At 45.4% G+C, this 143,385-nt stretch overlaps 6 protein-coding genes and 1 non-coding gene across 22 annotated transcripts in view; 4 read left to right on the top strand and 3 right to left on the bottom strand.

Annotated features, from left to right (window-relative positions):
* The first annotated feature begins 1,042 nt into the window (after positions 1-1,042).
* On the top strand, positions 1,043-40,414 carry LOC105694624 (insulin-like growth factor 2 mRNA-binding protein 1). 2 transcript variants are annotated; one of them, XM_012415487.1, is made up of 7 exons: positions 1,043-1,837; positions 34,697-34,873; positions 35,130-35,495; positions 35,577-35,829; positions 36,040-36,396; positions 37,009-37,260; positions 37,386-40,414. In XM_012415487.1, exons 1-7 carry the CDS (start codon positions 1,749-1,751, stop codon positions 37,659-37,661), a joined length of 1,770 nt encoding a protein of 589 aa, XP_012270910.1. In that variant the 5' UTR covers positions 1,043-1,748; the 3' UTR covers positions 37,662-40,414. The 2 variants fall into 2 exon arrangements, with proteins under 2 accessions (XP_012270910.1, XP_012270909.1); XM_012415486.1 differs by having other exon boundaries at positions 35,130-35,829.
* A 12,979-nt stretch (positions 40,415-53,393) lies between these two features.
* On the bottom strand, positions 53,394-56,774 carry LOC105694445 (nuclear receptor subfamily 2 group E member 1). Its single transcript, XM_023434950.1, has 7 exons — positions 56,644-56,774; positions 56,415-56,534; positions 54,804-55,009; positions 54,590-54,724; positions 54,102-54,283; positions 53,775-54,021; positions 53,394-53,623 (listed from the first exon to the last, which is right to left on the bottom strand). Exons 1-7 carry the CDS (start codon positions 56,772-56,774, stop codon positions 53,394-53,396), a joined length of 1,251 nt encoding a protein of 416 aa, XP_023290718.1.
* Positions 56,775-63,183: 6,409 nt separating this feature from the next.
* Trnav-uac lies at positions 63,184-63,256 on the bottom strand. Its single transcript has one exon. It is a non-coding gene; the product is annotated as a tRNA-Val (tRNA).
* Positions 63,257-63,825: 569 nt separating this feature from the next.
* On the top strand, positions 63,826-65,772 carry LOC105694573. 3 transcript variants are annotated; one of them, XM_012415398.2, is made up of 3 exons: positions 63,826-64,067; positions 64,431-64,716; positions 64,938-65,772. In XM_012415398.2, exons 1-3 carry the CDS (start codon positions 64,063-64,065, stop codon positions 65,427-65,429), a joined length of 783 nt encoding a protein of 260 aa, XP_012270821.1. In that variant the 5' UTR covers positions 63,826-64,062; the 3' UTR covers positions 65,430-65,772. The 3 variants fall into 3 exon arrangements, with proteins under 3 accessions (XP_012270821.1, XP_012270819.1, XP_012270820.1); XM_012415396.1 differs by lacking the exon at positions 63,826-64,067 and adding an exon at positions 64,077-64,329; XM_012415397.2 differs by lacking the exon at positions 63,826-64,067 and adding an exon at positions 64,305-64,372.
* Positions 65,773-66,492: 720 nt separating this feature from the next.
* Positions 66,493-69,729, top strand: LOC105694575. Of its 4 annotated transcripts, none has more exons than XM_012415401.2 (4): positions 66,493-66,519; positions 66,768-67,271; positions 67,434-67,532; positions 67,600-69,729. In XM_012415401.2, the coding sequence occupies exons 2-4, from the start codon at positions 67,008-67,010 to the stop codon at positions 67,984-67,986; spliced, it is 750 nt and encodes a 249-aa protein (XP_012270824.1). In that variant the 5' UTR covers positions 66,493-66,519; positions 66,768-67,007; the 3' UTR covers positions 67,987-69,729. The 4 variants fall into 4 exon arrangements, with proteins under 4 accessions (XP_012270824.1, XP_012270826.1, XP_012270823.1 ...); XM_012415403.1 differs by having other exon boundaries at positions 66,505-67,065; positions 67,117-67,271; XM_012415400.1 differs by having other exon boundaries at positions 66,505-66,691.
* A 116-nt stretch (positions 69,730-69,845) lies between these two features.
* On the bottom strand, positions 69,846-76,007 carry LOC105694572. 8 transcript variants are annotated; one of them, XM_012415394.2, is made up of 7 exons: positions 75,859-76,007; positions 73,556-73,864; positions 73,073-73,348; positions 72,601-72,833; positions 72,219-72,485; positions 71,597-71,852; positions 69,846-71,485 (listed from the first exon to the last, which is right to left on the bottom strand). In XM_012415394.2, the coding sequence occupies exons 2-7, from the start codon at positions 73,809-73,811 to the stop codon at positions 71,313-71,315; spliced, it is 1,461 nt and encodes a 486-aa protein (XP_012270817.1). In that variant the 5' UTR covers positions 73,812-73,864; positions 75,859-76,007; the 3' UTR covers positions 69,846-71,312. The 8 variants fall into 8 exon arrangements, with proteins under 8 accessions (XP_012270817.1, XP_012270816.1, XP_012270811.1 ...); XM_012415393.2 differs by having other exon boundaries at positions 72,219-72,482; positions 72,601-72,854; XM_012415388.2 differs by having other exon boundaries at positions 72,601-72,854.
* Positions 76,008-88,566: 12,559 nt separating this feature from the next.
* Positions 88,567-143,385, top strand: part of LOC105694562 (adenylate cyclase type 5) — a 66,770-nt gene continuing 11,951 nt past the window's right edge. For 2 of the 3 annotated variants that reach the window (XM_012415361.2, XM_012415362.2), the window contains exons 1-8: positions 88,567-88,729; positions 96,176-96,454; positions 96,723-96,881; positions 104,786-104,999; positions 106,977-107,332; positions 134,113-134,262; positions 136,981-137,102; positions 138,398-138,490. In XM_012415361.2, the coding sequence (XP_012270784.1) occupies positions 88,649-88,729; positions 96,176-96,454; positions 96,723-96,881; positions 104,786-104,999; positions 106,977-107,332; positions 134,113-134,262; positions 136,981-137,102; positions 138,398-138,490 (1,454 nt within the window). In that variant the 5' untranslated portion in view covers positions 88,567-88,648. The remainder of the gene's footprint in view (positions 88,730-96,175; positions 96,455-96,722; positions 96,882-104,785; positions 105,000-106,976; positions 107,333-134,112; positions 134,263-136,980; positions 137,103-138,397; positions 138,491-143,385) is intronic. The other variant, XM_012415363.2, reaches the window with a different exon arrangement.

Here is a 143,385-nt window from a genome sequence, read left to right on the forward strand (position 1 = left end):
AAAGGATATATTTTCTACGTTTCGCCGGTTTATTTAGTCTCCGTTACCTCCCTTCTTCCCCTTACGCCTTTGTTTCGACTATCTATATTTTTCTAGCGGTTTCTCGTCTTACATTATTTTATCCACGCGTTATGGAATATTGTATCAAAGCGCACAAATAGCTTTTCCATGATCCTGGGGTGTAGATTCAGCCTGGCGAAGGTCAGGACACCATGGCCAACCTTCGACGGAGGTCGAAGGTAAAATCGATGCCGACGAAAGAGACAAAGACTGAAATAGAAGGGGGTAAAAGGTGTCCGGCTATAAAAATATCGTAAACGTAATCCACTAGTTATCTGCGACTTCCTGGGATAAATTCCCTGATATATACAATATCCTTGAAAAGCCTCGAAAAGCCCAAAATTACCGAACCGTGGAGGAATCCAACGGCAAATAATTTCCCTGAAAGGCATCGGCGGTAACCTCCTCGACATACCCAATACGTGGGAGAAAAGTTGAAAAATTGCATAATTTCCGAGTAATCCAGGGCGGTAAATAATTTCCCATAGAAGCATCGACGTCCCACGAGGTGTCGCTTCCTCGGCGGCAGGGCGCACGCGCGAGGAATTCCTCGGCGGGCCGAATCCTGCGTGCGCGCGTCGAAGCCGGCAATGGCCCACTGGGAGGGCCGCGGCTTCCGGGGGTGGGGGGCCCGAGGTAGGGTGGGAGGGCGGCAGTAGGTGCCGGCGTCCGCAAGATGGCGCGTCGGTCGACAGCGGCGGCGGCGGCGGCGATGACGCACGCGTTTCCTAATCGGCGCGCCGGCCGGTCACGCGCCGTGGGGCGGGGGTGCGCGGGGCGGGGGCGCGCGGGGCGGTGGCCGGGGATCGGCGGTGGGGAGTCAGTCGAGGTGGGGTCGGCGGCGGGATGGGAGGTGAGCCGGGGAGTGGGAGAAAGCCGGCCGCGGCGAAGTGGAGGGGGCAACTGGGCGCGGCCTACGGTGCCGGTCTCGGCTCGGGCGCGCACACGATTATAAAAATAATATCAGTGTTACCGCGCTTTCTCGCTGGATATATCCCGTGTACCGGCTGGCACGCACGCTGCCGTTTTCACGCAGTGTGCCCCGCGCGCGCGAATTCTCATTCATTCCCGGTGAGTCCAAAAGTACCGCACGTCGCACGCGCGAGATCACCACGCAGCCATAATTCTCAGTCACTTCCCCAAGGACCACTTTCGGTATCGGAATTACCCAGGAACCTCCCCAAATCGGATACACCGATATACACAAGTATACCTAACCTATAAGAACACCCGGAACCATCCATCGAGTACCGGTTGTCGACGGCGATCTACGGCAACCTTCGGTAACCCGGCACGCTCTCCTCGAGGCATATCCAACGTGCTCCGCCGCGTCCAGGGCGCCATACGGACGGCAGAGGACCGGCGACCGAGACCAGCCGCCACGAGGAAGGCCGAACCTTCTCGAACGAACGACCGAGGAGCGTCCGGAGGAATTTCGCGAGTGCCTCCTGGACGGAGAGTCGGCGGCCGTTCCCGCGCTGACCGCTGGTCGATCCTAGTGCGCCGAGGCTCCGCGATCGCCCGTGGCGCGCCTGTCGCTCCGCGAGGCGGCGACACTGCCGACGCGCCCGGTGGGACACCCTCGAGGGACGCCCTCGCCGACTACACTCGGCTCCGTCTACGACTAACCTGGTGCTCGATAACCTCGACGCGTCCCCCGAGACCGACACGCGCGGCCAAAACGCATCATGGCCATGGAAAAGTTCCCCGAGGCCGGCATCCTTCAGCAGGAGATGGAGAGGCTCGAGATCGAGGAGAAGACCGCCGAGGGAACGAGGTAATACGGCGCCGCCATCTTGGCCGCGCGCCAAATTCAAACGCGGAGTGCCTGTGTATTTAGAGGTTAAGGTGCACCGTGATGGGTGGATAGGGCCCCGGCAGAGGGTGGCTTTCAAACGAGGTCGATACGCTTTTCCAAACGGAACCCCTTTGTTGGCTCGTTGACCCCTGACCCTCGGCGAACGGGTCTCGGGCGGCCGACATCTTGCCCGGAAGAATTCCGCCAAAGAAACGCGTCGGTTCGCCAGTTCCCGGCCAAGAATTTAATGCCCGCCGGTGCAGGGTTGTCCCTGTTCAAAATCAAGTCGAAAACTTCTGAACCACTTTTTTTTTTCTATGGTGCTTGATTTGTGATGATTATTTAAAATACGTATCTCGGCCTCCTGAGAGTTTAGCGCGCCGATAAGCCGTCTAATTATCCAGGGTCGTTGGGTGTTTTTTTTTTTTTTATTCATTATTGCGGGAAAGTACGCGCGCAGGAATATTTTCCGGAATTTTGTCGGCCTCCGATTTTACGTATGCATGTTTTTTTCTAGGGGATATGTGGTCACGTCGCGACGGTTATTCTTCCATATCCAGGGATGGTTAGGGCATTCTTGTCGTGCTTACGGAAATAACGCGGTAAACGGGAGTTGAGGTAATTATAGTTTGTAATCTTTCGGAGGTAAACACGCAGCCGCGTTTCGACGAGTCGATGCGCGATGATGGGACGTAGATATGTAAATACGCGCTCCGCACTCTCCCTGCCCCGACAATGAAGTCTTATTTTACAAGGGGCAGAATGGTTTAGCCGACTAGCACACTTGTAGAAACGGGCTACAGGAGTCACGGCAATGGGACGATACCGGCCGCCTTTCGATAAGGCGTGCTGCACGAGAGAGTCGTTACCTCATAGCTCCAGTAACTTGCCGTTGATAGTCTCGCGTCGAGGGCTTCTAAGCCGACCATTTCTGAATACACGGCACTCCGGACTCTACTTTTTACCTCCCTCAATTATACAAAATATCCCCGATAATTCTTCTTATAAAATTTCTAACAAACCGCATCCTTGGTCGGGTAACGACCGAGAAGTTCGGACCCAAATTTCGCGTTTCGTTGCCTTTCTTCCTTGCCGCCTAAATTTATCGAGGACATGTTTTTTTTTTTTTTTTTTTTTTTTCGGCATACGTAGGAAAATATTTCATACTCGTAATTAAATTAAGGGGGTGTACCGAATTGTTTCAGATTACACCGCGAATATGGAGGCGCTAAGGGAGGTCCCGACGCCCATGAAATTTCAATTTTTGGAAAATTTGTTTTTAGGAATATCTGTAAACGAGGTTTCTTAAAATTCAAATTTCATGGGTGTCGGGACATTCCTTATAGCCTCTGTATTCACGTTGTAAAGTTTGAAATGATTCGGTACATCCAATTCGGAGAAAAGTTTCACACACGAGACCTCTTTGATGTCACTTTCACATCCCCTTAATTCCCCCGGGAAATTTGAATCGCATGAAAATACTAAATTGTAATGCAGACATTTTTTAGCTGTTATACATTTCTCTGCCAATTTAGTAAAGTTTCCGAAGGAAGGTACTCCAGGGTTACATCCACGTTTCATGGGAGTGCAAATATATTTGCGATTTGCGCAATTTTTTTTTTAACCGCAGTAAGTGCAAAATTTTACCGTGCATAATTTTTTTTTCACGTTAAAATCGAATTCCTCGACCTGGAAATCTCGGGAAGCGTGTCAACGATCTACTGAAACTGAACAGTGAAAATTTTGGGTACGATCCAGTAAAGAACTCGAGACTCGGCAGCGTTTCGCGCCAAGTCGGCAATTCGAAGTTTGCCGACGACGTCGAGTATCTTAACGGCAGACTCAGGATCGATTCGGTTGTTTTTTACAAGAAATATGATCCTCGGAAAATCTCGTCGAAAGTCGAGGTGAAAGTCTGCCGACGATTCGGGTAACCTAGGTTGCGACTGATACCTTTTACGATTGATAAGATTATTCGAGATTATTCCCCGATACGCCGAGGTGCCGGTGAGGTTTCCCGGGAAAATATGCCCAGCTTTTGGATCCCGGTAAGGGGATATAAATCGGTCGAGGGAATGTTTCGCTTTGGGGTAAATCGAGAGTGAAAAGAGGTGCAAGGTTACGTGCAGGAGTTTTGCAACGAGTCGTCGGATTACTTCGCTCGTTTGACCGAAACTGTAAGGCTGACACGTTTCTCGCGAAAAAGAAAAAGAAATGAGAGGAAAAAAAAAGAAGGTTGTATATCCGTTGCCGCTTTCCTTTGTTTGCTTTCATTGAAATCACGTAAGCGTGAGAGCGGTAACGATAACGGCTCCTTGAAATCACGCATGCGCGATAACGGACGGTGAAATGTTAATTAACGAGATACTTCCCAGATTTAAGGACATTGTGGACATTCTTTCTCGCGGGATAGAATGTATTCCTTAGATGGGCAAAAGTCGAATTTATGAATATCGAATTACGTGGAAGTGCCGAAATTTTGGGAAAACGAGGGAAATCTTAATGTGGTTTTTTGGCACTGTTGTAAATGTTCCCGAAGGCGCATTATGTCGTAAATGCAGGGGCAAGTTTTGGTCTTATCGGGATCACGGCGTGAGGCGTAATTTTTTTTTTTTCTCTTATCAAGGTTTCCACGTGCTTAACTTTGTTACGTTTTTGGGAAGAACAAGTTAGGACGTATTTCTCAAGGGCCGATGTTGCACTCCGGGGAAATTTCCATTTTTCTTTTATTCTTTGCAATTTCACTTTTATATACGCTCCGTCTCGTGGATGCGTTAGTCGGGGCGCATAATAAATAATTGAGGTGATAAGGGAATTTAATAAAGCGGGCGTTAATTTAATCGTCGATCGAGGAACGGTCGTCGCTATCAATGAAGTCGCCGAGATCGGGCAAGGTTGGATCGCGATTTGGTCTCTGGTGTTCTATGAAAGTCAGATTTCGGAGTTCATCCTCTCAGCATCCATTGACCGTCCGAAGCGTTATCTCGGGGCCAGAACTCCGGTTATCAGGAGGCGCGAAATCCACCGACCGGCGACAGGCCGAAAACGATGAGACTCCGGTCGGATGTAGAATTCGGTCATCCATTGATTACGAGAATGATTATCCAGCGATTTTAGGAACCTCGTCGGTCGTTACGTTTTGGTTTTTCCGACCTCGCGAGTTTTCGGATACCTGTCTATATTATGAATTTTCGAATTTTTTTCGACGTCCAACATTTTTTTATCTTCATCGGTGTTACGAGTTTTCGTCGACATCGTGAATTATCGGACCTCCATCGACGTCGCGAGTCATCGGACCTCCATCGTCACGAGAAGTCATAAAATCTCCATCAAAGTCGCAAGTTGTCCGACCTCGATCGACATCAAGAGTCGTGAAATCTTGATCGGCATAAAAAGTGAAATTTTCATTGACGCCGCGAGTCATCGGACGTCCACGGACGCGAAAAATCATAAAATCTCCGTCAAATTCGCGAATTGTCCGACCTCGATCGACATCAAGAGTCGTGAAATCTCGATCGGCATCAAAAGCGAAATTTTCATTGACGCCGCGAGTCATCGGACCTCCATCGACGCGAAAAGTCATAAAATCTCCGTCAAATTCGCGAATTGTCCAACCTCGATCGACATCAAGAGTCGTGAAATCTCGATCGGCATAAAATATCAAATTGTCATTGACTCCCGCGAGTCATCGGACCTCCATTGTCACAAAAAGTCATAAAATCTCCGTCAAAGTCGCGAATTGTCCGACCTCGATCGACGTCGCGAGTCATCGAACCTCTATCGACATCAATAGTCGTGAAATCTCGATCGACATCAAAAGTCGTGAAATCTCGATCGGCATAAAAACTGAAATTTTTATTAACGCCGCGAGTCATCGGACCTCCATCGTCAAAAAAAGTCATAAAATCTCCGTCAAACCCGCGAATTGCCCGACCTCGATCGACGTCGCGAGTCATCGAACCTCTATCGGCATCAATAGTCGTGAAATCTCGATCGACATCAAAAGTCGTGATATCTCGATCGGCATAAAAACTGAAATTTTCATTAACGCCGCGAGTCATGGGACCTCCATCGTCACAAAAAGTCATAAAATCTCCGTCAAACCCGCGAATTGCCCGACCTCGATCGACGTCACTTCGTCGTCGGAGCTCCATCGACGTCCCGATTGGTCGGGATTGGTCGGGATTGCTCGCGATTGGTCGCGAGGTCCGATCGGAGGTCCCGGAGCGTGTTCGACGCAGGTCGAATTGTGCATCCGCCCGAAATAGCCGGGTGACTCGCGATTTGCAGTTACGTCACGCCGCGGGAGAACCGAAATCCGAAGGAGCGGGAGCGAGAAGGACACACGGGGGCCGACTCGTCTCTCGTAGAATGTTTTCCTCGGCCGAGCGACGTGGCCTTCGCGCTCTCCCGGCTTTCCGACTCGACGGAGAGAAAGAGAGGGAGAGCGATAAAAAAAATCACCGGGGCTATATTTTGCCCCGCGAACTTTGGATGGAGCGAGACGGCGAGAGGGAATCAGGGGGGGGGGGGGGAGGGAAGAAACTACGCGGAGGCGGATGTCCACTCGAGGACGCTGGAAGGAAACGTTGTCTCCTCCCGGCACCGACCTCGGAACGTTGCGACTCCACCCGGACTTCCGGCTCCCGATCATTGCTATGCGAAACGAAGGCCCTCCCCCCGGCCACCCCGCGAACCCCCGGACTGGTCGAGATCGCTCCAGGAAATACGGAAACCGGAACCGATACGAGGATTCGCCCTGGACATCTGCAGTTGGGGCCGACGAATGGGCAGGAAGAGGCCAGGGAAAGCGGAAGGAAGAAACGGGGTTCTCGACCACTTTGGCGTGGACGCGCCGAGGAGGAAAACCGGAAGGAAAAAAATAGAAGGAAATCCGGACGCTTGGTTACCTTATGTCGAGCAGAAGGAGAGGAAGGGAATGCGGAAGAAGGGAGGAAGTCCAAGTTTTCTGGATTTTCGGGGTATAGGAGGAAAACTTGGAAGGCTCCGTAGGGATGTCCAGGATTTTTCCCACTTGGATTTCCCGTCTTCGCGATGATGAGGATTCGACGAGGAGATGAACTCTCTCCGGGATGCCGAAATCCTAGAATCTGGTGAAAGTCTCCCAGACTCGGAGAAAGGCCTGCTTAGGCCTAGGGATGTCACGACCGTGGAACCCGCTCCCCGTGACCGGTGAAACTAGGGACTCGAAGGAACTAGAATCCATGGGAAAATCCTGGACTTGACGTAAAGATATAAAGATACTCATCTCGGACGAGTACATCGACGTCGATTTTCCCGATAGCTTTCTCTCCAAACGTCCACCCAAAATATAATATCTCGCCTTTGGTGTCCACCTTATGGTGCCTCTCTTCGCGGAAAATCCGCAAGACCGCAAAATGCGGTAAATCGGAAGGATCGACCCCTGGAAAGAAAATAATAAAAATGAGAAAAGGAATCGAGGTTTCGAGCCCACCTCGCGCCCATGAAAAAACCATAAGCAGCCGTGACTCATGGGGAAGGTGCCTACCTCTAGTCTATAAATGCCGTGAAGTAGGCCGAAAATAGGCCCTCCCAGCGTATCGGACGTCGAGGGCGATATACAAAATAACGGGCGGAAAATAGGCCCCGGTATTTGTATAGGTACCGAGCCCTACATCGGCACGGATAACCGACCGGAAACGGGGAAATAAATCTTGGCCCTCCGAGGACTCGACTTTATGGGAGACCATGAAGGCACCTCTGCCTTTACGACGCGTAGAGGAGTTACCGACTTCGCGGGGATAATATTACTCGGCGATTTCTCCCAAGTCCGGGGATGAGTCTGCGCGTAATCCCCTGGTGACAAATCCCTAGATCCCTACCGAAGCGACGCCCTGAGAATACGATATATCACTGAACCGAAGGAATATTTTATTAAGCAGAAGAATAATTATCCTACCGAAACAAACTGGAATTAATTAAATACAACGTCTCTTTGGAAATTATGACAATTCCAGTGAAATAATTATTCCATGAATTAATTGTTTCTCTGGTACCGCGATATTCTTTCCCTGGTTAAATGAAATCTTCTTTCTAGGTATGTAACCACGGGAAAAAGGAATAATTTTTATTAATCTTCCCTGCGCAAATTCTGCCCGTTTGAAGCGTCTCTTTGGCATTAACAGTGATAACGTTTGGTACTATTTTCTCTCGGTACCGGTCTTGATTTCTTGACACTCGGGACGAACGTTTACCTCGAGCACTTCGTATGTAGGTATATCGAAAACACCCTGGTTATCAATAGTCACCAGGACATCTTGCTCTCGTTACAGTCCTGGGGAGAAACTTCTTCGACTTCGGTCGACGTTTGTAAACACTCGGATTTACGCTCCGCGTCCGTTTATCTGACCACGTGCCTCTACCGGGGCTCAACAGGTCGATATTTTCTCGTGTAAACTGGACTTTAGGTGAGAGGACTTTCCTATGTCTAGTCATCTTCCAGTAATCATATGTGGTGGGTGCGATATGTACAGGTCGCGGGTACGCGAGCCACGTGGCTTCTATTCACGCATCCGCCTATGGCCGCCATCTTGCTTTTGGTTATACCTAGTTACGTACATACACGTGTGTATTAATTAAACAATCAAGATCTAAACAAATGAGTTCTACTCCTTCATATATAAAATAATTTCCCTCTAACGAGTTAATCTCGTAAAATGAGATATTATGGAAAATTACTCCACTTAATTTCGTTGATGTGCCGTCTTCATTTTTAAACATTACTTTTTTTTTTTTTTTTTTTCTTGAATGAGACATGTTTCTTTATTTCAGATGTTGAAATAATTTCATGCTTTTTATGGCGTGATCACAGAACGAATCTTTGCTTTGGAGGGAATATGTCGATTTTCGCGGTATGTCGTAAAATGAGATATTATGGAAAATTACTCCACTTAATTTCGTTGATGTGCCGTCTTCATTTTTAAACATTACTTTTTTCTTTCTCTTTAATGAGACATATCTTCCTTTTTATTTCAGAAGATGTTGAAATAATTTCATGCTTTTTATGGCGTGATCACAGAACGAATCTTTGCTTTGGAGGGAATATGTCGATTTTCGCGGAATCGTCGCTGCATCGTTTTCATTTAACCCTCTATGGGCCCGTGTAACTTTCAGGTCACATTTTAAATGAAAAAAATGTTTTTTCATTTGCATATATAGGTTCCTAATTGCTGATTTTACGTTCCCCCAATTTCTTTTTTTTATTTAATGAAAAATTCGGCCCATAGACGGTTAATAAAGAAATTAGAATCGGAATAATTTCTCGCTTCTTCGTGGCATAATCGTAGGTAGAATTCCCGTTTTTTAAGGGTGATACTACGTTTGAAGGGAAGCGGAAGTCGGTAAGTCGGTTTTCCTGGGCTAGTTCGTTAACATCTCGTCGAGTCGTCGGTCTCGAGGTCTGCTATCTCGTCGGCCGCCGTCGTAGAACCGACTCTGGAAGCTTCCACGTGGCGCGACGCTCGGCGCCTCTTTTCCGAAAGCTACGCGCTTTTCAGAAAACATGCCGCTCGTCCCTGGGCCCGCCATGGCTTATTCCCGGGCGGAGGATTCTCAGAAGGCAGGAGACCTCTCCAGATCTCGGGAAACCGAGGCCCGAGAGGAAGCTGCGAAATAACGAGATTACGGGAAAAACAGGAGAGGAGAGACTTCGACCGCGAGTCGAAAAGGCGCGCCGGCGCTCCAGGAAAACGGAAAGTTTCACGCCGCCGGGATGAAACGCATTCCTACTCCCGGGGGAATGCTTTGAATTGGGATATTAAATTCGGGAGAGAATGCCGGCGAAAGCGGGAAAGTATGACGTTAATTTTTTTTTCCCAGGAAAATGCCCGAAAGAAGACATTTTCCACGGGAGGGTTTTCCTTCTACTCGATCTTCCCTCCTGGGGAAAATTGCCGGATTTGGAAATAGATTCGAGCCGGTATGAAGGATTTCTTTGGACGGAGGGAATTCTTTCGAATCGATTAATCGATTCGATCGAGTCGGGATTTTTCTCGGGGGGCTTGAAAAAAAAAATAAGGAAAAGAGTCGCGAGTCGGAAAAGCGGTTTCGTCCGGTCGATAGGAACTGCTCGCATCTGCCTTATCGGCCGATTACGAGCTTCGACTATCGTCGAACGGGAGTCCGCGCGGGCCTCGAAAAACTATCGATACGTGCTCTTAAGCTTGACCTCTCGAGGTCCATTAAAACTTCCGACGATATTTCACTCCCGGTCGGACCTTTGCTCCTTTTTGCGACTTTCTTCTTCCCCGAGGCCTGCGAGGCCTTTATCAGCGAGCGTTTATATCGCCACTTCCTCCATCGCGTCCTGAGAATCATGAATGAAATTTCTCTAATTACGATTTATTATTCCCCTAGTGGCCCTCGCATGGTTACACTTGTCTCGGAATTTTTAACACACCGTGTCATCGAATCAAAGAAATACTTTCCAAGCTCGAGGAATCTACTCGGATGAACTCGAATAATTGGATGCAACGGTTCTTCGGAATCATGACAATTCCAGTTGATTCGAGGTAAATAATTATTCTTTTAATTAACGGGATATTCGGTTTAATGAATTTTTTGCTGTTTTTCTTGGTGTAACGTCGGGGCCCGAATTTTTATCGGGAAGTTTCTCAAAAATTCCCGATTGGGTCGAGACGGGTCCGAATAATTACCAGGATATTTTTATTAATTTTTTATATTATGTGCGGTAGGTGGAGGTCGACTGTTGACGCATGATTTTTTTCGGCTTCTTTTTCTCTCTTTACGATAGATGCGTGCCGGGGTCTTCGGGGAAGGAAGGGCGACACCGACAGCGCGATGTGCGCATGCGGAGTGCGCGACCGCGACTGCGGGCCTACGTAGTTAGTGGCTCTATCTTTTGGCGGGTAGCCGCAATTCGGCGAGCCTGTCGGTAAAGTCGGTGCCCTCCTTTCCCGCGCGAGACGCGTTAAGGTGGTGTCACTCGCGTAAAATCGTCGCGACAAATCATTGGGACTGAAATCGATTCATAAAAGACAATGTAGAAGAGCTCAAAAAAAAAAAAGTCCCCGAGATTCGCCGCCACGCGTGAAGACACCGCGAAAGTCAGGCAAAAAGGAGAAATTTTATTTCCTATCCGTGAAAGTGTAGTTTAAGATATAGAATTCCAAGGATTCCAGGAAATTATTTGACTTTGTTGGTTCTTTTTTTTTTTTGGAAGAGAGAGAGATCGACGGATAAGCACAATTCTTCTCGTCGTAGTTGGTCATTTCGCGAAAATTTCGGCATCGAGTTTACGTCGGACCGGGATTTCCCCCAGCCGATGGAAAAGTCCTTCGACAAAGGACCCTGGGGCCCTTTATTCGCGGAAGTCCGGGGACTCGAAGGTAGGGCGGGGAACATCTGCCCTCCTCGAGGACGACATTGAGCGATTTCCTGGAAGGCGGGCCCAGGTCAGAGCATACCTCTTTATCCTTCTACCTGGGGCAGGGTTCGTGCTCGATACGGAGGAACGTGAAAGCCCGAAATCTGGGACCGAAGATCCGAGGCCCGACCTGGGACCCCGGACCGCCTAGGTCTCTAGTTTCTAGTTTCTTTCCCTCCTCCGTCTACCTGGGACCGCGCTAATCCCCGAAAGATTTTTCGCCTCCGATAGGATCGGATCGATCCAGAGAGAGGTCGAAACTCCTCGATCTCTCCTCCCATCGGCGTCGCTTTCGGCCGAGGTCGAATTTGCCAAATTCCTCGCTCTCGGTCTGATGACGGTCTCTGGTGTGATAGAGGTATCGAGGTTTCGTCCGAACGGGATTCCGACACAATTTTTGGATTCTAGTCGCGGAATTAACCTTAGAGCTTCCTCTTTTCGCCCCGCCAAGATGGCCGCTCGAGTCGGGACCCTCACCCCGCCATTTGTCTCACCGATCATCGTAATACGGTCGAAACGATCAACCCCAATGCCTGGAATCATTTTTCGAAAATTTCAGCAGCAATTTTACGATATTTTCTGTAACCCCCGAGACATGGGAGAGTCGAGAATAAAATCGGACATCGTCGCGGCTTTTGAGGGGACCGCGCCAAGATGGCCGCCCGCGTTAGACTCCTCTCGACGCCCTTTGCAAAGCAATCCTGCCCCGTCTTCGCTGCTCACCGAGTGCATTCTAATCGGAATATAGATTCTGTGGATTCGATAACGGGCTAGGACGAAAAATTAGACCCTTTGCATCCAATATCTCGACCTGGGTGCGGCGTGGATGTCGCGGTTGCGGGCATCGAAAGTGCAGCATCAGTAGTTCTCCGATGCATGGCGCGTATGCATACGCGAAGGGTGCGATAATGTCGGAATTATCCTCGGCTCGTCTTCGAAGTCGACTCTCCGGGGTCTCGTGTTCCTGGTCGGACCTCTTCGAGGGCTTTGTGCGCCTTTCCATCGACATCGGAGCCCTTCTCGGTAGAGGGGCCAGGAACCGAGGACTTGCACGCCCTGCACTTAGGCCTTGCACTTTTCAGAAAATTCGTCACATCGACCGATAATTATTTACGCGATTTTCCAGTCGCGTAAAACCAATCCACGTGACACGGATACTTCGCGCAAATCCAGGGACTGGGGTATAATATAGTTTTAAAAAGCCCATTGTTTATAAGATGCATATTTGCGTGTCGAGAATTAGACGTTTAGTATTTAATATCCGATGTCTGTCACTTTGACAGTTAATCGTGATTTTTAATAAGGAGCTCTCGAAGGGGATGAGGAATGCATGCGCGGACTGTCTGGAAATAATGAGTTCGTAGGGATTTTTAATCGAATGTCAAATCCGAGACGACCGACTGCAGCGGCCTCCAGGATGCATCCGCCAGGACGATCGGTATCGCGGCTTCCTCGCCGCGAATGCGTCCTCTCGCCGGACCAGGGCTTTTAATTAATTTAACGGAAATACTCGGCAGACGGCGAAGGGAGGGAACCCAGAAGTCGAAAGCGGAGGAAAAGCAACATCTCTGACGGGACGGCGTTTTCCCCTAGCACGTCGGAAATTCGATCGATGCAATTCCTCGTTTACCCTCGGACGTGTACCCTCTTCAAGAGGACATGATTGTTTACGGACATTTTCAACGTGTACAGACATTGAAATTTCATGGGACCTTCCTTATAGCCTCCATATTCACGTTGTAAAATTCGATAACACTCGGTGCACCCAGATTAGGGAAAAGTTCGCCTCCACTTTCGCATCCCCTTGATAATTTAAATTAAAATTAGACCTGGGTTCGCGAATTGGGCGAGATTCGATCGATGCAATTCCTCGTTTACCCTCTTCAAGAGGACATGATCGTGTACGGACATTTTCATCATGTACAGACATTGAAATTTCACAGCCTCCGTATTCACGTTGTAAAATTCGATAATACTCGGTGCACCCAGATTAGAGGAAAGTTCGCCTCCACTTTTGCATCCCCTTGATAGTTGAAATTAAAATTAGACCTGGGTTCGCGAATTGGGCGAGATTCGATCTCTCGGAAATTCCATCGATGTCGTGCACGGACATTTTCAACATGTACAGACATTGAAATTTCATAGCCTCCGTATTCACGTTGCAAAATTCGATAATACTCGGTGCACCCAGATTAGAGAAAAGTTCGCCTCCACTTTTGCATCCCCTTGATAATTGAAATTAAAATTAGACCTGGGTTCGCGAATTGGGCGAGATTCGATCTCTCGGAAATTCCATCGATGCAATTCCTCGTTTACCCTCTTCAAGAGGACATGATTATGTACGGACATTTTCAACATGTACAGACATTGAAATTTCATACTCCGTATTCACGTTGTAAAATTCGATACTACTCGGTGCACCCAGATTAGGGAAAAGTTCGCCTCCACTTTCGCATCCCCTTGATAATTGAAATTAAAATTAGACCTGGGTTCGCGAATTGGGCGAGATTTATAGCTTTTGACGATGTCCCGCGAAGTCGGACCCTTTTTGCTCTCCGGAGGGGAGGGATGCGCCCGTCGGTAAGGATATTCCCTGTAGGGTCGATTTCGGACTGAAATTGGAGGATGAACGGCGCGACCTAGAGGCGCGTCCTTCGCCCACGCACCTTCCGAAAGTATTGATTACTTTCTGCTTCTCCGGGAAGGAAGGGCAGGGCGCGCGCGCGGAGGCGGAAGGATAGGGTGGCGAAGGTTAAGGGAGAGAAGGTCCTGCCAGGTCCCGGGACCTTCGCCACTCCCCGGCAACCGTGTACAAGGATTAACCCACGGGACACGTCGAATTTCTCGCGGTCAACCCCTCTTTAGAGTTTTTCGAAGCCCTAATTGACGCCTCCGGAAGATTCGCCTAATCCTGACCTCACGACCTAGGACTCGCGTTTCGAGGGATAAAGGACGAGAAAAGCACGCTTGAAAACGGGCCAGTAAAATGTTTGGCCAGGAACACGTTTTTTATATTGACAAGAAGAAGGAAAAAAAAGGATTATTTCTTGGATCTTTTTTTCGTCTTTAATTGTTTCCACGGAACCAATTGTACGCCCTCGCTTGATCCTTCGCTATAGGCAAAGGCTCCATGATTATTTTTACCTCGTCCTTGGCTTTCTCTCAGGGAAGTCAATTTTCTCCCGCTTTGCTAAATTCCGATTCCATTTTTTGTTTCAGGTAAGGACACTTCGTGGACGGGATTGTTAAGGTCGCAAGTAAGAGTCGATGGTTCCTCCGATCCGGTGAGTCCTCGCGGGCTCCGATTTTCCGCATTTTCCTCATTTTCACCCTAATCTAATCGCCCTTATTTTCGATTCCTCGATTCGCCAATCAACCTCGAGGAGATCGAACTGAAATAACCTCGACCTCTCGGGGAATTTAACTCCACTTGAAATCGATACGCCAATCGAAAAGAGGGGAAACGATTAATTCCTTTGTTTATCATTATTTTTCCTCGGCAGAACTCGACGTACGATTCGGTAATATTTTTTTTTAAACCTTTGGAGTCCAGAAATCCCTTTTTGCGGGATTTTAAGACGGAGGATCTTTTCGGAACTTCTTTCAAAGCAACTAGCTGTTCACACCTCGTCGACTACGAGAACCGTGAACTCGAATTATGAGTTCAATCGTTTCCAACGAGAGTTCGTCCCCGTGCCAACCTTGCCGAATCCTTCCTCGAATTCGGCCGAGCATGTTAATTATGCCTTTTAACCCTTTCACGGCGAAGAGCCTTGCACTACGACACTTGTACTGGTGCAAAGTGAGTCACTTTTCCGCGATCGAAACAATGGCTAAAGGGCACTTGGGCCTTTCTCTATATGTCTTTTTTTTCATCCCTTCGAGGCGCGAGCCAAGCGATTGACTCTGATCGATACGCGAAAGAAACGACCAGACGATATTGGGAGGTGATAGGGAACGCGATACAAGGCGATTCGTTATCAGCGACGACGAGTGTGGGGTAGATACCTCGGAACGATTCCCAAGATCATATCGACCTAATCGTTGGCGATTTACAAAATGGCGATCCTGCAAATTCGCCAAATCCTCGGATTTTTTTTTTTTGCAAATTTTGCGAATTTAATGAGTCTTCCTGAAATTTCGCGAATTTCGTAAATTTCGTACGGAGGATTTATGAACTTTTATCATTCTCATATGTTTTCTTCACCTACACATTGGGGGTATAGAATTTATGGAATTTTTTGCATCCCATAAATTCTATGAATTTTTCCTCAGAGTGGAGGGCACTCGACAGGAAAATGTCTGATCTGAAGTTAGTAAAGAATGCGCCCGATCGGCGGGATCGCAGAGCCACCGATATACGATCCCGGTGACGACAGTAATTGTAACGTTAGAAACAATAACAGGGTCCAATTACAACCTGGCTCCCGTGCTCGGGTGTATCGTGGTCCTTGCGAGGAGTCGGGTTTCGATTACAAGAGGTTTTTCTAGAGCTCCGAGAAAACATCCGAGCAGCCCTCGTCGTGTCGCTAATCCTCCCAGCAGACATATAAATAAATAAAAGAAAGGAGCAGAGAGCCCCTCCCGCTGCTAATCCTCGCGACATATGCAAATAAATAAATAAATGAAATAAAAGGAACACCGATATCGGGCAATTACTACCCCGACGAGGGACTCCTCCGCGTTTCCGTCGTACGTAATCCGGGCTTAATGGCTCCTCCGTAGTCGGGAGACCTCGCAAGAAATTTCCCAATAAGGGGTACCCGGGACGCTTTTTTTTTTTTTTTCTTTTGCCAGCAGCCCTTAACGACGGAATCGCTGCGGAATCCGGCGGAGGGAAGCGGCCCGCTTGCCCGGAGACCGCGTCGAAAGCGAGAGTGCGCCGCACTCGAGAGACGCCGAGCGTCGTGACGTCGTGGGGTGGGTTTCCGGGCGTCGGGGGGTGGGGCTGCGCCCCCATCGATCCCCGAATATCTTCGCCCCTGAAACTGCGCTTCCGGGGTGCGCGCGCACCCCCCAGGTTTCCCGGGGAAAGTGGAGGGGAATCGCGCTTTTTTTTTTCACGTTCTCTAAGAGGCGTCTAAAGGTAAACCAATGATACTTTTACATGCACTTCTATTGAGTATCGATAAGTATCACCTAAAAAAACATATCCTGCTTAAATCGTGAAGAAATACTTCTTTGGAATTTCAATGGAATTTCCCGGTGTACTCAATGTGGGGGAAAAATTATTCCTGCTCTCGTCGAGATGAGGAATTTGTTGTTCGGTTCTTGTCTAGGGTGGATGGAAAAATTTCCCGAGTCTCGGGAGCTTTTTTAGGACCTCCGTTATCACGTGTTGAAGTTTCAGATTATTCGGGGCATCCAGTTTGGAGAAGGGTTCTATTAATATTTTGATATGCATATATGGTACTTCCGCGATACCTCGAGCGGTATCGGGTAGAAGGTAGAGTTTCGCGCCAAGTACGTCGTTAACGTCAATACCGGCATTAAATAGACGCCACGAGGATGGACCGCGGAACTCCCTCCACAGGGGTCGGGGGTTGCTCTCTTATCTCTCCCGAATCCTCGAGGGTCGTTGCTTTGTCGTTTAGTCTCGGGATTTTCGCCCGGAAGAGAGGTCCTCTTTGTGCCTCGGTTTCTCCTTTCTTCTCGTTTTCCCTCGGCCACGCATCGACCGGGTGGTCCGCGCGGTGTTGACGAAATGCGCTGCCCCGATAAGCCGGGGGCTCGCTATCGGCGGTGCGCGCGCATCGCGAGGAAGGAGCGGAAAAAAAGTGACGGAGAAATAGCGAGAGAGGGAGAGTGACTCTCTGCGCCAGATTTTGCACCCTACGAAAATAAAGACTGCGTGCATTATCGCGACTCGGCAACCGACTTCTCGGTAGGCCCAGCCATAACATGGCGGACTTTGTTCGCCATTTTGCTTCGTTGGCGAGACAAACGTGCGAAAAGATTTTTCCTTCCCCTGGCTCATGAAGGTAATTTCCTAAATTTCGATTCGTTTTCTTATTTTTTTCCCTCATTGTCAAATCGCGCTATTTGCACGCTCCCATTATTCCGTCAGTCATTTTCGATGGGAATGAAGAGCACTTGCGTTGGCCGACGTGTTTCAAATGTTGACGAGACAAACGTGCAAAAAGATTTTTCCTTCCCCCGGCTCATGGAGGTAATTTCCTAAATTTCGATTCGTTTTCTTATTTTTTTCTCTCATTGTCGATTCGCACTATTTGCACGCTCCCATTATTCCGTCAGTCGTTTTCGATGGGAATGAAGAGCACTTGCGTTGGCCGACGTGTTTCAAATGTTGGCGAGACAAACGTGCGAAAAGATTTTTCCTTCCCCTGGCTCATGGAGGTAATTTCCTAAATTTCGATTCGTTTTCTTATTTTTTTCCCTCATTGTCGAATCGCGCTATTTGCACGCTCCCACTATTCCGTCAGTCGTCGTTTTCGATGGGAATGAAAAGCACTTGCGTTAGCCGACGTGTTTCGAATTTTTCGGATGCTCCAAAATTTTATCCGAAAAAGCTCATTGGTCGGACGGTGTTCGCCATTTTGCTTCGCTGGCGAGACAAACGTGCGAAAAGATTTTTCCTTCCCCTGGCTCATGGAGGTAATTTCCTAAATTTCGATTTGTTTTCTTTTTTTTTTCCCCTCATTATCGAATCGCGCAGAGCGCTTGCGTTGGCCGACGTGTTTCAAATTTTTCGGATGCTTCAAAATTTTACCCGAAAAAGCTCATTGGTCGGACGGTGTTCGCCATTTTGCTTCGCTGGCGAGACAGACGTGCGAAAAGAATTTTCCTTCCCTTGGCTCATGGAGGTAATTTCCTAAATTTCGATTTGTTTTCTTTTTTTTTTTTCCCTCATTATCGAATCGCGAAGAGCGCTTGCGTTGGCCGACGTGTTTCAAATTTTTCGGATGCTCCAAAATTTTATCCGAAAAAGCTCTCCTTTCGAAATCTGAAATTCCGCGAGTTTGTTAAAGACCTCCGTCAGGACCTCCAGGATCACGAGTTAAAATTTCAAATCACTCCTTCCCCCGAGTTTGGAGAAAAGTCGTACATATATATATTTTGACGTTTCGATGTATATAGAATGACCCTTTCATTCCACCTTAAGGGTCGCCCCCCCCATCGGGGGGTAGTTTCGTCGGTCCTTCCGCGGGTGCAGCATCGCGATGCTCCGGATCCATAACAGTCGACGGCATTTCCGGGCGGAATGTTAAGGGAGAGAAAGAGGACCCTCTCGAGGGGGCGCTTCTTCCGCGGGCCTGAAAGACAAAGAGAGGGGGCGTCCCCTCCCCCTTTCCACCCGACTCGTTCGGCACAACCCCCCGACATAAGAATGCACGCACTCGACGTTTGTCTTCCGCGGTTTGTGCGCTGTGTTTATGCACTCGGGGGTGGAGGGCGCAATCTCGGCGTCGCGACGCCGCCGAGGCCGGGGGGACGCGCTGGCGGTCGCTTATTTCCCGCTTATTGCCTTAAATTGCTAATTGGGCCGGCTCCCGCGAGCCTTGCGTCCCTCTTCGACCGCGGCGTCTCGCTCTTTCTCGCTCCCTCTTGTGGCCGGTCCTATATAGGCGTCCTTCTCGGACGGCCCGACTCGAGGGCGGTCGTCCTTCTTCCCGGGGCTCCGGGTTCGACGAGCATTGTCGTACTTCCCTTATTTCCAGGGGACGCACGCGCCGGGACGGCCGAGGGGATGCCCAGAGAGAGAGAAAGGAAGAAAAGGAGATTAACGCGCTCTCCCTTGTACCCGGACGGCCTCGCCCCATTGTTTTCTCTCGGGGAAGAATTTAACGCGATCGATCCGCCGATCCTACAACAGGACACTCCCTTAGCGCGATAACCACCGCGGATCCCTTGATAAGGGCGTTTGCGGAGATCCCGGAAGCATTGCGAGTGAACGTCGTGGGGAGGATTGCCCGATTGACGGGACGTCTTAAATCGGTAACGTTTTTTTTTTTCCTCCGAATTGGGGGTACAGAATCGTTTCAAACTGCACAACGCGAATATGGAGGCTGTGAGGAAGGTCCTGACAATCGTGAAATTTCAATTGTTTTTTTTTAATTGTTCGGAGGCATTTTACCAATTTTTTTAGGGAAAATGAAATCCCTAGGGTGTAGGGACCTGCTTCGTGACTTCCACGTTCAGGTGTTAAAGTTTCATACGATTCGAGGCGCCCTGCTCCGAGAAAATTTGCATAAATCATGCCCCTTCGGTTTCGTATCACCTTAACGCCGCCGACCTCGTTATCCGGCAGCTGCCTCCCGACAGCTGTCGCGATTTTCGAGGCGCATCGAGAGCGGCTCATTTCCAGCCCCCTCTTTCCTTATCTCTCCTCCTCGAAGCGCATCGATAAGCCAAGCGAGATTGGCAGGACGCGACCGTAGTTTTTACATCCCCTTAAAGAATCCTTTCTCGAGCCCTCTGAAAATTTTTCGAAGGTCCTCGCCTCGCTCTTCCCAGCCGACCGTGATACGCCCCACGGTGCGTTTATCTCGTAACGAGTTTCGCCGTTAAACGAGTCCCCTCCCTTATCTCTCGCTCCTTTATCTCCGCGCGAGCATAATTCATCCCCGACTCTTCTCCCCGCGGTCTGAAGTATCTTTTCCCCTTTTCTCCCTTTTCCTTTTTTATTTTCTCTCCTTTTTGTTCAATTCGCCGATTGCCCCTCTCCCCCTTAATAAATAAAACCCGCGGAAGGGGGACGCGGCGGAAAAGCTCCGCCGCGTTCGACTCGCCTCCGATTGGTCGGAATTGAAAATTAAGGGGGGAGGGAAGAGAACGGGAAGGAAGAGGAGAGAGAGAAAGTGCGTGCACGCGTGCTCGAGGGAGCCGGTGCACAAGTGTTTCTTTTGTCTTCCTTCCTCTTCCTCCCCCTTATTCCGGATACCGAATCCGCCGAAATGCTCGCGGTCTCGCGAACCGCGTGTCCGTGTGCGTGTGCGTGTTCGCGGGTGTTCACGCGCGCCCTTAAGGCGAAAGTGGCATCTGAAGGGTCAATCGTTCGTCCAACGAATCGTATCAAACTTTACCACAGGAATGCGGAGACTATAAAAAAGGTCCTGGCAGCCATGAAATTTCATTTTTTATTCCAAAAAAAAATAGAAAATGGAATTTCACGGCATGCATTACATTTGTTACCACCACAGGAACCATATCTTTTTTGGAAAGAACCCGTGACAGGATCATCTGATATAACCAACCTAAGATTTTCTAAAACCGTACGTCAATGGTCCTTATCTATTCTCAATACATGAAAATACATGTATACACACCCCCACATACGTGCATGCTCATCAACGAGCGGCCGGCCGAGTATTGATTAATTAGGAAAAATTCCCGATGAAAGGACCGACCTCGCCTCGGAAAAAATATTCGGGAGTTACTTGTCGGCGCGAGAGGGGTGCGCGGGGGAGGGTCGTCGGTGGGGGGTGGACCCCACTCACAATGGGAGCGCCGTTCGCGACGAGCAACCCCCTCGGCCTGTCACTCGCTTTCAATCGGAATTACCCGTTTTGGACGGACTCCCCGGAAAAAAAAAAAAAAAGAAAAAAATGGGAACGCGCCCCGTAGAACCGATCGATCGCCGCGATTTATCTAACGCGATTTATCGAACGCGATATATATATACCCTCCCGGATTTATTTTTCAAGGATCATCGCGGTGGGTTTTCGCTTCTTACTCCTTTCGATATCTCTCGGTCCGAGGGGAGAATAATCCTACTTATCGCAACGTTCTTTCCGTATGTAGGAGAGTCGATTCAGAGAGAACGTATTTTCCCGCGCGAACTGGCGACGGTGGCGCCGCGGTGGCGGCGGGGGGAACTCGCGGCCGGGCGCCGCATTCGAGCGCCGGCGGGTGCCGAGTCAGTCAGTCGCGAGACTCGCGAGTCGGCTAACTTTCCGCGACTCGGGTCCCGCGCGTCGCCCGCGAGGTTTGGCTCTTTTCCCTCCCCCTTTCCCCCTTCTCGGTCTCTCTCTCTGTCTCTCCTCCTCCTTCCGGCTCCCGCAAGTCGCGCTCTTCTTCCCTCCTCTCTCTCTCTATCTCTATCGCTCTCTCGCGAGCGCCAGCCGGGCGCGACGCGCGCCGCGCGGACACCGCCGGAGGTGGGATCGCTTTGGCGCCGCTAAGGCCAGTCGCTTCCGATCGCGCGTGTCACGTGGCCGCGACGTAAGAGAGGTTAATCCGGACTCGCCTCGCCGGAGTCGGGGTCCGGCGCGAGGGAAGCGCCCCCTCCGGAGGCTAAGTGAGATTGCGACGGGCGGGCGATATTTAGTCGAATCGCTCTGTGATCGATTTTTTCTTTTTTTTTTTTTTCCAACTCGCATGAGATTGTGGACGGTTTTCGGAGCTCGGGGGATCCTGGGGAAAAGGGACCTTCGACGTTAAGGGGAAGTTAAGGCGGTCAAGACCCTGGTCAGGACGACAGTCGAGACGGCCACCCTTGGTTCCGAGGTACGTTTCTTTACTACAAGGAAATTCCTGGTAATGGTAAAGGATCGGCGATCGTTTACAGTTAACGATAAAATATTTTAGCATCACGTGAACGGACACGTGGTCTCGGTTTTTTTTTTTTTTTTAATTTAAATTGAAAATTTAAAACTACGGCGTTAATGCGGAGGCTGGGTGGAAGGACCTGACACCCGTGAAATCCTAGTTTTTAGAACGAAAATTTTCTGTTAAGGTAGTTTCTTTCGTATCGCCTTAAGCGTCGTGGTTGAGTAAAATTGATAAAGAGGGTGGGTCTGTTGGACCACGTGTCAGTGGTTAAAATTCGAGCACAATCCGAGACCTCCCCAATGAGCGTTAACAAAATCGTCGGCAATTTAAAAGTCGGCTTTATTATGGCGCTGAATTTGACGGGGAAATTTCTGTACAGTATACTTATTAAACATTTTTTTTTAAAGTTTTTATGTATACTTATTTTAAAGTCGGTCGTCGGGCGAGCCGCGTCGCGCACGTGTCACACCATGGCGCGGTGGCGCGTCGTGACTCGAGCCTTTTCCGCGGCCGACCTAACCTAACCTCGCCGGAGACGCCGGCATGCGGAGTGACGCGGATTGTCGCGTCCGGTTGACTTTTCTGCGATATGTCCCGGCCAGGAATCTGAGTTTTCCCCCGGAATCCGGTATCGCGGAAAAGTCAACCGCGCGGAGGTCTCCCGTGCTCACCCCGGGTTAAAAACGTCAAGTTTCCCCCGCAATTGCCGCGGATTAAGACCGCTCGGTAATCCGTTCCGACGTGGACGCGTAATTGGGCAAACTGGACGGGTCGGCCGTCCCGATTTGTGCCGGCGGAACGGGTTATCCTCCGCATTTGTATCGGCAGTAACGGGGCGAAACGAGTGTTCCGGACCGGAATACCCGCACGTCGGGATCGCTTTGCGATTGAATCCCGGGGACAAACGAGCGTCGCGACTTCGCGCCGATTTGTGTCGAGCCCTCCGGACGGGGTTTCGCGTTTCCACCGGAGTAATCGAAATTTCGTTGGGTATCCGTTTTCCGTTCGGCGGAATCGCTTCGACGATACCTTTCAACGGGCGTGATGGAGCCTCGATCAAAACCGTCGCTTATTTCCATTTTAGACGTTTTTTTTTAATTATTTTATTCTTTGTAACGACCTTTCCCGGATAAAACGCTCCTTTCTTTTTTTTTTTTTTTTTTGGATGAAGGGTGCACGAGAATGCAAATGCGAATCAATATGCAGATTTCATGTGGTTCTTACGTGAATTTCCATATTTTTATATATATATATTTTTTTTTGTTTTTGGTGAACCAGAATCCGTGATTAGATACCGTGAACCGATTATCTTCCCGCTTGCGTCAGGAAGCTCGGTTGCGTTTCGCGCCGAATACATATACTCATTTATGTATACATTTCAGTTGGTCGTTTCTGCATTTATTTGCATGCCATGCATATACCTACGTATATATCTTTCTCGTCAGTCTCGTGACGGTGATTTCAGGGCTCCGAGGAAATTCCCTCTTGATATTAAGTGCTCGGCAACTTTGAAAGGGTTAGGGAAAAAGAAAGAAAGATAAATGGAGGAGAAACTAATCTGACTCGCAGAGATGAGGGTAAATAGTAATTAACCGTGAAATGTAAATAATTGTCTGAATTTTCATCACGCTCTCAGTTTTTTTTTTTTTTTTTCCTGCACTGAGGAAAATGGTCGATTGACGCAAAGAGACGTGACATCGCGAGGACAAGATCTTGCGATCGAATACGTCCATTGCGTAAAGAAAATTGCTATAAATTAACGATATGTTGAGCAGTAAAAAATTGTTTAGAACTCGTCACTGTCGGTATCGATTTTTCGCCTCCTTGTTTAATTTTCCGAACTTTACGGGCCGCTCTTTTTAGCCCCCTTTCTATGGTTAACTTTAATTCGCGGGGAAAAAAAAACACCCCTCGTCGGTGGATCGTCCGAGTGGCCGTTTTTTATTTAATTCCCCGTAATCATTCGCATTGTCCCTTTGAGATCCTACGTCGGTACTGCAGCCTCCCCATTCATTCATTCCGAGTGGACCAATTAGACGCGAAAAAAATGCGAGAAACCCTCCCTCCCCCCCGAAAAAGATGTGCATTCATCGACCAAGGGACGCACTCGTCGGTGAAACGGCGAAACGATGAAACGAAACGGTGAAACGGCGAAAGGGTAAAACGGCGAAAAGATGAAACGGCTAAGTTGACTCCTCGGAGGCTAACTCCACTCACGGGAAGTCGGCGGGGAGGATGAAAAACTTTATTTCGATGCTCGGGGGGAAATTTTAACCCGAATGAACTTCGAACCACTCGAAAGGGTTTAGGACGAGCAATGGATGTGCGCGAAATAAAATTCGAATGTCTCTCGAAAAGGTGGAGGAAGGGCGCTCTTTTTTTTTTTTTGTTTTTCCTTTAACGGTGATATCGATTAAAAACGACCGAATTTTCATCGAAAGGTTCATATGTATTTTAACTATTCTTCCATGAAGATTGAATTTTTTCCCCTTATCTCTGGACTCGATAACGAGTTCCGCGGAGGTACATTCCTCGCGAGGAATCGTTATCGCCGCTGATTACCTCCTTATCCTGGCGGAATGCTGGAATAAGTATTACGAGAGTGCGTGAGATTCACTTCCGGCGAGAAGTCCACTCGGAGGTGCGTTATCTCGCGATCGATACCACACGGTTGTAAAATGATTGCGATAGAAGAAAAATGTATAAATGCCCTGAAAAAAAAAAAAAAGTTGGTTGACAGANGGCAAATAAAAATACCTGTTCCCCTGAGAAGGAAATAATAGTTGACTAAAAGGAATATACATTTTTACACACACAAACACACACACACACACACATTTCCTTCTCAGGGGAACAGGTATTTTTATTTGCCTCGGGAATTTCTATTTTCCCTAGAAAGTGATTTTTTTTTCTCGGGGTGGGTGTCACACTGGACGCGCGGTGTCCGTTGGTCTAATCAACCGCTTTTAATTTTGACATCTCCGTTGTGTTTACCGCATCGCGTGTACGGGAATCGATCGATCGCAAACCTCTCCCGGCCCGCAGACGAAACTCGACTGCGTTTCGCCGTGTAACGACCCTTCGGTCTCCGTTATCGTCGCCGCGCCGCCATATTGCGTGTCGCGTTATCGCACCCGCGAAGCTCTCATGGTGCACGGTGCGTATCCGCCACCTGGCCGCGCGCGGAAAATGAACCGCAACCCGTCAGGTGGCTCCGAAACGAGCATTCACTTGATACACGGTGCACGCACCGCGAACACGAGTGCACTTACTTTTGCACCCTGCGCGATCCCCGGAAAATTTTCGCCATTTTTTTTCTTTTTTTCTTTTTTTTTTCCCCAGCACTTGCTTTCCCTCCGTAGGAGAGAGATCAAGAAACTCGGTCGAGTTTTCGAGGGAAATATATTTTAGCGAGATACTCGTAGTCTCGAGTGACAATCCGGACTTCGGTTGACAAACGTAACATGTGTAATCTACGGATTTTTGGTAAATATTAACACTAGGTTTACGGGCGTTTTATGTATACCTGTTTCTACGAGCATCCGTCAAATTGACGGGTAAACGAAAACACGCGTTTTATTTAAAAAATCGATTTATTCAAATTAAGTCTGAATTAAACGACACTAGGCTTTACGTTTAAATGAATGATTAATAAGTAAAAAGTCCTTTTTTAAAAGTTATCACGGAAACGATTGGAATGCTCGTCCTCTCATCCTCGGAGTCGGAACTAGAAAGAATGCGCATCCTTTTCTTGCTACGACACCCTTTCAAGAAGTTTTCCTCTTCACTATCCGAAGATCCTTCTATCTTTCCACTTTCTATGCAAACTTTCACTCTCATCTTCGCCTTACACTCTCTGCAACGAAGCAAATATATATGGATTGTTTATGAAATTAGCTAGTCCGTCAATTAGACGGGTTTCGTAGAGATAGGTATACTACATACAGATTTTAATAATTAGAAGGCTTAGGAGAAAATAATTGCGTGTACAAATTCTTTGGATGAAATGATTAATTTACTATACAAAAATGGTTAAAATTAATGCTACGGTTTCTTCGGTATTTCTTTTCGAAGTTTCAATTCCGTCTAATTGACGGGTCCCGTAAACCTAGTGTTAATTAATACCGGGGAACGAATGCATGGATATAATTTTATATATGAGGTTGGTATTTATTTTTATTCATTTTCATGTTCATATTCTGTTGGAAAGCGTGGGGGACCCCACGCGGGTCCGTCTCGCTCGGCGGGTATCATCGTGAGAACTGCGCTAAAAAGTCGGTCTTGAGCCTCGATAAGGCGAGATAACCGCCGCGCGGATATCACCTCGCGGAATCCTTCCTCGGGCTCCTCTTTAAACCCGTACCTGGATTCATCGTGACACTTGTTGCTTCCGAGAGATGTCCGGCGCTCTCACTCAGGGCCCACGTGCTCTCCGCGAGATGCACGACGTCGATCGATCGATCGATTCGATCCGAAAATTCAATTCCCACTCCCGCAAGATTCTTTCCATTTAATCGAAACGTAGAAAAAAAAAAAAAAAACTCCAAGGATCGCGGATGACGGAAAAAAAAAATGAGGAATTCCGAAAATAAACCCTGTAGAGTGTCGCGCCAAATATGAATTTATAGCGAGCACTCGCCTAATCGTTATCTACGTTTAGCCCGACAGAAAATGTTCTTTCCTGAGCCTCTTGAATTAGTGACGTCATCTTTGGCATTGGTCTATTTTTCCGCGGTTTTTCCTTGTCGCGGGGAAATGGCCGACGGGGCGCGCACCTGTCTCGATGGAGAGGGGAGTCGTCGCGTTTTCTCAACTCGTTATCGGGCTCTATCTCTACCCTGGGACCGCTAAGTGCTCGCCGACCGACTTGCTAATCCATCCGGCCGATCGGTCGTTACTCCCGGCCGGATCGCGAAGCGGCGCGATTTTTATTTTATTTTATTTTTTTTCAAATCCGTTCCCCGCGCGGCGGAATCGCCGCGAGGCGCGCGATCGATCGAGCCGAGATACGGTTACCTCGTATCAGAGGTTGGGTACTTTCCTATTTTCCTGATTTTGACATACATTGACGCTTACCAAGTATTCTTTGAATTGACAAAACATTTCTTTGGTTAAATAAATTTTCTTCTTCTTTTTTTTTTAATTTTTTTTTCTCCATAATGTGGGGAAGAATTACTTCGGGAATATTTTAACGTCACTTTCTAATTGGAATTTTTTACTCCGTGGAGACTTTTTGTTTATCGGGGACCCCGGTTTATTTATTCATTCAGGTCTGCGTCCTCTCGAGGCTGCTCGTCACCGGAAACCGCGGGCGCCGCCCGATCGGACGTGCTCGTTACGAAGTGCGCCATCTACGGAGTCGTTCGCAGAAACCGAGAGACGTGCCTCTCGCCTCTTTCTCTCCTTCTCTCCCTTTATGCCTCTCTTGCAGACCCCCTCGGTGCCCAAGCCGGCGACGAATTCCGACGAGGACTCGAGGTCCTCGTAGATTTACTCGATTAATTCCTCGCGATCGATCTTCCCCGAAGGTGGGGCATCATAACCTAGTTATCACAAGCATACGTGTGCCGGTACTTATGAAATTGGTCTAAGTAAAAAAAAAGTCTAGGCAAAAAATATTCATTTATCCCATACCTTGGGACCGTGTGCGTTTAATTTACAATAATGCGGGGAAGAAATGAACCTGCCTTACGTTTTTTTTTTTTTTGACGTATCGCGATTTTTCGACGCCCTTTCGTTTGTACCGACTAAGAAACTTCCCATATAATTCGAGGGAATTTTTCCATCGATCCGGAACGGTAATTACCGATTACTTATTACTGGTCGTGGCGGTGGACAGTTAGGTGACGCACCTATCGGCGACGCGACGTTTTCTCGGATAACGCGCGTTGCGGTTATGGGATCGCGTCATGCGGATCGGTGGAACGAAAAGAGGGGGGAAAGGGGGGGAAAAAAAGGGGGGTACACGTTATACGCCCGAGGATTATGTCAGCTCGTATCGGGGCGAGCACGCACAGCGGCCCTCCTGTATCTCGAGATGTTTGTTATGCTAAAGTTACGCGGCCGATAGGCATAATCGCTCGCCGGCATTCCCCGAGCAATCTCCCGGCGATTGGTGGAAGGTGGAGGGGAATAAACTTAAGGAGAGAGGGAGAGATACCTTCGGGAATTCCGCGGAAGGTTGACTAAGCCTTCGAAAATGGCGATGGGGTTCCGAATTATCGAGGACGCGGCATCCGAGGTCGATTCCGTCGGTTAGGTCTATACGTGACCCAGAGCCCAATCGTGTCTTATATAAAGAGGTCACGGGTCATATTCATGGAGAAAATCGGCCTCTATTAAGCCTCTCTTTCTCCCCTCTCTCCCGCGCCAACTTCTGACCCGTTCAAATGGCTCGAACATTGCGCGGCGAAAATCTTAAGGGTCTCTCTAAAGGATTTTAAAAAATGGAAAATTGAATTTTCGTGCCCGTCAGGACCTTCCTTATGGCCTCTGTACTTACATTGTCAAGTTTCTAAGGTGATGTGAAAGTGGCGTCGAAGTGGTTCTCTTTATTAAACTTTTTGTACCAACTCGGTTTACCGAATATTTATTTATTTCACAAATAGTTTAGGAAAAATTTAATTTCCCGAGTTTCTCGACCTACCTTAGGATATCTTCATGTTCACGTTTTAAAGTATGATACGATTTGATAGCCAGTTCGTAGGAAAGTTTTATGAACGATTCAGCTTTCCGATGCCACTTTCACATCCCCTTAAGAGCGAGGCAGCGTCCGAGGTGGATTCTATGTATATACATACATACATACATATATAGATATATATATATCTATATATCTATATATATATATATCGGGGACGGAATTCCGACGCCTGCCGGCGCCTCGGGGTTCACGACGTCGAGGCGGAAATGGAGAAATAGAGAGAAAGGGGACGAGAAAGTCGAGGGGGGAGGGCGATATAAGAAGCGCGCGAAATTCGCCGCATATCCGGGTCGCCTTATACCCTCTTTCGGGTCTCCCTTTCTTCTTTGCTCCCTCGGTGGCCGGCGTCGCTTACGAGCGTCGGGACGCCCACGCGTCCGTTCGGCGCGGAATTCTCAATGGACGGCGCCGACGGGGGAGGGGGGGACTTCACGCGCGCCAATTCCGACGCTTAGCTGCCGATGCGTCATCCCCTGTACGCCCACCGGCGTCGCCGTCGGTCCGACACCGTGATAACACCTATTCGTCCTTAAGGTGATACCAGAGCGTCATTCTATATACGTCTAGACGTGAAAATATTAATAACTTTTCTCCAAACTGGGCGCACCGAACAATCCGATACCTCAACACGTGATTGCGGAGGTCTTGAAACTCCGGAGAATTTCTTTTTTATCCATTGGATTTTTTTCTTTTGTTAGAAAAGTTGAATGTTTTTAGTTTTTGGGATGTATATACAATGGCGGACATGAATGCCTCCCCTGCAGATACGGCATCGCCTGTGCAGGATGGGAGGGCATTGATGTCTCCCAGTGTACAAAAGGATACGTTGGAAATTGACGTTGAAATTCGCTCTTATTCGTTGTTTCGTCGTTCCAAATCGTCCAAAAGGAAAATTTGGTATCGTTAGGAATCGTGCAATGAAAGGGTCAAACAACTTCTAACTGGACTGTATGTACATGCAATGGCGGACATGAATGCCTCCCCTGCAGATACGGCATCGCCTGTGCAGGATGGGAGGGCATTGATGTCTCCCAGTGTACTTTTGTAACGCTCTGTCGATCGACTGGGATGCGTATTTTCCACTTCGTGCCGATCCTGGCCATCCTCGATAGGAGACCACCGAAGTCGTCGGCTAATCGCTCGCCAATTCGCCCAAAGTCCACTTCGCTCTTGGCCAATCTCGCCTTTCTACGCGGCTTCGCTCGCTGCGCGTCTCTCTCTCTCTCGCCCTTCGTCGCCTCTACGAGGCGAGAGTTGTCGACCTCGTCGTACGGAGGCTTGGACGAGGAAAACCTGGAACGGGCCTAGAAATATGTCGTAAGAATATCCCGCGACCTCGACTTTCCACTTTCAGAGAGGGAGAGAGAGAGAGAGAATGGCGATCCGCCGGTGAAGGGTTAACGCTCGATAGCGCGTCGACTCTGATTAACGCTCGATATTTACTCAAGGTAGATAATAAAAGCTCCGAAAATTCCCGAATGAGTTCCGTCATTTATTGTTGCTACGAAAGGAACGTCATTTATATTTTTTGCAATTTTTTTTAAGGGTGAAATAAATCCCAAAAATTACCGCAATTAATTCATGATATTTATTTTGATACAGGGGTGGTCGGGGTACGTCGGGTTTTTGCCTCGTATTTTTGACTCTTTGTTTTAAGGGCGAGATCAACTTTCCGAGACGAGTCGCGGCGAAAGATAGCGAAAGTCGCGTTGCGCGGATATCGACTCGACGATAAAAGCACGATGGAGTGGAAACACCCACGGTTTAAACGTTGGTTGACTCTGACAGCTGTCGGATGCGTCCCGAAACGTCAGTCAGCTGTTCCTATCGCTCAGCTGGTGGCGGCTCCAGATATGCGAATTTCGAGGCCGGGGATAAATTCTTTTCGAATGAATTTCTTCGGTCACTAGGAAGTCCCATTTTACATAATCGATAGTAATCGGCGGATCATCAAAGCGGCGGCCGTAATCGACGGGAATATCAAAAGGGAAAGGAGTTTTCCGGCATATCGAAATGCAACACCTGATATCTCGGAGAGAATCTTCCCACGGAGTTTCGACATTCTCTCTCTCTTCTCGATGCAGGAAACGAGACGTTTCTTATCATTGCAACCGATTAGTAATTCTTAAGGCGTTGCGAGAGTGTATATATTTTCCTTTTGTCCTAGTCTCGTATTTTCTCGTCTTCGCGTTCTGAGTCCTTCTCCATATCGAATCACCCTTCGATCACCCCTCGGGGCAGATCCCGAGTTCCGCTCCTCCGGCCCTCCTCCACGTGGAAATAATTAATGAAGCCACGTCGGCTAATGTCGCGTACACGGCTGCACTCGCCGGCCGGCGGGGACCGACTGCGCCTGCGCGCCCCCGCACGTGCCCGCGCTACCTCGCGCCGGCGCACACTAGCGCGCGCCTGCATGTGCACACGCGACGGCTGGCGCCTCCACGTGCGCGAGGAGCACCGGCGCCCGCGGCGCAGTCGCGGGCGCTCAATCGACGGCTTCGCCCGTGTATCTAAGCGAGACTCCGAGCCACCCCCTANGGGGGCAGCGACGGCCGAGACCGGCAATATCAATGCCCGCTACGTCCGCGTGCACACCTCGCACCCCCCGAGTGCTGCCGAAAATCCCCGAAAGCACGCGAAACAAAGCCCCCCCCCCCCCGACGGCAGCCTCCGGGGGTCGTCTGCCGCAACTTTTACCTGGGGCATCCCTCTTTCGCCGATCCATTGTTGGAATTTATCGATACGGTCGTCCCTAGGAATTTTCAATTCTTGAGGGGGAGGTTCTTTATTTTTTTTTATCGGTTTTAAGGGATGGTGAAATTCTACGTCGATGGGATATGGATATGATGGGAAGTGGATATGGGGAAATTTTTATTTTTTCGGGATTTGATTATATTTAGGATTCTTCGGATATGGAGGGGTGGTCCAGGGAATCGCGTCTTTCTAGGTCGCGCGCACCTCTTAACGGCGCCTCGCGTCGCGACGCCTCTGACTTGTTGCTCGTGCCGCGACGAACGAAGACTCAGGGCGTCGCCGGATAATTAAGGCGACGCCGGAGAGCGTCGCCCTTCCGCCGCCCCCGGAGTTTCCCTTTCGCCGGGCTCGAGCACTCGCGCCCGTTCGGACGTCCCGTCGGTAAAGAGGGCTGCGACCTTTTCCCGCGACGGGGGAGACGCCCCGCCGCGGAAACCCGAGTCGAGCTTTCGCTTTCGTTCGCCCGCAAGGGGGGGCGCCGCGCATCCAAGGTCGCCCATGGTGACGGTCGCATACGTTGGAAATTGACGTTGAAATTCGCTCTTATTCGTTGTTCCGTCGTTCCAAATCGTCCAAAAGGAAAATTTGGTATCGTTAGGAATCGTGCAATGAANAATTATATAAATTTTTTTTTTCTCACGTTACATCGGCATTACCTCGGAACTCGCTGCCCGAAAAGTCGAGTGGACCGATTTCCTCGAGTCGTCTGGCCGTCTCGCCGACTGAGCGAAGGCGAGGAACGTAATTCCCGTAAAAGGCGTCGCGACGACTCCTCGGGATCCCCGCCGGGCGTCGCGGGGGCTCGAGCCTCGCGATTTAATTGACGCGGCGCCGGGAGGGTGCATTTCCGCTTCTCCTCTCTCCTTTAGCGGTCTCGACCCGCTGCGGTTCCGCCTCCCCTCTTGGCGCGTTTCCCTTTCGCCGAGTCGGAGGACCGGCCGCGATCTTTTCCCTCTTCCCCCGTCCCCCACCCACGGGGGAGCCGCAGTCGGGCTTTCGCTTTCGCCCGAGTTCAAGGGTGGAGGCTCGCTTAAGGTCTTCCTCGTCTTTGGCCCGGGCTTAAAGCCCGTTCTCGGCGCCGAGCGACGAAGAATTAATGCCTCGTTCGGTTTTATATCGCGGATTATACCGACATGGAAGAAAGTGAAATTCCCAAATTCGCGTTGAGTCACCCGACGGGATGAATTCTGCCCATTATTATGAAAGTGGTCTAAGTCATATATTTTTTGTTTCGACATTACATTGAATCAATTTCGTTTGAAACAATGTGGCGTGAAGTAACTGATAAACTCATTTTTTTTTTTTTTTCAATTTTGACTTAGACCACTTTCATAATTATTGGCACATTTAAGGTGACAGGAAAGTTCCGGCAGAGAGGTCCCTGATACTTTTCTACCGAGTCGGTACAACATTTGCGACGATTACTATTGAGTTTCGCGACCTTGTTTTCGAGAAAAAAAAATTTTCCATAAGGTTTCGCTAGAGTGCCATTTATGGATTGAAGCGGATTTATCCAGAATCCGGCACCCCACGCTTTAATTCGCCCCTGGGCAGGATCGAGGATTATTCTTTATATCTGGCAGGAAAGTATACAACAATGTCACATGACGCATCGGGCGAATCTACCTTGAACGAATTCGTGCCATCCCGATGACGTCACGGATACCTGGAAGCTGCAAAGCCTCGGAGATGACGAATGCGGATTCCGAATGTCTTAACCCGATGGCTGATTCGGCGATACCGGGAATTCCCTCCGTTTATCCTCGTGTTCCTCCCTCTCGCCATATTCCCGATTCGCAGACGAAATTCCTCGAACTTTCTTCACCTCGCCTCTTGATCGCTTATCCAGGCTAAATTATAAATCCGCCCTCAGAACACAAATTAAGATGTAACAAAAGCGTCAAAATGACACTTCTCTCCAAACAGGGTGCCCCGAATAATTTGACACCTGTACGCGTAATTACGAAAGTCCTAACGAAGGTCTTGAAATCTTTATATACATATTTCTTACCTTTATATACACGTATTTGGCGCCGATCTATTTTCTTGATTAAGTTAAAAAAATTGCCCAGGAAAATTTTTATCGATTTTCGATTATCCGGTCATCCCCTTACCCCCTAACCTCACTTTCCCCCCGTTCCACCTCGTAGTTTTCGGCCCTCGAATCAGGGCTACTCGCATTTACCTGGAGTCAAAGGACACCCCGGAATAATTCATCCGAGGGTCACTCCACCCGACGAGGAAGAAAAAGCCACCCTCGGCGGATTTCTCGAAGAGCGACCCTCCCCTGTGGACGACGTTCGTGACGTAGGGGGTCTCCGTGGCCCCGTTTCGCCCTCGTCGTCGAGTTCACGGCCAATAAAGTTTCCCCACCTCGGTTGTGTATTAAAGTTTCTCCTTCCGCCCCCTTTCGCCCCCGCAACCCTTCGTCTTCGAGCTGCTTTACCCCCCCGCGCCACGGGGGCTGCGAAGTGGTTCATCTCCCTCGGCTCTTGTCTTCCCCTCCGTGCCTCCCTCCCTTCCTCTGCACCCGTGAACTCGGCAGATCGATTCCTGCGAAAGTAAGAGTCCTCCTCTCGCTCCTGCGTGCCTTATTTTTCTTCTCGCTCCTTGCTTTTATTTTCGCGTGGTTGTGCATTCACGTGGAGATCGGACGCGGCATGATCTTGGCGCGGAACTCAGGCTCGCCAAGATCTTGGCGTGGAGCTCAGGCGCGCGATGTTCTTGGGGTAGAACTCAGTCGCGCGATAATTTTGATACGAAATTTAGGCGCGCGATGATCTTGGCGTGGAACTCATGCATAAGAGGATTTTAACCCAAGATTTAGGCGCGTAAAGATATCGGCATACAATTCAGGCGTACGATGATCTTGGGGCGGAACTCATGCATAAGAGGATTTTAACCCAAGATTTAGGCGCGTAAAGATATTGTCATGAAATTTAGGCGTACGATGATCTTGGGGTGGAACTCATGCATAAGAGGATTTTAACCCAAGATTTAGGCGCGTAAAGATATTGGCATGAAATTCAGGCGTACGATGATCTTGGGGTGGAACTCATGAGGATTTAACCCAAGATTTAGGCGCGTAAAGATATTGGCATGAAATTCAGGCGTACAATGATCTTGAGGTGGAACTCATGCATAAGAGGATTTTAATGCAAGATTTAGGAGCGTAAAGATATTGGCATAAAAATCAGGAGTACAATGATCTTGGGGTGGAACTCATGCATAAGAGGATTTTAACGCAAGATGAAGGCGCGTAAAGATATCGGCATGAAATTCAGGCGTACAATGATCTTGGGGTGGAACTCATGCATATGAGGATTTTAACCCAAGGTTTAGGCGCGTAAAGATATTGACATAAAATTCAGGCGTACGATGATATTGGCGCGAAACTCAAGCGAACGAGTCTCTAAGCGAGGGTGTTCTCCTCTGTCTACAGCGGCGGCGCCGGTGCCAAAGTGTTGGTCTCCAATCTGCCGACCTCGGCCACGTTCCAGGACATCGAGCTGCTCTTCTCCACCTACGGGCCCGTGCAGAACATCGAGACCATCAGCTTTCGGGACCCTAACACCCAATCGGTGATCCTCAGCTATGAGACGCAGGAACAAGCGCAACAGTACGTCCTTATCCTCTCTTATTTATCGTAAAAAATGAAAGCAATCATCTAAATTAAATTTTTTTCTTCGTGATATCGGTTAACGAGCTTGATGTTGGATAAGGCATGGTCAAGATGGTATCGAGAAGGACTTAAAAATGAATTAATATGGGTATTTATTGGAAATGGGGTAGGGTAGAAAATGATTACAAGTGCGTCGGATCTCTCCGGAATTGTTGATCGTTAACGAGAGGACGTCGATTTATTTTTTTTCCAGGATCGTGAACCAGTTTAATGGATACGAGTACGAAGGCAACCAGCTGAAGGTGGAAATGTCGGCTCCGGAAAGCCGACGAAGAGGGCGCAGCCAGCGCGGGGGAGTCCCCCTCTCGGGTCGGCAGACCGACTTCCCATTGCGCATCCTGGTGCAGTCGGACATGGTGGGCGCCATAATCGGGCGACAGGGCTCGACCATTCGACAGATCACTCAGGTGACCAGGGCCAGGGTCGACGTGCACAGGAAGGACAACGTAGGCTCCCTGGAAAAGGCCATTACCATCTATGGGAACCCGGAGAACTGCACCAACGCCTGCAAGAAGATCCTGGGGGTCATGCAAGAGGAGGCGACCACCACGAACAAAGGGTTTGCATCGGCCTATTCTGCGGAAAATCTGTCGCGCGAGGTTAGACCGGAGACCTCACGAGGATCTTTTAAATCCCTTAGCGAGATCACCCTGAAGATCCTGGCGCACAACAACCTGATCGGGCGCATCATCGGCAAGGGTGGCAACACCATCAAGAGGATCATGCAGGATACCAACACCAAAATCACCGTCAGTAGCATCAACGACATCAGCAGCTTCAACCTGGAGCGCATCATCACTGTGAAGGGCACCATCGAGAACATGAGCAAGGCCGAAGCCATGATCTCCAACAAACTACGCCAGAGCTATGAAAATGATCTTCAGGCCATGGCGGTAAGACGCTAACGAACTATATCACGGAGCTGGGTAACTACTTCAATTTGAAATGGGTATCTAAAATGTAAATAGATTTTAAACCATTGAACGAAACTTGTTACCCAGCTCTGCTATTTAGGTTGCCGGTTGACCAGGGTTACTTAAAAGCTCCCTTGCCCATTGCATTACTCTGGGGTACGGATCCGTATTAAAAGTGTCCCGTTTCAGCCCCAAAGTATGATGTTCCCTGGTCTGCATCCAATGGCGATGATGTCCACTGCCGGGATGGGCTACAGCTCGCGAGGACCTGGACTATACGGCTCGGGTCCTGCTCCTTATCCTTATCAAGGCAGCTTGCCGACTCAACAGGGAGTCACTGCTGGCGACACTCAAGAGACTACCTTCTTGTACATTCCCAACAACAGCGTTGGCGCCATCATCGGCACCAAGGGGTCGCACATCAGGAACATCATCAGGTTCTCCGGCGCCAACGTGAAGATCGCTCCTCTGGAACAGGACCGAGCAGCCGATCAGCAGACCGAGAGAAAAGTTACCATCGTGGGCTCGCCTGAGTCCCAATGGAAGGTACCCATCGACCGATTATCTTTTTTTTTTTTTCACACGTACAACGTAATATCTTGGGAATTTTTTTTCCTTTCATCCCTTTCTAAATGGTTGAACGTTCAGTCGGTATTATTTGTGGAATTTTCGAGATATTTCAAAGTGACGTTAGCTTGGTATATGGAAAATATTAAAGAACCGGAGGGATCGATATATTAAATCTAGGTCTTCAAAGTATAAGACCGTAATTCCAGCTTTCATACTTTGGAGCCTCGGTGGTCCCGTGGATAAAACCACCGACTAAGTTAGGGTTCGAATCCCCTCAACTCCCAAAGAATTTTTCTTCCTTCTTCTCCATGCAGTTCGACTCCTGACCTCTCCTTCTTTGCCTTCACCAAATCCTGTGACATTTGGGAGGGTGTCTTGCATCTTAGGCATCAGCTTGATAAACACAGGAAGATTAAACTCTCCAGGGTCCCGTGCTGGCCGCAACGAAAGCCTTGGCGAGACCTCAGCTCCGTTACCCTTGAACAATTTTTTAGCCCCTGAAATTATATGCAGTGTATCTATTCTCATCGTTATAAATTAATTTCAACACTCTGGGATGTTCAAGCGACCCTTTGTCTCGACTTTCAGGCGCAATATTTGATCTTCGAGAAGATGCGCGAAGAGGGCTTCGTCGCCGGCACGGAAGACGTGAGATTAACCGTCGAGATTTTGGTGCCAAGCGCTCAGGTCGGCCGGATAATCGGAAAAGGCGGACAAAACGTAAGAGAGCTTCAACGCGTGACCGGAAGTATCATAAAGCTTTCGGAGCAACAAGCCACGCCGCCAGCTGCCGACGAGGAGACAACGGTCCACATCATTGGGCCCTTCTTCTCCGTTCAGGTGAAATTTCCCGTTTTCACCTTGCTCGAAATGAAATAGCTTAATAATTCTTTACGTGGCTTGGAGTAACATAAATTCTTGATATAAATTTCTGATCGGTATTAATGTCGCATTTCGTTGTCCAGTCGGCGCAAAGGAGGATCCGGTCGATGATCCTGCCGTCAGGGGCCCCAGGAAGTGGAACGGGAGGCATAGGCTCTCGCGCTGGACGTGGTAGCAGCCAAGAAGGTGGATCCCGTTCCCGGCGCGACGGCAGCGCCACCTCGCAGCAGGGCGCCGGCTCGTCGCAGCAGGACTCGGCGGGACAGCAGAGCTCGTCCTCGAGCCAAGGCCAGCAGCAGCCGTCGCAGCAGCAGCAACAACAGCAGCAGCCACCACAGCCGCAGCAGCAGACACAGTAACGTTGATGAAACTCACCTGACGCCAACCGACGCCTCACAGAATCCGTTTTATTCGGCCGGGGTGGCCGCTCGTAGCTCTGAAACACTCGTCGAGGTTAGGGCGCATCTGCGGATCCATCGCGCGAACCAGGAACCCATCGGTTTCCCTCCATCGACTCCGAACGCGAGGATCAGGCCCTAGAACCACGGAGGATCGGCTCTCCCTAGAGCGCTGGGTTCACGTCCGAGGAGGACTTCCGTTCGGTCCAGCCGGACACTCGAGGGTGTCGCTAAAACGACCTCCGGCAACGTAGCGAGCTTCGACATTGTTCCGAATTTGTTAATTGTAATTTTTTGGGCAAAGGGCAAGGAAAAAGCCCCTAGAGATGTTTCGCCGAAGCGGACGCCTTCCAGAGCCTGCGGGTCGTTGGAGTGACGTCCTCGAGGTCGCGCTCGGCCGGGACTCTAGAATCAGGGTGTCTAGGTTGTAAGAGGTTTAGGATCGCGCTCGAAATTGTAAGAATCGGACGGAAGTCGGCGCGCGTCTCCTGCGACGTCGCTCCGCGGGGATCCGCGGGCGTCGGCGTCGGTCTACCGCACCGGAGGAACGTTCCTCTCGTGCCACGGCGCCCTCGTAGGGACCCGAGCTTTTCCGTGTCTGCGACCACGGAGGTGCGCTCGGACGATCGGTTTCACGGCTTGGCGAATCCACCCCGCACTGACATAAACGATGGAAAGGATGAAACCACACACACACAACCTTATTACCTCATTGATTACGATAAAAGATTTAAATACGATAAACAAACGGGAAATAACGATGGAGGAAGATAGGAGGAGCGAGACGAGAAATAGTAAACCAACTAATCTAACAAGAGCTACCTAATATTAAAGTTATAATAATATACAGAGAGAAAGAGAGAGCGAGCGAGCGAGAGAGAGAGAAAGAGAGAAAGAGCGAGAGAAAGATGAGAGTTAAGAGTAACGATTACATTACCTTACGTCTGTTACTACTACGGATATGCTATCATTACTACTATTACTACGAGGAAGCAGATGCTAAGCTAGTGCTACTACTACATTGCCGAGAGAGAGAGAGAGAGAGCGGTCTCTTTTGTATTAATTGTAGATGCAGTTTGTAAAATCGATGAAACTTGGAACAGAGACACGGGGTACATCCTCGGGACCGGGGAAGCGTCCTCGGAGCGAAGGACTCTACCATGGCAGTCGAAGACGTACTCGAGGGCGCGTCCAAGCACAGGGAGACGCTGGGAATCATGATCGAGACCTAGAGGAACACCTTCGAGGTGACGTGAACCGCCGTCGCGCAACGTAATACCAAAGAGGAGAGTTTTCATGTTGCACTAAGCGAAGTATGGAGGAGGAAAGTCTGCAGGGGGTCGAGCCCCGAGACTGGCGTCTCCACAGAAGTTCCTTGCAAGAGCCGCGACGGGACCAGGAGTCTCCTTCGAGGGTGAGGTCGACCCTGGCACTCCAAGTTCGACGAAGCCAGAAGGAACCGGCAGGATGCTTCACCGGAGGAGATGAACCGCGTCCCGCGGTGTGTACTCGTGCCGGAAAGAGAGGACAGATATCCGTCAAGTGGAAAACGAAGAATCGGAAGGGGAGGAGGAAGAGCAGGACACAGGATATATACGCATACCGGGCACCCAGGAGTTCCGGCCGCAGAACCGACACCTCCCAGGTGCGCTATGTCCACCTCCGTCCGGCGAGGCGGCGGGTGGAAAGAGGAGCCACAAAACGTTTTTCAGGGATTTTTATTTTACCATGGATGTAATAGTGTGTGAGTGTGCGTGTGTTGAATAATACTATTAATTAATAAGTAATTATAATTACTGATTAAGATGGTAGAGAGGCAAGGATACAAGAGTATTTAAGGTGTCTCCGAGGCTGCCGGGAGCGGATCTGTCAGTCAGGAGACACGTGGACGGCCCCTGATGCGCGACCAGGTTCCACTTCCGGTCCCAAGAGTTCCCACCCCCAAGTGGACACGCCGATGGCTCGAGGAGGATGCGAGCTGCGATATCGAGCAGCGCTCCTGGTCCGGAAAAGACCGATCCAGGAATTTTGTAGGGTGACCGTTCCCACGACACGAGCCTGGCGAATCGACGTCGCCCCGAGGAGGATGCCGATGAACCTCGGGCACCGATGGGGAACGGGCGCGCGGGTGGCCTCCAAAACCGGTGACAAAAGAAAAATTGAAATTGCGTCGAACTAAATGGGACAACTCGAAGACAGTTGCCGCCCGGGCGAGCCCGCCCAGGGTGGTCTTTGGCTGGCGACCAAAACTAACCAAATACATCGGACTGACGAACCATGGGGCCGCGACCTCAGCGGAGCGGCCGCAAGTTTAACCCTTCACTCGTACCGTGAGGCTCCTCGCGAGTTCGCACCTCGGCGTCACTTCCGGCCCCGGAAAGCCGGAAGCGACGCGGCCGAATCATTCTCGGCACGAATATGCGCTTAGTACAAAGATATGGGAGTTTAACGGGGAAAGGAAAACTAGAAAGAGGAGAGTAGAAGAAGAGGAAAGGATGATTTCAGGGTCTCTCGCGAAGGACGCGGACGCGAATATCGACTCGAGCTGGTTGCTGAAGGAGAAGCCGAAGAGGAGCCCGGAGGTCGCTTCCAGAACGGAAGCACTTCCGGCGTTCCGGAAGAGAGGACACCGCGACGTCGGGCGGCACCAGAGCCCCCCTCGGACGAGACGAAGCGGATGCTGAAGAGCGGGTCCGTCGTCAGCGGAGGCCGGGAAGCGGTGGAGATTATGAGGGAGGGTGGGGGGGGGGAGGAAAAAAAAAAGTAAATGAAGAAACAAAGATGAAGATATAAGTTTATTTTTGATACATTGTTGGGGAGACCTAAGTGAGGATCCTTCTTTTTTCCTTTTTTTTGTTAGATGTTTTTAATAACTTAATGAATTTTAAAGATATCGGAGGAGGGTCGGAGGAGAGGAAGGACGCGGGGCGGAGCGCGATGGAGGTGAAGGATGAGGGAAGGCCACGAGGTAGGCGAAGAAGAGCGACGGAGACGCTTTTAACGAAGATTTGGGAAGCAGTCTGCGAGGTGGACGAGATCGTGCCGTGGTCCACGTGGTGTCTGACAGCTTCGACCACGTGATGTTTGACTGCCGCGACCAGGCGGCATTTTCCATCTTCAACCACGTGGGGTTTGACAGCTCCAACCACGTGGCCGTGGCAGAAGAGGACGGCATTGGATCGGAGGGTGGAAGAGAGAGACGGCACATAGCCTTTTGCACTATGTGGGCGAGCGAGGGAGATTTTAGTCGGATAAATTGTATAATATATTTAATATATTTGGAGGCGCGAGGAGTAGGCGGTCGGGCGGGCGGGCCTTTAGGTCGCTGTCGGGACGCGACGGACCCGGCGGGCTCGCAGTTTTATGCGACGCGCTCGACCCCTCGTTTCCGGGGAGCGGCCTCCAGAGCGCCTACTTCCGGTTATTTATCGAAGCGTAAAGTATTTAAGCGGCACCGAAAGAGCTAAGAGAGAGGTTATCGGGCGCTATCAGCAGCAAGCCAGAGACAAGTGCCGAGGAAGGAGGCACCACACCTCCAAGACAGTCACCGAGAACGCACACCTGAACCGACCGCTTCAGATATATGCATACACGTATCACGACAGTTCGGACCTGCTCTCGCACTGGGATGAGACGACACGCGCAGGATGCCGAAGAACTCCCACAAAGGCACGTCCAAATTATCCGAACACTCACGCAACGGTCACGCATCGCTCCTTTCTTTCCAAGAATCGAGCGCGCGGGATCAGCTGATGGCTCCGGACGACGAGATTCCTGGACTCTTCCCTGGGATAAAGGACCATCCCCGGCGTCGGGTCTCATCAGCACCGCGCGTCAACCCTTGCCGAGCTCGTGTCTCGCCGAAACGAGAGAAAACTAGAGAAAATGCCAAAAAAAGAATGACGTACGAAGGTGAATGACGAAAAACCCCAGTGACTTGTAACGCGAACTCGAAAATGTTAACCAGAGATCAGGTGACGGCAGGATAGGGAAGCTGGGAGAAGTCGAAGAATCCGACCCAGACATCGCCGATCGACTCAGTTCTCGGACCATCATCAGCCCGGGAAAGCTCGCCGAAGTTTCCGGGCTTTCCTCGGCGTCTGCTCGCGCTTCTTCAGGGTCTCCACATGGGAACCACCAGCTACATCCTGGGCGGAGGGTCGAGACATCGGCCCTGCCACTATCGCATGCACACCGCAAGAAACACACACACACACACCGGCTCGCTGGAAGGAGACAAATTGTACAAATCAGAATTTAATGGAGGGAGGTCGAGAGGGAATGGGTTAAGTCGCGAAGGTATACTAGAGGGCGATTGAGACGGACGGAGGGAGAGATCATAGAAATTATTAATATAATAACTTAAAGAGTTTTAACGTTATAAATTATAGTTGGTGATGATAATGGTATAACGACGACTTGGAGAGCTCCAGAGAGAGGTGCGGTCGTCGCTGCGAGGCCGGCCGTGAGAAATGTACAAAATCTAATCGCTAAATCTAAATGTTAGTAACTATTAATATTTAATCGTCTTAGGCGTGTGAAGTGTGTACCAGTGAAGAAGATAATTAGAGGGAAGGGGAGCTCTCACCGTGCTGGCGAGCGTATTTGCAGGCAAGTCAGGGCTGGACAGTGGTGGCGACTTCGTTTTATTACTCAAGTTCCAACCAACTAGGTTCGTTGCCATTATTTCTGGAAGATCAATCACTGACGTACAAATTGACTAGCACCGGCCACGACAAGGATCGAGAAATCGAGAACAGAGGAGAGGGCGAAGTACCACGAAGGTATCCATTAGAGGAGACACGAAGATGTGCCAGGAAGCGTCTAACGCGTAACAGCTACGCGATTCGCGCCCAAATCAGGAGAGATCAGTGGTGACCACAGGATTGGATCCCTGGAGCGATCCGCCAGGACCATTTGTCGATTCGACCAGTCCACGATCAGTTGGGAAGCCACACACCCGCACCCTAAGTTTGGCAGACCGCACACCCGTACACGAAACCGCAGACGAAGAGACCGCACAGTCTCTTCGGCATCTCCAGCATCGCCAGGGACCAGCGACCTTGCCTCTCCCTCGACGTGCCTTGGTGGGCACCCCAAGATCCGCCAAGTATCCCGAAGAAAAAACCACACACTCGATGAACGTCGCATCCCCCACATGGACCACACCATGGTGCCGCTTCAAAGCGCACCTCTGACCTAAGTATGAAGTTTTTCGCAGCGAACAGCTACGTCAGGTCGACGTTTCAACCGGGTCTTGGGTGGTCGTCGAGGGAACAATGGATACCAGGTCGCCTGGGGGTCCCAGACCCTATCAAGATAAATCTCCACAGCATCCTTCCGCAATGGTCGTTCAGTCTGAACCGGATCCCTGATCGACGAATCCATGGGAAGCGAGAGAAAGGAGGAGATCGAGTCACTCAGTCGCAGTTAACCGATAATAGTGATATGTCTGTATCTGTATAAAGTATGTACCGAGAGTCTAGAGAGGCGAATACGCCTCGCGATGGGAAAGGAGGTCGGAAGAAGAGCGTCGAGGTCGCCGAGCCTCGAGCACCAGCAACGCGAACTTCTGTCCGACTTTGCCGTTTTGCTACCGGCCACTGGGATGAACGATAGCATGGAAACTCTGTCTACCTTCGCTAGCACTACGGGCTACCGGACGAGAACAAAACTAATAATAGTTGATACGTAGTAACGATAGAAATAGTGGAGCCGATGGCGACTCGGCCGGGAATTATTACGTACAGTTTAAACGCGCCACGCGCTCACGTATCGTAGGTAAAGGATAGGCGAAGACGGATAGATTATTTTGGGCTTTAGTATTAGTATTTCGGGGAGTACGCCGAGGGGATCCCGCGGGATCCGGGAGCTTGAAGGATACCCTGATGAGAGTTCTTCGACCTCCTGACATCTCCACCCGGTGGGCTGGTCACTTTGCGACCATCGGGTACCTCCACCCTGACCAGCAGAAAGTGTCAGAAGACCGTCTTTGGGTCTGCGAGTTCCCTGGGGTCCATCCGCTGGTACCTTGACCCTCTTTATGAAAGCTGATCGCGGTTCCAGTGGATGAACTCCCAGGGTGGTTTCCAGCAGGCTGAGAGGTGGTCTCTCTTCCTGGCTCCTCCAACCCGGACCCGGATCCGCGGAACTCCCAGCATGGCGGAGTGTCTTTGGGCCTTATTGTACACAGTTGGGCATTGTTGTTATGTGAGAGGGATAATCGGCGAGAGTGATAGAGATCGCCGGAGAGATAGATAATATATCAGACATTGGGTCAGCCAGGTGTGCGAGAGGCGAGCGAGTGCGAGTGCGACAGACCTAGCCTAGACACAGCGAGAAAGAGGGAGAGAATGCGAGGGCGAATCTATGAAACAGAGCGAGAGGGCACTATTATTACACACTATGATCTACAGGATTGGAGAGAAAGAGAGGGAGGAGCCGAAGCTAGTGATACGATAGGTGTTGGCGGAGTCTTAGTATATTATCTATTATTACCTAATTGTTGCCAATTATGGGCATTACGACGGAGCTCTGGGAGAGTCTGGGAGAGAACAAAGGAGAGCGAATGAGAGTCTGGGTCGGAGCGAAAGATTTTGCGAAAGAGTGTGTGTGTCGGATCTAGAGGACCGGGATTAATGACGTAACTTATTAATACGAAGCCGCCCATATACACACGCACACACCGTAGGCATCCCACCCCTTACGTTCCCCATGTACATACCCTGCGGAAATGGTCTTTTATATTACCCCCGTCCCCATGCCCTCCCCGGGAATTTTGACGTCCGGGTCGACATGGCTCTGCCCGTTGACACTTATCCGGTAATACGTTGATATATTGTTACGCTTACGCGTATCCGCATGTACATAACGCACACAGGAAACGCGCGCCACCCCCTACCACACACGGCTGTACTTTTGGAGCGCCGCCATGGGGTCGACTCTGCACCCTTTGAACAGGACTTCCGGCAACCATGATTACGACCCAGTTAAGATTTCTCCACACTGCCAATTAGGTGTCGTTGTAGAATTATTTGTACCCAGGATGGACCGCTCAAGGGTTGCAGAGTCGACGATCGGTGGAGGCGCCATGGAATCCTTCGAGGCCTTAATGGGGTTGAATGGCTGACCTTGCATGGGCTTTTAAATCGACGCCATGGACTCTTTTGGACTCTTCGACGATTACGGGCACGCATGGGCATTCATACTTCTCACCTCGTTCGAGAATGTTATATATATATTCGTTTATATACATATATATATGTATACACCTACATACCATATATATTGTATACCGGATTTATACGCGCTAGGCCCTTAGGAGCGAGGCCAGCCGGTGCGGCAATTAATACTAAAACCCAAAATATATATATACTTGCTTTTCGTCGGATTATGGGATTTACGGGAAGCACGGATACGCTTAGGTCGGATCGGCGGGAACTTAACATCGGGATCATGCGAACGATGTGCGTGGAGATTAGGCGAGAGCGCGTTCACTACCTCAGGAGTTCAAGTTTCGAGGGGAATATGGAGGAGGCGACGGTAAACGAGAGAGAAAAGAGAAAATTCGGGAAAACAAAAAAAGAGGAAAATCTCCAGGGGAGGAGTGGGTGGGTCGATTGGCTCGGATGCTGGGAGAGAGATAATTACATCTTGAAGCGTGGGATAAATGTTAATTGCATTGAAGCACCAAAATTCCGCGAATTTTTGTCCTCGCCGGGGTATTTTCTTTTCTCTTTTTTTTTATATATAATATAAATAAAATTCCGTATCTTCCGCAATCTGAATCGACATTGCCGCGAGGATGCCCTGAGAAAAAAAATTTGGTTAACTGAAAGAAACATGCATTGCGACAATAATAAAATCCTGCGATCGAATACGTGAAAAAAAATGTCAGATTGAGTAAAGGGAATTATTTTAAATTAACGTCGATTTTTTTTTTTTTTTTTTAAACAATCGAGAGGAATTTTGAGATTTCATGCTTGGTTCTCGATAACTCGATAACGGGAAAAGGAAACCCCGGCGATGTGGGAAAATGGAAGGGCGAAGGAGGGGGTTGAGTTGGAAAAAAATGTAAAAAAAAATGGATAAAGAGGAGGGAGAGAGGAAACCGCCACGCGCAAAGGCCAATCGAAAAACTGTGGGAATGGGAGAGGAATCAATCGAAAAAGAAAGAATTCAGGGCTCGCGGCACAACGTCCGGCCCTTGCAAAAAACACTAAAGTTACCGATACCATTGATAGAAACAACTGTCGCCGACATCACACTTTACGTCCAAAACTGCAGCATCAGTACCCCTTATCTCATCGACAATCCAAAGAGAGCTTAAGTACATAAATCCCCTATAAAGAAGAAGAAAACAAAAAAAGCGAAAAAAGGAAGGAAGAAAATGAGGAGAACGAGAAGGTAAAGAGAGAGAAGTACAAGCCAAATCAAGGCGCCCAGAAGTCTCGCCTAACGGAACTTCGGATAATTATGGATATTTTTTTCTGGTTAATCTTGATCGGATCCTGATTTTCTTTCGAAGTACGGCCAAGTACATCGATCCGGAATGGGAAGTTCAGTAAACGTATCCTCAGCTTTCGTCCCGGGGTAAATTTAAAGGATCGAAGAGCGTAGGTTTATACTCTGCGAGGTTAGGTCGAGACACCTCTTTTGCGTAGAGTCTTCGATAGGGTCTTACCGATAGATGTCCTTGTGGGTGTCATAGTCGATCTGTACACGTAGTTTCGCACGTAAAGTAGAGGGTTGACATTGTATAGTACTTTCCGCAGTTTGTCATCTCTGCCCCTTACATTCTCGACCATGCAAAACCGAATTGGGCGCGCGCGGCTACGACGCCCGCGCGCCCCGAAGCGAACGGCGCCCGCCACGACGCCGGGCGCCGCCATTCGAGCATTTTTATGATACATTTAATGCGATGATGATGTGGATGACGATGCTTGCTTCACGGAAGTTATGCGCCAGGCGCAAGGAGCCGAGGGGAAAAAAGAAAAAAAAAAGAATATGGAACTCCGCGCTTGCGTTCGCTTCGCACTTGCTATGTTTTTGCTTGAGGGACTCGCCGCCAGGCAGCGCTCGGTACGGACGCCTTCCGATTAATTGAAGATCCCCACGATTCGATTAGATTCGACTCGATTCGTGGTATTCGACCCATCCACGATCGATTAATTACGGCGACGATATGCGACAATGTTCGCGATTTAAATCTGAAATTCCCGATTTAATTGAGCGATTCGCGAAAGAGCGACCCCACGGCGAGAAACAAGATGGCGGCGGCCGAGGTGGAGGCGTCGGTACCGCGCGCCGCGGCGGATCCCTGCATTTACGATATTTTCTCCATAATTAATTCATGTTTTGTCTACTTTAGTTTAATCGCTACTATTCTACTATAACTCCTACTATAATTACTACCACTACTACTATTTTTTTTTTTTTGTGTCTTCGGTGATTGATGGTTTTGCTACTTTTGATCGTTGGCCGACGACGGACCGCGACGACGACGGGGACGACGACCATGCGAATTCACCAGGGATGACGTTACGTTAATTACCGATATTAACTGCCACGTAATTAAATGCGTTCGGAAATTATACCGGGAAATTAATATCGGAAATGATCGCGCGAGTATTGCCGCGTACTCGAGGTGGGAAAACGACGTTCATGGGTAATTAAGGGAGTGTGAGATAAATTATTGGATGGGGTTTTGAAAGGGTAATTAAGGTGGTCGACTCATCCCTGGTTCATGGGCATTTCGGTGCTGCCGGTAGATTTCATCCGGAAATTTTCTGGTCGCGTTAAATTTCAAGGGAACCTAATCGGAACACCCTGGCGAGTTATCGGAAAATGGAGTACGCGTTAGTGGAGGAGGGACAGAATATTGGAAAATGGGAAGGGCTCTTGGAAATCTATGAAATTCGACGCATGGCCCCCGAACGACATTGTCGGTGCGTTTTCGTGGAATGACAGCGATTCTTTTCGTATTTTCTTCGCATATAGGGAAATGATCCACCTCCCGTAACCGGGAATTCAGAATTTCGTTCCCCGCGTGAAACCGTTTCCTTTTCCTCGTACCGAAGAATTTTCCTTCCCCTCCCCCGAACACCCCCGCAGCTTGCGATTTTCCAAAAGGCTCTAGAATCACCCAGGATTCGCCAGGAAGTCAAGGGAAGGGAAATACTGGACTTTTCCACCTATACTTATTCTTTTTCGTTTGGTTTTTGAAAGAGAGAGAGAGAGAGCGCGAGGAAGAGTGTGTGTGAGCGAAAGAGGATGGAGGTCATGGCGTTCTTTTTAGCGGATAACACTTATAAAGTTTACTAAACGTATATGGCTAATGATAGTAAGAGAAAGCACGATGCATAGGCGTAAAATAGGCCATAAGTTTGTCGGGCCCCGGCGAGCGCGCCCCACTGGGGGAGGTACACTTCCGGCGCACATTTTGGCGGGAGAATTGAAATTTATTCGCGCGCCAAGTTTCGGCCACCAAGAAATTCAGATGGAAATTAAATTGTCTCCGATTTTGGCGGGATGGACAAGGAAAAGAGAGAAATGGAAAAAATGTGGAAATACTCCAAATTATTGCGACTGTCCTGCAATCCCTCCCAGGGGGGGTGCGCGCCGCCGAGGTTAGGTCGGGTTAAAGAAAAAAAAAAAAGAGAGAGAGAAAAGGAGAAAAAATGAGCGAGCAAGGGAAGTACCCTTGCGAACAGTGCAGAGTGAGAGGAGAGCGTGAGAGCGAGAAAGAGAGAGTGTGTGAGTAATCATCGCAAGGGAGGAAGAAAAAGGGGGGAAAAAGTCGAGGGCAAGAGACGCGAATAATACACCTACGATTCGGCTGCACCACTGATAAGTGTATACATTGATTTCTTGCTTTTCGCTCTAACTAAAAAATGTAAAGACAAGAAATTAATCTGTACCCTCGGTATGACATGGATACGAGATTTTACAATTTAATCGCGCAATCCGCATTCACCCGTTTTCTGGATCACATTGAAAAACCTGAGGAATTAGTGTACACTTTCGTGCCGGTTTTATGAATGCGCGATCACTGATAAATGTTTAAAACTAATTTAAAACAGATTTAAGAAAAAAGGAGCTCTTTAACATGCGCCGCCATTGATGGTTTTGATTAAATCTTTCACGCGACATCTCGTACCCATAACGTATCAGTGGGTTGCACCATGCAAGTAAATTTTCTCAGGGTGTTTTAAGGGGGTGGGAAAGGACGCCGCAGAAATTCGGCGTTTCCCGCGCGGGTCGTCCGCTCGGAGACTCGAACGCGCGGCGAAGCGATGCGCCATTCTTCCAAAATGGCGGACTCGGACGACCAGCCGGGAAACGGGGGAGGGAAGGGGAGCTTTTCCATTTAAAGCGAGAGGATAAGCCCTCTCGTCCACATTTCTTGATCCAAGGAAAAACGAGCAACCGCAGATACCACAGAGGAAGCTATATTATATATCTACACGTATATACATATATATGTATGTATATGTCTGCAGTGCGCCGAAGATATTTTCACTTCCTTTCGTTACGTTATCGAGTCCGACAAATAAATATGCAAATATAAAGCGTCGATATCAAGTGTCGGTGATAAGACGGGAAAATCGGTACCGTGCAGTCCTACATATACATATACATATATATATATCCCTTAATATACATACACCTATATCGTAATCACCGTTGATTATTAACAGTGTTAACAATGTCCGCGCCGAATTAACGACTACAAATCATAAGTGCAATAGTTTATAACAATAGACCACGGATCGAAGCGCGCCCCCGAGGCCCCCCGAAGGGGGTGTCCCCCTCTCGCGAACGTCACTGCCCCCGGGGGGGGCATCACCCCCCGGCTCCATTTTTTTTTCCCGAGCTTTTCCGCAATTCGGACCCCCCATGGCCGGGCCTCGGGCCGCGCCTGCAAACTACCTCGCAAATTCCCGCAGATTATGCAACGGATTACCACACCTCACAGTACACAACAGTATACAATAGATGAGCATTAATATGATAGGGCTGGCCACGGGTGGGGCACCCCTCCCCCCGAGGGCCTCTTCGGAGATACGGATGCGTGGAGAGCGGGGCCGTCTTCGAGACTCTCTTTTATATCCATTGTTACACGCTCCTTTATAATGATGCGTACATGTATACATATACACACGTGTGGAGACACACCCGTCCGTCTTCACTGCCGCGACTGCCAGGATGAGGCGACTCGTGATCGAAAACTGCCGATCGCGAATTTTTTTTTCTTCTGTATTTCTCGACTCCGCTTTCGGTGCGTCCCGTTCCGAGGTCGCGAGGAAATTTTGCCTCGTGTCTCGATCGATCGATTCGCCCGTCCCTCCCGCGGTCACGCACACACCCCCACACACACACGCTCTCACACGCGCGCGCGTACACACAATAGGAAATAGTTGAACGAGGGAAATAGTGATGATACGATTGTGAAATAATAGATTATTGCGTTCGCGTGCTCTGACCGGCCGGTCGTGGGGCTCGCGGATCGATAGATCGATTTCCGGGCTCCACGACACCCGGGTGTATATATACATATATGCGTGCGTCACGCCGATTAAGTTAGCGATCCCTCGAAGTCTCGCACATCTTCGCACCTTACAAGCACCTGCGGAACTCTCGAATGATTTTTGGAAAATCGGAGACACCGAGGTTCGCTTTTTCCCAGATAATGTTAACTCCTTTTCCCCGGGTTTGAGGATCGCCGAGGTCTCGAGGAGGAGATCGATAACGACAATTTCGAGGGGTCGATAACGCAAACGTCAGAGCCGATAACCTGTTATATATATATATATATATCTCGCTGCGCCCCGCGGAATCGTCGCCGACGTCCAAAGCGCGGGTCCGCGAGTCTCTGAAAATCCACGCCCCGTCATTTTGGGATCTTCCTGTGCGGCGATTGCTAACTAAAAATGCGAAAATGTCAGAATTTCGAGGAATCGGAGGATAAGCGGGAAGATTCTCAGGTGACGAGGGCGACACCGCGGCCGCGGCTGGAGAGCGAGCGGTCGACATTGACGGGTGGATCGTGTGTTTTCTTTTCCAATGGCTCTTGGAAATAGGGTGTATTAACGGTGTTAACTGTGTTAATGGCCCCCTTTTAACGGGGGACGAAGTCGACCCGTCGATTCGACTTTTCCTTCGGATTTCCAGGCGGCAAGGAATGCCACATATTTTGTGTGGGGCAAATTCTTATTTATCCCTGACCCGCGCTAGGCGAGTCCGGTTTGCGCGCGGCAGGCACAGCGATTTGTTATTATGCCGAAATCTGTTAGTTCTTTGCCCCCCCACCCCACAAGTAGAGTTAACCTCCGAAAGGGAGGTGAAAAGTTGCCGTTGCGTTTTACGTCTCTACAATCTGCGTCACGCGTGAGATATGTATATGCCACACTGACACACACGACCCACACGAGAACCGCACACGCACAGATCGCGACGTCTGTTTCTCTCGACCGGGAAGAAGCGCCGCGGAGTTTTCCCGCCAACAAAAAAATGGAGGAAATTTCGAAAAGGATTCTAAACGAAGAAGGGGTGCTTTTCAGACATCCCTCGAACTTTGCGACTTTTGGAAACGAACAATTTCTGGCCAGATCACCGCGCGATTTTCGAACGCACACAAACACACACACAGAGACACGCGTTTCCGGGATTTTCGGGCACAGGTTTTTCGACGAGGACAAAGTCGTGGAAAGGAAATTATAGGGCGAAAACTCTCTCGGGAAACACGAGCAAGGGGAGCAAGGTGTACTTTCGCGACCACGTGCGCAGGGAGAATTAAAAGGAGATATAAACGAGGGAAAAAGTAGGATATAAACACCGCGGACGTGAGTCGGGCCGTCTCTTTTCTTTTCTATTTCTTCTTCTTTTTTTTTTTCTCTTTTCTGTTCGTCGGGGAGAGTTCGGGAGGAAGGGGAGGGAAAAAAAAAAAAGAGTAAATCAGGCGCGCGGAAAAGGCCGCGGGTAGCTCGACGGTCCGCGAAATACTTAAGGTTAGGAAACTCTACTAAAAGAGAACGAAAGAGAGGATTAATCGGCCGCAGGTTAGCTTATTTGTGTACTTTTCTTTTTCTGGCACCGCTTGCTATTTTGTGACGATTACTCTACGAACGGTTACATCGTGATCCACATAACAGACACCTCCAGACACTTCAGAGACCGACACGCTAACCTACGCACACAAATTCACACGAATCCACACACTTACACACACCAATACACACGCACACACGAGAGAAAAATTTCATTTCCAAACGAGAATAAAGTCCTCATCTCTGTTTTCCCCCCCACGACGTTACACACAACCACTTCCAATAAACCGCGATCTTTTATGTTTTCCTAGTTTTCCTTTCTTCTTTCTTTTCGTTTCCTTCGAATTCCCTCTTCCGCCATTTTCTTTCCCAAGTCCTTGTGCTTTCTCCGCGCTTTTCTCTCTCCCTGCTGCCTTTGTCTCACTCTCTCATTCATCCATGCACACACACAGGACAGACAGAGACACACGTAATCACGCAAAGCCAGTTCTTTCGCAGTTAGCAGCATATTATTATGATTATTATTATTATGATTATGATTATTATTATGATTATTATTATTACTATACATGAAATAGAGAATCGCTTTCGGGTAAAAGGAGGAACTCAGAACAGAAACACAGATATACTTTCACGAGGAAACAAGAAATCGATTTATAATGAATTTATGTGTAACATTCAATTGAGGATTGTATGTAATTGTATATATATGAGTACAATGCAGTCCATGAGTTAAGATACATTCTCCTTTTTCTACCATGAAAAAAAAAATAAATTATTCTAGTTAATAAAAAAAGATGGTGTGCGTCTGCGTTGATTTATTTTGAACTTCGCGCCGGAACTCCCGGCGTCCCTTGCGTTCATCTCAAGTGACAATTATCGGGAATTATTGGCGATGATAATGGTGTTATGGGATCTATTTTTTATAACTTCTTACTGGTAAAATGTCGGCCGAGGGTGTGATCGGCTTTCGGGATGGAAAATAAATATATTTTTTTTATATTAAATGCTTATATACGTATATGGAAATTTGACGACAGCGGTCAAGGTTGAAGCAGGTTTTTTTAGGGTTGTTAATTACTTGTGCGGTAAATTTGAAAAAATCGACAAACCTGGGGACGTGAAATGAGCTTCCAAATTATTTTCAATTTCGTACGGCATTCCTCCTTCCTCTGATTATTTAACATAATTCCAAGCCACGGTAATTCCGCTCTCGACGACGTACCTTCAAACCGTAAAAAAGTGCGTGACGGTAAGAGTGGAACAATACGTGGTGCAGAAAATTACGATGCTTATCTACTCGTAAAGAAGGAAAAATTGCACGTGATATTGGCTTGTGTGAGGAGATAAGGGTAAGTGTAGATTTTATACACCGAAATATATTAACTGTGGAACGCTCACCACAGCCAACTCACTGTTGAAAAATGTGAAAATTACCCTTTGTATGTTTTTTAACCTCAGTCTATAAGCAAGCAAGGGTCGGTTGTGGTTAATTCAGTTATAGAGAAAATATATCTACGCTTATTTAATGATAAAAGTGTAATAGAGCATCGAGGAGGGGAGGTGCCTTCTAGGTTGGCCATTCCGGCGCGGATGTTCCAGAATTATCATATTTCAGTGATTTTTTATCGAATAGGGGAATTAATTAAGCAGGCCTCGTTGCTCTGACCATGTCTCCCAGCAACCTCTCCACGGTGACATCCCCTACTGTGGGCTTGAACAGTAATTCTTGCAGGGTGCTGCGACATAGGGCTCGGGCAGGTGGTAAGAGAAGCAGCAAGCGACCTACCCTACCGGCACCTCGTTCCGCGAGAACCGACACGGTCTGTTCCTGCAATGCCGACACTCGGCCGGGCTCGCAGAGACCTCGGGATTCTGGAAGAAAAAGATCAATCAAAACCACAGTTCCTAGCCATACGATATAATACAATAAAATATAATTTTCGGTAGGAATAAAATATAAAATGTTTAGAGAGTTAGGCCCAAAGATTAGACCGGACATTCATGGTGGGATTTTCATACTTACCCACTTTGAACAGGACGATCGCTTTCAAACACGCGTACTCCGAATGATCGACTCTGAGCATTACGCATCTGGTGAGTAATTCCCGCAAACGCCGCGCTTCTTCCAGAAGAGTCCTCCTTCGCTCTGTCGGTAAATCCGCCGAGACAAGAGTGGATTCATCGACGTTGAAATTCCACTGAGCAGCGGTAAGGACGAACAACTCGCTCCAAGATTCCTCCAGCAAAATGGCCTGGTCTCTGTAAGAGAACTGAACAAAGAAATATACAATGACAAAAGAATGCTCTGGAGAAAAAGGAAACGATAACAAGGTCGGTATCTCGCGTTCACCTGGAGGAAGGAAGGGATACTTCTTGCCCACTTCACGGCCAGAAAAAGAAGTTTGGCGGCGGATTCGTACACGTTCTCGGTCGGTAACAAGGATAAACTGGAAACTGTATATTCTGGTAACGATACGGCACCGACCATCGGTGGAGCAAGTCGTGCCCCTGCTTCGTCTAAAAAATTCATTCCTCCTTACTCTCCTGGAAGTCTGACCAGATTCTTATTCAGACTCGTTTTACACATCTAATGTTTAAGGGGATGACAAAGTGACAATCGTTCGTGAGACTTTTCTCCAAACACCGCATAGCTTCAAACTTTACAACGTGGATGTGGAACTTGTAAGGAATGAAACTTGAATTTTTTACAAAATTTCACTGCAAGTGTTTTGAAACGATTCGGTCCACCCAGTTAGGAGAAGTTTCATAAACGAGATTCTCCAGATGCCGCTTTCGCATCCCCTTAATCATGAACATTGTGCAGACTTCTAGACTCGCCTTTGCCGACATTTTGGCTGTCAGCTGTAGCTGCTTCTTCGGTGCTGGTTACTTCATCCTCCTTCGCTGTGGACGTTGGCAAAGATTCGGCGGAGGGTCTTGGTAAAAAGTGCGCCGTTGACGCGATTAAACGATCTGTGCATGAAATGGTTCATTAAGTTATACAGGAAAATGAATTTTTTTCATCGACGATCGACATCGGTGCAGGACTTACCAACACTTGGAGCGAAGGCTGGGATGGTCGGTGGCTTGAAGGGGAACAATGCTGGATATAGAAGAGGGTGATAAGGACTCCCAGCCGGGTGATAAACCTGAGGAAGGCCTGGATAAAGTCCCGAAGGACCTCTTCTCACTGCTGCGGCAAGAGAAGATGTACTTCTGGGAGCTCGCTCGTGCTGGACGGCTGAAAATTCACGCCAACTCAATTTCCACACACAGGAAAAAAAATTCTAACCAAGTCCTTTAGGGTTAACAATGAATCTTATCAATTGGAATTAATTGAACGCGATCTTTCGATCAGCCTCTTTTTACGGAAAAAATTTTTAGAGACTCGAGGGCACTTCGTACTTAATGGACCCCCCTTGCTAATTGATATCTCGCAACAATCAAGTGTTTGGATTATGGCTGGCCAATGGGGTGGTGAGAAGTACTTCTAGTACATCTAGTACTTCTAGTACTAAAGAGAAAATGTACTTCTGGGAGCTCGCTCGTGCTGGACGGCTGAAAATTCATGCCATCTCAATTTCCACGCACAGGATAAAAAATTCTATTCGAGTCCTTTAGGGTTAACAATGATTCTTATCAACTGGAATTGATTGAACGCGATCTTCCGATCAGCCTCTTTTTACGGAAAAAATTTTTAGAGACTCTCGAGGGCACTTTGTACTTAATGGACCCCCCTTGCTAATTGATATCTCGCAACAATCAAGTGTTTGGATTATGGCTGGCCGATGGGGTGCTGAGACCCGCCATGTTTACAAAAGCTGTGAACGCTCGGGCTGCTTCTGACACCACTCTCTCCCTCTCTCTCTCTTTCCATCTCCTCATAACCCGGGACTTTATATGTACAGGAGAGCTAAAATTTCATGTGGGTCGGCTTTTTCTTCACCGGGACAAATGGCGGCCCTTTGCATTGTAATGCTTCCCCGGATGTTTACCGAAAAAGCTCGGCATTTAAGGTGAGCTCGAATATAGAATTCACGGCCGTCGAGGGAAAAGCTCGACTTGAAATGTGAAACAATTAATGGTTTATTGTTTGCAGGCGTCGGTAAAAAATATTCCAACCACGAACAGAATTTATATTGCCTCGATGGAAATATAAGAAATTTATGTTTCCTCGGTAAACCTTATCGAGAAGTTTTCCTGGCCCATATTCGAAGGACGTAAATTAATGAGTAAATTTGAAAATCGTCTTAAGAGGGTCGCGAGACTTTTCGGACAACCCAGTATCATATAATATTTTCTGATTCGACAAATTCACCGAGTAGAGCTTTCAAAGATGGCGCCTCTCGAGGAGCCATACTTAAGCGACTGGCGCAGATATCGACTTCTGACATCGCCAGAACCTCGGCCAAAAGCTCGACCAATGGCGAACGTCACTTGCGGGGACGATACCGGAAACCTCGAGAGGTGCTTCCCGATTCCTGAAAAGCTGCCTCGAGGAAGTGACCCGGTTTTGATCGGTTCGAGGGTCCGACGCATCCGAGGCAGCTAAAAACTCGATACTCGAAAAGGTCGATACCACCGCCGGAGTAATAAAATTACGTCGATAACGTCACGTATAATCGAATGAAATAACGAAATGATTTCTGCATCCAAGAGCGACATACCGTCTCTCTTCATGTTAACTTGAAGGCACTTTGTAAACCTGCAGGCTTGACATTGGTTCCGTCTTGACACGTCGACGATGCACCGACCGTTTTCCTTGCAGACGTAATCGAGATTTCTGAAAAAAAAAAAAAAGAAAAGAAAACGACTCTTTTTCGTCACCTTATCGGAAAGAACAAAATGAAAATGTGTATAGAAATATGTTAGGGTGAAAAATGTCGAATTACCTGGCATACCTGCGGATAGACCGCTTGAAAAAACCCCGACATCCGTCACAACTTGGGACTCCATAATGCTTTCCCGAAGCTTTGTCTCCGCAAACTTTGCAAAGAGTCTCCCCACGGCTATTTTCCTCCATTTCCGATTTCCGAAGCTGTTATTATCAATGCCTGCCAAAACAATGGCGGATTTCCTTCCGGCGATTCGTTGCACTTGACGTGGGCAGGAACTAGTCTCCTTCTCTGTATGACCAAGTCCGATTTTTGTCACGTTCTAAAGAAAATTCAGATTGCAGGACATCTTTTAATACCGATTCCGAGGTGGAAGGAAACGTTATTGAACGCTGTTAAAAAACCATTGTCTACCGCGGATTTTCCGAGGGGCTGTTCCACCCTAACCACCCCCGACATTGGTTCGCGATAAGACTCTCTAAACCCAGAAATAAACATTTAACGATCGAATTATCTAAATTTTTCGTTAAGAACCCTGTACCGTTTCTTATAAAGTACTTGTCGCGAAACTCAGCCGAATTTTCTGACGTCGTCTCTTAGCAATGGACTAGGTGTCTCCTAGTTCTTTTCTTATCACGTTATCATTTAAAGTCTCCTCAATGAACGGATGTACTCGAAGAAAGAAGGAACCGAGTGATCAACTAGGGAAAGACGTATCTCTATTTTCGCAAAAAGCGATTCTTTCCCTTTTCCGATACCCAGTCGGCATTTAGCCTAGGCGAAAGTCCAGTGACTCTTGTGTAACGAGACTTACGTTAACCACTGTTTCGCGGTTTACATACTGCATAAGATAATTAGCGAGTACGTCAGACCCGGTTCGAGTAGTTCCTTCTCAAAGGGACTCGGGTAAAATTTCAAGGAAACGCGTTTGAAAATTTCCGCGACCCTTTCTGATCCTTCCGAGGTCGAGAAGAGGCCGAGAGGAGGTCGCAAAGTCGGGGGCATTATTATCGTCAGCGTTCCCTGTCGAGTGACTTTTCTAACCCTCTCTTGGGTAGCGCCATCTTTCTTGCGCCTCCGGGGGCGCCCTTATGTCCGTCTCTCTCGCGCTAATAGAAGCCTATCCACCTGGCCGGTTCTCAGGCTCAATAATGCATCGGCGACATGGAGCATCGCCCATCGTCGACGGCGGTAAACCACGTGCCGTGTTGGACGTCCATATCCCCACTACAATAGTCCTCCCACTTCTATGCAAGGATATTCTCCATTTGGGCATCCAAGACAAGGAAAATGAAATTCTTCGTCCTTGCGAAGGCCACGCCAAGGTAAGGATGAACTACCCCGAGAAAATTTTATTAATATGAAATTTAATTAGACCTTAATTCCTGTATTTCGATAACCAGGACGAGGGAAATTAATTTGTTCTGCCTTTACTCTTACGATTTTTATTTTTACCAATAATGCATCGGCGACGTGGAGCATCGCCCATCGTCGACGGCGGTACACCACGTGCATATTCTCCATTTGGGCATCCAAGACAAGGAAAATGAAATTCTTCGTCCTTGCGAAGACCACGCCAAGATAAGGATGAACTACCCCGAGAAAATTTTATTAATATGAAATTTAATTAGACCTTAATTCCTGCATTTCGATAACCAGGACGAGGGAAATTCATTTGTTCTGCCTTTACTCTTACGATTTTTATAACAACTATTTTTTTAAGATGGTCCATTAAGGAAGAGGGAATTGGTTTTAGGTGTTTTCTTAACTACTCAATTTTCGCAGTTTAAACTCGGAACTAACAATTGGTTATGGTAAAAAGTGGCAATAATAGCGACAAACTTTCGCGGGGGCAGTTTACCCTGTACTTAGTCTGCTGCGTCCTTTCATTACGATTTTTATACCGCCCCCGCACCTACCGAGTTCCTCCCTCTGCTCGAATAATTATTCACCTCAAATAGGGGATGTTTCAACCTCCTTTTTTTTGCGAGATCTAGCGGCGAAAATGACATATTACGTTACATCAAATTTAATTTAATTTAATAATTTAACAAAGACAATTTAAAAAAGAAGCGAAGAGCCGTATTTGTTCTGCCAATGGAAAAGAAAAAAGAAAAGGTTTGGGGACAGACTGTCAGTGCTCGTTGACTCATGTGTACACTTTCTTCAGGGTGTCCGGCCCCCGTAAATCGGGGTGAAATTACATGGGCCGGATTGTTTAACCCTTCTCATGGTGCCTCATTATCAATGGACATATGTTCTCCAAAGTAGTCCTAACTGGAACCGAAGGGGCAAGGGCCTCCTATTTAATTTCATATTTTTTTTTAATATTAATATTGGAGATTTGTATAGATTCAAGAGTTAATATTTCTCTGCTGTAACGTCAGACCCGATTTAAAGTAAAGAGACGTAGAGCTGAGCCTTATGATCTTGTCTGAGACGCTACCTCGTCACTTGATACCATTTAAAAAAATAATGTAGTAATAAATATCACTAAGTAATGTCACAAATATCAGCATTTTTTACGCTGGAATTAAATAAGATGAAAATGCTCTCGTCGACAAGGTATCTGGTTAGATTTTATACAGCACCCTGTGGGGTCTTGGAAGTCGGAAAGAGTTCTTCAGGGTACATGGTCTATCGGGAAACTTTAAAGAAGTTTCTTGCAACTTCTTCCGTGTTACGTTTTAATGCGGAGCCATCGATCAAAGCCTTCGACATCCTCCTCTTTGAGCCTTTTTTTATCGGCCTCCGTCACTCTTTCGATGTTTGAAACTTCACACGATACTCGTAATGCCGATCCGATGACTTTCCGATAGTTTCGAGTACATGCAACATGGCGGCGGGCGAAGAGGCGCAGGTCGAGCGTGGAAGTATGCAAATTTTTTTCCTCGTCACGTCACGTGCGACATTTCGCAGAAAAAAATGCTGATCGATCATGCCCAGTGTGAGGTGTCGGAAAAGTCTTTCCATTACAACGTTACTTCATTCTAAATGCGCCATTTTGTTCTTTTCCGCGAAAGTCAAACGAGTAGAAAAATTGTAGCCACGGTTAAAATTTTTCTTAAAAAAAAAACACAGAGAGAAAGAAAAGCAAATTTCACGAATTTTTATGAATAAATTCAGGGGATGTTACTTGAGTATGTATTGACGTGGAGTGCATTTATTAATTGTATATAAATTTGCTGACGATGAAAGCACTTGAAAGCCAAGAGATGATTTTTAAGGGAAGGATTTTGGAAAGTCACCGTGAAGTGGGCTCAAATTATTTTTTTATTAATCGAATCCATCCCTAATATCGGTGATGCGAGCTTCAAGGGGTTGATTGAGAAAAAACACACGCGGTACTCGTTTAAGCGTCAAAAATCAACAACCATGACTTATGCACCTTGACGAGCGATTCGCTGAGTAATTTTCACCTGGATCTTCTTTCGAGTTACTTGAAATTCAAAATTAAACGGCAATGACGCTTGAAATCGAAACTATAAATTATGACTTATAGGATTGAAGAAACCCCCCAAAAAAAAAAATTAGTCGATGTACACAATAAAAAAAGACTCGCGATTGCAATACCCAATCAGACCAGGTAGATACTAATAAATCGGACAGGTGAGCATGAAATGATATCCGTAAAAATAGTCTGACCGAGATTGACGCTAACTACTGTGTAAAGCTCTATTATTAACTGCTAGAAGTCGTAATGTCGATACAACGATGTAAATTGATTAATTCCAAGCTCTTCTTTACGATTTCAAATTTTCTCGCCTGTGAATTAATGTCTTCATTTTTCACTCCGATCAAGTAATGCTCCTTATTAGAAAATGTTCACACGTTAATTCTGTGAATTTCCTTGAAAGGATTTATTAGTACATGATTTGAAAAATTAAATATGTTGTAAAATCAAGCTACTGTGCAGTTAATACGCGTTGTAAAATCCCAGTTAATTTGACAAGACGCATTCCAACTCTCCTGTAAGGACGATTTTTTTTTTACTAATACTTAGTGTCAAGTTAACAAGTGTCAAGAGGCACGTGGTCACTGTTGGATTAGGAGCTCGATTTAATTTGGCTTTGTGTTTCCAACTCGACCTGTGCACGACACGTGTCGACTTCACACGACTTGCCGTGATTGCGTGACTTGGTGACTCGGTTATGCGTGGCCATTTGGCTCTTGTCGTGTTACGTACACCGTGACATTAGCCACAACTGGCGTTTTCCTTTTCCTCCGCGATAAATGCCTCCTTCCTTCCGGTTTTCATTAAAACAGCCTGCCCCAAATCGCTCGAAACTCCCGTTCCGCCAAACATCCGCGAATTCGATGCCAAAGCCCCAGAAAATCAGTGCTGGATTTTTATCCCCGTCTTAAAAACAATTTCACCGACACACAAGCGTCGGCAAATAATTAAATCAAACATACCTCTCAGCTCTCCCAGTAGGTCATTCAGAAAGTCCACTTTTCGCTTTTTAAAAAGCGTTTAACGACCGAAACGCTCCACCTCCGTCCGCCATGACATTTCCCTCCACCCTCGCGATCGCCCAAAACCGCTTTTCCGAAGTCAACTCGCACTTTTCCTTGGATATATCGGAAGGTTCACGCCTCGGCACTCCGAATCACCCGAAAAGAGTCACTAAATCGAAGGTTTAGCCCGAAAAATCGGGCTTCGAAATCCCGAGGTGGCGGCGCCGAGTCCTGCGACCCCCCAGAAACTCGGGCGCGGTTTCGATGGTTCTGGATCGGGTTAAAAAACGGCGGGACAGGGCGAACTCGCCCATTGACCCTCTGTGCGCTCTTCTTGATCTATGGTTCGTAAATTTTGGCAGGTACTACCGTCGCCTTGATGATCGAGGCTGATCGCGAGCCCGAGGGTAGCTTTCGATTCCACGCCCCCGAGTGACTCTCCCTCCGAGGGTGGCTGCCATTGGACGACAGGCGTGGCCGTCGAAACACCCCCGCAGCTTGCAATTGGTGATAGGAAAGCTCGACTCACCCTGATAACGCGGATCGACCACCGCCTACCCTGAGGGAAAAGCTCCAAGAAGCACAAAAGTCAACCCGTGTCTCTGACAGCCCTTCGGGCCACTCTTGGCCTCGCCTACGTGCTCCGGAAGCTTTCGCGATTCCGTCGATAAGAGTTATCGATTCTTTCCCATATTTATTTCTTTATACATAAATATAAATATTTAAATTTAAATTCATTCACACTTGCGGGAAAAAAATTGGGCTCCTTGAAGAAAATCCTACGTCGAAAAAAGGACATTTCTACTCCTTGAAAAGGATTGCATTGCCGATACAATTTCGCTCTTCTTGCATGGTCCTCGATGTACTTTTATTCATTGTAAAATGCGTATGTCACTCTAGACTTGTTTTTATGTATTGCAAGGGGTACATGGGGTGGTGTATATGTGTGAGGTTTAATGTGTGCGTATCCCGTGTGTACACTGCAGGGTACAGAAGCAGATCCAGGAATTGTGGCCCGAGTGGGGAATCGCATTCAATCCCTGCAGAAGACGGTCGGGCTAATGGCTCGGCGACGCTATTTTGTTAAACAAGGAAACCTTTTATCCCCACACCACCCTCCCCCAGAACACTTGACACCAGGGGCGCTTCGATCTCACGGAAAAAAGGAATTCCCTGCATTCTCCTACATTCTCTGCTCCACGTGCGTTTTCCCGCATCTTCCGCGACACGTTTCCCGGGATGGAACGAGGCGTCCTGAAAAGTGCTCCATTATCCCCGGAACTCTTCCAAACTCGCGTCTTACCTCCAAACAAGACCTAAAAGAAGAATCTCAGTGGAATAAAAATTAGTCCGCACTGTATCCATCCTCGAAAAATTCCCTGAAGGTCTTACGTCTCTTCTTGCCAATCGGTTACTGTAAAAGAAAAATAGACATCCTGATTTTCCATAATTTCCATGGCGTAGATTCTCGAACGCATTTTGTGATATTATTGTCCTTCCCTTTGAAATCAATTATTAATCCTAAGAAAGATAATGAATTGCGAAAACGGTACGTTATGAATAACTCATGCATTGCTTTATACCCCCCGGAATTAATTTCCATTGTTTCGATGTCCAGGATTTTTCACTCGCGTTTTGGAGGGCGTTGGCTTTTTTTTAATGCATCTTGCAATTTTTTATCCTCACCCTGGGAGTCGGGAATATTTTTTAAGGCTATTGTAGAGATTGGAGAGTCTGCGACGACGCCGAGAGCGTCTCTTCACCGAAGACGTCTTCGAGGGCGAACCGCCGACCGCCGCGACGCCCGCTACAAGACGCCAACTGTTCGGTTCTCACAGTTCGTTCGCGTTTCTTCATATTCTCGCAATCGTCCACTCGGAATCTCGACGTTCGTTTCGATCGATAGACTCCTGTTCTCACTATCGATCAGCTCCTCAGATTTCATCTTCAAGTTCGAAAATAGATATTTCATTACAGTCTCGTTAGCACATCCGCAACTCCGTAATATCACAAGGAACATAAGTTGGAATATTTGAATGGTCAATAATTTTCACGTTTTATGAAGAATTATTGCGAATGTAGAAGGTTGAAAAAGAGGTATGTTGAATTTCAATTAATTTAAGCGAAGATGAAAAAAAATGGCTCCGGCCGGGATCGAACTGGCGACCTTCTGCGTGTAAAGCAGACGTGATAACCGCTACACCACGGAACCTGTTTGTTAAAATTTCCCGAAATATTATACTTTTACTAAATATAGTTTAAGATTAATTTAATAATACACAATAAGTGTGTACTATTTAAATTTTGATACCTGACATTCCCTTACCTAGGCTTTTAACGAAATTACTTGGATGGTGGCATCCATACTGCAGATATATTTCTTACAGACCTGTATTATGATTAAACGATAGTAGAAACTCTACTTGCATCATATTCGGTTTTGTGCCATCACTTTCTAGATGTTACAGCATTGTATGCTGTATACAAAATGATTTTGTATTGTAAGCTGAATTTAAAAAGAAAGGGAACTCGGAGTTAGTTATTTCCCTGATTCCAAGATGGCGCCGCTACTCTCATTCGGGACATCCATGCGATAGTAATACCACGTAAAACAGTGTTCTCCTTTGCCGACTAGGTAGGAAGAGTCATTAAAAACCGTTGATAAGTTATCTTAAACTGGCTTTCCCAGACTGACAAATGCGATCGTTGCCCTGACCGAAAATATCGACTGTTCCTGTAATTTTCCACGTCTATTCATCAACGTTCCCGAAAATGGTCGTCGCGGGTCGAGAAATGAAAACACGTTAGAATTTGATCTGGCTAATTTTGGTTCTCAAGGAACTTTCTTATTTTTTTATGTAATAATTAAAAGCCCAAGCTTCAATCATCCGACTTGCTCCTACTTTCTCTCTCGATTAAGTCCCGTCTCTCTTTAAAGCCAGCTCTGCTCGCTCTTCGTCTGATAGAATTCGGTCAGTCTCAAGTGACTCGTCGTCGAGCAACAGTCTCTCCGGAGTCATGAGGTACTCAGACATTTTTTTTTACCGATATTTCGCGGCTCGACTGTCTTTCAACAATGTGAAAAAAAAAATCCAAATATCACGTAATCGATGCGTTCCTGGATACAGAAAGCGGAATGATAAAGGGGAATCAATATTTAGTCTTGTATAGTTACGGCAAAAGGTGCAACGACTTTGCCATTTGTATTCGAATGTTGGCCAAGTTGGAACAATTTATCTTGTTTAATTTGTGTAAATTTTCAGTGAATTCAGTGCATGGCGCTCGGTCAGTACTTTGCCGTTATCGAGAGAGACTTATCGCGGGGCATGTAAGAAAGAAATTTAAATCTGACGAATTTTAAATTACGTTCATGATTCTTTTTGCAGTTCTCGAAAAAGGACGCTGTCGTACAGACTTTGGGGGACGTCGGAAGATGGGAAAATCGAATTCGAGTCTTTAACAACGGAGACCCTCGAGGGAGCTCTCGACGTCCTTCGACAGAGTTTCTTGACAGGCGAAGCAGTCTGTCAAGCTGTCAATATGTTGTCAGACCCTGATGGGATGAAAGACATGGAAAAACTTTGTCTGGACGCTGCAAAAGACGGCGTCAGTGTCGTTGCAATCGACGTAGCAACCAAGAGCGTCGTAGGCGTGGCCTTCAACAAACTGCAGGTACTCCTCACCTCGCGATTTCAATGTCAAATTACTCTTTTTACGACTGGCTCTAAACATTCCGACTGACGGCATCATCTTCTACGCGAGTGAACTTAAGATTCTACGTATTACAAGCTTATCTTCTGTTGCAAGCTTTTGAATAAGATAGTTAATAGTCTCGCGTTGAGCGTATTTTTGGGACAACTGAACGTCTGACGGACATTTTTATTTCATTTTAGTTACCCGTGACCAATGGGGAAAAAAGCGGTTTCCAGGTTTTTGCCGAGAACTGCAGAGGGAAGTCGTCGAAAGCGTTGGTGGAATTTATGATCGACGTGGACGGCAGAGTTAATATGTTTAAACATTATAACGTGGGTTGTATAATGGAAGTCGCCGTTCTCAGTACTGCGAGAAGTCATCAAAGACGAAGAATCGGCGAGCTGGTTGTGGCCGCGTCGGTAGAAATCGGCAAGGAACTAAGAAGAGGAAAGAAGGTGAAGACACCGGTGGAAATTGATAAGGATGAGAGCATTAATAACGAAGCAGCCATTCCCATTTTAATTTCCGCGACAATGACGTCGTTTCACTCGCAGAAAATCGCTGCCAAACTCGGTTTCGACACCCTCGCCGATGTCAGTTTCGAAGAGTTCGAATTTGAAAATGTTAAATTCAGTGAAAAATTGGGCAAGGAGTATCCAAAGTCGAGTTTACTCGTCGCGAAGAGGTTATAACCTGATCGAGATACCATATATTTTTTTTTATCCGTTGAAACAATTATTCTAGCGATGGCAAAATTCGCAAAAGGTTTCAGAGACTTGTACGTGAACGTTTTTAATGTCTAATATATTGTTACGAATTAATTATGTATATTTAACGTTCATAACGACGCTTTTCTTCCGCGAAATTGTCATCGCAAAGAGTCGACGTGTACATCAAAAAATGTTTTTCCTTTTATTCCGCGTATAGAACCGACAATTCTATTAACAGAATTTCATTGCTTTCGTAGAAGTGGGTACACGAAGCGCTCCTAGTTACTCGCTCAAAAATAAAATCCTTTTCTAAACAAAAGAAAAAGAAAACATTTAAACTTCTTTCCTGTCCCAAGCGGAGCGCACTTCAACACATACCCTCGTAAATGGAGAGAATTCTGCATTCAAACGACCTCGTTAAAACTTGGCTACAAATGTACACTTGTACAAATTAAAAGAGTACCTGGGTACGCGTATTACTCAATGTCGCATAAAAGACACGCTGATGGCATAGTAAAAGTAGGTGCTTTTCACTCGAAAGGCGATTCGTGATAAGAGACATGTTTACACCCTCGACATGCGACTTCACTTCTTATTCAATTGAATTTCGGCTAATATGTGCACGTACAATTTAAGCGAGTGAGATAACTGAGATGAAACTCGTATTTCATTGTAATCACTCAAATGTTTTTCGGCTGATTAGAGCGGAGAGTTTAGACTTCTTAACCGTGCATCGGGTGATAATACTTGAAACACTGCTCCGATAACGTTGTATGTACAAACAGATAAGTGCATTGCCAAGACCAGCGTTTCCCGATTAATTCGCCTGATCAAGTTCAGTCTCATGTTCCTCGGCGTTGCGTAACTAGGTCTAACATAAGTGCACGACTGTATCGAGAATTGCGAACGAATTGTAACGCGATGCACTGAGAAAAAAAAAATGGGATATTTCTTACCAAAGAAATATATTTTGTAATTCAAAGAATAATTATTTCCCCCAAGCAAGCTGAAATAAATTGTCGCAATTCCGAAGAAACGTTGCATCCTATTTATTCCAGTTTATTTGAGTCATGTAATTATTCTTCGATTTTACAAAATATTTCTTTGGTGCAATTACATTTTTTATTTTTTCCGGATATGAAATCGCAAAATTGTGGAAGTGTCATTGAACTATATAACTCCGTCGAGGAATTTACTGTGCAATTCTGCAAGAAACAACATTACTTTAGTGAGATCAATTGAGCGTAGGTCGTGCCTGATTAGCTTCTAGAGTTACATCGTTGTTACCGAGTACGTGCATAATTGCTGGGTTCATTCCAGTGTTCTCCAAGCAGAAGTACTCCTCGACATCGTGGCTGTGCACAATAAGTGGCGAGTGGCTCCATTTTTTATTTTTTATTTTAAGACAATACCATTATCGTCCCAATATTCTGTACACTTCGTGCGAAATTTTTGAAGCAGTACATGAACAATATATCATCCACGTAAAACTCTACTTGTAATAATACCTTAATATTTACGACTGATTAATGCTAAAATAATTTTCACATCACCTGGAGAATGTTCCCATATCGAAGAACCACTTCTAAGGGGACCATTGAATTCAGACCCATTAAAAGTGAGGATGTTGAACTTGCTATTGCGATTCAGCAACAATCGATGACTCAAGAATGCATAGCTATAGGTGTTGGGATGTTTGAAGAATTTGGAGCACCGGAAGAGATGATTCCTCTCTTCAAAGAGGTCATCAAAGACAGCTGCAGCATTGTTGCAGTCCACTTGGAAAAGCAACAAGTTGTCGCTGTTGCATTCAACAAGTTGCACGCAAGTGTTTGTCATTTTTTCGCTACTTCGGAAAAAATTTCATTACTTGCGCTTCGAGTCGCTTTTCAAGAAAATCATCGTTAAGGCCATTAATTATTATGAAATGATAAATTAATAACCGGGAAAATTATTTGAGGCAGCTTGTAATTTTAGTCTTTTCAGGTTCCCTTAAACTCCGAAGAAGAGGATCCCTTTTCTCTCTTTATCCAGGAGAACATTAAACACGCTTCTTGTCTGGGCCTCATAAACTTCATTAACAACGTAACTATTTATCACGATTTGTTACTACTCCATTAACGTATGGAAAATTAATTAATCTCGTTTCCAGATCGAGTCGAAAGTGGATCTTTTCGAAAAATACGACGTCTCGGCCATCTTAGAAATATTCTATATGGGAACAGATTCCGAATATCGCGGTTGCGGAATCGGGCAAGAACTCGTCGAGGCCACTATAAAATTCGTTAAATGTTTAGCGGAGGGAAAAGTAACGAGAACTGAAATTGGAGAAAACACAACGCTCGAAGAAGTCAAGCCGGAAGTGGTTTTCGGAGTTTTCGCTTCGAACTTCAGTCAGCGAATCGCTGAAAAATTCAACTTCACTTGGCTCGCGACTATCAGCTACGACGAATACCTCCACGAAGGGAAAAAACTATCCGAAAGGATAGGCAGCGAACATAAAACAGCGCGATTAGGCGCGATTAAAGTGCAACAATAGCGACATTCATTTTCGGGAATTAGGAAAAATTTTCATCAAGAAAATATATCGGTCGAAGCTAATAAACGTTAAGCCTGAAATTTGGAGCAACACTTTTCAAGATCTTTTTATACAAGTATATATTAATACATATACAATTCGGTACAACGTTACGTTATAATAATAATATATATATGTATATCGCATTGAGCACACGCATAAGTCCATAAAATGGCGAATGTAATATACGCTAGTCCGGCGCAACTATATTTTACACGACAGGCAAATCAATGACTAATTCGAGAAATACGTTAAAGACCAGTACCGTCAATTGACAATTGTTCCCATAATTATGAAAGTGGTCTGTCATATATTTTTTGTTTCGAAATTACATTGAATTAATTTCGTTTGAAATAATATGGCGTGAAATAACTGATAAACTCATTATTTTTTTTTAATTTTGACTTAGACCACTTTCATAATTATGGGCACAATTGACGTCTCGAGTTGTTAATTGGCAAGTACGAAGCCGACGAGGTCGAATTAGTCGGAGCCATTTCTGCGTTTCGATTTCGAGTTTGAACGTCACGACGCGTTCGCAAAATTCGGGAGAAAGCACTGTTTAATCGTAAATACTGACACTGTGTTTGTAAAAGGGTGTCTAATTGGAAACCTACTTTTGCGTCGCCATCTTGGCGGGAAGACACACGGTACAGCTTGGTAATTAAGACCTTTTCAGATACTTCGCCTAACAATAAACATGAGGATAAAAAATTAACCAATAAATCGCCAAACAGACTGTTAAATAATTTCATATTTCAAACACTTTCGAATACAAGCAAAGTGTAAAGTAATAAGTACACGTATACTGAAAGCGGGAAAAAAGTGTGCGCAATTATTTAATATCCTGCTTTTATTATGTGCATCCTGGATTTCCAGATTTTTAACAGCCAAGACGCCATGCTGAATTTTCTGCAACGCGATTTGTCAGTTTTTATTGTTGTAATTTCGGTTACTGTTACGCAAGGTATTTGCGAAGGTCTTTATACCGCTAATTGCTTACGCCATTACGTTGATTTACCTCGAGTGAAATGTGCCCAATCGATTCCGTGAACAGAATTGTTTATTTATTTCTGACCGAAATGGATAGCACGTTTCGCTCGCATTAATCATTTATATTATGACAATTGGCACGACAGGAGACTCGCAAAACTGTCTATACACGCGTATATATTTTTATTTGACGTAACAATCGCGAAGAAACACTTCAAAGACAATGACTTAACGTTAGAACTTCTACGAATGTCTGTACGAATCGAACTTTGTAGATTGAAATAATTTAAGCGCTGTAAACGCGTCTAAACATTGCGAGGAGCTCCCGAAAGATTTTGATCATACTTCGTCCTTACGATGTGTATCAATGAAAAGAAAAAAAACAAAGAAAAGGAACAATGCGACGTGCTTTTCGGTAGAAATGCATAGACTAGTTTTGACACTTTGCCATTGTATAACGACAGATCGACTCGATTATGAGTCGACATCGGAAGATTTAGCTTGAAAACATTCGATCCCAAAATATCGATTTCCCATTATCGCGCCTCGTTTGTTCGGCATTGTTTAACAGATCGATTTTAATAATTCGATCTAACACGGTAATCGTCCTCGTCAAGTTCATTGACATCGGATAATACTGTACAAAGCATTTATATCACGTCCTTTTATATTCCTGCATCTAGTGATAAATAAAAAGATCACTATTTACGATCGTCCCGCCTTATTATCACGTTATTGTTGCTCTTGGGATTCAACTTTATCGTTACTCTCGTTACTCCTCGTAAAAAATGTGGACGTATGGCTTGCAATAGAATCTCATCGACACGATCCAACATGTAATAACTCTTTGCTTAGTTGCTTAAGGTACACTTACACGACTAAATAGTTGCTTAGTTACGCTCGACCTACGTGCTCGAAATAAGCGTGCGAGAACCTTCAAAAATAAGGAAGGCCACCTAGAAATTAGCAAAACCTTTAAATATCTTACAGCTCTCTAATCTCGACTTGGAGTTGCTCTTGCAAAAGTCCAACTGGACTTTCGACGCCGAAAGTAAGGAAGAAAAGAGTTCTCAAGCTACGAGTACTTCGTAGGTAAGGAATAAAATGGGTACAAAAACTACTTAGACGCGGTAATAGTGAAATTCCCGGCAGATAAGAGTCGTAATCAGTTCTCTTCCGTCATCGGACCCCAAATTTCGTTTCGTCGCTCCCATTTATTTTTAACACAATTTTTTGCGGGCAAGGAGATTAACTTTAATATTACGCGAGCTGACAAAAAGACATGGAGACCGATTACAGAAAAGAAATGTCTAATTCTTCGGTGTTAGTTGCGCCTCCCAAAGTGAAAATTAAATTATGACAATTCAACCAAACTTCGAGGAAAAAAACTTGCGACGATAAGGTAAAGCCTCGTTGTATACTCTCGGGAATTCCGAGCAAGAAAGTAATCCTGCACGCAGAAAAAACATTTGATTCACTTGTCAAATTCGTCCGATTGACTTCGTTTGGTTAATTTCAGAAAACGTTTCGGTGGAGGGAATCGAATTTCAGTTCACTCGACCAAACTCGTTTCTTTCGACTAATTAAAAGATCTTGGTTGAATTAAATCATCGAACCAAATATTTTTTCTGTGCGTACAAGTCAAGAGACGCGGTTGCGTCTCGTTACTCCACTCATTACCGATTACGACGTTAACCCTTTTAAAATAGTTCATGCGCTAACAGTACTTCGCACAGAGTTACACATACGATTACACTAATTTCTTTGGAGGACACGTTAGAATATACGTTCAGAAACACGTAACTTAGTGCGAAAGGTCCTCTCAGGACCGCAACAATAAATACCCTTAGACCTTATAATTACAGTAAGTACGACAAACCTACCTCGACTTAATCGCGAGTTCCTCGCAATCGCTCTTCGAAATGATTTTCGAAAAAATGTTGATACTTCTTGCTATACATTGAAGTACACCGAGCCCTGACCCGCTATCGAAGTAGCTACTCAACGGTCATCGAAAATATGAAATATCATCTCGTTATCAAAATAAAATATAAATTGGCAATAACGTGACTTGATGGACGTCCTGTCTGGTAATTTATAGGAAACATTTTTCAAGCATCTCTCTCTCTGTTCCTCCCTTTTCTTTTTTTAACAACTTACCACCCGTACTTCACCTTAATTGTACGTACCCTTTTGAGCCCAGCACTGATTTCTTTCTTATCATTCCAGCTTTCCTCATTCGTTGTGTGGAGTAATTGTCACAAGACAATTTCAGGGATTCCCGATTCGGCGGTTCATTTGTGACAAGGCTCTGGGTGGATGTCGGGGGGTTGTATGTCTTGACAACACAATAGGTTGTCTCGAAAGTGAGATCTTATCAGCAGCCCTAGGCCTAGGAGGACCACAGGTAAACCGAGCAATGCGCATATCAGTTCTCCCGTGACTCCAGGTGACCATGAAACCGTGCCTAAATTATCGAAATATCAAGTTAAATTCACATAAATGGCTGCCACGAACGTGAAACTTTTTCTTTTAATTTTTATTCCGCTATCCACGTAATGGAAATTATCCTAATCACCTCCACTCGTTCCAGGGTCCAGCCTGTAGATGCTCCACCAAATTCCGGACAAGGGCAGAGAAACCGTAGTAGCTGCGACCGTGAAAACCGCACTCTCAGACATCACCAAGAAACTCAAGGCTGATATCGAAAAAACTACGTAGGCGAGAAGAAACGTCCATCCATGGCTTGCGATACTCGAACAAGAACTACTCCCTCTAAAATGGCACAGAAGGCCATGTTCCACCGTTCGGTACAAATCGGCCGGAGAAAGACCCTGAAAAACAAGGAACAGTATTCTCTAATCGAAGTGGAGGAACATTTTGCAGAAATCACCACGTAATTGAAAGTATTCCCAGTATTGAATTTAAGAACTACTGCAAAAACAAGGGGACTTGTCAAGGACCGTGCCAGCGTCTCGAGCAAGTCCATTGAATTCAACCGAGTGCCGCGTCTCTTTACTACACTCATAGCCACAATGCAGGTTTAATTTTTTTCAAACAAGCACAGTTCCTACAGCAAGGTGCCAGACCGTTTGTAATCTGAATTTCTGAGATCGCTGACTTTTTCCCTTTCATTTGAGCCCTGAATCATCGTAATCGACGAGGAAATCCAAGAATTATGTCGACTTTTCTGTTTTTACCCTGCCGATTCCTGGCAATGTGTCGAGCCAGCTGAATGCCAGGACGACGACGAAGGCGATCGCGTGGACGTAGAGCAGAGTTTTCAAAATCGGCGGTTTTGGGAAATTCTTCGGCTTTATCGTTGGATCGGGATCTGTGACATGAAGCAATCTGCCTCCTTCTTCCTCGGAGCCTCTTCGTCTGATGTCGCGAGATGACACGAGTCTCGACACCGTGTACAAGAAGGAGTTGTTCTGTGTCGTCAAAAGTTGACACACGTTCGGCTGCTGGAAAGGGTTATCGGTTTATTCTCCGTTGCATGGCGATGCAATTAAATCGAGATAATTCCATGTTGTAATGCCAAGAGGGCATAACCCTAACAGGAAGTGAAGTAATCCATACCCCTGTGGTGTAGTGACGTTCTAGGACGGTGAAAAACATCGCAAAAGCCGCCAAAGCTCCGACATAAACGAAGGTCCAGACTGCTCTGATACCCCAGGATCCCATAAGGGATGCTGCGTGTCCTGAGACTTCTCTTCCACGACATCTAAATTCGTCGCAAAGGCCATAATCGACGCTGATAAACAGACCCACGATTATGGTCGTGCTCGAGAAGATGCGTTGCAGGCTCATCACTGCATCAAAAAACGTCAGAACTGTTAAAAGATGCAATTAATCGTGGGTGTTCTCCTGTTTCAACCGTGAAGCATTCTACACGCGGATAAAAAAAAAATAAAAAAAAATAAAAAAAAATAAAAAAGAAATTCGGTTCATTGAACGAAATTGACCGATCGACTGTGTTTTCGGTTATTTCAGAAAGTATTTTGGTTGAAACTAGTTTGCTTCGATATATCGTTTAGTAAATTGATCTCACTTTTTCGACAGAAGAAGAAGTAGTAGACCAGCGAGAAGACCAGGGTGATGCCTTTGATGGGGTCTTGTAGATGGCAGAGCACTCTGTTCTGGTCCAGTGATAAGGTCACAAAAATCCCGGAAGTGGCGTAGATGATCCCCAATTTTATCAAACTGCAACGTGGTACTTTCGCTCGCATACTACTCGGGACCATAGGTGGAGTCGGTGACACTCTATCGCCAACAAAACACACCAACCCCAAAGCACACGTCGATGACAGCGCGATGAACATCAGACCTATATATTTTAAACAATTAATTTCAAAATGACTACCCTGAGGAAAAAAATGTCTGTATAGAAAAAGATAATTGCCTCAAATTTTTCAGCATAATTTCGCAGAATAAGAAAATTATAAATTTCCTTGAAAATATGTGCGTACATGCAAAACTTAAAATTTGCAGTCTTCCTATGTTTGTTTTATGCATGCTTTTAACAATGGCGTACCGGTGTAAGCGTTGGAAACCGTGTTAACGCTTTCCAGATACAGAGGGAAACAGATGATCAGAGTTGTCACAGAGATAATGACGGTAATTAAAGTGGTCAGGAAGGAGAATTTCTGCCATCCTGGCTGATCCATGTCGAAGAGCTTATCAGTCGATTGATAAGCGGCATATGGCGATTCCTCGGTATCTGTATATTCTTCGATTTCCACGTCGCTTCCGGTACATCGGAGTTCCTCCTGCTCGTCGTCATCCATCATCGTGGAAACGCAGCTCGTTAAATTCGCCAGGATGATTCCTTAGAACCGATTTTCTGCAAAAAGTCACTATTTCTATCCTACGTTGTCTCTTAAAAAAAGAAACAATTACCGAAGTCATATCACAGAGCTAAGTGCATTTTCAACATTTTCCTCCTGTTTAATTCAACGCGATTCTGGATTTTATTTCAACGCCAGCATTATTATTTTATTACCACCACATATTTAATTACTATCTAATTGCCAGTCGAATTTTTTTAAAGACACCTTTATAGTACAAAATAATCATTTCTGCACTTGAACGACTTTGTTGGTGTTTCATGGTCGAGGAACACGCGATGGCCTTTTTTACACTTGTCATTACCAACGACATGGGCCAATATGTTGTCACTTAGCGATTAGATAATCTTTCCTGACGCATGTCCATACTTGGCCCGACATTTTATAAACACACGAAAGCTGTAAACACCTAACGCGTTAATTGGCGTGCATCAGGTAAATCGAAAATGCACCAGAAATCCCGAAATTAATCCACCGAAATTCGGCTTAATTACCGCACAATCGAGTGGCCATCGGGATTCATTAAAGCGGAAACGAATGGACGGTGCGAGTCCTCGTTAAGATCGGAAGATCAATTATTCGTCGCAATTATATAAGGTGACTAATGCGAATCACCTGCAGGAAAAGCGAGGCCGACAACCGTTTCCGGGAAATCATTCATATTTAATTCGAGCGGTCTTCCGATCCGCCTTAAGTGAATTTAATTGCGAGAGAAATTGAGTGGACGGAATCTCGGCTTGGCAATTATCCCAATAGTTAACATTCTACCACTCCGAGTAATTATTTCAGTAAATGGGGGATTAGGTACGTATTTTTCCGATTTTCCACCTTGTTTCCACTCTGCGTGGCTAATTATCGCAAATGCCCGTAAATGGCGCTCTTTAAAACGAAGCTCGTAATCAGAGGTGGATGAAGTCTAATTAAAAATGTCAAAGCAACACAATTCGTTCCCCGCTTTTATGGCGTCTGTGAGGTGCTGGGCAAACTGTCTATTGCACAAAGAAAATTGCGCGGTCACGGGGGGTAATTAATTACGATGTAAATTATTCATTATTCATTAGTCAGTTGTCACCTGCGATTCCCCTGGCGTTGGATTCTGACTCTAATAAATTGTTAATACTGGAATCACAATTTTAAAGGGGCCCACCAGAAAAAAAATATGACACAACGTAAGCGAAACCACACAGGTGACACACCTCTGTCATTAACCATACATTTTTAACTGCATCCAAACCGCGGTTCAACACAAATCCATCCAAAACCACATTAATTGACCGCAGAGAAAGCCGAGACAAGGAAAATGACACACCTCGCTGCACACCACAAGAGAAAATATTCCCCATATTTTTTGTTCACAATTATGCGTGGTCAGACTTCGTGGTCACCTGGTTTGAACCTAATCCAACACCGCTATCGTTAACCATGCATTTTTAAATGCATCCAAACCACGGTTCCACACAAATCCATCCTAAACCACATTAATTGACCGCAGAGGAAGCCGAGACAACGAAAATGACACACCTCGCTGCACTCCACAAGAGAAACATTCCCCATATTTTCTGTTCACAATTATGCGTGGTCAGTCTTCGTGGTCACCTGGTTTGAACCTAATCCAACACCACAAGAGAAAACATTCCCCATATTTTCTATTCACAATTATGCGTGGTCAGACTTCGTGGTCACCTGGTTTGAACCTAATCCAACACCGCTGTCATTAACCATACATTTTTAACTGCATCCAAACCGCGGTTCCACACAAATCCATCCAAAACCACATTAATTGACCGCAGAGGAAGCCGAGACAACGAAAATGACACACCTCGCTGCACTCCACAAGAGAAACATTCCCCACCTCCCCCCGTTCGCAATTGCCCGTGGTCGGGAGCCGCTATCATCCGAGCCGAACCTAACCTGACACCGCCCAACGGCGAAGTAGCGAGCTCCGTCGCGACGACCTCGACGTCGACCACGAACTCCCGGGCCCACTCACCGATCGGAGGAGGTCGCACCAGGTTGCCGAACACCAGCTCCGAAATCCCGATTCGAGCGGGCACCCCGAGTCTCCCTGGATTTCCGAAAAACACGGCCTCCTCGACGACGCTTCGATGCGCGGACGCCTCGCGGACGCCGGGCGCCTGCGCCGCGTCGCGGCGCGCACTGCGCCGCACCGCGCATGCCCGGAATCGCTTGCGGAATCACGGAGGCTTTTTGTTATCGCGCCGATGGATACGCCAATTTTTTAAGGAGGGGCACGTGTGACGTTGCATTCGGCGGAAGGAGAGCGTAAGGTCGGGTCGAGGTTTGCCTTCGACGCGAATCTCGGAGGATTTTTTCATATCGCGCGAATTTTCAAGAAAGTGCAGCTGCAACATTGCGTCCGATCCAAGTTTCACTTGAAACTCCCACTTCGGTCGCGGAATTATCAAGGCTTTTCGATTTCGCCGCGGTGTATCATCCGCGAACTCTTCAGTCGACGAAGGGTTGCCTTTGACGCGAATCTCGGAGGATTTTTTCATATCGCCCGAATTTTCAAAAAAGTGCAGCTGCAACATTGCGTCCGATCCAAGTTTCACTTGAAACTCCCACTTCGGTCGCGGAATTATCAAGGCTTTTCGATTTCGCCGCGGTGTATCATCCGCGAACTCTTCAGCCGACGAAGGTGCGAAATTGCATCCGATGCAAATTTTATTTCACACTCGCGGAATCACGAAGGCTTTTTGATAGCGCGCCGGTGCATGATGCGTGCATTTTTAAGGAGGTGCAAAGTTGCATCCTATGCAAATTGGCAAATTAGCCGTTGACTCGCGGAAAGCGGATTTTCGTATCGTGCAGGTTACGCGGTGCGTGAATTTTTAGGAAGACTAACAATGATAGGAAAATCGTAATTGCGACAGAGATGTGGTAGAAAATTACGCAAGGATACGCATGTCAAATTCCATCTCATGGAAGTTAAGCATAAGGTCCATTTGAGAGTAGTTCTTGATTCGCGGAATTGCAGGGATTTTATTTTTAGAGAAAAACGGGATAAATGGAAATCATTGCAACGCGTCGAGGAGCAATTACTAGTTGTGCCTATAATTATGAAAGTGGTCTAAGTCATATATTTTTTGTTTCGAAATTACATTGAATTAATTTAGTTTGAAATAATGTGGCGTGAAATAACTGATACTCATTTTTTTTTCAATTTTGACTTAGACCACTTTCATAATTATGGGCACAGTTGTCGCGAAGGATTGCAGCAAAATCACCGAAGACTGCATTGAAGTACCTTTGGGCAAAATGACAGAATTCCCTGCGGTTTCAAGTTTTCGTTTCAGGTGGGGAACTTCCTCCAGAATCTCAAGAATTTCTGTCCAAGGGGCTCTCGATATTTTTACGGTGGCAGGCCTCGTAAAAACCGTTTTATTGAAGTTTTTAAGGCTCAGGATCTCATACAAGTTTTTCGTAACTTCTTGCTTTGGTGGAGTTGCAATTCCAGGGGGAAGGAGGTGGTCGCCAAGTTTGAAATCCCCATGATGTGGTAAGGTATGGATTCCCCTAGGAAATCCAAGTCGAAGCCAGGATATCAGGCAGTCTTACTTACTCGTAGAAGCCACTGATAACGGACACCCCAATAGATAATGATCGATCGAAAACATTCTCCAAGTAGTGGAAATAAATGACCAATTTATGGAGACCATAGTTCATGGTCGATTTTCCGTTTCAGAGCTTTCTTTATAGATTTTGTTATCTTTGCTGTATGCTTTATAAAGCTTTACGTCCCCGATAAAAGGACTGGACGTAAAATTTTACCGACTTCCCGGAATTTCCTTTTGAAACCTCGATGCCGGAAGAATGATAATCGATCTCTATTGGCCGCACAGGAAATGTCGGGTCTAAATTCGATCATTGCGATTGATTTCCAGAAATTCCATCGGGCTCGACTTCCGGTCCCCTTGGTCCAAGTATTTCTACCACGAATGGCCATGCAGAGAAGTGGGACGAATCCGTAACGATTTGAACTATTACCATTAATAAAATGATCTACGAGTCCATTGACACGACACGGTACGACCTTACGAGCAATTTGGTATTAAAAATTACGCGCAAGTGACAAAAATGACACCTCTTATTCAATCTCTCAAACCCTTGCGACTCTTCGACTCCTCTCCAGAATGTTGTCTCGCCATATATACATTTTAATTAATAATTAAAATTGAATCAAGGGATTCGAATCATCGTTTCGAGAGATACTCGATCTCGTTTGCGATCAGTGTGGAAATTTCGAGCCGAATTTCGGATCGAAATGTCATAAGCTAACACTCGGTCCAATCAAGCTACAAACGTCAATCCTAAGTGATGGATCGAAGCATTGGATACGTCACAATTTGATGATTTGAAGTACACGTGGGGAATAAATCCCTTCGTGAAATTTTCGAAAAATCCAACACTGCATTTGGACAATCCCTAAAAGAAAAAAAAAATACAATGAACATTCACGCTGTCAAAAACGGAGAGATCGGTTCGGTGATATTAAACCAGGTCACGGAAGATGCCGGAGGTCCATTTAGAAATTAAAGTTTAATTTTTTCAGTCGATCCGTTATCAGGGCGCATTTTCCCCTCTCGAAACTTTCCGGGCATGACACCGGAATTAACCTGTCCGTTTCCGTCCAAAGTTTAAATCTCCTTTAATTCAAGAACTGGTTTAATCCGAGTTACCAGGACGACGCGTTAATTCGATCTCGTCGGTAAGTATAAAAATCGGGGCAAGTGGGATTTTGGAAAATAAGAAAATCCAGGGGACCCTTTTTTCGTCAAAGATATTGCGCTCATCGAGTCTGGGGACGAAACCCCGGTGGCGAATCGATAAGAACTAGGTTAATACGATCATGTAAAGCGGACTTCTTTAGCCTAGGTGGAAACACTATATTTAGCTTGGGCACATATAAGCCCTGGTAACAACCCTAGGTGCCCTGTACCTAACTCGGTGCTTGACCAAAAACTTCGATTGCACCTATACAAGGTGTTCGAGGATCGATATCTCTCGAGGGATCCGGAATTTCCGCCGATCGATCGAAGGGTCCTTCAGACCCTCCTCCTCGAGCACGTCGGATTATTGTCGAGAGTAATATCCAGATTATAATGCAATAATGTCGGGTCAAATCTCCCGATGGAAATTCCGTGCCCCCTGTGCCATTGGCCCAAAAATATTTAATATCCAAATGCTCCCCGAAATTAACCGGCTGACCGAGAAAGAAATTCCCGGCATGGAATCATTTACCAGAATTCAAAGCGGTCGATAATTTCTCATTTCGTGTACTTGGAAAAGGAGTATATTCCTCCTAGTTCCTGTATTCGGGTTTGTACAGTACATGTAATTAAATTTAGATAAGAGATGATTACCAGTTTTTAGTGGATTTTCTTGTAAAGGCTGTCGAGATTTTAAAGCCGAACGTCACTTGTATACCAATCACATTGTTCATGGTATGAAATGAAAGGCAATCGGTTCTAAAAGAAGGAAGTCATTTTCACTGATTTCCGAGTGAATAGCCCCTTGAGATGACGTGGTAGGCCTTGCGAGCGGTCGCGCCGCATGCGGCGCGCGGCGCCCCGCAGCGGCCTTCGGTGCGGCGGTCTCGGTCGCGGCAGTCGGCGTCAGTTGCCGCCCGGCATCCGAGCGAGGCGCGTCGACGTCCGTGCCGTTCTCCACGTCGCTCCTATCCGCCACGAGGCGGATCTCTCAGGGCCGACCGCGTCTCTCCTAAGACCCGAAAGTCGAGCTCGCGAGGAAAAAGTCAGGGAAAAAAAAAGAAAAAAATATCACACGACACCCGTCGGGACCGAAATAGAGAACGAAAACCGTCGAAAATAGTAAGCGACGAGAGACGGCTCCCCCGTGAAAGCTAAGAGCCGAGAATTCGCGAGTTATATCGGTACTTCTTCGAAAGCCTCCAAAGGGCGCGTTTGAATTTCCCGCGCTAGACGTCGCAGGTCCAGGAATCGAGAGGGGCGAAAGGAGGGAAAGAAGCCATTCGATTCCCGGAATCCTATAAATATTAACGACAAGCGTTAAAGAAAACAAATCGAGCGCACTCGCGCCGAAGGAATATCGATTTCGCAACGTGCGCGAGGACGTTCGATCGCGGATAATCGCATTTGCATAAAATTGGCTTCGTCTCGGCTAATCGAGTCATTAATCCGCGGAATCGTAATAATTCTACGCCCCGGCACGCGATGTAACGTTTAGGCGAGTCCGTCCGTTTTATCAATGCGGAATAATAAATTACGCAATTATTCGGGCCCTAAGGGCGGGATTCCATGGGCGGATAAAGCGATTTTCAAGGGACGTTCATTCCGAGTTCATTGAATTACGACCAAGGAACCGAGACATATTCGTCCTGAAATTGACGCCCCTAACCTCCAAAGTATGGAGTCTATTTTAGAAAACTTCCCTCCTTTCGGAATTCCTCTTCTAAAATTATCTCCCTCGTACAAACTTTCGACACTTTTCGTTCGATTTAACTTAAAAGTTCGACCTTCGAAATTCAACCTGAAAGTCGAAGTTTGATTTCAAAAAAAAATTCCTGAAAAATCCAGAAAAGTACGGAGAAATATTTTCATGATAGGCAAGTTTCCACGAACGTTTCCGGTCTCACCTGGGAAGGAGAGAGAAGTGAAGATTCTAACTGAGAATTAGGAATTTCGAGATGATCCGACGCGTCGGTGGATTGGCTTATCAGTGGCGATAGGCGCGTTAGAAACGCGGCCGTTCCGGCCGGTGCATTCCCGATCGATCGGGGACCTTCGGGCCTGGGGTCGGGCCGATCGGCACAATCGGCGGAATAATCGATCCAAGGAAAGAGGGACCCACGGGCCAATGGAGGTGCGATAATGCGGAACGCAGGGAGGTCGACGATCCGGCTCGCGACGGTTCCGCGCGCTGCTTAGCGCGATGCGGCCTCGCGCGCTGCGCTACCGGCGAGCCAGGAGAACAGAGGGAACCGTCGCCTTTAGCCCGGTAAGATCCTTAAGGTGATATGAAAAAATCATTTTACATACATAACGTCAAAATCTTAATTATTCTGTTACGGTGAAACACCGAAATCTGGAGAAGGTCGACTTTCACCGGTGAATGTCAACATTCACATAGTAAATGTTGACATTCACCGGTGTGTGATTGTCGACACACACTGGAGAGGGTAATAATGTACAACAATGTAGTGAAATTTTCGATCTTTCACTGACGTATTTGGTATCTGTTGACATTCACCGGTGAAAGTCGACATTCTCCAATTTCGGTCATTCACGGTAACAATTCTACTAAACTACGCGACGGCTCCGCGCGCTGCTTAGCGCGATGCGGCCTCGCGCGCTGCGCTACCGGCGAGTCAGGAGAACAGAGGGAACCGTCGCCTTTAGCCCGGTAAGATCCTTAAGGTGATATGAAAAAATTATTTTACATATATAGCGTCAAAATCTTAATTATTCTACTAAACTACGCGCTACCGGCGAGCCAGGAGAACAGAGGGAACCGTTGCCTCTAGCCCGGTGAGAGCCTTAAGGTGATATGAAAGAATCATTATCTATATACATAATCATCATCTATATACATAACGTCTGTATACATTATCATCATCTATATACATAACGTCAAAATCTTTATAATACTACTAAACTAATTTAGGAAAATAAGGCAAATTTTTAAGATTTTTCAATGGACGCTGGGTGGGCTCGAAAAAATCTTCTCAAAATTCAATTTATCGATAAGAGGTGAATTTTTCGATTTTATCATTAAGACGTTATTAGATAAGTAACCCTCCAAGGGATCGATTCTCTGAGAAAATTCTCCCTTTACCGATGGATATCGAAATATCATCGGGAAATGAGAGAAAGCGATTCCAATTCGCATCATATAAGAAATCAGGAGGATCTTGAAGGGCGACCACATGAGTGGCTTCGTCGGTGTCTTTAGCCCGGATTTCGTAACTAACTCCTCATTACCGGTCAGTAACGAGATTACTTCGGGGGGGAAAGAAAATCGTTTATCCAGCACGTTGCAGCTCGACGAGTCGAGGGCTCGGATATATCGACGAGCTTGACGTCTCTGTATTTCTTTTTTTCATTCGCGCCTATTCACACCTGAGCGATGCGGTAATTCACTTGCTAATTACTATCCAAGTGACGAGGATGAACCGAACGAGTCGATCGGCTGATCGATGCCGGACGGATGGTTAAATAATAATTCCTCTTCCGATCGGTGGTCGCGTACCTGTCTCGTGCTTCTCCGATAAATCTGCATTACATCGCGTTACATGCACGGGTACATAACGCACCCTTCGTGCCTCTCTATTCCAACCCACTTACTGTCGCTCTTCATTCCGCGTTCATTTAGCCCCATCTTGCACAATGTCGCGGACTGTTGTCTCCAGGGCAGTGTTTCGCGTTTCAAGATGTACTTGCTCCATTTTGGCGTCCCCCAGAACACCATAAAACGCCACCGGGGCTCCATAATTTTCCCGACATTTTATCCGTAAATTATCTCCGCGATTAAGAAACTCTTATTATTCCTTCTCATCTGCAACATAATTTCTCGGAATTCATTTTTCATGGATATTCCTCGTACATTGAGTCTTCATTTATCACGTAATTAATCAGTCATGGTATATCGGATCTGTCCCTACGTCTATATCTACGAAGAAAGAAATTTAATCGTTTCGTAGAGATAGATATACTACATACAGATTTTAATAATTAGAAGGCTTAGGAAAAAATAATTGCGTGTACAAATTCTTTGGATGAAATGATTTAATTTACGATACAAAAATGGTTAAAATTAATGCTACGATTTTTTCGGTATTTCTTTTCGAAGTTTCCGTCAAATTGACGGGTCCCGTAAACCTAGTGTTAATTGTTCCTTATTCCTCTTTCTCTAATATTCCTTCTCATCTTGAATATAATTTCTCGGAATTCATTTCCCATGGATATTCCTCGTACATTGAGTCTTCATTTATCACGTAATTAATCAGTCATGGTATATCGGATCTGTCCCTACGTCTATATCTACGAAGAAAGCAATTTAATCACGAGTTCATCTCTGCGCCGAGTTTAGGCGGAGCTCTACGCTCGATTAGGTCACTTCCGTTGATTCGGGAGAAACGCCGGCCGATAAGTTTTCAATCGCTCGCCCGACGACGCAATCAGCTCGGTTCCGCTCGCGCTATCGACTCGCGAAATGATCCTGCAGCTTGGCGAAACTCCCGGCGAGAGGATGCGCCGAGAGATTTTCCCGGATTTCGATTCCGAGCCGCGTAATCCTCGAGCCCTTCTCCGCGGATCGTTCTCGCCGTCTAAACCGTCATTGCGATTCGAGCAATTCCTGTCGAGGCAAATCGGCAGGAAACTTTCGGATTCGAGTTTAAGGCTGCTACATACGTGGCGGAAAATCGCGCCGATTTGCAATCCGCGGTTAAATCGAGTTTCGCGCGTCTTAGCGCCGAGGAAAACTGCGCGGATTTATTGCTACGATTTATCGTTACTTGTCCCGCCAACTCTTTAAGGCAACGATGATTCGTAGCGACCTGTGTTCTATGCCCCTAAATCGGGCTCTACGGCATCCACGGATTGGTTCCACCTGTGCAGATCGGTTTGCGCAGATTTATCGTTACTCGGGGAACTCGCGCGTGGCGAAACTTGGAGTAGTCTCGATCGGACACGCCAAGGCTGCTCGCTGGCCCGTAAAAGAGACTTCTGGCCTTTTATTTTTCTTTCTTTTTCATTATCCCCTCCTTAGCTAGGACCTCGGCGTTAATTTTCCGCAATAATTACGCGCCACGTCGCGGTAGGATCGATTCTTAATCGAAACGCATTTTGCCCCGGTATAAATAGAGCCCGTTTACGGCACCTTGTCCAACCACAACGTTGGGATATTGCGCAAATAGAGGAGATTGAGAGACGTCGGGTTTATTCGACGATCCCGAGTGTTTAGAGCGGGCCGATCCTCCTGAAATAATCTTCCTGTTCAATGATTAAAAAATGACGTCACGAGGGATATCGCAAGAAAGGGGAGAAAAAATGAAGGACGGGAGAGATCTTTGATCCTTCGATCAAGTCGCGCGATTTGACGAGTCTCCTCCTTTAAAACGACATAAAAAAATCCAAAGTAGGTTACGCGAATTTTTGGTCAGACCGTAGAAGATCGCGCCGATCGGGAAATCAGTAGTAGGAGTGCATTGCTGGTCAGCCCTCGCTTAAAAAATTTCTTAATCATAATTTAATAGGATAAACTGTTTATTTTTGGTATTCAACGTTTAATCGAAGGTTCGTCTCCACCCCGGTGAAATATTCACGGGAAGCCTGGTTTTCATTTCCGATTTTAGTTATTACTTATCAACCGATCAAAGACGCGTATTCAGCTGCGCAATGTTTTTTTCTTTTTTTTTTTAAATCGGCAAACGAATCACCTGACGAAGCAAACTCCATAAAAGTTAGTTATTACTTATCAACCGATCAAAGACGCGTATTCAGCTGCGCAATGTTTTTTCATTATTTTTTCTTTTTTTTTTAAATCGGCAAACGAATCACCTGACGAGACATGACTTTAACAGCAAACTCCATAAAAGTTAATTATTACTTATCAACCGATCAAAGACGCGTATTCAGCTGCGCAATGTTTTTTCATTATTTTTTTTTATTTTTTAAATCGGCAAACGAATCACCTGACGAGACATGACTTTAACAGCAAACTCCATAAAAGAAACATGCCCGTCACCTGCGACCCGTGCGATATGTTCGCACATCTCGGGAGTTACTTACCGCCCGAGGACGCGGTGCATGTAGATGGGGGGTGCACCTGTGCAGGTGCACAGGTCGCATAGGCTATCGCGTGCGGCTCGGGTAACGAGAGTAAGCCCGTGACCCCCCGAGTGGGTATGCAACTTGGGCCGAGTGTCTATTTAACTTTAATTTCCTCGATAACGCCGGCTGCACAGGCCGGGGCGATCGATCGACCGTTTTAACGCCTGCGGCACACGTCGGGGATATTCGGTAACTATTCCCGTAATTTATGCCCCCCTCGGACATTATACCGAACGCACTCTGCACTGCGTGGATCGTGCCTCTTGCACCTGGGGACGTTACGACGACGTATCGACACGTACCCCTCCACCGATCGGACGATTTAGGGAATGGTAACTCACTCCGAGTCGATTTCCACCCCCTCGTATAAAAGTACCACCGTAAACGGCGTTAAAGGGGAATCCACCCCCGAGGACGGATGTTTCAGATAAATCAAGGTCGCTCCACTTCCTTCCCAGAGACCTCCTGATGACTTTTATCCATGTTGCATCCGTAATAAAACTGGATCTTTAAAAAAGGCAATAATTACCCCTTGCACAATTTGGGGGTCGATTGGATGGATTTTGAAAGGATTTTTTTTCCCCTAGGCATGGGGCACTAATCTAATATCATTTTTAAATAGATTATAACGTGTGGTAAAAAATTTAATATGTAAGCTGAACCTCCTGCGGAATTTCTCAAGATCATAATGCAGTTCTATGAAATTATAAGCTTGTTAGGAAGTTTTTAATTAATGGGAATCGATCCAGTTTGCAATTTTACTGCAACCTTGTGTATTAAAATTGTTGATATTAACGACGTAGAGGGGCAACGAGGCCAGGGCGGGGGTGATTTTCGAGATTACTCTCCACTTATTTCTGATTCGATGGAAAGGGTTGATCAACGGCTGATGAAGGGCTATTGCGAAAAATGCGCCGATTTATGGGAAGTAGGAAGTGGGGACTCATATGACTCGAAGTGGGTTACCCGTAATACTGTTTTCCAAGTTGACGAGCACAAATCCGATAAACTGCTTGTAATTTTTCAACTCCATCCGCGGGCCAGCTGGTAACGGGGTTATGCAAAAGTTACGACTCCGGGAAGTTAGTTAACGCGTCGCCGGTCGCTGGCTAATTGATTTAGGCAACTTTTTCCCAAGTCGACGACGTCCCGTTGACGTTTACTTGGCCCTCGAAAATGGCCCCTGATTTTCTTACCCGGAAAAAATTCGGCATTGATTTATTTCTTAAAAAAACTCCACAGAAGAAATGCACCTGTTAAGTGGAGGCTCGTAAATTTCGGTGGAAATTTTCATTCAAGTAACTCTCGTTCACGTTTGTACGGAATTAACTGGATTTTCGACAGGTCCCCGTCTCTCTTAACTGCATAATTTTCGAATCGTTGCATGTGCACGCATCCTCGGGCAATTGCACTTTACGCGCGTACATCACTTGCAAGACCGTTCCGCGTCGAGCCGAAGAATTAAGGGAGTCGACGGCACGCGCCATTTCCAGCTGGAATAAATTCTCCCGGTGGACAATTTAATTCCCTTGCCCCGTGTAATTACTCGCGTATACGATCTACCAACATTGCCGTAATTACCGTTAAGGAGGGGACCTCTGATATATTTCTTCGCTCCCCTTTTAAAGACTTAATTAATACGTAGGCGCGGTCGTTGGCAGTCACGACACGATTTTTATACCCCTGGGGACACTTTTCATTCGACACGCTTTATCAGGGAATTGTTTGATCCAAATAGATCTTCCTTGCATGGGGAAAAATATTCGACAGGTCTCTCAGCATTGAAAATAATTTAAAAACATTTTTTACCCTCAACAATGAAAATTCTTTCGAATCACGAGAAAGCGTTTCAGAGTTTTGGGAATTCTTAATTAGTCGTGGATCGGATTTTGGCGATTTATTTGGCGATTTATGGATTGGGTGGGAGGGTCCTAAAGATGCCCCTGATTAATTAATCGGAGGAAAGGGCTCGGATGAAAATCCCGTCCTTAATTCCGGAGTAACCTCGTACTTTCATGTCGGCTTGCAATTGTGATCTCACCGCATGACAAATACTGCTGGCTGATTATTAACGGCCCGTTAAAGCCGCTAACTCGTGCCAGAGGAAGAAAAGAAGAAGAAACGAGAAGGAAAGATACGATGATTAATCACCGCGAGATCCCCAGGGAATTCGCTTAATTACTCATCTCCCGAAATTGAGTCGAAAGGTAGAAAAGAAAAATGGCAATTGCACTTCAGCCGACCTCGGGATCGGCGAATATTCCCTCTTAAAATGCGCCTTAACTTTATAACGGCGACCTTAACTTTTGGCCTAAGTAATTAGCTCGGCCGTTTCGTTACCGCTGCCTTATTTCACGGAAAAAAGTGTCCGGAAGGTCTTTCTTAATATCTCTTTAATCAAAGAGAAACTTTCTTTCTCCACTACGCAATTCCTAAATTTGTCGTCACGACTTGAAATGAGATTTATTAATTTCTTTTTTTTTTTTACGTACTTTCAATTCGCATTGTAGGTTTTCTTAAGCGTATTTCTTTTTTAAGGTGCAACGAAAAATATCTGCACGTTTTACTGATTTTTTTGTACGTTTTGTTCTCCGGGTATCCCGCACTATTTTCACATTTTCCTACCATCGCATCAATAGTTTAGTCGTAATTAGTGTCGCCTACGGTTTTTCTCGACATCGAGCATTGTCTTGGGAATCTCGTTCCCATATTTCCCTGACATCACAGGGGAAGATCGATTCGAAAGGAATGGGAAACAGAAGTTTCTTGCTCCCTACCTGAAGGGAGGAACTGGGACGCGAGAAGCACCGAGGATGGTGGGTAGACAGGCCATTACTTTAATTGTTAATCGCCGTTTTTTCTGTAACGGATGTCGTAAATCCTGACTCGTTGCTGCCCGAACTTTGCGAACTTTCCCCCGCCGTCAGTTTCTCTCCTGGGCTCATTACAATCTCCCTCGATTACTGAATAATTGACGTTTCAGAAGCAACATATCCGCGATATAAGCAACCCCTGTCCCTAGGTTCCTTCAGTCTCTTTCAACTAATTTTCCTTAGTAGACCATAACCATTAAAAGCTTACTAAGCAACTTTTACTAAACTATTCTTAAAAAAAAATTGTAGGAATCCTAAGAATCTTAAGAATTTCAGGAGTTAAAAAATTCTATAAATTTCATAAATTTGATTTCAAAAATAGAACAATACTTCTGAATTATTCTGAAATCGTCGAGATATAGCCCGAGAAAAAATGTTCATCGAACTAAAGAAACATTTCGTTAATTCAAAGAATAATCACCTGACTCAAACTCGAATAAATCGGATGCATGAAATCTTCGGAATTGCGATAATTTGTTTAAAAAAATCGTTGGTGTCAAATAATTATTCTTGGAATTAACGGAACATTTCCTTGGTATTGTATCAAGAAATATGAATTTTCGATGAATTTCTTTTTCTCGGTGCAGATAGATTAATCTGGGATATCGGACAGAGAGGGGTGAACCTTTAAGGGGGAACCCGTGGAGAAGCGTCGAGGAAAGCTCGTTTCCTGGAGCTCGTCGACCGAACACTCGACCGCTTCGACCCTCGACTGATGGTAACTTCCCGGAGGAGTCCTCCAGGATGGATTACAGCCTCGTTAACGAGGCCTGCGGATCGATGGGATCAATTAAACGGAGCACTCTCTCCTATCGGGCGCACCTGGTGCGCCTTCCTCGAGGACCGCGAGGTGCATCTCGAGGTGCATCTCGAGGTGCATCTCGAGGTGCATCTCGAGGTGCATCTCGAGGTGCTTCTCGAGAGGCCTCGAAAGAAAATGGGAGGAAGGGAGATGGTCGCCAATTCTCCTCTCTTCTGGTTCCAGATGGGCCATGGACCAGCCGGAGACGAGATGGAGGCTGGCATAGGTTTATGAGAGGACTGACATCGCGGAGGGATCAGATTCGACATCATGGACAAATTTGGCCCCGACTTCCCGAAACGGGAGTGGAGCCAAAGGCTCAGTCTAAGAGGCAGCAGGAGGAGTCACCAGGTGAGCTTTTCTCCTTCCTCGGGTCTCATTTTTGCTACCGATTTTTATTCAATGAAATTTCTTTTTTGCTACCAATTTTTATTCAATGAAATTTTTTTTTCCTACCAATTTTTATTCAATGAAATTTTTTTTTGCTACCAATTTTTATTCAATGAAATTTTTTTTTTGCTACCAATTTTTATTCAATGAAATTTTTTTTTTGCTACCGATTTTTATTCAATGAAATTTCTTTAACGCGTCATATGGAATTCATCATGAAAAGAAACGCCGTCGCTGAGACTTAAACAGATTAGCGTGCAGTACATGTACTTGGTGCGAAATTCTGCCGGTTTCCCTGATAAATTTAAATGATCTCTGTATATCGATCGATTCTTCAAATTTTTATATCCTATTTTAATTATTATAAGATTATGTTACAGTACATTTGTTCCCTATCGTGCTTCGTCCAAGCGATAACAACCTGAATTATATTCTGACGCTAAGAAGTTTCACCTCAATGGTGCTTAATAATTTTTTTTACTCTCTATCCCTCAACTCCTATTTTCCGTACGGAATCCTTGAGAACGTTGAAGACTCCCAGGGAGTCCTTTGATTTTCTGTTACCCATTTAAGGAGCTCCTTGGAATTTTTTCTTCCCTTTTAATGCGGATGATGAAGTTGCCAAAGGGCCCGACTTCCGAAGTAGCTCGAATCATTAGCGCGCTAATTATTATTTTTTTTTCTCCCAATGAAAAGAGACCTTAAGGTACTCCGACGTAATCTGAAATTATCCTTCCTTCTAATTAAACCGGACGTGACGTCAGAAGGGCTCGTTGCTGGGAAGGACGATTGGAAATTCGTCTCCGTTTATTTTTCATCAAGACCGACCAGACGAGCGGAAAAGCTTCTCTGCCGTTTTCGCGAAATGTTTTCCTCCGTATTTACTGCCGGCAAATTTACTCAGTTTGAAGGATAATCTCCCGAAAAAGAAATTACGGGAAATCCACTCCACGGTGAAACTTGTATTTCATTGTAGATCTTCGGAAATGAATTTTCCCAAGCTGCGATTTTCAGGGTTTTCGAAATTACTAGCGATCACTTGACCTTTCCCTCCATCTGGGAATATTATGTAAAATTCTAAGGAAAATTAATATCGGGTGGTAATTTTTTTCTTAGGCCAGGAAACATGAATTCTTCCCACATCAAAGCCAGGATCGAGGTTCAATATCGTCACATGCATTCACGGAGACAATTAAAGGGAAAATCGCGGAGCGCAATTGTCCCCTCAACCCAATTAAATTTTCATCTCATTCCTCGGTTATGGTCGCCGCGAATTGCGATGGTAATTCGATTGCGCCTTCTTTCCCGTCGATAAAAGCCATGGAATAACATCCTATTTCCCGATACACCCAGGAAAAAAAAAAAACATCCTAACTTCTTCCGAGAGAAAATGGTTCCTGGTCCTTTTAACTCGGGTTTTTCTTTTTGAGCGCACCGAGGAGGACGTGAAAAATTCTACCACTTTTGTCCCGTCCCGAGCAGACTTTTGCGGTATTTTTTCCCAACACTCTCTTGATCCTCCCCTTCGTGTTATGAATACTTATGCTCCCCAGTTTACGTGTTGAAATTTAATCGCAAATATGCAGTTGGCTCATGACAACGCGCGACACGGACGGCGAGAATTTCGCGATCCCGTGGCCACGCATGGACCCCTAAAAGTCAGAATTTAGTGGCGATAAAAGTGAAATATCGCCGGGAAAAATTATTACGACCGACCGCAGTCCACCTTCCCGTACGGCCGAATTTTATATTTCGTCTCTCCTCCTCGTGGATACTTTTCCCGAAATTGCTAATACATTTTCCCCCGGTTTTCTTTCTACATCTCCATCTCTCGTTACTTCCTCCCTTTCTGTCTGTCCGCACTTTCGGGAATTATTCATGACACCCTCCGAGTCGCCTTACAGTCGTTAACCCCGCAACTTCCCCCTGTCCTTCGACTCTTATTCCCCCTTCTCGGGAAATCACGGAAAAACTCGATCGATTCCACGATATACAGCAGGGTAAGTTAATTTACCGTGTCGGGAGAAAGGAGAGGAGTCTGCGGTTCGCGTTTGGAAGTTCAAGAGCTCTCGGGAGTAATTATTCCTCTTTCTCTTTGAGCTCTTCTCGCCTTCCTCGGTTTCGCTCCATTATCCCTCCGCGCGATTATTCCCTATCTTTCCTTTTTTATTCCTTTCTCGCGTTCGAAAATAATCCCGATAAACCTGAAATATATTCCGAGCTGCCTCTGTGTCCGGTACTATTTCTTTTTTAGTACTTTTTACAATTTTCTGTATTTTTTTTTTTTTTTTTTTTTTTTTCTTTTTTTAAATTTTTTTTTTTTTTTTTTTTTTTTTTTTTTTTTTAGTGAAACTTCCCAGGGCACAGTTTTCCATCCCGATTTTTTGTAATCGTTAATTTGCATTTATGCGTCAGTAATGTGAGAAAAATTAATCGGTACCAAATGCGCAAGGGCATTTTGTAAAAGGATGATCAAGAGTAGTTGATAATAATTAATAATCATTTTTTCTTTTATTTGGAGGCTCCATTTCCAGCGCGCGCGCGGCCATTTTATTTTGCTTAGATCCTCGATTTAATTCCTTCTAACGCCAGGATTAATTAATTCCGACTCGAGTTTCCTCATTTCCCGGGAAAATAGTTATCGAGGTCCACTTTCCAGGTCCATATACCACCGCCAGATCCAACTCGGCAAGTTCGCGGATCCGAGAACCCGCGAAACGGGCCGCAGGAATTTCCGAAAGTTTTTGAGTGCCTTCCAGAAAGGCCGGGATTTATTGCCGACCCTTGAGCGGAGATTCGGTAGGCCGGAATGCACTTTCAATTATATTTATACCCGGATTATGAGATTTATTATGAAGGCGTTTCGGGGGCGAATCCGCGTCCCGATGATTCCTTTACGCTGAGAAAAAAAAAACGAAATTCATTAAACCGAAGAGATTTCCTCGAATAGTACCTGAGAAATATTTTGTTAGTTCATAGAATAATTATTTCACTCAAAGTAACCCTTGTAAATTGTCATCATTCCGAAGCAGTCGGATCTCAAGGAATTTTCCGAATTTATTTGCATGAAATTGAATCTCAAGTGCACATTGAATGCACCTAACGAGCTCTTCGTGTACAGCTCAAATTTGAGACATGACATGTTCGCTGGTAATGCGTTCCAATGTGCCCTAAGTGCGCTGGTGTTGCACTTGCCGGTAGAAATTCCGCCGACCGTAGAATGTCACCTGAGGATCCGACGGTAATCTCGCGGGGGGGTGCTAAATTAAATTCGGAATTAATACCGGGAGAGATTGAAAGAATTGTTTCAATTCATAAAATAGACCTCGAAACACCTGAACAATGATCACTTATTTTCTTATGCTCTGTAGAAATTTATCGAGAATTAAATTGTTGAAAATTCCTGAATATCGATATTAGCTCATATTTCGTCGAAATTCATCGAGAAATAAATTATTGGAAATATCTGAATTAATGATTCACTCGTATTAGGCCGGAATTCATCAAGAAATAAATTGTCGGGAACACGTGGATGTCGATTTATATTCGATATTAATACCGATCTGTAGTTCGCCGAAATTTATTACCGGGTGGTATTACTTTTTTAACCCCGGCGTACCGCCTAGTGGTATTTAATTAAATATGGCTCCAGCTTTTGGATTTCGTCGGTCCTCTTTTTCCGAATATACTATCTCGTCTGGAGGACTCTTTTCAAGGAGCATCAGCGATGAACCCTTAATCTCCTTCCGTCACGAACTTAATGCATTCCCTTTCGCGCTTTTGCTTTCCACTTCCGCGACCCCAGCCCTGGATTATGACCCTTCTCTCTTTCTCCCAGCTCCTTCCGGTTTTTCCAGAAACCGAGGAAATAGTCAAACGCGGTAGATTCTCACCCTTTTCCCTCAGGAACCCCTCCGGAGCTCGACTCGGCAACCCTTTCACCCCCCAGGGTGCAAATATATTCCCGCATGAAAATCTAATCTCGGATCGCAGAGGGTCGAATCGTTTCTCGATTCCCTTCTAATTCCGTGAAAATTTCTAAGGAATTAATTTTCGGGAAAACTCCGTCGTATGGTTACAATAGTTATCCTAGTTATCGAGCCGTGCAGGCCCAGATGTCCCGATAAAATTGTTAGAAATTCATATATACCCGGATACACTTACAAGTGGAGGCGCCGAACGATTCGGTGAGGTATCGATCGCGATATCGGAAGTTTTCGGTGCTATCGATGACCCTTTTAGAATGAGTTCCCACACAGGTGCGTGGGTGTGCTTTATAAGGGAAATCGAAGAACCTTGCACGCACTGTATATATCATGTACAATACACAAGCATACATGTAAGTCAAGGTCGATAACAGCCATACATGATAGATGTTATCACGACAAAGCGACCATCGTGAACCAAAAATCGATCTGCAGCAGGAAAGTCCACTAATTTCCCGGTTTACTCGGCGTTCAATTAAACTGCAATTTGCTCGTCACGTTGTGCATCGATTTACCCCAGGACGACCCTTAAAAAACAAAATTTATGATTTTTCCAAATTACTACATGATATCGGGAAATCATAAATTGATAACAAGTGTGCATTGTTTCGATGTCAAAAGGTGAGATTTATTTTCAATGGAGCACGTTAAGGGTGTAATCGAACTTTGGATCGGATTTCCCTCGAATGGGGAAAAAACGTGGTGAGGAAAAAGAAGGGAAAAAAAAATGGCGGAAAGGGGGAAAAAGTTTTCCAGATTCGGGAGGATAGGTTTATTGGATACTAATAGATTCGCGGGCACTCCTCGGAATACCGATCACGGATTTCGAAAAAGTTCGGACAATTCGGCCTAACGAGGGTCCGCCGTTGACAACAGGCGCTGATAAGGGAAAATTCTTCCCTCCACCCCCGAGGTGTCGATTTTTCCGAACTCCGACTCTCCGCTTCCGGGTTTTCCGATTTTCTTCCATTTTTCGGGGGACGCTTTTTTTTTATCCACCCGTGGGAATCATCCGAATTATCGGCCTGCACTTTCGGCAGGAAATCCCGGCGAAACGTCCCCGCTTTCCACGGGGGGGGAAAAGCTCCGGGGTGAAACTACCCCTTCGAGCTGCAAGGACCTCGGAAGTCGTATTAAATTTCGATTTATTCCGGAAGAAAGCGAGGCGAGCTCGACTCTTTCATGTCCGACCCCTTTCAACGGGTCTCAGCGACGATTTCCCCTGCACCCTGAATGCACCCTCCTGCACCTTTCATTAACGGATTGATCGATGATTAGCGCGGCTCGATGCGTGCAACTCCCGCTTCCGATGCTCGACATTTATCGATTCGCCTCGATTTTCGCGACCTCCGACCTCGAGCTAATTCCCTGTTAAACGTTAACGTCGCAATCGGTACCCTTTCCACGAGAAAATTGAAGCCTAACCTAACCTAACCTAACCTAACCTAACCTAACCTAACCTAACCCTCGTTTCAATTAACGGATTATTTTTCCAGAAATTCCTCACGAGATTGACGCAATTACCTTCCCTTAATTCAGAGATTATCTTCTGAGCTATTTTATTTGCGAAGGTATATTCTGATTAATTGATATTAAATTATTAATCACTTATACAAATGTACCAAAACGTTGTCTGAAATTAACCCAGCGCACTCAAACGGACGATTTTGTTAAACGAATGACATTTTGTTTCACTTTGTACCTCAAAGTGCACGTAAATATGTACTTGCACGTGGGTGTACGGTGATACATGGATTCCCCATATGTACCGTCAAGTACGGCCCAACAATAGAGGATTGAAAGTGCAGAAAGGAGACTGCAACGAAGAATAGACTTGCCGATATGGACTTCCATAAAGCCCTGGATATCTTTATGAAAATTATCGCTCGGACTAGTCGAACCCGATCGTCGGTTTCGATCGATCGTAACAATTTTTTCCTCGATCTAATTATTCATTTTAGGGGCTCTGGTTTTACGAGGCTCTGAGACGTTTTCTTTCTGCCGTGAGACACGAGACGAAACGTCAGGGAAAATAACAGGGCATGACACGTGTATCGATATTGCATGTCTCGGGAAATTTATGGTACATAACGCGTTCCGTTGGTAGGTCGTACATGTCTGCACATATTTCCGGAATACCAGAAGCCGTATCGTTTTCCACTATATTACCGGGTAATGTAAATATACCGCCTGATATTATTTGTATTCCGCGTAAACTCGCCCCGAGATACCCTCGTATGAATTCTTAAGGTGTGACAAAAGTGTCGCATGTATATACCAGAAAGTTGAAATATTATAGTATATAATAATAATATTTAATTTTATAATAATATTTAAAATATTTAATAAGTAATTACGAAAATCTCTGAAGGGACTTAAAACTCAGGAAAATTTCTTTCTTCGATTCTTGTCCAGAATAAATCCATTTCAGAGTTCCAAGACCTCCGTTGGAACCTGTTAATGTTTCTAATAATGTTTCAGTTAGTCACGTGTCAATGTTTCAGATAATACGGTGCACCCATTTTGGAGAAAAGTGTCGGACATATTTTCATATACATAGAACGACCCTTTCATACAACCTTAACGGAAATATTGACGGATCCGCAACGACTCCTCTTCCCGTTTCCTTTCTACGTTACCTCGACGGGGAATTAGCCGTAAGTCAGCGTAATTACGCTTTACACGGCCCCTCGTTCGACGATTTAGCAAACTCCCATTCGCGTAGGAGGACTCTCTTTCCTTTTAACGCCGTAGGTGTACTTCCGTTATGGTTTGTCGATTCTTTTCATTTTTACGGTATAATTGCATTGCCTGTTTTCTCCTTTCACGTTGAGGTCGCAGTTTTATTTTCACGGAGCCGAGATGGGCTCGGTATAATTTTCTTGTCTAATTTTCACATTCGGAGCGAGTGGGATGACTGTTCTCGATTTTCGGTAATACAAGTTTGACATCTCGGTATCTACCTCCACTGTCAATTTTTGACAGTAAGCCTCGGAGGTCAACCTAATTTTATCAGCAATTTTTCGTTCCCCTTGATCGTACATTTTTGGCTTTCCAGGACAAGTTCTACATCTATACAAGCTTGACATCTCTATATCTACCTCCACTGTCAATTTTTGACAGTAAGCCTCGGGGGTCAACCTAATTTTATCAGCAATTTTTCGTTCCCCTTGATCGTACATTTTTGGATTTCCAGGACAAGTTCTACATCTATACAAGTTTGACATCTCGATATCTACCTCCACTGTCAATTTTTGATAGTAAGCCTCGGGGGTCAACCTAATTTTATCAGCAATTTTTCATTCCCCTTGATCGTACATTTTTGGCTTTCCAGGACAAATTCTACCTTCGTTGGCAATCTTTGACATCGATGGCACACCTCGGGGCTCGTTCTAATCCCCTGTCAATTTCTGCCACTCAGGGTGAGCTGCAGGGCTCGGTCGGTTCGCGAACCGTGACCGGGTCCGGGAGGACGACCAGGAGATGGGCCAGTCTGAGACAGCACGTGACCCACGGGGCGTCGATCGACGGATCGAAACCTGCGGTCGAGCTGCTCCTGGATCCCCCGAACTCGCTGCCTGGAACCCCGGTTTCTCAGCACTCGCCCAACACGCCCCGCACCCCCCACACCCCGATCAAAAAGTCCAACTGGGAGGTTATCGAACATTTCACCGGCGCCCCCCGACCCTCCATCGTCACGGTGAGAACGGCACCGGGTATTCGCTTTCCTACTTTATTCTCGCTCTATTCCACTAGCACGTATCTTCGCATAGAAATTAAACAATTCCAGGACCGAGGCACGAGTCCCTCCCCCGATTATGCCCAAGAAAATCTTCCACGCTCGATTTAACGATTTTAGGACAATTTGACCAACGAGCGACCTCCTCTCTAAGATAATTAATTTCTCTCGTTAGGATCGAGGATCGATATTTCGGGGGGTGGCGTTTTATCGAGCGTTCGTCTTGCAGATGAGCCGAGACTCGGAAGTGGGCATCGCCATCTCACCTGGAAGAGAGACCTCGACGAAGACGACGAATTGCGTCGCCGTCACGACGAACGAGAGCAAGTGCGCTTTCAGCAGGTTCGTCAACGCCCTCTGCGCCTCGCATCGCTTCAAGAACTTGCAGGTAAATTGCAATTAACATTCAAGTCCATTAACGCTGATAATTTCGCCTTGCTCACCCCTGGTCTGGTGGAAAATCTTCGATAACGCGGCATTTAAATTTCTTCTCTTTGGACGCGGAGCTTCGACGTAAAAATTCCCAATGAGGCTACATTGAATTTTTTATATAATTTTTTTTCCTAACTTTATTATATTCATTTTTTTTTCCTAGCCTTTTCGTCGTTGAATTTTTTATATAATTTTTTTTCCTAACTTTATTATATTCATTTTTTTTCCTAGCCTTTTCGTCGTTGAATTTTTTATATAATTTTTTTTCCTAACTTTATTATATTCATTTTTTTTCCTAGCCTTTTCGTCATCACTAGAAATCTTCCGTAAGGTTGACTTTACGTATCGCGACTTCTCCAATCGAAGAATCGGCCGTCCTGGTGCCCAGCAAAAGCTCGCCCGGAGCCATAAAAGCTCCACGTCGCGGTGTGTCCAAGTAATTACGACTTTACGAGAAAACGGCCGCCGGAGCATTTTAATTGGCCAGTCGGATTTACGAGCGAGTACGTTCTGTACCCACGCCGTGACAAGGGGAATGCTTTCCGCGAAAGCTCGATGAAGTTTGAAAGCTCGCTCGCGAAAAAAAAAGGGTCGCACTTCTCGCGCAATATCGAGTGACACATCCCGAGGGGGGTGAATTTCTATAAAAGATGCCAGTCGGGTGAGATTTCTCACAAGTACATATTTGCAAGGTTGCGAAATTTGTAGAAAAAGGTATTCGCAAGATTGATAATTTTTTACTTAACGTGTCATTTGAAATAATTTGTTACGGAATTAATATTTAACCTGTCTCGCAATAAATTTAACTAAACCAAACGCTTTGCCAGCTTTCGCAAATCCCACCCCGAGCTTTTCCAGCTTATCGAAACACCGACCATGCTCTACTTTCTTCAAAGCTTTGCACAAGAAGCACGCGACAAGTCGCCCACAGCTGTGGGCTTTTTACATATAAATAATCTACGCGAAACCGTTAACAAAAAAATTCACCGAACCATCCATCTCGATAAAACCATCCCTTGAAAACGCAACAGTTGAAAATAAAAAAGGATTCGCTAATCCTACCCATCGCACACGCTCGGTCGCCAATTTCCTCGGTTTCTCCGCAAACGTATTCCGCACAAATTTTCGTATCAAGAATTGAACATTCAATCAATACTTTTCGCAGGTAAACGCATGATAGAAAATATTAATAAATTTTTCTCAAGTGTTGAAATCGGAACACTCAACTCGGCGATTTTTTCTGCGCGTATGTTTATTGACGGAGATTCGCGAGGGCGATTTAAATATTTAACAAGTCGTCGCTCCCTCGTTTCTTTGAAAAAAGAAACTGGCGCCGTGGAATTTCCACCTCTCGAGCTTCCGGAGCTTTTCGCATCGAGACGTTGGCTCTGCTCCACTTTCACCCTCCACCCTCACCTGGCCACCCCCGACGAGTCCTGCTCGTTTTTGTCGCAGTCGCTGTCGCCTGCCCCTCGGGGCGAAATTGCGAGCTTTTTTCGCTCTCGATTGCCTCGCGAGCAGTCGGAGCTTGACGGGGCTTCCGAGACACGAGTTGGGTGAAAAGATTCACGAGCTTTCGCCCCGAAAGAGCGCGCCAGAGTCGGTAAGAACGGAGGCTGCGATCTATGCTTACCGACGCGCGTTACACCGGCAATAAGTGCAAAATTTCTCGGGACCTAAGAAATATTTTATTAACGCAATGAATAATTATTTGACTCGACACGATATGTCGATAAGGGCGGATAACACCAATCGCGAATTTATTCCCGAATCACTCATCGTGGCTGGCTTTTAATTATTCCACGATAATTCACCGCGCCGGCAATGAGAGCAAAATTTCTCGGGACCTAAGAAATATTCCTTCGAAGGGAAACTATAAATATTTTATTAACGCAATGAATAATTATTTGACTCGACACGATATGTCGATAAGGGCGGATAACACCAATCGCGAATTTATTCCCGAATCACTCATCGTGGCTGGCTTTTAATTATTCCACGATAATTCACCGCGCCCCCGGTAATTGCCGGCGATGATTAATTGATCGATGGGCTTCGATGGGGTAATTTTCCAGGGGTGATTAACAAATTGATACCGCACTCGCTCGTTTGCCACGCGAATCAGATGTCGGATTCGAGATCGGCGGTTCACGTCCTGTTTCGTTCTGGGTACATTGAAAAAAAAAAATGTCATCAAAGCAGAGAAAAATTCCATCGAATAGTACCAATGAAACATTTAATTTGATGAATAATTATTTCACTCGAGTCGCCCCTCGTGGAAAGGTTTAAGGCTAATCTCTCGATGACGGATTCTTGAATCCCGATTTTCTTTCTACTAGAACAATATCCCTTAACTTTTGGGAAATAGAAAGAAAAGTCGATTGGTCGGAAATGGTTCCGCCCTAACGAAGGGGCTTCGGGGGGGCGAAAATGTGGGAAGTGCTCTCTTCAGCGGATCGCGGGAATCAAATTTGGGAAGAATTGGGAAAGGAGGACTGGTCTTCCTGTCCGAGGAGCCTCTCGCGATCATGATCGAGTGGAAAAGAGATCGGAAGCGATTTGTTCTCCGGTGAACGTTCCTAATCGGCGCCATCGGTGACTCTCCTGGACAGTCTCGTACGCTAGATGACAAATGGTACCAGGAAATCTAACGTCCCCAGGGCTTCGGAATTGATGGCTCGATGGTCCAGGAGGAGAAAGGATCGTTTTTGGGGGAGAGAGTCCGACACGCGGCAGAAAATAAAGGGAAAAACCTACAAACACTCCTGGGACGGAAAGGGATGGAAGAGAGATCATCAACCTCGGCAATCTCCATTAAATTCAGCCTTCTTGATAATCCTGCCGGTAATCACGGATCAAAATGTAAAACTCCGTAGAATCCAATAATTTAAACAATATAACGACGAATACCATAGATCTGATCCTCATTTTATCAGCAAAACGGAGTCAAAGAGGCCATGTCTGCATCAAGGCTGATAAGTGGAGCCTACTTTCTTGAGCACCCTTTTTCATTTTCCATTCTTTATATTCTGACTATAAGTTCCACCATTTAATAGCTTGTAAGTGCTGTACTGGCTGTTTTATAAGCATCTGGTAAGGAGGTAAAATTTTTGTTTCGCGGTAGAACTGAGAAAAGAAGGGTGACATTTTGGGGAGTAAATTGTCACATCCCTTATCGCCTTGATCCCCGACCTAACCATGATATATAGGGCGATTTTTATCCGTGTTTTTCGCACGTTCGCGGTTTACGTGGATATTTTCGAACGGCATTTCCCCTCGGTTTCACCCCTTCCGCCTTCCTCACCCACCCTTTTAGATGTAATAAAGTTCGCTCGCGTGACTCGACTAGACCTCATGTACAAGACATTGTGCACAAGTCGGACGACAAGGGGAGGATCGAACAGATCTGCTCCTCAGGGTGGAAACTTCAAGAGGAATCGTCGAAACAGCTGATCCTGACGTTTCCTCTCCCCTTGCCGAACTTTTCTCCCCGGAGCATCGGTCGCATCGTTTAACCCTCCGCCGTTTAAATAAAAAACACCCCATAAAATAAAGGGGTTTTTTAAACCCCTTCATTTACCCGCGACATTTCTAGGCGCGTTTCTAATATTCCATATTCATTTTTCCGAAGAAAACTCCACGTTTAGCCATTTGTCGGCGTATCGTTGCACTTCCTACCAATAGAAATAATTGTCTCGTCATTTCTTAAGAAATGTACGTCCTTGTAATTTTTGACAAAATCTATTTTGAAAATAAGTAGACATGGAAATCCATGGGATGGGATGTCCGAGACATCGACGTATTGCATTGGTCGATTCCCCCCCGTAATTTCGCCTTCCTGACCTACCCCATCATATCGACGGCCAACCCAATTCATTTCTCATTACGCCTAAGCTGGGAATCGCCTTCGGACCGAAATTGAAGTAATTGGAAAATAATTGCAAGGGAGTCGGCCTCTACGTGACCAGCGAGAGAAAATTCAGAAAAATATGTAAACGTTCGTTTCGAGCTCCAAGTTCCGTTAACGCTATTTTCGGAGTAATTTTCAAATGTAAGTCACAATGATAAGAGAGTGTCGCTTAAGTATGAACAAATGATAAATATAAGTTGAAGGTAATTTTTTAAAAAATGACTATATTTTTTGCTATTAAGTGCGACTTGCACGTGCTTCAATCCAGGCGTCCGAATGCCAAGTGTAACCTCATTAGAAGCGGTTAACGACAGATCGCAGTAATTGGCAGCAGTGGGACGGCCGTTTCTAGGGAAGTTTCGGCTAGGGATTTCCCAGTGGTCCAGTAATCAATTTCACCCCCTGCGACCACGATACGACGCCCTGCTCCCATGTGGAACCGTGTCGAGGGTGTGTACACTCACCCGGGGTCGCACGTGGACAACGCCTCCGTCCTAGGGGAACTTTATCGAGTTGTGCCCACGAAAATCCCCAGATTTGTCCCCATAAGTCGATTTTACACCTTGAAACGCCTAAGTAGGGGGAGGTCGTTTCGTAATGACGATTTTCGTGTGACTTTCAGACGTTTCGTTACGATCAGACAAAATACAGTATCGAGTTGTGCCCACGAAAATCCCCAGATTTGTCCCCATAAGTCGATTTTACACCTTGAAACGCCTAAGTAGGGGGAGGTCGTTTCGTAATGACGATTTTCGTGTGACTTTCAGACGTTTCGTTACGATCAGACAAAATACAGTAAACCCCCTTATAAAACGGCTTTCTGAGAGTACGGTGCAAGTGGGAAAAAAAACTAGGAAAATGTAAGAATTACGCGAGCACCGTGACAACCCGCGAGGAAATGGGGGAAAACGAAGGAGGGGGTGGAAAAGCGGGAAAGACGAGTTTTCCGAACTTCGAACTCATCCGAAGCTGAATTTCAGGTTCGGGGGAGAAACTTGGCCAAGTCTTCTCTTATTCCGAAACGCTCTGATAAGTCCATTATGGGATCGAAGAAATGGGAAATTACTAGGGGGGTGGAGCACGTCGCGGAGTGTAAAGTTAAAGGGGCCGGAGGGTGTAGACGTCAACTGCAAATAATGGGGAAAATAGGTGACATAATTGTACACTGAGACAAAAAATTCATTCAGCCAAAGATATGTTCCTTTGAATACTTCTTTCCGGCTTTTCTAACGGCGGAGAGAAACGAAAGATCGAGAAATCGCATTACGGGAAATTGCAGGAAAACGGGAAAACGCGAGGGAGGGGACGCAAAGGGAAGGAAAACGACACCGAGGGGAGTGGATAAAAAATATAGAGCGTGAGGGAGATAGAGAGGAGTTGATCAAAAGGATGGAGAATCGGTCGGCACTTCTCGTCCACCCCTTCACCCTTCTGCCACCCTTTGTGTACACACCGGAAGTGGTCTTACCAAAGGGGGTGGAAACGTTCGAGGGAAGAAGCACGATTACTCGAAATTGCCCTAGAAATGGCCGCCTTGCCAACTCACGATATAGAGAACTCGGAAGTACGACGTTAAGGAATTTTCAACTGCAGGGAATTAATTCCACCCTCGACATCGGGGTTGAATTACATTTTAGACGTATTAATATCAGCGGTAAATCCCGAGTTGAGGGAGAAAAAGCGACTCGTAAAAATTAGTGGTAGTCGTTGCTCTGGCCAGATAGGAGCCTTCCCCAGCAGATTCTTTCAGGCTGGGGATCTTCTGGGCGTTAAAAGTCCTAGGAACTTTTACGGCCCATTGCCCGCCGCTTATTGCCTATTAGTACTTATATGAAGTACCCGAGAACCCCGTGGAAGATTAAGTGAGAACGACTCGAGGAAGAAATTGGATCGCGGGTTTCGGATTTAAGAAAATCATCTCTCTCGATGTCTTGACGCCCATTTGTATTTCAGATAACGCGTGGAAATCGAATTCTAATGTCGATTCCAGTGGCGTTTTCCTTTTTTATAATAAAATGCAGTTCAAATTGATTCAACTGATTCTGTCCGTGATATCGAAGGGGATGATGAGCCTTCAGGTCGGATCCTTATCACTGTCGTGTTGCATATTAATGTTTGAGTAAATGAGCGTTGTCGGATCGGGTCGGATCAGCTTTGCAAGTTCCATGAGACTTCTCTAGGCTCTTCCAGGAGGCTGGGAGGTCTCAGAGGGTGCAACACCCCTCCAGGAACTCCTTCGGGAAGACGAAACCTCTTCGAGCTGTTCCGGATGTGTTTGCGGAACTCGAATGTCACCGGCACACTTCCGTTGGGCTTCCCTTGTGTCACCGGAAACACATCGCACCCTCTAACTCTCGCTTATATGTGAGGACACCCCTTCATAAATTAGGGGAGGCAGGGGATGATGCGTCGCGACGCCGATATGGATTAAGAGTGCCAAAAGTCGGCGACTTATCGTGAAATGGAAATATCATGAAATATAATGAAAAAACTCGATTTTGGGAAATTTCAGGAAAATGTTGTTCCCCGTTTGTATATCTTTCGAAGGACGACATTTCCTCCGGCCGAATTCTTACATCTTCCTAAACAATTTCACGAAATTTTGTAATATATTTAAATAACGACATGAAATGTATGTTTCGATGCTTAACGAAGCCCTTTTCGTATTTTAGACCCGAGCCTTTTTTTATTATTTTTACATTTATTGATTTATTACCTAAGCGAACCTTCGAGTCCGCTCAGCTGATTTTACCTCATAGGGAGGAACTCTTTTTATTCCCCACGTTTACGTTCTCTATTAAGATTCCTCGGCATTAAAATTTTTAGATTCAAATCTCTCGGTGTTCCACTATTTCTCTGTATGAAATGAAAGAAGAAAAAAATTAATTGCAACCCTCCGCTCGAACTGTAATTTACGGAATTCAGGGAATTTAACGCTCGTCGAGTCGCACGGGGACATTTTGTCGGGCGAGCTGAAAAGTGTCCTTTCATTTTGCCGACTCACCTGTCGGCGTTTGAAACTACCAAAGAGGAATTATGGCGGAAACTCACGGGAAATTGAAATGTTAATTTCGCCGCGAGTCGATTAATTCCGAGAGGTCAGCTGATCGACAAACAGCCGGTTCTGCACTGAGAAGAAACAATTCATTGAACCAAAGAAATATCTTAAGAATAATTCTTAATTCAGAGAATAATTATTTGACTGAAATAAACTCAAATTAATTGGCATAAGTCCGAAGAAATGTCGCATCCAATTTATTCGAGTCAATTTTTTAAATTAAAAAAATATTCCTTTAGTACTATTCAAGGAAATATTTCTTCGGTTCGATGAATTTTTTTTTCTCAGGGTGGAGAGGCCTTTAATTTTCCTTTTCTTCCCCCTTTTCCGTTTTTCCGTTTTTCTCGAACATGTCGAGGGGTTCCTGCTTCCTACAAGTCTCCTCGACTTTCTTTAATTAACACTCCGTACGAGACGGCTCGAACTGAATTTTTCTCCATTTTTCTCGATAAATCGCCCACGACAAAAACTCGGGAACGAATTCAAATTCCGAATGCAATGCAGATTAAACGATACACCTGCGGCTGCACCTGTACGCGATATCGCGATTTCTAGTGGCGCGCATTCAGGATGGCAGACACAAAAAATGAAGAGTCCATTTTGAAAATGGAGCCCACAAAATGCGATTGCCTGGTGAGAATATTTCAATGGCTTTCGCAGCTGCAGCTGCAGCTGCGTATTTCGCGCGATGCGACCTCAAGAGCCCTTTCGAGAAATCGAGATCTACCCAGAGAAAAAAATCTCCTTTAACCAAAGAAATATGTTAATTCAAAGAATCCCAAAATATCCACCCGGAGCATTTTCCTTCTTTAAATAAAAAATAAATTGCCAGCATTTTTCGGGACACTCTCATCGACTTTCCAGATAACAGCATCCGTGATCTCGGTTCCAGGTGGAGATGCTGTATCAGCGGTATTTCCTGCGGATGAACCAGAGCAACATGACGCACGTCCTGGGACTCCTAGCAGGCCTGGCCTTCGCCCTGGGCCTTCTTTTGATCCTGAGACTGATATTCACGGGTGGACAACCCCTCCTGGACCTCCTGCAGCGTCCCGAGAATCTCTTTCTCGCCCTCACCCTTGTCACGTGCATCGCCATCTACGCCGGTAAGAGGGAGAAAGAGTAGACAGGGGATGGATTTTCGGCCTCTGGGGTAGTTTCCCATCCATCGAGCGATAACCCCAGAACCACCGCTGGACCACCCTGAAATCACCCTAACACCGCCCAAACCACCCTGGACCTCATCCCCTTTCTGGACCATCTCGCCCTCGTCACTCCTATCCTGAATGCATCTCTCGACTCCTCCCAGGAAAGTTTTCCACATTTTCTTCCGTTTTCCCAGGAAAATTCCATCCACGGAATTTCGACGTCTCCGAGATTATGCATAATTAAAGAGAGGGAGAACGCCAAGTCTCATCTTCCTGGTGCACTCATATTCAGGGTGGAGATTTTCAGGGGTTGGAATTATTTTTTATGGGCCTGGAATCTCTGTCTGGAAATCTAACCTCAAAAATGGAGGGGGTGGAAATTCTAGGGCTAGATTTTCCCTTACGAATACCCTCTTTTCCCCTTTTGTCTACACTGCCGGTTTGTTGGGGGTTGTGGAATTATGCGTGACACGCGACATGCTATCATGCGTGGGGGCTCGAGGGGATGCAAATCGGGTGTAGAATAAAAATAGCCTCAATAGGGTGCGAGGGAATTTCGAGTAAACTCGAAGAAGCCACCCCTAGATCGATTGATCGAAGCCTGACTGTTAAAAAATTGTCGGGATCGTCGTAAAGATTTTCGGCCCATTTACTTGCGGAGGAGATGCACTTTTTTAGAATCAGCAACGCTTCCGGGCCGGTTAACGCCGGAAATACATCGCCCTGTTTAGCATTCGTTTAACGTCGACAGAAACGCACGCGAGTCGTGCATACGAAAGAAACCCGTCAGTGAACCGAGTTTCATCCAATTTCCTCGTCGACTCCGGAGTCTTCCCGGAGCAGTCCAACTTTTTGTCATGCAAAGGTATTCCTGGGCTCAAAAAGCGACAGGCTCGCTTTGTCATGTAAACAAGTGAAGTTAAGAACTTTTACAGAAAGCTTTGGCATCACGGTCTTTATGGAAACCACGTAGACTGGTACCAATTAGTCCTACTGGGATGTATATAAACCTGGAATTGCCACTTTAGCACAATTCAATAAAATTTGTTGCAAAATTTATTGCCAATTCATTGCTATTTTATTGCACAAGAAAAAAATTTGTTGCTCCTATACTTTTCCGAAAAATGGTGGCGATGTCAGCTTTATATAAAGCTAGCACTGCCACAATAAAACACAATTATTAAGTAAATGTTCATCGATGAATTATATACCAGAATTTATTGCTAATTAATTGCTCGCGGAAAAACCAAATTTCTATTTTTTACTCACCCCTAAAGGGGTGAATCGCCACCCCTAGTGATGATCGCAGGACGGAAACATGAAAAACATGGAAGAATCGAACTATTTGTTCACGTGGGAATTAATCGCTAATTAATGTAGCTTTGAAAATTCTATTTTTACAAAGATATTGGTTCTTCTCGGAGCAATTAATTTCCACGTGAAGAAATAGTTCGATTCTCCCATGTCTTTCATCTTTCTGTCCTGCGATCAGCACTAGGGTTGGCGATTCACCCCTTTAGGGGTGAGCAAAAAAATTGAAATTTGGTTTTTCTGCGAGCAATTAATTAGCAATAAATTCTTGCATATAATTCCTCGATGAACATTTACTTAATAATTGTTTTTTATTGTGGCAGTGCTAGCTTTATATAAAGCTGACATCGCCACCATTTTTCGGAAAAGTATAGGAGCAACAAATTTTTTTCTTCTGCAATAAAATAGCAATGAATTAGCAATAAATTTTGCAACAAATTTTATTGAATTGTGCTAAAATGGGAATTCCAGCTTTATATACATCCTACTGGGGTGGTTTTCTTCCGGTCCTTGCTCCAAGAGACCCGTTGCCATACACCAAAAAGTTCCTTGAAATTAACCCCATGCAGTCGATCGGACGATTTTGTTAATTATTCTAATTTTTAAATTATTTAAATCCCCCAGGTCTGGTGGCCGCCATTTCCAGGCCGAGAATGAACGAGGTATGGCTGGCAGGAGTCAGTGGTGCCGTTCTGGTCACCCTGTTGGCTCTTCAGGTGAGCCTCAGCATCCACCTGGCCTACGTGCAGGAACTCGAGGAAGCCGAAGAGGAGGAGAAGGGCACCCCATGGACCAGGGGGTTCCCTACAGGGGGCCCCCTGGCCGCCACGTGGGCGGTCTGCTTCTTCATCTACATGGCTTACGCACTTCTTCCCATAAGACTGAGACACGCCTGCGTCGCCGGGGTCGTCTTCTCCGTCGCGCATCTCATTGGTGCTCTTCTCCTGTACCCTCAGGATTACCCTGGTCTGCTCGCGCACGTAAGTAGAGCCTCGGTTTCACCGCGGAAATGCCTGCTAAGCCGACTTGTGGATTTAGGCACTATGGATCTTCCCCTTCCGAGGAACTTGCGAAGTCTGGCCGAACAATGGAGTTCTGATAGCGTTATGGGGTGGCATCCCCCGTGGGAAGTTCCCCTTAACGTCGTATCATGTTTTGTATGAAAGCCTCGGATGTGCCAACGGAAGTAACAATAAATGCAACCCTTAATTTCGGTTATCAAGTAATTCAATGGGGGATCTCAATTTTGAGAAATTGGATCGGGTGATCTCATTTCTGGCATTTAAATTTGGGGTTTCGATAATCACCCTTTACTTGAATTTTCTCACCTTTGCTTAGCTCGTATGCTTCGGTCTCCCTGCAATCTCATACCTCCAACAGCTCTACGGATTTAGATAATGTCGATCCTTCTTCCTGGCTGTAGGAAACGACCTTACCGACTTTGCATGGAAATGGGTGCCAGATAACTCTAGAATTTTCGTCTCTGAGAAGCTGACATGGGCGGATTTCCCGGGACAAATTCCCGGACATTTTCCTTCAAATCAGACACTGATATTCCTCAGTCCCCGTAAAAAAGGAAACACCCTGCTTTCCCAACAATTAAGAATAACTCGTTACTGAAATGATATCGCCGTATCATATGTAGACACGTGATAAATAAAATGCACCTCGATAATTGATAATCCCGATTCTATTTTTACTGCTCATCCACATCACTCATTAGTGGAATTAATTTTCCATTCCCAGGAAAACTGAGTCTAGGGGTGTATTCCGATTTTCATCTTAATCGGCATCACGTGGGGATCGGATTCTGATGATCGCAGGATCACTTTCCCCTCGGAATTAAAAGAAAGAGAAATTGAGAAAGGAAGCTTCGAATGCCTTCTCAGGCCTCGGGTCATTAGTCAGTTCGGATCCCCTCGGCTCTTTCTTAAAGATTTTGCCAATGGCTTCCTTAGGGTGATTTCTCTCCCGAAGAAAGGGGACTTATTCAACGTGTCCGGATTTAATGGCACTCGAGGTCGCTGACCGCTCCAGGGGGGATTTTTTAACGTGGAAATCGCTCCCCCGTCCTTATGCAGCTGATCAATCTTGGGAACAATCGCGCCATTACGCGGGAATCGCCTCTCGATGAGCCCTAGGGAATTTTCCCTCGGGAGTCGAGAAAAGGAGAAACCGATGGGAGGAAGTTTACCTCCCAAGAATATCCACCCCCACGTCTATTACCCCTTCGAACTCCCGAACTTTTTATTTCTTTACGAGAGGACGATTCCGAGGAACATTCGAAGCTGAATCCTTCCTATTGGCTAGCCAGGACATCAAAGTATATCGGTTTCATTCCGTATTCAGTGAGGGAAAGTCCTTCGAGGAATATTCCCCAGGACTCCTTCGGAAATCTTACGTGGAACCTTCATTTTCACTATTTTCGCTTTTGGTTTCTTTCATATCTTTTATGAAAAATACTGGTTATTTAACCCACCGACGGGAGGTTTCGTCTGTTTCGTGCCGTACTCCCCCAGGGTATCCCTCCCGAAGGAGACCTAGGGTTTCTTCACTAACTCGAGAGACCAATTTAAACCGAACAAACTTCCCCATCAAGCTGAAAAAGTGCTCCATTTTTGGTAAAATCATCATGGGCAGTTAATCCAAATCGAACTTGCTGCACTTTTTGGTAGAAGATGTTAAAATATATTAAAGGATGATTTTCACTTTGAGTCCTTCGCTCATCGGCACGGAAACTGCGCGCGTCCACCCTCGCCATTTCCGGAGTCTTCCTTGAACCTCTTCACTAATAACAATGCCGTCAATCATTGGAAAATATTTCGCGCCGCGTTGATTTAAATTTTAAATCCCAAGAATGACGATTTACGCAGCGAATGCTGGAGATATGAAATTCCGCTGGAACTTGTTCTTCACATATTCCCGCTTTCGTGAAAATACAAGTGCTTGTTTGCATAAAATGCAGCCCCCGAAAATGCACGCACGTATGTAAAGCCTTTTAAAAAGACGCGTCTCTTCGGTTTATATCTCTGACGTAGCATAACGAGTGCATGAAAAATCTGCACGGGTGGAATACCCCGAAATTGAAATCCCTAAATTCTTTTCAGGACGAATGCCGAGGCGAAATATCAAAAGTCCTTTTATAAAAAAGAACTCCATATTACGCTTTTAAAAAAAATATCCGAACTTTATTCTAAAAGAGCTAGGAAAAGGAATTACTACCGCTGAGCACTTATGACAACCTTAAGAAAAACAATTGAGCCGTACTTGGAAAGCACTTTGGCAATTTTCAGAATTTCACAAATTAGTAAATTTTCGTAGATAAAATCTAATGCACTTTGGAGAAATTACGTTTCCATTTTTATCACCTAATCTTTTGCTTCGAATCGCTTCTGGTTTTTATTCGCCATCCATTTTCGGACATTTTTTATTAAATATTTTATCCGGGGTGGTTAACCCCGTTATCTCGATAATTTCGCGAACCGGATTAAATCGAGATCTTTTCTTTCAGGGCTGCGTGCCCAAGAAAGTTTCCGCACTACGGGTTAACGTAAGCGTACACGTAATAACGCACTTAGCGATAACAATTTACCCTTCATCCCCCGGCTCGTTTCGCGAGGGTGAAATATCACAACCCCCAATTACTTCGCTGACAAAGTACCGTGTGCTCCTCGAAGACCCTTCGCGGATCGTTTCGCCTCTATAATCAACATTATTCATGGGCAATTTCAACTACCCATACACCGCATCATGGGACTCCCGAACTATGCCCTCGTTTTTCCCAGATATTGCAACATTAAAATATAAGAAAAACAACCGGCCCCACCCCGACATAAATCAAAACCCTCCATGATAATATGTGAATTCAATTCTGTTTATGCAATATTCATTGGAATGTCATTTGTCAACGTTCATTAAACGTTGCACAATGCAACTCGTTACGTACTGAAGAGGTTATATAAATTGCCGATTCTCGAAAATTTATTGCATGGCCTTCATATTCGGTGTATAAAACGTGATATGAATTCATGACAGAAAATTAGATAAAGATGTATCATTTCATTTGGAGGTTTTTTCTTTAGTCCGCTTTTTGGGAAGTGGCGGCGATTCGAGGTGATAATCACTGGCGATATTTAATCTCGCGTTTATGGAGAAATTCAGATAATTTATTAAAGCGATTCGCTAAGAAGATGCACTTCCGCAGCTTCGCTCTCCTTAGATTGAACGGAAATTGAAGTCGATCTATCGAGGCGGCTGCAGAATTACGATGATACCCCAGATGAAAGGAAATTAATCGAAATCGCTGGAAAAGTCATCATCGAGGCTTCTATGTCCACGAGGAGAATACATCCATATCCGAGTCTCGATTTTCCCCGTAAGAATTCGATATTAAGTATTATTAACTATATCTAACAAAAAAATGCCGCCCCGAGGAGACCTTTAATTAGCATATCGATTACTTCGAGTAAAGGGAAATTTTGTTACACGCTGCCTCGATCTTCCTTTCTAAAGAAAAAAGGAAGGAAATTAGGAGAAATGCGGAAATGAAACAATATACGGAATTGCCGTTAAAATCGAAGGAACCTTAATGTATGGATTTATGTCATTGTAAAGTAATCCCCGAATTGTTATTAAAATTTATCCTCGGATAGAACCGCGATTCTTGCATCGATATCTCCGAGTGCAGTCTTTGACGTTCGGCCTCGATTTTGCATTCTAAAAACAGGGGATAAAAAGTAGTTAATTGAAATGTAGAAATAAAACAGTGCGTGTAACTACTATTAAAATCGAACGGAACTTCAGGTCGCAATGCTCTTTTATTTCATTAGGAAACAGGCGCAGTGTTTCGTCGCGTTAATTGGCAATTACCGCTGCACAACCGTATGCCTCCGGTACACGGAATTAGGAACAAAGCGTGGAAATGCAATTTTCTTTCGTCGAGCAATCGATATTACGCGAATGGGTTTTGAGGCTTTCGGGGAAAAAAAAAATTCACCGAACTGCATCCAACGAAATACAAAAGATCCCCGATCACCCGTGAAAATCGTTCGGAAGATTTTAATAATCATTTGGCTGCATTTACTGTTTCATACAAATGATCTATTAATTAATTTACGATTGCGAGGTGCTGAGAAAGTTTTAAAATTGGCTAATCAGAAAATTTGAGTGACATGCTTTGGCGCAATCGATTGATAAGCCATGCAACTTGCGGTGCACTTAGGGTCGAATTAACGCTATTTGCAGGAGACATTTTTTTTGCCAAGACGCCGGCAATAACGAAGGGTAACTCGGGAAATTATTAAAGCTTCTAGCAGGGCAATGAAGGGGTTGAAAAAAATAAAAGTGGGCACGCAATAATTGCCGGTGAGGGCGGAAGGTAATTTCTTAAAAGCTCTGAAACTGAAAGTCGCAGGATGTAAGAGAAAGCAGGAAGGAGAAATTCCAGCCGGAAGGAGAGGAATTTTTCTCCAGAAAACGAGATTCCAAGCCACGGTCTTATTCCCTCTTTTTTCTTTTTTTTATTTTCAGGGGGTTCAACGAGGAAATTATCAGGCTGGAATTAATTAAAAGCACCTTGTTTGCTAGGTTGGTTTCGCTCCTCGCTCCTTCGGAGGACGTTTCTTCTGTTCCTTAACGAGGACCTGCACAAATAATTACTAGGCAGCCTTATGCAAAGGATCGATAATGCCGGGACTTGCAGAAGCTCGTTAAGAGTGCATCTCTAGGGTGAAAGGAAGTGCACTCTGAATGAAGCTTCATATCGGAAATCAAGTGAAAAGGAAAGCGTGCAAGTACGTCTGATTAAAAATGGCCCGGTTACAGTCACCACTGATTATGTTTGACCTGGTTCGAAAATCCACAAAAGGGCGCGAACAATTGTCTTTTTGGAACCGAACGAAGGAACGCGAAAATCGAAGGTCGACCCTTTGCATTCGAGCTGGATCCTTTATGAATTTTCTCTTGAAATCCAAGGAGACCTAAAAATCGCAAAAAATAAAGTGCCCTGCTTAACGAAGAGGACGTAAAAACGAATAAAAGTCTCTAAAAGGGGAGTCTTAAAAATCGCAATTTTACGAGCATTTCTAATGGATTCACGGAGTGCGTTTATATAAATGACATGTTCACTCTAAAGAAAATGGCGGTCGGAAACGCGTCCGCGAACTTGCGTAAAACGGGAATAATTTCGAGGCGAGCTTGCCGACGTAATCTCCGTTAAACAAAAAGTGCAGGCTAATGGCTGCTTTAAGGTGCAAGGAGTAGAAAAATGTCGCAACCGCCTGTCTTCTTTTTTTTTTTCTTCTTTTCCGGGGAAAAAAGAAATAGGAAAAGCGCGACTCGTTCGCTCAGGGTGAAAGCCTCGTAACTCCGGGGAAGCTCTACGTCTTTACCGCGACACGAATAAACGAGTTGCGTCGCTTTCCAATAAAAACTGAGGTTACGACATTTCCCTAAAGCACGATTAAAACTTCCACCTTTCCACTAGAAGCCCCTTGAAAGCGTCGAAAGTCCACCTTTTTCGAAGATTTCCTCCCGTTTCCCGTTTTCTCAATTAAAATCCCTTGACCCTCTAATCACCTAATTTCCTCGCCAGTGTCCGCTAAATTCTGCGGTTTTAATTTCATTAACAGAAATAGTTTCCACTTGTTGGAGGGTTAGTTGCAAACTGTGGGATTTAATTTGAGATGCCGAAAATTCCGAGTTTGACGCTTTTAATATAACTTCATTTAGGAAATACGTTCCCTGGATTAATTAAATTATCCAGTAGGGTATAATAAACGGCGTAAGTATATATGTTACAGTGAAACACCGAAATCTGAAGAATGTCGACTTTCACCGGTGAATGTCAACATTCACATAGTCGCTTAGTGTATGTCTGAAATATTTGCTAAATACCCTTATTTCTGACTTACACCGGTAAATGTTGACATTCACCATGCACTAATATCTGTGATTGTCGACACACACTGGAGAGGGTCCGAATGTACAACAATGTAATGAAATATTCGATCTTTCACCGACGAATTTGGTATCTGTTGACACTCACCGGTGAAAGTCGACATTCTCCAATTTCGGTCATTCACGGTAACATATATAAAGTCAGAGATTCATTGTGGAAAGTCGCAGTGCATCTCTGAAATACTCCGAGTGGAAAATAATCCAAGCTTGCCGGAACTCCAGACATCTTGTAAACAGCGGAAGCATTCCATTCGCCCGTAAACCATCCCAAACGGATCCGTTTGCTCTGCCGTGACATCAGCATAAGGTTAGAGTCACGTCCTCAAAGAGGGCCCGGAAAATCTTTGACTTTTCCCCCGCCGGTCTGATCCCTCTTTAACGAAGGTCGTCACGTTGCATCGGCGAAGTGTCCCGGGAATACGAAAGCTCCCTTTCCTTCCCTTAAAGCCCACGGGATGACAAAGTACAAAGCCCCGCAGACTCGTTAAGGATGGAAAGGTGAGAAGGAGTGGAGAGAAAAAGAAATAAAGGAAAAAGGACTTCCATTACGCAAAGTCCAGACCAGTAAATAAAAGCTTACAAATTCTCGACACGTACGCAAGAGGATACTCAATGCCGTCCTGCCATATTCATATTTTCCCTTAACGATTAATTCATTTTAACCACGGAAAACACGGGAGTTAAGTTAAATTAACATTCAGTTTGAAGAATTCATTTCCACGAGGGGAATTTATGTATCTCAGGATAATTCGTTTCGCCCTAAATATTAAAATGTAAATCCAGGATGTCCATAGGAGGGCATCTTCCCAATTGCATTTCAGGATGCAGGATGCAATGTGAAATGTGTATCACTTGCATCCCTTCATCCGGAAAATGGCCACCCCGGGTGCATCCGGGGCACTCCATGGAATATTTATTTCTCTCGTTCGTCTCTTCAACGTTCAGCTTAAGGTCCACTGCATATTCTTTTGTGCATCCTGATGGAAGTGCATCTTACCCCCGGGAAAAATCTTCCTGTCAAATCCGTCTCCTTTGTTTTATCTCGCTGGCGTTCCTCGACTGTTTTGCGGAGCTTTCGCTCGTTTCTGCTTAAGTTTACCGCATTCTGCAATATCGTATACAATGCATTCCAGGGCATCCACCCATTGTGCACCCCATTGTAATGCACAGAGTTGCTCCTGCAGCGTTATCTTCTCTGGAACCGAACACGATTGTAATATATTTTCCTCCTTCGAGGTCCTCTCCTCAATGATCAGACGCAAGAACTTTATCTCTTTAATTTTTTCACAGGTCAGGTCACTTTATTTTTTTTTTATTTTTGAAGGTCACGTGAGGTCAGGTCACTTTATTTTTTTTTTTTTTTTTAAGGCAAGGCAAAAGTGGCGTTAAAGAGGTCTCATTTATGAAACTTCACCGAACTGGGTGTACCGAGTCGATTCAAACTTTACAATACGAAATTTCAATTTTTAAAACTTGTTCATAGACATTTTTTTAATTGTTATAAAAAAAAAAGAAATGTAAAGGGGTTAGGACCTTCCTTATAGCTTCCATATTCCCGTTGTAAATTTCAAAACGATTCGGTACACCCAGTTCGGAGAAAATTTTCATAAACTATTGATGCCACTTTCACATCCCCTTAAGGAAGATTTTTTTTCCCTTAAGATTCGCTTTTTTGTATTTCTCCACAGAGTCGGATTTAATTCTTAGACGAAAGCAATGCCCCTTGCAAGGAGGAGCGTTTGATCCTTTGGAAAATCCGCCCGCCTTTGAGGTTAGAGTTTATTTCCATCCGTTGCGTTTATAACGCGTTTCTTTCCGCCCTCCTTCGTAGGTCATTCCTCGAGTCCCATTTATTCGTATTTACTGCACGTTTCAGTGAAAATTCCGTCCGGGTTTTACTGCTTCCCAGCGGCCGGAAGGCGCTAAGCAATATGGCCGCCCTTCCGCTTCCGCCGTGGAATGAATTTCGAGGCTACTCTTTGCATATCCGCATTACGACATTACCGACATGGCGTGGAAATCACCATTGAAAACCGCCGCCCCGAATTTCCCTCCTTTGGTGGTTTTCCTCGCTTCTGGGATTTTCGAGAGTGGGAAAATGGCGTCGCGAAACTCAGAAATCGTCCCAGGGGAATTTCAATAAATCTGCATAAAGGTCCACCACTGCATAGAAGATATTAAAAAACGAAATGCCTCATAGAGACCAAAATCTTAACGAGTCTGCATAGAAATTTTATTGTAATTAGGAAATAATAAAGAAATGAAATGAAACACGCGATTTTATAATCGATGTCTGCAAACTCTCCTTTGCGGAAGTAACGCGCAAAGCGTTCTTGTCGCGGATCTCGTTTAACGGCCGAGTCAAGGAAATCGTTTTCCCGATTAATCGAATGTCGAAACAGGATAAAACGGGTAAAGCTCGCGTAAACACCCGTGGAACTTCGAACCAACTTTTCTCGAGGATTAAGCGCCGTTTAACGACGAGCTTATGGCGGAATACGAGGAGGAATCGCTTCCTTGTTTCCTCCCTCGCCTCTACGATGCGATATTAGAAAAACTAGGAAATAAGTTAAATAAACTAAGTCAAACACAGACGCTTCCCGTATATTGGCGAGATCTCCGTTGAGGTTATTTCATAATTTCGATGTGAAATTCGAGCTGCAAAATGAAACGAACGCAGATGGAGGTCGTAAAGAGTCCATTATTCACAGGAGGTAAACTCGTTTACAAGACACCCGGTATGCAGATTACGCAAAGAGTAGACGCACGCGGGCATTAAGCGAAAACGCGTGCGGAATCGCTTTCCTTGTTTAACGACCCGGTAACTAGACTTTACGTACGTGTCACCCGATATAAACCTCCCCAACCGAGAATCGAGCTTGCAAAATTGAAAATCGAGCTTGCGAGGTGGAAAATCTTGAGAAATCAAAAATCGAAGTCGCAAGTGGCGGTACCGAAACGAGGGCTTTCCTCTTTTTAGAATTTCTTATTAGAACAGAATAGAAAGAGCGACTGATGTCGCTTTTTAAGGTGATGGGAAAGTGGCGTCGAAGAGGTTTTGTTTATAAAACTTTTTCTCCCAACTTGGTTTACCGAATAGTTTGAAACTTTACAACCTGAATAGGGAGACTATAAGGAAGGGCCTGAAACTCATGATATTTCAATTAATTTCAAATTTGTTCATAGGTATTTTAAAAATAGTTTATAAAAAATAAAATTTCACGAGTTTTAGGACCTATCTTAGGGTCGCCATATTCACGTTTTAAAGTACGAAACGATTTGAGACATACAGTTTGTAGAAAAGTTTTCTGAACGATTGAGCTTTCGGGTGCCACTTTCGCATCCCCTTAACATCTTGAAAAATATACATTTCAACGCTTCTCTCACGGAAATTGCGTCTATGACATTTGATATTCTGTAATTTCACTTGCTATAAATGTACATTTCCCAGCTTCTCTTGAAGAGATTACACGTATCCGTGACATATAATGGGAGTAACTTGTTACAGGAATAACTTCTCCCGTGTAATAAGCATCCCCTTATGGAAGTGCTTTTCTCGGGGTCGCGCCCTCCTTTTCCCTCCACCGCGTCGAATGAAATTATTTTTGTGCCGTATGTAGCGGCGCAATTTGTCAGTAATTAGCTGCGGTATTATCTACATCTTGAAAAATGTACATTTCAACGCTTCTCTCAGAAAAATTGCGTCTATGACATTTGATATTCTCTAATTTCACTTGCCAAAACTCCGTCCATATAAATGTACATTTCCCAGCTTCTCTTGCAGAGATTACACGTATCCGTGACGTATAATGGGAGTAACTTGTTACAGGAATAACTTCTCCCGTGTAATAAGCATCCCCTTAGGGAAGTGCTTTTCTCGGGGTCGCGCCCTCCTTTTCCCTCCACCGTGTCGAATGAAGTCATTTTTGTGCCGTATGTAGCGGCGCAATTTGTCGGTGACTGGCTGCGGTATTATCTCATTCCCCGGCCGAGAACAAGTACCGGGTAGTCTTGGAGCAAAGACCTCGAGGTCTCTTCCGGGTCAGGTTCCTCGGCCTCTTCGGGAGTTCTCTCGACTTAAAAGAGCGTCGCGACGCCCGAGGGTTGTTAACGCCCCTTCAAGAATGGAGCCTAATCGGCCGGAAGTGGGATCCAGGTCGGGGGGATTTGCGAAATTGCCTGGCCTCCTTACTTTCGGGGGTATGACCTCGGAAAACCCGGAACCGGAAGTCGAAATTGTGAGCTTTCCACTTATGGACGCCACCGAGGGGGCGAAACATTAGACGCGATTTAAATTCAGGGACGAAATGCATTATTAAGAGTATTCAGGAAATTTAGTCACTTTTTATATACAAGGGACTAATTACCCAAGCTTCGGGGAAATTATCAATTTGATGACTAATATTGAATAAGTACATGGACAAAAAAATTCATGGAACCGAAGAAATATTTCCTTAACGTATGTTTGTGAAATATGTCAATAAAATGTTATGAATCTGCAATACTTTTGGAAAATGTGGTATTAAGTTTTTCCGATCATACTCTTGATAATACCAGCTCTGATTAGAGCTTCATTGACGTGACAATCACGTATCGAAATGACGGAGATTGGCGCGAAAAAGACGAAGCGCGGATACTCGATAATTCGGCACGACGTGTTAATTTGTTAATAAAATATCGCCTGATCGGTCCGTGTGACGCATGTACGCCAATTATCCAATCGGCAGGTATCGATTTGACATCGAGATGGCGGAAACGAGCCGTCGTAATTAGCTCGACGAAATGTTTTATAAATGTGAAAATCAACCGGAATCACAGTTGAAACATTTATGTATATACTCGGGGTATTTATATGCAGATTGGATGATCATCGCCTGGTTATGTACATGTACATTCCGATGCGAAATTGGTACATTAACGAGATCTAAAATACCGTATAAAGAAAAATGTAGAAAACGAGTATCCGGTGAATAAATAAAACTTCCCCGAAAAAGGTATGAAATTAGAATATTTCGTCTTAATAATGAAGCGATGATATCCAGTTCTGATATCGGATATCCGGAAACAATTAACCTGAAAGAAAATACCACGTGGAGTTAAATTTCATATCAATTCGGAATAGATATAAAAGAAACAATATCCATTTGAAGGATTCTCTGGAAAATTGCGATCCGATGGATTACGGCGGAAACTTATGATATTACAGGAAAATTATTCAGGAAACATGCATTGTTCCGAAACTTGAAACTCTCCCGATATCATATCTCGAAGGTTTGAAATTCCGCGAGATGCATCCAACCCTAGCGACCTTTCGCGTGATATTTCTTAAAAATTGCTTTTAATTTAAAAATCGGGATCTAATGCCTGTACACGTCGCAGGATTTATCTGAGTGGTTATGAAAGGACATAGATTATTTAGAAATTTCTACGGTTTGGTGTAGAAATTGGGATATGATGTCTATGCACATAGTCGGATTTATCGGCCAACTTTCCTCGGCCCTGAAGAGGCTTTATCCAGGTGGGCGAGATCAATGGAAATTGCAATGCATCCAATCCTAGCGACCTTTCGCATGATATTTCTTAAAAATTGCTTTTAATTAAAAATCGGGACCTATACACGTGGCAGGATTTATCTGCGAGGTTATGAAAGGACATAGATTATTTAGAAATTTCTACGGTTTGGTGTAGAAATTGGGATATGGTGTCTATGCACATAGTCGGATTTATCGGCCAACTTTCCTCAGCCCTGAAGAGGCTTTATCCAGGCGGGCGAGATCAATGGGAAAGTTCTTAAACATTTCTCCCCGAGCCGTATGAAAGGAGATCCTGCTTTCAAGAGACTCTCTAACGTGTGCTCCTGGAAGTAATCGATGAGTAAAGTTCCTCATTGAAACTCACTCCCTAGTCCCTAGTCCCTCCTCGACCGGAAGTACTCCAGGGGAACAATCTACCCATGGATGTATGAATTATGGGGGAATATATCCCCCATGAAGTATCGTTTCCCACGGGGTGCATGTACTCTCCGCAATCAATCAATCATGCGCCAAATAATGCGGATGCATTCACTTGCATCTTCCTGCAACGTCCCCGTACAGGAATAAATATTTTATAAATGTTGCTCGGATAATTTAAAGATGTACATAATTTCTTCATGTCATAAAATTAGTACTACCAAAAGTTCAAAATGTTTCGAAATTATAAAAGCGTAAGGGCGAACAAAGTCCTGGAGAAAGAAGGAAAATATGAAACTGCACCAAAGTGTAAGGTAAAAAAAAAATAAAGGAGGGACCTTAACGAGATTTTGAGCCCCATTGATCGACGCGTATCGAGGGAAAGATTTATTTTCCACTTTCTTGTATTCTTTCTTTATCTTTTCTTATCTTTACGGCGACAGTTTAGCGGTATATTGCCGAGAGGAAATTGTTCCCGCGAATTGGCCCCTCCTTGAAACGGAACTTGGATCTTTTTCTCAAGTTTGAGCGCTTAGTACGAGTCCTTTTGATGTTCCGATAAAGCCGTAAGTAGACGAGTACTTGAAGATGTAAAGTGCGCGTAAAGCAAAGGTGCAGTCAAAGGGTATAAGACAAGTAGACAAGAGGGTTCAAGTGGGAATCGATAGTAATGGCGAATTAATGAACGACGTAATGTCCCGTCTTCCTTCTACTGATATCTAGTGGTTATTCCGCAGGTGCAGTGCTCTAACCGCAAGTGCATGATGTCTGCATCATTTCCTGAAAGAGTACAACTAGTGAAGCATTATCGGGTTGTTCGATAAATTATTACTTATGCAATGGATTTGTTTAAAACTAACTACATGTACATATGTACAACTGCCGAGACGATGTTCAAGTCGTCATCGATGTCGGGAAAACGTCGATAATTAATAAGCGATTTGTTTCGTTGCAAAAAATTAATTCCTAAATATTTGCAAGGGTGTTTTCCAACTTATGGAATAATTATAAAAAATTCATGATGGGAGTTTAGAGGACTGGAGGAATTTTTTTTCATTTTTCTTTCACTGATTTGGAGACCTCCAAGTAACTCGGTGTAAAATCAATTACATTAGTGGAGTCTGCTTGTATGTACCGAGATGGTTCTGGTTCATGTAGGTACATAGGGACCCACTTACTTAAATGGACACTGCGATGGCCTGTTTTTCCAGCCGGGTGTAATCGCGCTTAAAACTAAATTTGCATTAATGCGATTGGGTTTGCAGCGATTTCGCTTTAATTATTTTCTTTTTGCACGCGAAACCGCGGTTCGATACTTCGTGGCATGAAGATAATCCGAGGATTTATTTCCCCCGAGGTCAATGGAATTTTCTTCGTGAGTTATGCTTATGAAGATAACGCTATCCTAAAATTGCAGCGCATAATTTACGGGCCTTCACAATGGTCTTGTAATTACAGAGATAATAAATCCAACGACGAAATTGCAGCCTAATTATTCAGTTACAGCCGTGATTGAATAACACTCGAATGCACATTACGATTAATTACAGACCCCGGACTTAAATTACAGGATGATCAATTAATTAGATCCTAACTCAATCGAATACTGACTTCTCTATTCTACCCTGTACAAAAAATTCAATGACCCAAGGAAATATTTCTTTAAATGGTATAAAAGAAATTGGTAAAATTGAACTTTTTCATCGGTGTACCATTAGTTATATATAAATAATTCCCGATCGGCGCGTCGGTCTTTTTCCTATAATTTTTCAAAACGTATCACGGCAACAGGTAATCAAATTCCACTTGGCCTCTTCCCTGCTTAAATCTCCTCCACGCAGAAAATCCACTCCGCATGAATATTTAAATCGACCCTCTTCATACGGTGATTTATTACGGGCAGATAGAGAGAAGTTCTTCCGATGTGATTTTTTCCTCTCCCGGCAGAAAAATTTATATATACATTTTAATGTGGGAATAAATCATATTTCCATCTCTCTCCTATGTTGTCTCATCGGTTCGTAAATGTACCCACCGGAAAGAGGTTATGTTCGACTTTTGCGATTCTGTCGCAACCAGCCGAGACGAGACTCAAAAGTCCTCGAGTCGTCCGTCGACTTCGAGCTTTGCTATATACGAGTCGAAAAGCTCGAGAAGCTTCGAGGAGACTGTCGAGGAAGAAAAATAAAGGAACGAACATCGGGAACGGACGAGTGGCCGGAAACGACTTGGAGGTTAGGGCGGTTCACGGTGGCGCCCCCGCCCCGACGCGGCGACGCCACGAAACGTCCGCCCTAAAGTGAACCGACGAGAGACACTTTTCTTGTTTGACTTTTCCGAGAACTTCTCCAGATTCCTCACGGTGCCATAAAGCGCGACTCGGTCCGCCATCTTGAATCGCCCCACAATCGCTAAAAATCTCATTCTTCTTAACAAAACGTCAAAATATTTATAAAACTGTTCTCCAACCTGGGTACATCGATTCATTTAAAAGCACGTGATCGTGATCTCGTTTCGTCACATTTTGATATAACACCTTAAAAGAAATAAAGCCTCCACCCGTTTCTCCGACTCGCTTCGCGCGGCCATCTTGAATCGCCGCGCGCGATCGTTTACTCCAACCTTTCCGGGATTTCCTTCTCACGAATCAACGAGAAAGACTCGCGGAAAAAAAAGTGAAACGCCTCACGCGGTGTGTAATATCCCAGCGATAATAAATAGTATCGAGGGTACGTGCGTAACTAAAGTGGTAGAAGAAAAGTGTGAATACCAGAAACGTCTGCTACGGGCGTGATCGATCGCTTCTCGAAGAGCGGCGGACATTATTATAAATGCGGCTCTCGAAAGATCGACGTCGGAGGCGATACATCGAAACGTCACGTTTACCGAAGGCCTGAACGAATTTTCTCGATTCCTCGCTCCTTTCAGTGCTTGTATTCGATAGCGGAGTGCATTTTGCGCAGCCATCTCGTGCCCCGCCGAGACGGCAAGATGGCCGCCGAAGAAAAACTCCGAGTGACGGAACGTCGACCGCTTTTGCGTTAACCACCTCGACAAAGGGGACACCTGTCCACTTGGATTCTTCCGACAAAATTCCTGGGATACTCCAGCCACGATGTTTTCACGCTCCTTTCGCTCGGAAGGCTTTCCTTTTCCGGGGAATATCGATCCTCCGGGAACTCCCGCGATCTGAAAGACGCCTCGTCGCATCGGCCGCCATCTTGTCTTCCCGATCCACGCGTAGAAATTCCACCTTACTTTGATTTTCTCCTTTTCCCTTCCCTCCTCTGCACTCGCTGTATTCTTTCAATTCCACGGCATGCAAGCTTCAAGGATACTTCGCCTGATGGTATTCGCTCGTTTCCTCCTCGTTGCCCTTTTCATAACCTCCGTCTTCCTGCACCCTCGGGTGAAATTCTAAAAAATCGACCTATTCCTGGAATTATATTGAGACGTACATTTCCACCGATAACGGTTATTATTACCATTGCACATCTTTTTATAATAGATATTGCAGAAAGAATACGCTTAATATGGTCGTCGTTAATGGGGGAGCTCTTTTATTCACAGAATTATGGAATTCGATGCCCTTTTCATAACCTCCATTTTATCGCATCCTTAATTCAAAATTTTATTGAATCTTATTAATTAAATGCGTGTGGTGTCATTAAATAAATTTAATGTCATCCCTGTTGTTACCAGTCGAGCTTTTTTAATAATAGATCTGGCCGGAAATGAAGGCTTAATTATTGTAATATATAAATTAAGGCTTTATTTACAGAATTATGGAATTCGATGCCCTTTTCATAACCTCCATTTTATCCTACCCTCGATTAAGAATTTCGAAATTTTATTCAATCTTATTAATTAAATGCGTGTGGTGTCATTAAATAAATTTAATGTCATCCCTGTTGTTACCAGTCGAGCTTTTTTAATAATAGATCTGGCCGGAAATGAAGGCTTAATAATAATTACCGTTAAATGAGGGAGCTTTTTTATGCACAGCTTTATTGGATCCTGCAGCTGTGGGCTTGTACCGATTTACACGGCACGGTTTAACGACTCGGTCAGTTAACCGCCCGAGCTTTCCTCCGAACAGCCCAGGGCCGGTAGAACTTTCGCGTCAGTTTCCTCGGCACTCCTGGTAGAAAGCCCTCGCAAGCTCGGCAATAATCTTAAGCTGCGAGCGCAAACACGCGAGCGGGACCAACGTGATCGTTATCCGGAGCGTTTTATCCGCCTCGGTGAGCTTTCGCGTCTCGAACTTGCCGCGCGCGAAGAAGCGCGAATCGGACGGGCGCAAGCTCGGGAGGGAGAGAAAGAGAGAGAAAGATAGGTGTATAGAGAGAGAAAGACCTCCATCGGATTGACTTGCAAATCCTCATAATTGCGAAAGCTGCACCGGATAAATCAGGTCTCCAATTTATAAAGGAGATTTAAGCTCCATTAAGCGATCGTCGCAGGTGACTTTGAAATGCGACAGAGAATCATAATAGTGCTCTTTGAATTGAATTCCAATATTTTTCCAACATTAAAATAGAATAATTTGAGTGCCATTAAACGATCATTACGGATGACTTTGAAGAGGGGAGAGAAAAAGCTTCACAATGGCGTCCATTAGGTTCCACGCAACGTTGGGGCAAAAAAGAGCTTTTATGTCCAGTATCCGCGAGTATCGCCGCTCGCGGGAAGTTTCGATTAAAGCTCTACGGCGCGGAAAACTCCCGACGCAGAAAGCTGGTTTTTCCTTCTCCCTTTTTTCCTGCCTTTCTCGCGAGCAGCCGACAAAGCCGAATCCTCAAAATTACGCGAAGCCGCAGGAGGCCTTCGTTCTTCGGGAAAGTCGCTCCTCTGTTGAAAAAGCCGCCTCGCGGATTCTTTTTTTTTCTCCCCCGGACCGGGAAAAACGGGGCGGAAAAACTTCCTGGCGATCCTTCGCGGAAAACACGCACACCGCGAGGGTGGAGGGACGGAATGTCCTTTCTTTTGTTTCCCCTCTCCGAGAAGGTGGAAAGCTCTTTCGGGTCGCCGCGCTCGAAAAGAACCATATTTCGGATAAACGACTCAAAGAACGAGATGAAAAATGGAAAAGTAATGATTACTGACAAATATCAGTTTTTCATCGTCGACATCAGCGTGGAATTAATTAATTCATTATAATGCAAGCTTCACGGATTTTATCAAATTTACGCGATACGATTAAAAAGTGAATAAAAATCCCGAATCGATCCCCTCTCATCAATCAACCCAACATCAACCCGTTGAGCCCAACAATGCAGATATCGTGACAATGACAACGTAAAAGCGACATTTCGACCCTCGATAAATCAATTTATTCGATCTATACTTTTTATCAATATTATTTTACCGTGAATTATTAATCCAGTAATATTGAATTACTGTGCTCAGTTAATGACTTAGAGATAACAACGAATTTTATCATATCCACTAAATATATTTTTATGTAACCATGTACTTGAACTGAAATTTCCTTGAGTTATCCGAATAATTTTCTGCGACTTGCAGTAGGCTCAGAAATTATTTAAAAAATATCATCGAATTATCCGAATGTTTTTCCGCGTGTAAAAAATGCATCATCGAATCATCCGAATGTTTTTCCGCGTGTAAAAAATGCATCATCGAATCATCCGAATGTTTTTCCGCGTGTAAAAAATGTATCATCGAATTATTCGAATGTTTTTCCGCGTGTCAAAAATGCATCATCGAATCATCCGAATGTTTTTCCGCGTGTAAAAAATGCATCATCGAATCATCCGAATGTTTTTCCGCGTGTAAAAAATGTATCATCGAATTATTCGAATGTTTTTCTGCGTGTAAAAAATGCATCATCGAATCATCCGAATGTTTTTCCGCGTGTAAAAAATGTATCATCGAATTATTCGAATGTTTTTCTGCGTGTAAAAAATGTATCATCGAATCATCCGAATGTTTTTCTGCGTGTAAAAAATGTATCATCGAATCATCCGAATGTTTTTCCGCGTGTAGAGATTTAACGAGGACTCGAGAAGTCGGCCAGCCAACGGAAAGGCTCCTTTCGTCGTTTTCCCAAGTGCAAGAAAAAGCTCTGGGGTCGTCGACGAGAACCTGGTCGTTACGGTCGATTCCCTCTCGTGCGACGGCGATCCCATGGCTTTGCACGAAAGCGCGGGCCGCGCTTAATCTTTCGGTCGAAGTGGCAAATCCGTCGTTAAAGCCGACAAAGCTCTTTCGCGCAGCTTTATTCCGCGGGCCGCGTTACAACGGCAACAGGACGTAATTACGTGCACGTACCCCCGGCTCATTGTCAACTAATTACGAAGGGAGGAGATGTCACCGAGCTGCGAACCAGACTTTCGGCGAGCTTGCAACGGACGATTAAGTCGGACTGCTATTAATTAATAAAAAATAATCCACCGCTATTAATCAATCCTCCACTTGAATCGTAATAGAGAAATAAGTTCATTCAGTTCATTTTTATTTATCCGAGGTTTATTTCATTAAAAAGGTGGAATTTAAATGTTTGCTACAAGTTTGGGTAGATTTAGACAAGTTTGTCAAGCAGGGTGGATTTCGGGTGAAAGAGGTGGTTGAACGGAGATTTGCGAAGCGTCTCCTGCAACGAAGGGTTAATTAGTCGAGCTCTGTTAACCCCAGGACTAATAATCCTTTCATCGCCGGTGTCGGGACAAAGGGGAAGATCTGGAATAATTACGGCGCTAATTGCTGCCTTGCTCCCGAATTGGAGGAACTACTCGGGCTCGGAATCCGCAAAAAAAAAGAATTAAATTCCTGCATTCCGTGGAAACGTTAAGAAACAATAGTTACCATTTTTTATGTCACGGTGTAAGTAACAGTGACCTGCAATTTCTTAGGCTAAGTTTCTCTTTGTTCTAGGGTAAGGCGGTACTCTAACTTTGTCGTAGTCAATTGTGCCCATAATTATGAAAGTGGTCTAAGTCATATATTTTTTGTTTCGAAATTACATTGAATTAGTTTCGTTTGAAATAATATGGCGTGAAATAACTGATATACTCATTTTTTTTTTAATTTTGACTTAGACCACTTTCATAATTATGGGCACAATTGATCGTTGCTTTTCTCGGGTTAATTCGAGGGGGGGTTACAAGGGCTCCTTTCGAGTAACAGTTCTTGCACGTAGGGTTTCGTTGCCGAGTCGAGTTAACCCTTACGAATGATGTCACTAAATCTCCATTGTGTACGCTGCTTGCCTCAAGACCTGATTTCCCTGCGATTATTCAAGGAGGATGCTGCGAGCTCTCCACTACGCTTCATTTAAACTTCATTACGTGGATAGAGGTGAAATGTTGCCTGGACTCTGGCTGCTGTAATGGTAACGACTGTAATTACGGGGAGGACAATTAGGGACGGCCATTTTTACCCCTTCACACGTCCACCGAGGAACGCTCGGAAGGTCTCAAAATGCTCTAGATCCTCAAGGAAGTTTAGAACACTTTCAAAGGGAACTTTTCATGACCAACTGAAATTCTTGAAGTTCTCGAAGCGAACTCTTGGTGACTTCGAGTGAAATTCTTGAAGCTCTCAATGTGAATTCTTGACGACTTCGTGCAACATGTTTTTAATTCTCCAAATTAATTCTTGATGACTTCAAGTGAAATTCTTGAAGCTTTCACAGTGAATTCTTGATGACTCCAAGTGAAATTCTTGAAGCTTTCACAGTGAATTCTTGATGACTCCAAGTGAAATTCTTGAAATCATCCGGCGAATTTTTCGCTAATTTCTAAAAGTACTGGAATTCCAGATGTACATTCGTTTATTTGAAGTCCAAGTGAAATTCTTAAAACTCTTAAATATATTCCGGTGATCTTTGAGGTTACATTCTTGAAATCTTTGGGCTCCATTTTTGTATGTCTCCCCCGAATGCGTCGTCGGCAAAATGAGCTTTTTGCCCCTTCGGCACGTGACGGGTGTCCCTGCGATAAAGCTCGAGTTTACTGCGCGCTGATAACGAATTCCCCTTTTTTTTTTTTACGACGATTTTCGGATTTGATTTCACGCAGGATTCGACGGAATGTACTTCGTTTTCAACAATTCCGTCGAATTTTCGGCATTTTCAGTTTTCCGCCCCACCGGACGAGGCATTTTCACTTTTCCCTCGTATTCCGCGCGGTCCACTTTAAGTGTCGACCTCTCGATACGAAATCAATTGCCCGGGTCCGTGCGGGAAATAAATTTCTAGGTGTATGGCTGTAAATAAAAACTGATGAACCGGGTAAATTATCTTTCTGTAAACCTAAAGGCGACGTGACAAAATATCGTCTGGGTGGTCGGAAGAAAAAAAAAGTATATATATATATCTTTCTCCGATTTTCCTGCAGACCATAAAAGAACAATTTTTCGCGGCGCGATGAAAAGCGCCCCATCAAATCGGCGATAAATTTTCCAAAATCGGCAGAACGTCGATAAATCTAAGTTAACGATGACAGTTATTAGTTTTACGGCCACAGATGTGTAATGGATGTACTAAAAAAATGGACTCCCCAACGAGGGAAAAAATTGCGCCAAAATCTATATATCAATCCTCAAATATCACGCTACTTGTCACAAAAGATCCGCGATAAATTTTTATAAAATTTTCAAAAATTGCCTCTCATATAACCACACTATCGCGCTTGCATAAAGGCGCCAAATGAAAACTTGGATGGATGAAAAAGCTGAAAAAAAAATAAAAAGAACTTTCTCCGCCATACTTCACGTTGCTTTAATTGCCATAAAAAATTCGGAAATTCGAGTGAGCCATAATAAATAAAATTTCCCGAGACAAGGTATCGTTTCATGACCGCTATCGGATGGGGAACGTTACGTGCCGGGTGTCCAGAAAATTCAGCCGTTTGCCCCTGATATGATGCGATAACGTTATCAGTCTCGCGGATACGCGCCGAAAGGAGCATAGGTTGCACGGATGCAATTTACCGGATGTGTCGAAAGTTCTAATGGATTTTCGAAGCCGGCACTTTCGCCCCCCCTCGAAAGCTTCCCTTATGCAGGGCGAACAGTTACTAACTAATCGGGTCTCGTTAAACTTCAGTTTGTTGCCGGCATTCGAGGAAGCCATCATAGGGAGAAAAACGAGCCCACGTGCATAGTGCCAATCGGGTTTCAAAAGCGAACAGCGATACAAAATTGCCGCTAATGATAAAGTTCACCCCCTAGGCGCCGTTGATAACGGCTTCGTTTGTTTTACTTGTTTTACTTGTTTTAACGGCAAAGCTCGGCCGCCAATGCCGCGTCCCTTTAATTGAAACGCCGAGACGTTTATTTTCCGGAAATGGCCTCGACCTCGACATCCCTCCAAGCAACGTGACAAGGATGTCGAGTGGAAAAATCATCTGCGAAACGTGACGAGGAAAATTAGCCGACTATTGTCTAGACTCGTAAATAAGGCAATTGTTAAATCGATTGAGAAATAATATCAGTTGTCACAAGAATCACCTCGGATAGGCGTCATTATGTAAATGAGAGACAATCGAACTACCAGGAAATCATTTTCCTTTTCTCAGCGTGGACTGTCGGGGAAATTCTATTTTTACACTTTCGTCTTCCTTCATTTTGGTATTGCACGAAAAGGAGGGAAAAGGGCCACTCCCTAAGGAAATCGAGTGACAGGTGGAAGAACGACCTGTCAGTGGTAATGATGGAAATATGAAAGTACGATCTTGTCAAGCTGGAAGTGGTAAAAGACCGAGTATGGTCAGCCAAGTCGAGAGTCCCATTCGCGCCGGCCTCAAACTTGACTATTTTCCTTTAACCTTTATTACAAGGAAAAAAAATTAAATTTATGACTTTACACGTATGACGAGATAAAAAAATCTTTTCTTATATGTCCCAGACTAGGACCTAGGACATATTTTTTTATTTAAATAAAATTTCACGATAGGTCTTCCTTGGAGCCTCCGTAATTACGTGCTAGATTAAAATGATTCGGTGCGCCCTGATTAAAGAAGAGATTTATAAATATTTTGACGTTTTGATACAAAGAATGACCCTTTGATAACACCTTAATGGATGAATGTCCTTTTTTATATCTCGGGTGTTTCGCAAATCTTGACTATTCTCCTTGAACCTTTATTACAAGGAAAAAAAATTAAATTTATGACTACACATATGACGAGATGAAAAAATCTTTTCTTATATATCCTAGATTAGGACCTAGGACATATTTTTTTATTTAAATGAAATTTCACGATAGGTCTTCCTTGGAGCCCCCGTAATTACGTGCCAGATTAAAATGATTCGGTGCGCCCTGATTAAAGAAGAGATTTATAAATATTTTGACAATTTGGTACAAAGAATGACCCTTTGATAACACCTTAATGGATGAATGTCCTTTTTTATATCTCGGGTGTTTCGCAAATCCGGATAATTCGCGGGAAAGCGATTTCCAATATGGCGGGCGTCAATTTCCGTGGCGGGAAAATTCAGCGGAATATACCGTTGCGTCCGTTTGGAATTTTATGCGGCGATGGAATATTAACATGTACCGGAATGTGCGGCCACACAAGGGCAGCAAGACGAACGATTAGACCGGCCGTGAAATATTTATCGGCATAATAAACGGAGCCGCTGGCAGGACTCGGGATTGAATATTTGAGGATTCCAAAATGGCGCCTTCGGTCTGCCGGACTTTTTCCCGGCCCTCTGGCCGCGTTTTAATAATTAACCACCGGCCGGCATTCCAGGTGAAAGCACTTACTCCGACCTCCCCTGAAAGCAAAAGGTCCGACCAACGCGGGGGGATTTCAAAAAGTGGACACGCCGTGTTCCTCCGCTTGTAATTCCCCGCCATGGTCTGGAGATTTCCCCGAAATGGGGCTAAAGAAGACCCTCGTTATCCTCCCCGAGGTCCACGAGACAGTCCTCGAAGTCGCGGGAAAGCAGGAAACGAGGAAAAGTTCTCCCGAAGTTCGACGTCCCTCTCGGTATATTTGCTGCATAATACATAACCTCCAACCTACGAAACACATGCCAGGTTCTGATATGATACATTCTCAGTCTCTACTCTTCTCTCCCCTTGATTCGATGAGGAATAATTTCCTCGAGATGACTTATCTCGCAAACTTTCAAGATCCAAGATGGCGTCCCCGTAGAAATTAGATAGAGGGGTTTTTTCTTCCCCTTCTTATCGCGGTGAAAAACAAAAATGGTCAACAAGGTTATGTTTGACGGTGAGTTAATGAGCTAACATTACGCGGAGATATCCCGAAGGGTTAGGGCCAAACATTTTTTCACGTGCAAGACAAAAGAAAGCCGAAAAGCCACGACCGGAGTGGACACCCCCACGTGGAACCTACAGCTGGGAGCGACGCAGAGGCCGTTCTAACCTCATTCCGCAAACCTACGAGTAGATCAAAGCCCGACCTACGGGATGTCCTAATATTAACACACGTGCACAGACGGGGCAGGGATTTAATTAGGGAGACCAAGAGAGATGGAGAGAGGAGGGAACGCCCCTGCACGGACCAGGACACTTGCCGGCCTCGCACGAGGAGGCGTCCTAACCTCAACACGGTCCACGTAAAGAGAATTCCCGTGACCGTCAAAGGATCCACGCTTCTTGGCCTACCTATATTGACGTACATATCGGCCGATAGCATCGATTCATCGATTTTCGGCATCGAAACGGCCACCCGATTGGACGACATCCACATTGAAGTCAAAGGACGGTGGTCGCCCACGTAACAATGGATCTTCTCTAAATCTATTTAAATCGATCTCTACAGATTCAAGGATCATTCTATATATAAGACATGAAAATATTTATAAAACTTTTCTCCAAACTGGATACACGGAATTATTTGAAACTTCAGTATGTGATTACGGACGCTCTGAGAACGTGATGTTTAATCTGGAATTGTTAAAATGGATTTTTTAGAAATTTTGGGTTTCGGTATAGGTGGATGAATGTATGCAACGTGGAGTTGTTTAAAATGGAAGAAAGTGTTAGATGATGGGAAAGGAATAGTTTGGGAACCGCGGAAATTTCAGATGTTTCGTGGTCGGAAGGAACGGGCCTACCCTAATGGAGACTTCGTTTTATTCCCTGGGAAAGGAAACGTTTCTAATTTAGTTCTCCAGAGCCCTATCGAGAGGGGAGTCCCTCGAGCCTGCCAGCAGTGCTTATATCCGCCCTAAATAAAAAGGGCGAGACGTTCGCAAAACCGTAAAAGTAACGGAAGGAAGCCCATAAAAGGAGACGCCGAATCCCTTTGGCGCCGCGACGCCAATAATAGCGCCGATGGGCGTCTTACTTCCGGGAACAATAGGATCCATGGGAATCCTTTTGAACCGGCCGCCATTGTCTTTTACCTCCAGGAATGCTTACACTTCTGCTTTCTCTAACGGCCCTTTTGAAAATAAAAAAAAAAGGGATGCTTCCGGAAGGAAAAGGAAAACCTCTCTCAACCCCTGAAAAGGGTGAACTCTCGGTTTTCTCTTTCTGTATTTACTTTGGACGAAGCCACTCGAAGAGGTCTCGAAAAACCGGGCAAAGCCTTCCCGAGATGAAAGTAAATCGACGGAAACTTTCGGCGGGATAATTTGAAACTTTCATGATTTTAATAATTTTAATAATTACCCACAACTCATGGAGATCATTTTGGACGGTAGGTTTGGTTTTCCGATTCTTGCGTTACATTTAACGCCAGATTTAGTATAGTCAATTTATTTAATATAATTCATTTGTTTCTTGGCGTTTATCTATTCGAGGAAGGGGAAAGAAAATGCCGAGAAACGAATCGGTGCTCCCGTGCTACAGGATAATGGCAATTAAAAGGAGGAATTATTGCTTGGCTTGAGAATAATTGGCCAGCTCTGATCGATGCGAGCAGACGAAAAAACGGAGTAGACTAATACCGGCGATTTGCCGAACGGATCCGATCCTTTGGATTAGTTAATCCGAGCAATTAGTCAGCCGATCTCGACTTTTCACCCGAGCGAGCATCCTCCAGTCCGGCGCGACTTGCCCCGTACAAGTAATCCTCTTCCTGGACTTTCTTCCCATTAATAATCTCTCTCGATCTCCGTTTCTCTCTTTTTCCAGCAATTACCCTCGCCAAACACTTTCTCTCCGGATCGTCTCTTGATAAATTCCCCGAGAGAATTACCACTCTTAACGCGTTGCGAAATATTCCAACATTAATTACTGGTCCACACTTTTCAGATTTTTCAATACCGCACCATTTTGAATTTTTACCGCGCCATTATCACGATCGACTAGATATTCCATAACCGTTTATTATCCAATTATTTATCCCGTTGATATTTTCCAAATATAGACCATTTTGAAGAATAGCTTACGCATTATATTAATAATTCTCGCGAGAATCCTCCCTATCGTTATCGCGTTCGAGGTGGACCATTCAAGGACCTCCTGAAATTTTCCGAAGTACTCCTTACAGCATTCATATATTCATACCTTTCACATTTTTCCAGGCTGTTTCTGAGGTAAAGTAATTTTTTATTTCTTAACCTTAACGAATTTAATTACCCTCTCGACGCAATCCGGCAGCCGAATGGATCGTTTAAATGGCGCTTCCAATTCCGCGCATTTAGTAATCCCGAAACTATCAATTGACGGTGTAAAGTGAGTCATGAATCCGGTCCGAATGCTCTCAATTGGGGTGCACTTGGGTATGCAAGGGTTGTTTTAAGTGCCTTAAGGTTTAGTAGTGGGTGGACGAGCCCGGTCCTCTTCGGTCCACGGTGTGTTTATTGGATCGTGCAACCCGAAGGGAGACTGCGCTCTAAAAATAGGGGACACGAGCGAATGGCTTTGTGTCTGACAAGTGCGCCTCCGCGTTTACGTCGATTTGCGTGGATTTACGTCCGTTTACGTATGCGCACCCTGCGGCCAGTAAATATAAATATTCCAGAGACCCGTCAAGGTTGGCCCCAGAAATGGCGAACTCGTCAGCCCCGCAGTTCCCACGACCCTGCAAACGATCCTCCGACTACACATTAAAAAATTCAAAAATTACCCCCCCCCCCCTCCTTCTCAGTAATTGTCTAGACATTGTAGTTATACAGCTTATTTGAAAATATCAGAATTATCTCCAGGGATGTCCCCGAATTTAAATATCGAATTAATTCCACCCTCTCCCTCGTTATTAATAATTCTTTAAAGAGGCGACCTTTCGCGCTCCGAGCGACCCTGAATTCTCGTTAATAAAAATTCAAGAAAGAACCCCCCCAATTTGAGAAAAATTGCACCCTGTAGGTCCACATCCCTCGTTCCTGATAATTATTTTCAGAGGCGACCTTCCCTGTTCCTCGCAACCCTCTAACCTCGTGGTTAAGAATTCTAAAAAATTGCCCCCTCCCCCTCGTTGCTAATTATTATTTACCCTCACTGACGTATTCACGTCCACGTCTTGTTTAATGCCGAAGAAGACGACAAAAGGTATGATCGCTCTTAATTAGTCCCCGAGTTAATGAAGCGGATACTTCGAGGCGTACAAAGGGGGTCGTATCTACTTTGGGTGGATTTGCTTTATTTTTGGCCCAAGCCAGATGAAGCGTCTCGGTGACCCTCGGCTATGATAAGAGATAACAAGGATTCGAGGAGTTACCATTTTGGACGCGTTTTCGGTGGAAATAAAAATAATCTACATCGAAATTAAATTTTCACATGATCCATTGAACCATTAAGACTATCTGAGAACCATGACAACCATGGCTGACAATGTGAGGTAGGGTGACAACTGATTGTCAGGGTTAATTACTCTCGTCAGATTTATGCTGATTTATTAATCGAAGTTTCCAGCCTATCGGCTTGGATTTTCCTGGATAACCATCCGGGTAACCATTTGTTCCAGCTGCTGAGCTCCATGGTCGTGGTCGGAGGAACCAACGTGGCCGGCGCCTTGACCCATCATCCTCGAGAATTGGCGCAACGTCAAGCGTTTTTGGAAACTCGTCAGTGCGTCGAGGCGAGACTAACGACGCAACGAGAAAACCAGCAACAGGTTCGTCAAATCGAGCACCCCTTTCGCTTCTTTCCTCGTTTCTTTCCTCCCGTCTCGCGAATAATGTCCGCCATTCTTCCCTAAAGTGGAGGCCTCTTCGCGATTGTGGACACGACTCCGCCACTTTTTACCCTTTCACCCCTTTTCCACTTTTGACACCTTCCTCGGTTTACGCGTGATCTCCGCCAACCCCCAAAAGTGAAAAGTTAAGATCATACATTTGAAGAAAAATTTATCCGTTATTATATATAATAAATATTAGCGTCAACTTCATAGGTTAATTTTTTATTCCCGCAAGTTATTCACCCTTTCTTTACGGGAAGAAAAAATTCGGTAGGGAAGGAGATGACGAGGAAAGGTGATTTTTCCAACGATTCTGAAATTTTAACTGGAGATAAAAAATTACCGGGGAAAGGGGAAAACCATTCTCTTCCTCTTTTTTTTTTTTTATTTTTATTTCTGTGGGAGGAGAACGTTGCCGCTCGGAGGGAATCTGGTTAAGGAACGATCCATTGAGAGAAAGGGCGGATCCTTTCCTCGGTTAGTGGGTTGTTCTTTTCTCCAAAGGGGTGGAAAAACCAACCGAGCCGAGCCGATGGGATATCCCAGGACGAAGAATCGGCGCGGGCGGAAATCTCTTCGGGAAATGGGAATTAGTTTCCCGGGGGTTGGTGGAATCCTATTACCAGGGAACGATACTCGGCGTCGAATTCCCCTCATATTTTCTTGTTTTCGCGGGGAAAAGAAAGGAGTAAATACTCCTCCGAGCTCGCGCACATCGCATTGCATGCATCCGATCTATCGACATGATACATGGGATTCCGCGCTTTCAGGAAATGAAAACCACCCGAAGATTCATCCCCCTCGCGTCATGGAAATTCCCCTTTCGAGAATTTTTCATTCCCCCCATCTACGACACTAACACTGAAAATGAAAATATCTTTGCAAGGTCTCTTTTTAGAAATTTACTCTCCACGAAAATCCACCTTGCCAAGAGTCCCAAAAAACACAAAGGACGCTCTTATTCTAGGAATATTATATATAGCAAGGTCGCTTTGATACCGAGATGTGTCCTCGGATAGGTTGTTAATTAATGCCTTTATCAATTATTTATGAAACGGTCAGTGTCGAGGCAAGGCCCCTGAATATTCATGGGCCAAGCTGCAGGATGAGCCTCCACACCCGCGACGTAACACTCGACGCGTTTCGATCCGACGTGAATACGCGCCCTAATGTGAGGACTGCCCTTGTCGCCTCGACGAGAAATATTCAGTTCGGTATTAACATCGGAGCGACACGTCGCGCGGCTCCAGGGGAAACGCGCACCTGATTGGTCGGCCAGGAATAAGCCGCCCGCTGATTGGCGACTAAGCGGTCCAGGAATCGAGCGGCGCCAGATCGCCTCTGGGACCAGCCGCACAGTTTGCTCGGGCTTTAAAGCTTGTCTCTCGAGTAAAAATAACGATATTAATCCCTCAAAAGCTCGCACGGACAAGGACGCTTATCAAGTTAGAAATCCTAATCTTACCGGCAATTTGGAATTACGTTCGAGTAAAAATAACGATATTAATCCCGCGAAAGCTCGCACGGACAAGGACGCTTATCAAGTTAGAAATTCTAATCTTACCGGCAATTTGGAATTACGTTATATCGAAAGTCGGCATTATCCATTAACAATGAACGTACCGTTTTAATATCCCGAGTATCGCGATGGTCTGACAAGATTAATGAAGTTATAATTAATAAACGCCCTGGTAAGCTGGAAATTCCGGGAAATCGACGTCGATTTCGTTTGTCGGGGTCAGAGGATGCCTGTGTTATCACGGAAACATGGCGCAGAGATACGCGCGATAATTGCAGGTGGAGGGATCCACAAAGGTCGACGTGCTCGGACACGGCGATCGCCCTCGTTGTTCGTAATTGGGACAAATGGAAAATCTGATCGCCAGTCGGGGCCGAGGACAATTATTTAATGAAAAGAAACGAGAGACGACCGAGCTGGGAAAGCTCCAAACAGGACCCTCCACCATGCCTCCGGCTAGGACTTTGAGGGAAATCCATTAAGCGCGAAGCGTTTCGACGAACGGGAGCTTCCAGGATACAGTAGAAAGGATTTTCGGGACCCTCTCGTATTAAGCCTGCCAGGGGGGACGCTTTAAAAATGGAAACAATGCGCCACCTCTGGAATTTCGCGGCTATTTTTAAGGGGCTGTTTTTTTAACCACCTTCATTTTTTAAGGGCCTCTCTCCCAAGCCCGGCCGTTTTTTAAGCGCGGCTTTTAGAGCGCCGCTTTTAAATTAATCGCCAGTTTCCTCGGGATTGTAGTTAACGATAAATCTACGGAAACTTGAAAAAGCTCCCGGGAAGAATTGAGAAATATCGGAGTTTCCGAGGTATTTCGTACTTTTACAATCGAGGATGCGGAGAGACCACGAGGGAATTCCTTTTTGAAATAACTTTGTTTATGATTTTAATTTTCTTTTGAGATCGGGCATCAAATTATGTTTTACCCCCGCCTCAAGGATTTCGTTCTTGCATCCTTTCTCGACAATTGGCAATTACAGAGGCAAAGTCCTTAAGACCACTTTTCCACTTCTCGGGGCACTTTTCGCGTTCGCGGAGACGCTTTCCCGGGGTCTTCCTTTTCTCAAGCTTTCATTATTCCCATACCGAGGGGCTTTGAATCGGCCGAGGTGAAAAATAAACCTTCTCCACAGGAGCGGCTTTTATTAAGCGTACTGCCGAGACACGTGGCCATGGAAATGAAGGCAGACATCGCCGGGAAACCGAAGGACACCATGTTCCACAAGATCTATATCCAGAGGCACGAGAACGTCAGGTGAGTAATACTCACCGAAGTACAATGATGTACGATTTATATTACCCAACAATTGCATTTGACATTTTATCCCAACCGCGACGTACTTCCGACATTCGGTGGCAAGTGTTAAACAGATGCATCTCTCCTCTCTAATGCCGGGCTAAATATACATATCTGCATAAATTCAAAATCGAGCGCGACGAATTATATGGGTTAACCCTTCACCGCATAATGGCGCGTATGTGGCACGTACCGGTTACCGCGTTATAACAATACAATTATCGCCGGTGAATTATCGACAGATGACAATCTGTGCTCGACAGGCCCGAAAGTGGGAATATTACGCGGTAATATTATACCGCGGATTAATAATATCTACTTGAGTAGGTACTCACAGCAAAACTCACCCCTAAATGCAGAAAATTCTTTTAAGCACTTCTTCGTCGATACTCCCCTTTTTTGACATTTTCTAACCATTAGAGGACATTCTACATATCTCTTTACATCAACATTTTGCGAAGTGGAACTTATCACTTCATGCCAATCGCATATAAAAAATTGGAAACGAAAAGTGAAACGGTAATGTGATTTTTTTATGCAGTTAAATACTAATTATATCCATCTTTAAGTGTTTGCATCAGTGTTAGTGCGATATTCTCTCGATTGATTATTGACGTTTGAAGTAAAAAAAAAGAGATTTCATTTCCAGTGCGGAAGATAGCCACGTAGTTTTTTTTTTTTACATTTAGAGGGTGGAAGAATAGCACGTGGAATGGTGAGGATTTTTTTCTTTGGTGCCCCAGACAATTTTCAAGAAGGCATTTTCGAAGATTTACAGCGGTCTCACGTCCGTTCGAATGACTCGCTGAGTAAGCTGTCCGATTTAGTTCTGTACTCCCCTAGGATGCCCCTAGGATGCCCCTAGGATCGTAAAAGGGATTCGTCCTGCCCTCGTTACCTTTATCACCACACGGCCGACCTCGAAAGTGTCACCGTGGGCATCTTTTTTCTTTATTCTTCTCATTCTATTTCGCCCTGAACTGACCAGCTAAAATTCTAAAGAAAATTTCCCGGTCGACTGACCTCCCAAGTGTCACTTTTATATCACCTTAAAAATCTATTAGATCGTTACGAGTCTCGATAAAAATGTGGATATCGGTTTTACGAGTTATTATAAGAAAGTATATTAAATTCAACGTTTTATGTATGGGAGAGGTGCACAAAAAGTTTGTTAAGCGTCGCTGGATAATTCTTTGCCGTTAGAAAATATTGAAGTTCATGGATTAAGGTCGATCTTTTTTCCTCCTTTTCAGCATCCTCTTCGCCGATATCTGCGGTTTCACGTCTCTCTCCGATCAGTGCACGGCGGAGGAACTGGTGAGGCTTTTGAACGAGCTTTTCGCAAGGTAAGACAAACAGAAGTAACCCAACTCCGAGAATGGGAAAAGTCGGGAGGAAGAAGTTTCCCTCCACCGCGAAGTTCTAGGTGGAATACCCTCGACTCTTCCCTTCATACGGCGTGATTGAAGTTCCTCTCTTCTCCGCCTCAGTACCCCACTTCGAAAAATCACTTTCTACGGGATCTTGTCTTTGCCCCGCGCCTGAAAGGACTGAAGACCATGAAAAGGGGTAAAAAAGACACGGACACTTCCACGTGGCCCACAGGACCACGTCTTATAAAATACGAGCGCCATTTTGGAGTCCTTTGAAGTTTCAAATAATTCGGTGCACTCGTTATCAATTCTTATTTTTCACGGTATTAAATTAAACCATCCACGGGGCAATTTCGCGGGTTATTAATGAGGTCAATAATCAAACGAAGATCCTGAAATAAATTGGCCGGCATTCTCGACATGCTTCACTCCACCAAGGGGCTTCGACAAATGGAGCTTTTCGGAGTACAGTAAGCCGGCCTGTTTGTCGCGATAGACCTCGCAGAGGATGCTGATGACACCGAAGTTACCCGAGTCTTTCATGCATATTCCTTTCATGTTGCCGAGCAGCGCCCTCGTCATTTCGCAATATCTCCTTCCCCCTTTTTTCCCTCCCTTTTTCTCTTTCTTCCCCGGAGAGGTTGGTGCTTGCCGGCTCTCCGTAAAAGGGGACGAGGCGCCGTCCTTTCAAACGACTCGAGTAATACAATTTTCCTGTATTTCCGAGCGTGAAACCAAGACGAAGGGATTTTCCCAAATTTTCCGCCGAATAATCCGGATCTCCCACCCCTCGACGAAAATTCCCACCGCTTTTCCGCGTTGGGTTAAGTTCCGAGCCAGACACATTTAAGCAAGGACGAAAGAGACGGTGTTTCTTAATTCGACAACAAAATACCACCAATGTTACTAGAGCCCTAAAATATAAAACAATTAATATATAAACCGATATAAAATATTAGAAGTTTTCAAAGAATTCATGCAATAGAGATTTAAATCGTATGTTTTGCCTCCCACTATTACAAGATTGTAATTTATTACAATTAGGTGAGACATCATTCGTGAGCATTTATGCGCCGGAATTAATCCAGTAGCGGTGAAATATTTCCCGACACTTTGAGAGATGACATCTGGGAGATAAATTTATTTCCGCGTTACCTTCCGAACGTTTCGCTCCCTTTTCGCAAAGGGTCGCGCCGCTAAGGCGCAAAATTGTCGGGAGGGGTTCCATGTCGAAAGAGGCCTCGGGTCTTCTACGACTCCCATGGGCCAGGAAATTGAAAAGTTATGGGACGGATCAATAGGGAACTCCCTCAAATTAAGGAGGCTGTTTACGAGCACTTTCCCACGGGCATAACCCCGAATAACACGGACTCTGTAATAAGCGACTCCGGCATAAAACAACCTTAACGGACGCCTCGATCGCCTTAACGCCGGATAACCAGAAACAATTACCCTAACTTATGGCTTGCAAATAATTAGACATTCCCGCTTAACCCACCGCAATAATTCCATTCGTTCCACCGATATCGCGAGAATACAAAAATTGGATAACGCGAGACTTGATATTTTTATTTCACTTATTCCGCAATAAGTGTCAATAATTGACCGAAAGAATAACGCACTAATATCGACTATAATGTTTTCATGCCAATTACCGCGACAGTCAATGCAAAGTAAGGAAATATAAGTGTTTCACTTTTCGTTTCGTGGGAATTATCGACTCTCCTTTGGCATAAAAATAAGCGACCGGGAAGGAATCGAGTTATTGAAATCCGTCGAGCAGAATTTCCCGGCAGGATATCGTTTTAGCTGGCAAAAAAGGGAAAAAGGAAAAAAAGAAGAAAGGACCGCCGACATTTCTACTCGCCGGCACAATCGCTGTATCGACGGCGTTTCATTTCCCTCCGTGTCGGAACCATTGAGGAAATAAATGGGAAACGCGAAGAGCTTTTCGGAACGACCTTTAATACGATTACCCTTACGCTGTCGCACTTGAAGGCAACCTCGACCTTCGTTCGCTAAGGACCGTTAAGGTCCCACCCTTATCCTATTTACGTGACTGGTAACCTCCCTCGCCTGTACCGGATGTCTCCTATTAATAGCCGACACTACCCTGGGGGAGCTTTAAATTTAAACTGCAAGCACTACATTTCTCACGTCGATTAAAGGTGGGAACCCCTGCATTATTAGCGCCCTCGGAGGGAGGAAATATCCCTCCCACCTCGAGGCACGACGTGTGGATTGCAATCGATACTCGAAGTGCATTCAAGTGAAGAAGTCCCCTACACTCGACTGCGTTAAATTATCCGAAACGTGGAAACGAGACTCGAAACCGCAAGAATGCACTCTGAAATTTTCTGCCATTTTTACAAACAATTCCTGGAGCAAATTTCGCAAAGTTCTAACATTTTTATTAAATGGACTCTTTGGTTGGACGTATGGATTGCAATCGATACTCGAAGTGCATTCAAGTGAAGAAGTCCCCTACACCCGACTGCGTTAAATTATCCGAAACGTGGAAACGAGAGTCGAAACCGCGAGAATGCACTCTGAAATTTTCTGCCATTTTTACAAACAATTCCTGGAGCAAATTTCGCAAAGTTCTAACATTTTTATTAAATGGACTCTTTGGTTGGACTCATTTTCCCGTGGTCGGTGATGTTTTTCCTTTTAACCGGGAATTTTTCAACGAATTCGTCCGCACCCCTTTTCAGCCGCCCTGAATTCCGTTTCGAGGGATTCCTGTCCACATTTTGTCCGATTGCTTGCCAGTTGATGGCGATGAAGAGCCGTTTAAACGCGGCAGTAGTGCGCTCTGAATTTGGTGGCGATAAATTCAATTTTCAACGCCCAGTGCGGCACTTCGAGAGATTTGATTTATGAGGACCACCCGATACATTGTGGGTATATTCATGTACACATACACACGTATATGTATCCCGCGATTGTTTCTCCTCGGCTATAGTTGACGTCACACGCGAGGGCGACGATATCCGTAACGATTTCTGCCCGTGGAAACGAAAAATGAAACGCAGGGATGCATCGCGCTTTTAAGTCCCGTCGTTTATGTTCTCTCTTTTCCGAATAAATTATCACGACTCCGAGGAAATTTTCCATTCAATTTATCTCAGCTTATATGAGTGAAATAATTATTCTTTGAAGTAATAAAATATTTCTTTGGTTCAATGACATTTTTTGGTCGGTGCACTTTCGATCGATCGGGCAGACCAAGTCGTTGTTCGTTTCAGCCCTTTGCCGGATATTTATGAAAAAAATTAATCGAGTAATGTCCGGTCGAAACCCAATATTTGATATCCCGCCGGGAGATTTCGAGATCGATAAATCGAATCTGCGGGTTTTATTTGCGAACGTGACGGCTGACCATAGCGCGGCGTTTCCACTTAGGGCACTTGGACTGAGCAAACCGATCGAAACTTTTCAATACTTTCCCTCCCGTCCTGAGAGATTGATTGCTCCACTTTTGTTTGCAATACTCGACGGAAAAATCAACCCTTGTCTCCAATCTCCGGGACTGAAAATATTTTCCGGGATAACTTGGCGCCTGAGGAAAAATGAGCTCCTCCACTTGTTGACCCAAACGATACCAATCCCTGTGTCATCCGATAAACGGAATAAGTGTACACAAATTTACAGTAATTACAGATAAAGTGTACTCTGCCTATCTAACTCGTAAATCGGATTCCAAATCGACGAAATGAACTCCGAGGTTGCCCTAAGCGAGTCTGAAATTTCTAATAAATGTCCTTTTTTTATTTCTAATTTTTACGCGCCGCCGCCTGGTTTTCCTCGGCATTTCCTGTCACTTCGACGTGCTGCACTTGAACAAGTACACGACAAGTGCGATATTATCCGAAAAGAACGTGCAGCCTCACTCCAAGGGCCATTATCCGGTTGAAAGTTTCAGAACGCGGAAATTGTGTCGCGGTTGTACCGATGTACGTGCTTCATCTCCTCCACTTTCTTCCCACTTTTCCGCTTTTCCGTCCCGACGTGGTCGTAGATGCTTGTCCGTTGGTCCAGACATTCGAGTTTACATCCGACATCCGGTTTTACTACGGAGATTCGCCTTCGTGTGTGCTTTCTCGAGGAGCTCGATCTTAACTCTCTGTTCTCCATTCCTTGGTCCTTGGCTGGAAGGACTGACAGGAAACGTCGATTGTTAGACCGGAAACTCCTCCAGGGCCATGAAGAACTGCCTCAACTTCGTTTTGCACGGCTTTAAATTCAATCGTCTCGAGGCTCTCTTTTTATTTGCGAACGTGACGTCTGACCGCACCGAGAGGTTTCCCCTTAAGTTTCTCGACATCGTCGAACGAATTGATCGCGGCTTTTTATTTTTCCTTTCCGGCTATTCGAGGTATTTCGAGGGGGACATTTTCGACCTCGAGCCAAGAGGCTCTTTGATGGACTTTAAATTTCCATTAATGATCCTTAATAATTTATAAAACTCCCTAAAAAATAAATTAATATATATAATTTTGAAAACTCCCTAAAAATGGAAATACCAATTGAAACAAAATGCTCCATGGCGACTTTATGGAGCGTAATGGACTTTAAATTTCCATTAATGATTCTTCATAGATAATGAAATGTTACCTGTAAAGTCGAATGTATTAAATTCTCTAGAAATAAGAATGGCGATAGAATATAAATATGTAATATCATTTTATCGTCAATATTTCATCGTTATCATATTACATCCGTTTATTGCATCGTCAATTTATTAAGGACTATTATCTATATCTCAACACCCGATCCCCCATTGTCTATTTCCAATTACCCTAAAACCCTGTTTCGTATCAATCGCTCGCATCAACGCCTCGATGGAATTCATTTCAACGTTCAAC

This window comes from Orussus abietinus, unplaced genomic scaffold, assembly GCF_000612105.2.
Source record: "Orussus abietinus isolate OABI.00-Male unplaced genomic scaffold, Oabi_2.0 scaffold20, whole genome shotgun sequence".
Lineage (NCBI taxonomy): Eukaryota > Metazoa > Arthropoda > Insecta > Hymenoptera > Orussidae > Orussus > Orussus abietinus.

Bases quoted from the DNA above. Each gene is read 5' to 3' on its own strand.
- LOC105694445 (XM_023434950.1), bottom strand. From the start codon at position 56,774: ATGGAGGAAAATAGCCGTGGGGAGACTCTTTGCAAAGTTTGCGGAGAC. The intron at 54,284-54,589 runs GCGAGTCTAGAA...GAGAGTAAGGAG, and splicing joins CAGCCAAAATGTCGGCAAAG to GAATGAATTTTTTAGACGAA. The intron at 54,022-54,101 runs GTGAACGCGAGA...TTCTTTGTTCAG, and splicing joins GTATCCCTTCCTTCCTCCAG to TTCTCTTACAGAGACCAGGC.
- LOC105694573 (XM_012415396.1), top strand. From the start codon at position 64,181: ATGATAAAGGGGAATCAATATTTAGTCTTGTATAGTTACGGCAAAAGG. The intron at 64,330-64,430 runs GTCAGTACTTTG...TTCTTTTTGCAG, and splicing joins AATTCAGTGCATGGCGCTCG to TTCTCGAAAAAGGACGCTGT. The intron at 64,717-64,937 runs GTACTCCTCACC...ATTTCATTTTAG, and splicing joins TGGCCTTCAACAAACTGCAG to TTACCCGTGACCAATGGGGA.
- LOC105694572 (XM_012415388.2), bottom strand. From the start codon at position 73,811: ATGATGGATGACGACGAGCAGGAGGAACTCCGATGTACCGGAAGCGAC. The intron at 73,349-73,555 runs GTACGCCATTGT...TAAAATATATAG, and splicing joins GGTTTCCAACGCTTACACCG to GTCTGATGTTCATCGCGCTG. The intron at 71,853-72,218 runs GTAAAAACAGAA...CTTGTTTTTCAG, and splicing joins CATTGCCAGGAATCGGCAGG to GGTCTTTCTCCGGCCGATTT.
- LOC105694575 (XM_012415401.2), top strand. From the start codon at position 67,008: ATGTTCCCATATCGAAGAACCACTTCTAAGGGGACCATTGAATTCAGA. The intron at 67,272-67,433 runs GCAAGTGTTTGT...TAGTCTTTTCAG, and splicing joins TTGCATTCAACAAGTTGCAC to GTTCCCTTAAACTCCGAAGA. The intron at 67,533-67,599 runs GTAACTATTTAT...TCTCGTTTCCAG, and splicing joins TCATAAACTTCATTAACAAC to ATCGAGTCGAAAGTGGATCT.
- LOC105694624 (XM_012415486.1), top strand. From the start codon at position 1,749: ATGGCCATGGAAAAGTTCCCCGAGGCCGGCATCCTTCAGCAGGAGATG. The intron at 1,838-34,696 runs GTAATACGGCGC...CTCTGTCTACAG, and splicing joins AAGACCGCCGAGGGAACGAG to CGGCGGCGCCGGTGCCAAAG. The intron at 35,830-36,039 runs GTAAGACGCTAA...GTCCCGTTTCAG, and splicing joins ATGATCTTCAGGCCATGGCG to CCCCAAAGTATGATGTTCCC.